The sequence below is a fragment of the Ascaphus truei genome, chromosome 10 (assembly GCF_040206685.1).
Source record: "Ascaphus truei isolate aAscTru1 chromosome 10, aAscTru1.hap1, whole genome shotgun sequence".
In the NCBI taxonomy this organism is placed as follows: Eukaryota; Metazoa; Chordata; class Amphibia; order Anura; family Ascaphidae; genus Ascaphus; species Ascaphus truei.
This window is the reverse complement of record NC_134492.1, coordinates 5838517-5959304: the sequence shown is the minus strand read 5'-3', so window position 1 is coordinate 5959304 and position 120788 is coordinate 5838517. Positions and strand designations below refer to the sequence as shown.

Sequence of the window (120788 nt, the reverse complement as noted above, 5' to 3'; positions counted from 1 at the left end):
CCTATAACATTTTTATAGTAGAGGTTTGAGAAACCATCTGGGCTCAGTGCTTTCATTGGTTTCAAAGAACCGACCGCTCTCCCCAGTTCTACTGGAGTTAAGATCTTAAGATCTTCCTCCGTCAATTTTGGGAAAGCACAGTCTCAGATAATCCTCAATCTGGTTCAAGCCCGGGACTTTAGCATTCAGGGTTGAATTGTCTAGATCGTAAAGTTCCGTATAAAATTTTGCAAATTCCTCTGCGATCCTTGAGGGGTTGTAGGTCACTCCCCCACTTTTTAACCTAATAGCGGGGACCAAGGCCCCCGCTTTAATCCCTCTAAATTTGTTTGCTAATAGCCTTATCTCCCTTGTCATAGTACGTCTGCCTAGTCCACTTAAGGGCCTTCTGTACATCCTCCAGTTGCAATCTCTTGAGTTCCTCCCTTGCCTGGTTCAAAATCTTATACACTTTCCTCAACGGATTTTTTTATGTGAGCTTTCTAACTTTATAATTTTTTCTGATAAATATTTTTGTCTTTTCATTTTTATTCTCTTTCTACATGATGCTATTGAAATAAGCTGTCCTCTAATCGTGGCCTTATGTGCCTCCCACAGAGTCGCTGTTGATTCTACAGACCCATTGTTAGACTGAAAATATTTTTTAAGTGAGTCTCTAATTTGTGTGCTAATCTCCGGATAATTTAGTAAAGAATCATTCATCCTCCAATGAAATCACTGAATCTTGACGATTGGTGGGTCAATCAGGATTGCCACCGGGGCGTGGTCCGACCACGTGATAGGCTCTATATCTGAGTGGACCAATACTTCCAGGGTATTTGGAGATACAAAAATATTATTGATTCTATAATACGAATCGTGTGGGGTCGAATAGAAGGAATAATCTCTCTGCCCTTTATGCGAGCAGCGCCAGGCGTCCAACAGACCAAATTCTTTGATTAGCAATCTAAATTTCTTTGATACATTATATGTCATTGCGGAGTGTGAATGCCCTGGATGTGTGGACTTGTACACATCCTGGCCTGGGACCATGTTAAAGTCACCTCCTACAATATATAGGTTCTTGGTTATCCCCTATTGACTCCAATGTTTCCCTTAGAAAACCAATGTAACCCTCGTTAGGCGCGTATATATTCACTAATGTAAAGAGAAGACCATGGACCACCAGTGACCCCCCTCCCTGGTCTCTTGAACTCCAGCGTCTGGAACAGGATACACAGTTTTATAAAAATCGCAACCCCCCTTTTCTTACTGGTAAAAGACGAGTAAAATACAATAGGGTATGTGTAGCAAGGGAGAAAAACGGAGCACTAGGTCCACGCTGATATTTCTAGAAAAAATGCAAGGATGCGTTCCCAAAATAAAGGCTTATTTAATGGATCAAGAACAAAAAACGATACACACCAACGCGTTTCGGACTATTACAAGTCCTTTATCAAGGTGAAGATCTTTGCAGTGATTGCTGTATTTTCCTGAGCACCATGCAGCGTTTTTGTCATTACAATAGGGTATGTCCTGCTAAAAGTATTTGGGGGTTCTTGGGAATCAAAATGTGTCTCTTGTAGAAAAACAATATCCGCTTTCAGATTTCTAAATTCTTTTAGAGCCAGTCTACGTTTACTATTAAGGCCTTTAACATTCAGGGATACTAACTTCCATGGTGTTTGAACAGTCATTTCCAATATCATATCTCTCTCATGTGAAAGTTGTGAACAAAAAACTTTAATGGTTGTAGGGAACAAAAGGGGTAAAAAACAAGAAAAAGGGACTTTCTCCCTCCGGGAACTTGGGGAAACACAAAAGGATAAAATCAGTGAAACCAGCCACTCATCCCAAGTTTCTGGCCAGACCCTATGTGGCCTGGCGGGCATATGGCCCTACTGGGGGCGACCTGGCATCGGGCATGCAGAGCTTCCGCGGGTCCTGCACACACCGCCTCTAACTGCTCTACCTCCCCCGACCGCGCCCTCACCACAACTTAATTATAATATAAAAGAACCTAAGAAAAACACATCAATTCCTAACACCCGAGAGACAAATAAACATATAAAACTTTTAGTGTTACCATATACTTATAGTGACAGACTTCCCGGCTAGAAATATAAAACCCCGGGTTAACATTTTATCTTTAAATGTTCAATGTCTTTTAGCATTAAAATTTTCGAGTAGTAACTTGCTCTTGGTTTCTCGCGGAGGCTTAGTGTCCTTTGCATCTATAACAGAGCAAAAAACAACAGCTCTTCTGGAAGATCTGAATAGAGCTATTTTCGAATTCACTTGAGCCGCTGTTTATGGAGCCGGTTATGACCCTCCCCTTGGGTGCATATTGGTGGAGTCTTAGGACCACATCTCTGCTTCTCTTGGTTTTATCAAATCTTGGTCCCAAGGCTCTGTGCGCTCTGTCCATTGTAAGATCACCATCTTGCAGCTGAGGGTCAATTGATGTGTTTTTTTAATCTTTTAAGATATGGCTGGAGGGCTTCCGCGGACACCGATTCAGGGACATACCGAATTCGTAAATTCTGTCTTCGCTCCCTGTTTTCCATATCATCCATGCCCTCTCATCTCATCGTTGAGACGCAAGACCTCGTCAGTATTTACCTGGTTTTGTAGGGAAATGTCCATCTGATTTTCAAGCTCCGTAGTTCTTTTAGCCAGTACAGAGACTTCTGTTTTAAATTCCCTTACTGCTCTATCCAGAGCTGAGTGAAAACTCGCTTGCATTTCTTTAAGCATGTCCTGGAGGTCCTGTTTAGTAATTACTGTGTCTCCCTCAGTCGTAGACAGTTCGCTATCAGAAGCAGCTCCCCCCACGTCTCCCTCCGCTGCTTTGGCCCTCTCTGCTTGCTTTCATAGGGTAGCCTTTCTACTAGGGATATCCCCTTCACAGTCCATACATTGCCTCTCTCCTTTGTTGTTTTCTGTGCATGCGCGCTCCTTTGCGCCCTACTCAGCAGCACCATTTTTGTTTGTTTTTCTGCTCTGTTGCTGCTCTTTGTCCGTGGCCAAAGCGGGAGAGATCCGGGGTCCCCGGTCTCAGCGTCTTCCTGGCGGACATCACCGCTACCTCCCCCAGCACATCAGGCATCCCGCGGGGCTAATTGAGGTGGCGATCTGCGGATTTTATCGCGTTTTCTCAGCAGGGTGCACGGAGCTTCCTTAGCCTGCATGCACCCGCATTGCCATCACGCGTGCGCCCCTGGTATAATGATTCTTAAAATATCAATACCCCCAATATATATTATATATATATATTTAATCTTACCTGGACCCGAGGGTCCCCGGGAGATGATTCTTCGTCCCATGACCTCCTGGGACCCCAACGATTCCCAAGATATTTGTAGGTTTTTTGTGCGTAAGTTTTGATGTTGGAACTTCTTTTGGCCGCGGGAGTGTGACCCTGTGGTCATTTTGCGTCCACCAGGCAAGTATTCTTGCACGGTGAACAAACCTGCTCATGTATTAGGGGTCTCTGGTGGGCGGGGGACCACGGATCAGGTAAGTAAAAAAATTTTAATTGGCAGATGGGACTGCTGCTTTTAAACACCCCCTACTAGTAACTACAATAACCACTTCATAGCGATTGGCTCCTGAATGAACAAGTACGTGTCGTTTATACCCTGGTGTCTGTTGGTGTAACTTTCTCTTCTGTCTGGATAATTAATAGAGATGTGCAAACTCTTTGCACACGCGTCAGCGAATTTTACCCTTTTTGGTTTGGCGAAAACATTTGCTTCTATCTAAAAATTAGTAGTAAGTTTGTTTAGTGCATAAATGTCAATGGGCATTACAATGTCGATTAATTTCGCTGTGGAAATTCAATGAAACGTTAAAATAAATGGCAGGGCTGCTAATTTACCACTTTAAAAAAGGGAAATAGTGAACTTTTAACAATTTGGGCAGTTTGAGCATGGCCTCCCTCTGCCCGATGCAAAGAATCTTTGTATTTTTCCTGTCTGCACACCAGCTTTTTGAACTCCTTCCTCTTTAATCTGCTACACCCCTCATATTCTTTCTCATTCTCTCCTTCAGCTCCTCCTGTGCCCCTGTGAACCCCCTGTGCCCTGTGCAGTTATTGGTCCATAAAACAAATGCTCTAAAAACTAAAAAGTACTTGGGAATTACGTTGCCTGTACTCAACAACGTCAATAGTATGCAATGAGTGTGAAATCTTTTCTTACAATCTGACACTTGTATGATGTAGCTCCATCCTGTGGCAAATAGTTTCCCCCCTGACTGTTATACATTATTTTATAATAGTTGTCAGTATGCAGAAGTGGTTCAAGTTATTGAGACAACTGCACAGCGATATATTATTATGGACACCCAACCCCCTCCCAAACTCTAAACACTCTCAGACCAACATGCTTTGCTTTTTTTTTTTAATTCTTGAGGGTCAAGTTGCTGATGTTTTGGTTGTATGGTCTTTTTGAAGCTGGGCATTTTCCACATGAACAATCTTATTAGCTGCATGTTCTGTACTTTCAACAGTGTCCTTCTTTTGGATAACTATGTAGTGCATTGACCTATGCTGAGTAAGCTTGAGTTTGACTTTTCTCTTCAGTGGGAGTGTTTTACAGCTCTGTGCATGCACCCAAACTGGTTTCATGTGTATATATAATCTTGCGATTATGTAAACAGATCTTCTTTTAAAGCATTTGATTCTACATCAAATTAAATATTTGTACAAGATGAAGGTTGAGAAGACCAACCAAAAAAAGACACCTAACTGCACTCAATATTAACCAAATTAATACAGCTGGTAATGTGGCCGGAAATATTCAATCCGTGGGGTGTTAGATCCCATATAGCCACCCCAGCATAACAAATACAATCTTTTATTGGGTATATAGCAACAAATTAAATATTTAAATATAAAAATTGGAGAGATCCGGCGGGCGGAGTGCGTGTGCCTGAGTGTGTCAGGCTGAATGCGTGTCCCTGAGTGCATCGGGAGGAGTGTGTGTGCCTGAGTGCATGTGACTGATTGTGTGGGGTGGGGCGGAGCGCGTGGGCCTGAGTGCATAGGGTGGGTCGGAGTGCGTGGGGCAGAATGAGTTGGGTGGAGTGCGTGGGGTGGAGCGCATGCGGTGGGACAGAGCGCATGGGGTGGAGCGAGTCGGGTGGACTGCATGGTCCTGAGTGCGTGGGGTGGATTGCGTGCGGTGGGACGGAGCACATGGGGTGGAGCGAGTCAGGTGGAGTGAATGGTCCTGAGTGTGTGGGGTGGTGCGGAATGTGTGGGGCGGAATGTGTGGGGCGGAACGAGTCGGGTGGAGTGCATGGTCCTGAGTGCGTGGGGTGGTGCGGAATGTGTGGGGCGAAACGAGTCAGTGCAGTGCGTGGGACTGAGTGGGTGGGGTGGAGCGCGTGGGGTGAGGCGGGGCGCATCAGACACACTGTTTGGTCCTTAAAATCTCTGCTCTAAACAACACTCTGTGGGACCTGGCCACCCCCAAAAAGGGCTTGGTGCCGTCCCTCTGGCAGCAGAGGGGTTAATGGAAAAGCTTTTATAATGTGAGCCTCCTCTGTATGCGGAGGTTGCTGTGCCAGGCCTGCACAATTGACCCTCTGTCTCCATGACGTCACACAGAAGTCACGTGTCAGCTGGAGCCGGGCAGCTGAGCCCCGGAAGCGGAAGTGTGGGTTCATCGGAGGCCGGAAGCTCCCTTTTCCTCCTCACGTGGCCGAGGGGAAGATGCAGCGAGCGGCCGGCTCTGGGGGGGCGCAGAAAGGCAAGAACATGAAGGGCAAGCCGGGGCTGGCCGAGAAAATGGCCAGTGCCCCGCAGGAGGAGAGAGGCGCCGGCGGGGAGCAGGAGGCGCACTTCCCTCCCACCTTCAGCGTGTCCGAGATCAAGAACAAGCAGCGCCGGCACTTCATGTTCCTGAAGCTGAAGCAGGAGAAGAGGAAGGTATGGGAGTCATGGAAACCCCGGCCAGCCCGGAAGTTAACCCCCTCAGTGCGGGTCCCCGTCTGGCATCCACGGGGCTAACCCCCCCCCCCCCCAGTGCGGGTCCCCGCCTGGCATCCACGGGGTTAACATCCCCCACCTGCTCTCCCCCCCCCTCAGTGCGGGTCCCCCTCCCCCCCCAACCCCCCCCGAGTGCGGTCCCCGCCTGGCAGTCACGGTCTGGCTACATTAACGCCAAAGAACAAAAGGCTGTGGGCTATATTCCTGGAGTCCTTTTAATGATATTGGGACAGTATATTAAACGGCTACATTGATAATAGACCAAGAAATCTAGATCATTTGTTGAAACGAAGTGTTTATATGGACTTGAATTATGCCCAACTGAGCAAGAGAGAAATGCTTTGTTTTTGTATGGAAAACTCTTTAAGAGCTTCAGGAAACACTGATTTCAATTGAGACTGCTGATAATCTAGTGTAGTGTTTGTTCTGGGGTCTCTTGGTCTGATCTGTTAATTTCTCAGGTGTCTTTCCTAAAAACTGCTCAACCCCATTATAGCGCGATCCGTTACAACGCGAATCCGCTTATAACGCGATGCAAGTGTGGCTCCCAATTTTCATATTTATGAATACTTTGCAACACGATTATTGGTGTCTTAAATACTTTATTGCACAATGCACACAATTGTACATTATTTCTAACACGGTCCGCTTATAACGCGATGTGATTCTTTGGACCCCAAGCACAGCGTTATAAGGGGGTTGAGCTGTATTGTCAGTCACTGAGGCCTTAGGATGCAGCCAGGATGTTCATCGAAGTTCTGCGGCCCCTGTTGTATTTGTAATTCAACTTTTAATGGGGTAATTTCAGTCTAAAATATTTGTAATGTAATTTATATATAAAAAAAAAAAGACGACTTGATTGATTTTCAGATCTGGTGCAACCTTATTTTAAATGTGTTTTGACTGAAACAACAAGCTTCCAAGTATTTATCATGGTTTACTGGTTAATGTGAGGTTAATGAAAATGCAATAAATACATTCATGCCAAACCAGCAATGTCATGAAACTGTCCTTTGTTTTTATATTACACCTGTGTGTGATTCAGTATGAAGTCATTAAAACAGACCAGCCAAAGTTATTTAATGTCTGTCCATGAAAGCATTTTGATTTACAGGCACTGTTTTGTTTTTAATGTGTTCATTTTTATTTATTTTTGAACTGTACAAGTCCCACATGGCACCTGTAAAATAATTCTCCTGGTATAGAGGGCCAGAGATTCTGCTGCTCTTCTAAAAGCACGAGACTGCTTCACTGCTGGGTTTTCCTCGCATCGCCTAATTTGACTTTCTTCAAATTTTACAGGAAAAGCAAGCAATTAAGAAGAAGCGCAAGAAGGAGAGGGCAGCACTTGGAGACAAGGTAAGAAATACATCCTATTGAATTGGAGTGTAACACTACGGTTAGAATAGTGTACTTCATAATTTGACAGATCATATTTGTTGATCTTTATTACAAAATGGAGAGTAATCCTCCGAAAAGGTAGGTAAAGCGGAGCACAGCCGTGCTTGTAGGGATATTGCAGGATAACAGCCAGTAGAATAAAAAGCTTCTTTATTGGGACAACATGGTGCAGACAAGAAAAACTCTTACGCATTTCACGCCACGATTGGCGCTTCGTCAGAGAGAAATAGGCCTGGCAGTGTTGTTCCTACAGCACAAGAGGAAATAAAAGCACCATAGCCAATGCATGAAGATGTTTTATGGCGCTGGATAGTCAGACGTTGCACTCCCACTAAACATATCTAAGCTTATTTCCCACGGAAGTTGGACACGATTAACCTAAAGAGCACTAATCACAGCTGCCAGATCTCTAAAAGAAAATGTACAGATAAAAACTGTAAATGTTTTAGGCTTCATTTTTTTCTCTCCCCGGCTGTCATTCCCCTGGTTTCAGCCAGTAAAAGTCTGACTGCTTCCTGGTACTTGCAGTACCAATAAAAGTGGACGTGGGACTTGCTTCTGTCAGGCCTCTTTTACAGTATTTGGAAGATAAACATCTTTAAAGTTTGGAATTGAAGTCCAGTGGAACAGTGAAACCAGGAGCACAGACTCAGCAATGCAATTAATATTGTTGGAAATGTGAAAATGATGCTATCTTAATTACTCAGGAATGTCAAGAATTGATATATAAAGAACAAGCAAGAAAACTTAATGTGATGAGGAAAATGTGTGTGTATTAATCTTATCTTATAAATCTCCCATGCAAAAACAGCTCAAATCTTGAGTGGTTTTAGCCCAACTGGATGTCTCATGTTTAATGATAAATCTGGGTAGTATCCAGTGCAACTTTGTGTGAAATAACAACAAACTTGAACATTACATGAACGTTATTTCATACACTGAAACTGTTCATTTGAATTCCTATTCTAAAAAATATTTGTTTTTGGTCTGATATTTTAGTCATGTTCTATTGATTTTGCCAGAATACCCTTTTCCCTAATAAGTTTTTCTTTGTTTTCCTCCCCTAAGGCTCCTCCAAAAGCAGTTCCCAAAACAATTGAAAACCAGCGTATATATGATGAAACCACAGTAGACCCAGCTGATGAAGAGGTAATTCACGGCAATAATATGTTATATCTGATACACTTGTAATCCCAAAATCCCAAAGTAGCAGCCTCCCAGATAGTTCTTTGACTCTTCCCCCTGTGTTTTGGTTCTTTGCTTCCGTTGCACTTTACTAATAATCGATGCAGAATTCGGGGGCACCTTGTTTCGTAATCTATCATTTTATCATTTGTATTCTAAAAAATACAAGTTATATTGCGTTCTTGTCAGGTAAATGTTTTGATAATTAGATCAGGCAACTATATAGGGTAACAACTTGCTGTTCGGGTAATACTCTTATTTTTGTTTCAAAATGCACTTTGATGCTATCTGGAGAGGTAACACTTATTAACCAGAGTTCTAACCCTGTTAACCCTTCTAATGCTGTGTGAGCCGTCATATTGAAAATTGGCAAACATAGACCAATGTGGCATGGAATTGTAGGTTAAAGCCACATCCACCCCCCCCCCCCCCTTATTTTCCAATCCGGGGACCTTGCAGTTCTCAAGATACTTATCAGTGAAGTTACCGGGTGTGTCTCCCTCCAGGGAAACAAAGGGGCTGCCAAATCTCGGGAATAGGACGCTACAATATCCTCTTCCTATTGGACAGCCAAAACCAGAAAGTAATACTGCACAGCGGAAAATAGAGCAGTTCAGCTCAGAAGAGCCCCCCTGGTCCCAATCCTATATATGAAAGGAAAGGCTGGTTAGGGGGAATTACTGCTACGAACATTCGGAAAGTGACTGCGGACTCTTGCGGTTTGGGAAAGTTTGTATCGATTCAGTACAGATATTGTTTCCCTTAGGTTGCATTTGATGAAGCTACCGATGAATTTGCATCTTACTTCAATAGACAGACCACTCCCAAGATCCTGATCACCACATCCGACCGTCCTCGCGGGGTAAAGTTTATTTTTTAATGATTTCATATTTATTGATCAGCATTGCCATTTGTTGGATGCGATTCATGCCAGACTTTAATTTATCCCATTAATGCCTATTGTTCTGTGTTTTCTTCACAATCTCTATGTATATTTTCTTGCTTCCATCCATATAACCGGCTCCTGGTAGCGTTGTGCCAGGGATCACAATGGTTCAAATATGGCGTATTGTGCTTTAATTTCGTCACATCAGTGCTAAAGGGGTTATATACACCTCTTCTCTTTACCCCGATTCTCCAGACTCGCAAATATAAGCATGTCGTGCTGAAACATAGCTGCCTATTCTGTCGGGTTTAAAGCAGCAAAACGTGAAAACTCCCCCCCCCCCCCCCCCCATCCCTATTTATTTTTTAATCGTTTCTGTAGTATTAGATAATACTGTCTGCATGTAAACTTTTTTTATTATTATTATTTTTATAACTCCATGACGTTTTTAATGTTCTGAAATCCTTTGGTTGCTACAGCAATCATTTAAAAAGTCCCAGCCACTTTTAAAACAGGCTCTGGCATGCATCTTTATGAGCTCTGCACTTTGGCAACAAAGTATCGCAAACAGATCTGTTGCTGTGTTCCAAGCAGCACATGGTCTGTTCTGAAAGCTGTAACAATAATGTGTTTCACTTAGTAATATAATGTTACATATCAGCTGCCGCATGTCACAGACTGCAGCACAAAGTTATAATGTGGCCATTTCGTTAGGCCCACAATCAGGATTTGTACAGATTTATAACAGGAGCACCAAACGATTGCTAGCTTAGGTAAAAATGTATAATTACAATATTTTGTTCAAGTATTAACAATGAATAATACTCAGAATTATATTTATTTTACAGGTTGACAAGGGGCTTATTCCTTGCCTGAAACATCACCTTGTTTTTAGCTTGCAATAACAACAAATGTTTTGTGAGTGCTGAGGAATAATATTTTCGTACTTTTATTTTACAGCGATCTGTGAGGTTCACAGAACAGTTATCTTCCATAATTCCCAACTCCCATGTATACTACAGAAGAGGACTTGCGTTGAAAAAGATTATCCCGCAATGTACTGCAAGAGATTTCACTGATCTGATTATCCTCAATGAAGATCGCAAGGTGCCAAGTATCCTTTAAAATGATCATTTGTTAGGTTTTTTTGGTTAAGTATAAGACTCATAACTTAGTGAATGAAATGTAACAGTTTGTAAAACCTAGACTATCAAATTACAAAATTCTTTCTCTATAGAGAAAACATATACAGACTAGCTTCCTACTCCCTATTGGCAAAACACTTTCTAGTACATGGTCAAAACAATACGGATATTTAAATACAAATACCAGGCGGTGAGATTGGTGTTTAACTATTGTAAATATGAAAACATACATGGTACGGGTACCAGAATCCTGGTGCAACCACCGATTGATGCATTATAGTGGATAGGAACGAATATAGTTGGATGTAACTCCCAGATGCAATTTACTTGAAACCAAGTGAGTCATATAATTGGTTTAATTTCATTGATCTTTTGTAAAGGTCTGACATCTGTTTAAGATGAAGGTTGTTTATTTTTATAGTAGTTGTTGACGTCAAACGGGTATAGCAAACACTGTAGTTGACAGGCTGAGACGTATTTAAGGGGGTAATGCATATTTGTTTTTGGCTGTACTAGTTGTCCCTTAACCCATAAATACCAGATGGACTTGTTCTGAGTCATTTACCAGATGGTCCAACAGCTCATTTCAAAATGAGTAATGTGCGCCTGCGTAAGGAAATAAAGGTAAGTGTTTTTGTTTTTTAACCTCATTGCTGGGGACCAACTAAAACATTATCTGAAACCTCAAAGGTACTTGGTGATTCTAGCCAGTTAAACTAGCCACAGATCTTTTCATGGTTGTATGTGTTTTTTTCCCCCATAAACTTTCAATCTAACATTTGTGAGATACATTTGTATTTAGAAACGAAAAAAATAGACAAGCACAGCTTGTATAAGAAACTGTATTACTAAGCGAACATAACGCATGTGAGAAACACCGGTGGGTATAGGGTCACTCGAGCACAACCGTAGAACGCATTCAGCTGGTCCCAGCTGAAATCCACACAATGGTTCCTCCAGTATCAGCGTCCTTGAAGTGACATCTCGCGTCTTAGGCTTCAAGCAGTGGAAGCTACTGCTTTCTCCTCCTGTCTGTATCGGCCTGCCGTCCGCCAAACATGGGAAATAGTGGTCTGCGGCCTAGCTCTAGGCACCCACCAATGTGCCACTCTCTCTATCCCTACGCGTTTCGCACTCTGCTTCGTCGGGGGATACAACTATTCCCCAAGTTGGCGGACGGCAGACCGATCCAGATGGGAGAGAGCAGCAGCTTCCACTGCTTGAAGCCTGAGATGTGAAATCGGAGGCGAACAATCGTGAGTGTGTGTGACGTCACTTCTGGGACCCAGGTCTGGACGCTGATAGCTGGGGAACCATCGTGTTGATTTCAGCTGGGACCAGCTGAATGCGTTCTCTACGGTTGCTGCGCTTGAGTGACCCTATACCCGACGGTGTTTTCTTACATGTGAGGAGTGATATTATTTATTTTTTTAAGCTTTGTAATAGTGATAGTTTTTTTTATACAAGCTGTGCTTGTCGTTTTTTGTTGTTGACATTCAAGGTATTCCCCCCCAGGGGACCGCTGGACATTGGACCTTTTCACCCAGGCCCTTCTACATTGAGCACACTGTATGTGCTTTTATTATTCCCAGAAAGTAGCTTAGTTGAGCAGTTACTTTGTTTTACATTTCTATTTATTCACCCAGCTTTTGACTGGTGTTGAATTTGAGATTAATTCAATAATGGTCTCTGTACACACCAAGGTTTGGTGTACAAAACTCATTGGAGAAGGCGGTCATAATCCTTAACATGTATTTTGTGAAAAGCACGTGGAACTTTTAATGTGGCTTGCATTCTCATCTCTTGATGAAACGAATCTCAATGTAAATCCTTGTAATTATTTACAGAGAAAAGGAAAAGAACCAACAGAGCACAAACCCGAAGTCATTTTAAATAACTTCACAACACGACTGGGCCACTCCATTGGTCGGATGTTCGCTGCTCTCTTTCCACATGATCCACAGTTTACAGGAAGACAGGTGGCAACTTTGCACAATCAGCGGGACTACATATTTTTTCGATATCACAGGTATGTTGCCTCTACTTAGGAGATGGATGTGAACCCTTCTGTGGATGTGACAGGGCTGCTTGCACTTTTGTAGAAGTTAAATGCATGTTTGCTTTCTGGCATCATATGCACCACTTTATCTTTTCTTTCATTCTGTTTCTGTCTTTTTTTTGCTGGGCCCAGCGATCCTTTTTTTTTTTTTTGTTTCCTTTATCTGAAACTTTACTAACCTTTTAATGTGGTGTCCTGAGGTCAGTCAGTACAATACAGGTCTGGTTGGAGTTAAACACAGTTTGATGTTACACAGCCATGGGCAGTCTCTGTTAAAAAGGAAAAGGGCGTTTCCTTCCTGCATACCATTCAGGGTGGATTATACCATGGTATGGAGGGGGGAATTAAAGTAAGTGATACTGAATGTCATTTATTTTGCAGAGTAAAGACATGCATGGGATGTTTGTAAAAGGTACTGTTTTGGGGCTTGCTATAGAAAATTGTATGTTGTGTGAAGTGTATTATGTTTGCAAATTGTGTAAGTTTTGGGGAGACAACTCCCCTGTGTGTCTACTTAATTTGGTTTGGTCCAAATTAACCAGTAATAAAAGGGAGGGGGTTTCTTTCCCTGGGTCTGCTGCAGTCCTTGTTGTTGCTGTGTGATAGGAGGTTGTTCTTTTTCTGCATTCCTTGTTGCTGTTATGTGATATGAGGATGTCTGTGAAAGGATGCAAACTTTCTAATGCAGATATTGCTGGCTACTCTCGGCATGGAGACATCACGCTGGGGGAACTGGTTGTTGTACACCTAATAAAAAGAAGGTTCAGAGAACAGCAAAAGCCTCTTTCATTCTTCCCACGGTCTGATGCTGCTGCTTCTTTAAATAAAGGCTGGGACTCAACCTTTCACAGTGGAGTACCACAGAGCAGATTGAAGGGACAAACAATGAATTAGCAAACCTGTGCTGATGTTGGGGTGGGTGGTTATTCTAAGTGTCCTGCTGGGGTGAGATGTAGATTTATTTATTTTTGCGAGATGTATTTTACAAAATATTATGTTTTTACCATTTACAGGTACATTTTTAAGAGTGAAAAGAAAGTCGGAATTCAAGAACTTGGGCCACGCTTCACATTGAAACTGAGGTCTCTTCAAAAAGGAACTTTCGATTCCAAGTATGGAGAGTATGAGTGGGTTCATAAGGTATGCTCCTTGCTGCTCGTTAATGTGTACATTGTTTGATGCTCTTGACTTTCATACCCAGTCAGTTCTTACTGAAGATAACCTTCTGTTATGATAAACATATCCAGCCTCAAATTAAATAGACCCATGAGGATTGTGTTTTAGTCCACGGTTTACTAAAATTCCAGCATCTAAATTAGTAAGGTGTAAGCTTTCCTCGTTCCTATTGTGATGTATAGTACAATACCATACACTAACCTACAATGTGTACTTTGCAGCGACACGAAATGGACACGAGTCGAAGAAAATTCCACCTGTAAATGGTCACATCGCACAGGTTGTTACTCTGACCAGAAACTGAATGCTGCGGACAGTCCCAGACTGCAGAAGGCTTTGTCTGAACTTACTTTAGCTGCTGAGATTACCATCTCAAACTGGAAATATAAATTGTACAACCAAAGAAACGATATTTGCCCCAGTTACACGGAGCAGAGACGTGGACTCTTCTCCCTAATAAACACCAATGACTTTCTGGGCACAGGAGCCAGCTGTCTGCTACACTGCAATTTATTTACAAAAACTCATCTACATCTCTTATAGCAGATAAGAGCCATACAAACCTTGGACACATGAGCTCAGATCACTTGGGGATCAGAGCCTTTACAAACTGCTCCTCAGTTTCCAATTCTTTACATTCAAGTTGTATTTGAAATGAGTTATTTTCATAAAGGACTGGTAAAATCCCACTGTGTCTTGCCTTATTGACAAAGGGGTGTTCACAGAGCTGCCACACTAACCCATAGGACACTGGATCTACCCCATTGAGATCCCGGTATTTCTGACTGAAGTGATCATGAACTGACAGTTATTGTAAGCCTCTCCTAGATAACATGGTTGTATGCTTTGTTGGCATAAAAAAAAGCAAATATTAAAATGTAATACATTTATTGTAGTTAGTCATTACCAGTGTATAAAAACAGATTCTTTTGAAGTTAAGAAACAAATGCATATTTCAAATAGCTCAAACGGAGAGGTAGATGTTAAGGCTTGAGGATCGAAATTTACAGTAAAAAACTTGGCACGTCCCAAGGCTAAGCTTTGTACAGGCTCAAAACCACGCCACTCCTTTTGATAGTCACCATGTGTGACCCAGCAAACTTCAGTTAAGAAAGTTAGTAACAATCTGAAAGGAAAAAATAAATAAAACAATGGTTAGCTGCCAAATCGAATGTTCTAAGTAGTACAGACAGTACTTTGTAAAAGTGAAACCATCTTCTGATGGCACCTCCAGAAGATCCATTTCACAAATACTGGACACTGTTACATCAAGTACAGTATACACTAATTGAAAGGGTGTAACATAATCTCCATCTTGTCTGCTTGAACTTTTATATATGAAAGCAGAAAACGACCTCCAAACATGCAGGCAGTTTTATCAGCTTTCGCTAGATATTGTCAGAAAAGCAGCACTGTTCTGTTGGCTGGACACCAGTACTGTGTTTTCCTTAGAATCGCCTTAACCGCAAGTTTTGCTTACAGTAACCAAGGCTAAATGGAAATTCCCCAGAAAGAGCTGTTATTTAGTAATATGCTACTATTGTTACGCCTCCAATTAACACCTTATTTCTCTGTATAAATAGTATTGCTTTTCTCCAATAAAGTTGAGCTGAAGAATCAGAATCACGGTCTTTTTCTTCATTTCCCAAGTACTCATACATCAGCAGATCGAAATCAGCCCAGGGCATGGTTAAGTCTCCCTGGGCAGAGCAACACTGTTTCCAGTCACAGCTGGCTGACCTGAGGTCCCCAGCCCGTATTGAGTTTAAAAACCTTTACAGGTGCCCAGGACATTTAAAACCAGAGACAGAACATGAAACAGACAGAGCTCAGTGCTACATCCATTAACAGATACACGGTACTGTGTATGTGTATAGATATCTTTTGAATAAAATGGTCTTTCAGTTTAACCCTTTGGCCAAAGTGTTGTAAGCCCTTGAGCCCCTCCAAGGCAGACCACATCTCAAGGGGCCCAATGCTAAAATAAGGCACTGTACAGTGCATCTGTGTTAATGGATGTAGCACTGAGCTTTGTCTGTGTGACACACACACACACTATTTTTTTGCAATTCTGTTCAGGTGCCCAGGACAACCTGAAGTCCCTAGCTCATTGTAACTGGCAAGAACCTTACAACTGGTGTTAGTAATGGGATTCCCACTGGGTGGTGAGTATATGTGATATCTCACCCCCCCCCCTCTGGGAATCTCTTTGTTAAATTGTGACTGAAGTTAAGGGTTTAGGTCCCTAAGTGTTTAACAGGTATTCCTGAGTCTGGATGCGAGTCAGGAAATCTAAGTTGAAGTCCTAGAAAAGAGTGTGAATGAGAGTGTGTATCTAGGTTCAAGTCCTAGAAACCAGACTGGGCTGTCGTCTCTGATCTAGGTGCACGACTATTGTATAAAGTATAAGAATTCTATTGTTACTTATCTGCTATTTGCCATAATTTCCAAAGACAATTGAGCCCCAGCAGTTAAACAGTTATATTTAGCTCTGGTGACATTACTGCTTCCTACTATCACATGGGAGGAGATTGGATGATAGCCATATTGATTTCTCAAATGGGACCAGGAATACTGGCACATCTTTGGAGTTGGAAGGTCTCCAGAGCTAAAAATTGCCGTTTAGCTCCGGGGTAGCCCCCGTTCGGATTCTGTAAAAAGAGCTATATTTGAGTAGGATTTGGATGCTCCTGCTCAGGTACTAACATTTCATAGATGGCCTGGAAATGGAGCAGGGTAGTTGCATTTGTTGTTGACTTACCATATAAAAGAAAAACAGAAACTTGTTTACAGGAAGGAACAGACTTTTTGGGGTCGGAAAGGATTTGTACTGGAGGAGACTCCAGTTAGTAGGGGATCATGTGGGGCATTCTGCAAACAGAACTGCTTTAAATCCGCAGCAGCCTGAGAAACCTGTAAATTGGGGGGAGAGAGAAAGGAAAAAAAAAAAAGTTAATACATTTCTGATCAATGTTATCTGTGCTAAAATGTTGAGTTTTTTTGGGGGGGGGGGGGGGTGTTAACTACATGTGAGCAAGAACATTTGTCAGATGGTATTTTTTTTTTTTTAAAGGTATGATAGGAAGATTAAGGTCCATAAGTATGAGTGGAGTGACCGAATTAATGAAAGCAAGCTGGCATTTTCCCAACTAAATTGGTTAAAGAACAAATTGGAGAAATTCCTCAAACTGTTGCCTGTAAACAAGGTTTTTCGTCCATTCAAAATGTTGCCAATAAACAATGAAATGTTCTCTTGAACATTTAAAACAATAATGCAGAGAAATCATCATGTTTGTTGTTAAAGTAGCAAACAAACCAAGTCTTTAAATCCATAAATAATTCCAGGAAGGTAATAGAAGCATTTAGCAAAAGCTTTAGTGATTTGTAACTGAAGACCTGAACATCAACATTCACAGGAATAAAAATGGTTGGCTGCTTGGAGTGGTGACCGTCACCAAATCTCCAAGCATGAACATTCAGCAACTTTTTTGGTGTGTGTGGGGGAGGGGGGGGGGGGGGGGGGGGGGGAAAGAGAAGGGCACACATGGCCTAACAGTGACTGGTGCTGATAGGCTGAGGTCATGTGACCCCTCAGCATGCCTCAAACTCAATTTAATCTGTCTCGGCAAGTGCCCAGTGCCCGCGAACTTTTGTGCACGCTCACAGGCCGTGTGAGTGTGGCCAGACAGATTTAAATTGATTGTGCTGACCGCGCCAAGTAGCAGCGTGGACGCAGCCTTAGGCCGCGCTTAGTGCCAGCGACGCGACTGATGACGTCACCAGCGCGAAAGTTATATTTCAAATATAGTCAACGTCGCTGGCTACAAGGCCAGTTGTGTCAGAAAAGGGGGAGGGCAGAGGGACAGAGAAGCTACCAATTAGCCGCAAGAGGAAATAGTCGGCGAAAAAAACAAATATATCAGTGACCAGATTTTTGGTAGCACTGTCGCTCCGTCTAGTGCACTATAAGTGCCGGCGACAATGCATTTGTTTTGACGCAACGGTTGCGTCGCCGGCACGATAAGGGCAGCCCAAGACACCAAGATGAGTATAATATTCCATTTATGGCAATACATCCAAGTGTTTGATCATTAATTTTTAACATATTTGGGTTTGCAAAAGAAGAAGTTTTTTTTTTAAAACCAGGGTTTATGAATAATAATAAATAAAGTTGGGAACCACTGATCTAGAGGTTAGGCAATTTCAATAAGATCGTAATAAATCACGTAATAAATTAAATACTGAAATGTTAAAGCGGTCACCCATGGGCATTGACATTTTTGTGACATGCAGTTGGACATAGCAGATCTACCTTCTGAGGCAGCAAAGTAAAAGTGGTCCCAGAACCGATCCTCTGGGTCAACCGAGTGCAGTTGTCAAGGATCAGTTTTCCCCATTCTCAACCCTCTCCTAACCACCCCTCAATGTTCAGCAACAGGCTAAAATAAAGATGTATTATATATTTTAATTAGATGTATTAAAAAAAAAAAAAAAAAAAAATCACTTTTAACTTGGAATAAATGTTAAAGCTAAATTATATTTGACATGGAGTTAATTTTTTTTAAGTCTTATTGAACATATGTGTATTGTAATAAATATTACTCATAATAAATGTATCACTATTGTTAGTGAGCAATGTTATTGCCCAGACACATTAGCTTGGAAACTAGAGACGTCCCCTCCCTGTAAGTACACAAGTAGTGAACAGTAAACAAGATAAATGAGGAAGAGGAGTACAATACACCAAGCAGGATCTTCGTTGTAACTAGACAGTTTGTGCCGGCAATGAAAAACACACGTCTTCTCTTTTTTGGGGGTGGCGGAGTACCCACATTATGTGGAAACAGAATACATACATAGGGTCAGATTAACAGAAATAAAAATTATGTTAGGGTTGGAGTGGTTTGTAACATTGCGCAATTTTATTAAACGTGATGATATCTAGTGTCAGTGTGAGCGAAAGCATCACAGAATGCATTAGTGCAGCTCCAGTGTTCTGTACAAGTCTGCACTGTGCTGATGGCAATTATTGTAACTCAGTAGCAGGCAGGCATCTTCATTACATCCCAATTCAAAGCAATGGAGATACCTTTATATAAATAGCTTTTCAATATTAAAGCTGCAGTTCAGGCAATATCCTGCATGTGTGTTTATTTTAATAAATCAGTTCTGTAGTAAGAAAAAATACTTTTAGCATTTTCTGTTTTAAAAAAACAAACTTTGAAAGACCAAATTTCTTGTATTCTATTTTAACAAGCATGCTTGTTCCTATAGCAACGATTTACATTCCCCATATTTAAAGATGTCGCCAAACTTTGCCGATCAATAGACGGAGAACGAATTGACCGGCAGCTATACAGTTCTTTAGGTAATTAGAGATTGCCCACATGAAACTATTGAAGTAAAAACATTAAAAAAAAAAAAGACGGAACTGCAGCTTTAAATATCGAGGGGGTTTGTGTAGGTTGTGGAGGGGGGAGAGGGGCAGATTAATTCTCAAACAAGGGAATAATAGTTTGTACAAAAGGAAAAATTACTTTTGGAAGAAGGGGGGATGTGGGGGTTCAGGAAGGCCTAGAAGAGTCACTGAGGGAAGGGGGAAGACACCTAAAGATTTGGGGAAGGGGGGGGTTGTGCAGGCACTACCAAGTAAAACTAATCCTTTAGTAAATCCGACCACATAATAATAATAGAGACTGGAAATTGAATAATTTTTCAGCGTCCTGGATTAAAAATACTAAAAAAATATCTTCCATTTTGTTCTGTGTCAATGGTTTTAGGTAGATAGCAGGGAGAAGAACACGGGCGCTCTGTCCCTCTATTTATTATAACCGAGTGGGGTGTACACCCCCACACTACTTTTTCCTTGACCCCAGATAACCTCCCCCGGTAACGGGCGGGCCCGGGGAGAGACCCCGGTAACGGGCGGGCCCCGGGGAGTGACCCCCGGTAACGGGCGGGCCCCGGGGAGTGACCCCCGGTAACGGGCGGGCCCCGGGGAGTGACCCCCGGTAACGGGCGGGCCCCGGGGAGTGACCCCCGGTAACGGGCGGGCCCCGGGGAGGCGGGTCCCTGGGAGGGGAGAGACCCCGGTAACAGGCGGGCCACGGGCAGGGACACCCGGTAACGGCTGCCATCAGCGCCTCATATTTAGCCGTCGCCTCCCTCTCACCTTCACCCGATTCAGGCTGGCCTCCAGCCGCAGCTGGTGCACCACCTTCTTCATGGCCGACACGTTCGCAGTTCCCGACATCGTCTCCTCTATGCGCGATAAACTTTTCCTGTTCCTCACAAGTTTCCGGTCTCTTGAGAGCGCGAGCTCAGGACTGCGCATGCCCGGGGGGGAGAGCGCGCGATCCCAGGACTGCGCATGCGCGGGAAGAGCGCAAGCCCAGGACTGCGTATGCGCGGTGGAAGCGCGCGTGGGCTCACAGCGCGTGCCAGGGCGCGTGGCCGCTGAAGAGCAGGCGCGCGCCACATAAGTGGGTGTGCTTGGTGTTGCCAGTGAGATGTTTGTTACCGCTCTATTCCTGCTGTGCTCACAGTGACATTACAGTGTGTAATGTAGGAGAGGGAAGTCCTTGCGAGGCAGGGGACACAGCTATGTACAGCACAGTTACATGATGTTATTCTGCATACCACAGGGGCAGTGACAGAGGCTGTGTGTATAAGTACCAGTTATTGCATAGAGATGCACAGTAATAATTACCAGTTATTGTATAGAGACGCGCAATGATAAGTACCAGTTATTGCATAGAGACGCACAATAAGTGCCAGTTATTGCATAGAGACGCGCAATAATAAGTACCAGTTATTGCATAGAGACGCACAGTAATAAGTACCAGTTATTGTATAGAGATGCACAATAATAAGTACCAGTTATTGCATAGAGACGCACAATAATAAGTACCAGTTATTGCATAGAGACGCACACTAATAAGTACCAGTTATTGCATAGAGATGCACAATAATAAGTACCAGTTATTGCATAGAGATGCGCAATAATAAGTACCAGTTATTGCATAGAGATGCACAATAATAAGTACCAGTTATTGCATAGAGATGCGCAATAATAAGTACCAGTTATTGTATAGAGATGCACAATAATATATACCAGTTATTGTATAGAGATGCACAATAATAAGTACCAGTTATTGTATAGAGATGCGCAGTAATAAGTACCAGTTATTGCATAGAGATGCGCAGTAATAAGTACCAGTTATTGTATAGAGATGCGCAGTAATAAGTACCAGTTATTGCATAGAGACGCGCAATAATAAGTACCAGTTATTGCATAGAGATGCGCAATAATAAGTACCAGTTATTGCATAGAGATGCACAATAATAAGTACCAGTTATTGCATAGAGATGCGCAATAATAAGTACCAGTTATTGCATAGAGATGCACAATAATAAGTTCCAGTTATTGTATAGAGATGCACAATAATAAGTACCAGTTATTGTATAGAGATGCGCAGTAATAAGTACCAGTTATTGCATAGAGATGCGCAGTAATAAGTACCAGTTATTGTATAGAGATGCGCAGTAATAAGTACCAGTTATTGCATAGAGATGCGCAATAATAAGTAGCAGTTATGCATAGAGATGCGCAATAATAAGTACCAGTTATTGCATAGAATGCACAATAATAAGTACCAGTTATTGTATAGAGATGCACAATAATAAGTACCAGTTATTGTATAGAGATGCGCAGTAATAAGTACCAGTTATTGCATAGGGACGCACAATAATAAGTACCAGTTATTGTATAGAGACGCACAATAATAAGTACCAGTTATTGTATAGAGATGCACAATAATAAGTACCAGTTATTGCATAGAGATGCACAATAATAAGTACCAGTTATTGTATAGAGATGCACAATAATTAGTACCAGTTATTACATAGCGATGCACAATTATAAGTACAAGTTAGATATGTGCAGTGTGGCGGGTCTCATTTGCAAATGCATTGGAATAAATGAGCTGGCCTTTCGCTTTCCACCATCTGTAAATGGAATACAAACATTGGCCGCGTTAGTTCACGTAGTGTGAAAATCAGCTACAAACTGCACGCCTCACGTAATTTAAAACAAAAATAATACACTTCAGATTTCTCTATAAAGATTTTTCAAACAGGTCCCGGAGTCTCCTTATTAGTTAGGGCGAGTGTCAGTATCAATTTACAATAGGTGGCAGTGCCGGTAGTGGGTTTATTAGTGGGAAAATATAAATGATGCATAACAGATCATGAAATGTGTGATTCATTCGTTCAGTGTCTTTGATACGGAAGCGACACGTGAGACAGAGCTAGAATTACCACCTTCCTCACAGTCACTAAACAGCTGAATTACTTCTGGTTTTGAGTTTCTAATACAATACAACCATTCTCTTTAGCATAGAGCTGTAATAAAAGATTAGCTGGCTCATCTATTGCTTGAGACTTTGAGCTAGGTGAGGAGTATGCGAGCAAAACAAGGTAATGAAGGCGGCTAGACGGGCAGCTTGCCCAGGGAGGCTGCGAGGGAGCTCCCCTCGTTACCCAGTACTCACATAGGCACATACAAATAATCACAGCGACTGGAGCTGGAGGTATAAAAGGCAGTGGCTTCGTTTATTAAATAATTGAGTAAATTCCAGTCCCCAGCCAGAGTGCATTTAACGGGTGAAAGGTCAGACGTCCTTGAACCGCTGACCCCATAAACCTCAAGCCGGGCCCATGTGACCCAGCCGTTGTCGCGAGTGGGCTCCCGGAAGGCACTTCAGATGACTCCACCATCCCGCCACTCCCACCGGGCTTTATCAGCCCGAGCCCCATCTGGCAAGGACAAGCACTTACCCTGCTCCCCCCCCCCCCCCACTGCCGCCACAACAGAGACCACCTGGTCAAATTCACCCCTGCTTGAGGAACTTCAGTCCTTTTCGTTTTCCTTTGCGAAAGTACATCGACTTCACACTGTAACATAACAATGATACATGTTACAATATTCACAGGCAATGTACTTGTAGCAAACAATGGTGGCTGTTAACTCTACTCGTTGACCAAACACGAGTGGCCAAACACTGATGCTAACAGCTAACACCTCATCAACAAGGGACGGGTGGGAAGAATTCTAGCTAGGAGCAGAATGGCGGTTCCTCTCCCCGCTCCTCCCCATCCCGCCCCCTGGTCACCTCATCCCCCTGCTCGCGCCGGCGGGAAGGGGAGCGGCCAAGGAGCCCTGGGACGTGAGGGAGGGCCTTGCCCCCCAGTCAAGGTGGCCCCCCGCATAGGGGGGCTGCTGAACACGAGTATGAATCAATGCTACTACCCTTCTCCCCACAGACGCAGACGTTTTTCTTGTCTTGGTTTGTGTTATACTTTGTTTTAAGGTTGACTAGTGAGATAAGTTAATTTAAAAAAAATCTTGCACTCCTTTTTTTTTCCTCCACTGGAAAAATGTGATAAAGCGACCATCCATTCTTACACACGCATACGCTAATATGCAAAAGGAGTATGAGTCACTCGAAGCAGTGCTGGCTCCTAAATTGGTTATTATTGGTGTTTTTAAAGACCTAGCAGTATACACTATACATTCTTTCTCAGTCTGGGGCACTGCACGTCTAATCCCTTCTCTCTTTCCTTCCACTTGCATAGGTATGATGATGAAGAGTACGGGGAGCACAGGAGACCGGTAGGTGCATAAAATAAGAGAAAAACACAAAAATAGTGCAATTCTGTGTAGAATAGGCAATGGCTTGAAAAATGTAGTACCACAAAACTGTACACTCACATTTTCAATAAAGGTAAACAAGCATTGTATCCCAAAAGGAAATCCTTCGTTGTGGTGTTCTTAATGGTGTAAATTGAGTTTACGGTATCCGTCAGGATGGCAGGAACTCACACGTGGATGCAAGAAACACAGAGAAACGAAATTGTGCACAGGGTCACAGTGTATTAACATAGTATCACACTAGCAAGTACAATTGGCAACTCACATGTGGACCCAGGGTACAGACATTGTACAATAGCAGCTAGATGGGTCTCCGGCGATTGGAGTCAGGAGTGTGGCGGTCAAATGGAGGTTCCTGCACGACGGCTGTTGCAAATACAGCTCCCTGCGGTCCTTCCACTTCCGCGTTCCAAACGCTCGAGGTCGGCGTCTACACGTGGTGAAGTCACCTACCAAGACTCTACGCGTTTCGCAAGTCAGCTTCGCCAGATGTCAGTAGTTGCATGACACTGAATGATAGTGTCTAAATACTATCCACTAACCAATCAGGGCTGCGCTTCAAAGAACATCCCATTTGATGAGTCTGTCAATATCCTCAATGCCCTAATTAATTAGTTAAACAAGGTCAACAGATAGACATAACATGAAATCTAAACATATTAATCTAAATTCTAATTTTATACATGAGGATAATAAAAAAAACACATAGCGAATACAATCAAAACATAAAGAACAATATGGTGATAAACTGATTAAAATACTAAAAACTATTTCTGTCCTGGTGCGTCAGTTTTTTATATTGTATTTGCACCAAAATAATCTCATTTGAAGTGGCGTACACTCTTCTGACTAATAATTGATGTCACTTTTTTATATTTGATGCATGCAGAAAATGGAGCAATGCATCAAAACAAAGTTCTGTATGTAGAGAAAACAATACAGACCGGCGCCTCAAATGTCCAAAAAGGAAAATAAGTCCAAAGATGTGCTGCATTGTCCAGTACAGGTGATCCAGTTGCTAGACAGCAGGCTCCACAGCAGCAACCGTGATATATAATGCAGGGAAGATAAAGAGAGAAATCATAGCGTGACACTGCATATCTGAAACATGTAACACACACACACACAAGACATACACCACTAACAACACTGACAGAAAGGCTGACAATATAACAGATTTATTAGAACAATTACTAAAAAATGGCAGTGAACTATGGAGCAGGTCTAGGATCCTGTGTGTAAAACCGGAATCCTACTTACAACAATCCAGAGTTTTCAGGCAGTGATAGCAGAAGATGCAGCCCGATATCAGCTGCTCCTAGGCGCGTGGTACTTCTATAATGGCCGCCGGCGCCTCCTCTGATAACTCTCAGGCCGGGCGTCTCTGCAGGCCAACCCTCGCGAGATTTTCCGTCCGGAATGACGTCACTCGCTGGGTGGAGCTATTCGCCGCTTACTGCTTGCCACACGTCTCCGCCGCCGACTGGAACTAGGGATTGATGCAGGGGTCCACTCCTTGTGGTGCTCACTCACCAAATGATTCTCTAAAACACCCAACGCGTTTCGTGCGCATGCGCACTTCAGGGGATCCAGTCGGCGGCGGAGACGTGTGACAAGCAGTAAGCGGCGAATAGCTCCACCATTTTTTAGTAATTGTTCTAATAAATCTGTTATATTGTCAGCCTTTCTGTCAGTGTTGTTAGTGGTGTATGTCTTGTGTGTGTGAGTTACATGTTTCATATATGCAGTGTCACGCTATGATTTCTCTCTTTATCTTCCCTGCATTATATACCACGGTTGCTGCTGTGGAGCCTGCTGTCTAGCAACTGGATCACCTGTACTGGACACTGCAGCACATCTTTGGACTTAATTTCCTTTTTGGACATTTGAGGCGCCGGTCTGTATTGTTTTCTCTGTGTTTCTCACTAACTGTGTTTGGGTTAGTTCTTTTCCTGGCAGCCATTCTATATTTAGTTAATATATTACATTGTGGTTTTTATTGTGTAATATTTTATTTTGATTTAATTTGATATTTTTAGCGTTATTTACACCATTCTTTTTCTCTAGTCAAAGTTCTGTATGTACTTTTTTTTTTAACTTGATACGTCCCCCTTATAATACCAAACTAGCTTTGGTATAATAACGTAAGATCTGAAAAATGACCAACCTGGAACACGGCTCAGCAGGGCTGCAATCCTGATTACCGGTGCATGGCCAAGCGACGATAAGGCCAACAGAGACCACTTTGAGGCCGAGGGAATTAAGGTGAAGCCAGGAGATAGGTAACAATGGCAGGTTTGGGAAGAATATTTCATTTAGGAGTCTTGTTATGTTATATATCATTTTATATTCCACTTTTTGAAAAGAATAGTACGTTTTTCTCTATCAGCTTATAACAGAGGCAACCCCCAGTCCTCAAGGGCCACCCACAGTCCTCAAGGGCCACCCACAGTCCTCAAGGGCCACCAACAGTCCTCAAGGGCCACCAACAGGATGCGTTTTCAGGATATCCCTGCTTTAGCACAGGCCACAATCAGTGGCTCTTGAGCCCCCTGTGCTGAAGCAGGGGTGTCCTGAAACCCCAACCTGTTGCCCACCCCTGGCTTATAACCATTAAAGATCATTACTCGTTGAAGCATTAATAAAGTATCAAGTACTGGTAGAAAAAAACCCCCAGAGCTATGATAGAATAATATCATTACTCTGTGATTGTTTTTCTCTTGCATTTAGTTTCTCGCAGGGGCGCTCTGCTAATTAGACGATGTCTGTTGTAACATGTAATTCTCCATATGACCCATAATTAAGTCCAGCCCTGCTGCAAATTAGAAGGACGGTACCTTAACCACAGAGCTACTTGTCCTGCGTGCCAGGTAACGTCACCACAATGTAATAAAAACAAAACAGAAAGAAGCTTATCTTTACTTGCACAGTGATGCAGGTAACCTTCAGTTACTTTATTGGGAAATTCTTTTGTGCTAAGGGTGTGTCCGCTTCACAACAGTATGCTGATAAAAGTCCTGCCTGGTGCTCCGTTCCTTTAGTTTGTATACAAGCCTTCTGAAAACCCTGTGTACATTCAGCAGGGGACAGACCTAAGGAATCCAACGGACACCTGTGGATACTTCATTGAGCTGTAGAATAAATACAAAGGGAAGATACTTGGCATTGAAATAAATGGTGACAGGGATGCAAGAGGTGTCAAAAAGATTCCGCTCTATACTGTATGCAGCGCGACCAAGTTCAGTCATCAATGACTGCGTCAGCCACTCAGATAAGGCCTTCTACAGCAGAGGTAAGAGATCACAGCGTTATGCGATTTATCTCTTTACTTTGAATCATTTATATAACCTTCATTTTACCTACAGCTGGATTATTGCAGGTCACTTGTAAGTACAGTATTTATTTTATTTAGAAGTAGGCGTGTTTTAAATATACAAATCCTACTTTACACAATGTCAAATATTATATATATATATATATATATATATATACACAGTAAATACTTATATCAGGGGCGGCCAACTCCAGTCCTCAAGGGCCACCAACAGGTCAGGTTTCATGGATATCCCTGCTTCCGCTCAGGTGGCTTAATCTGAGCCACGTGCTGAAGCAGGGATATCAGTAAAACCTGACCGGTTGGTGGCCCTTGAGGTCTGGAGTTGGTCACTCCTGCCTTATACCTATTTATGCTGTTCCCATTGATCAGTTTTAATTTGTCATTACATGAATATCTTCTTGTTAATTCAAGTTACCGTTTATTGAATAATCTGAAATGTACTTTTTTTTTTTTTTAATGAATTTACCTTTCTCTAAAAGTTGGAAAATACCAAATGCGTTTATACATTTTTTTAAAAATGTTTGATTCTCCATGTTTTCCACCAAATTATTTGTTTACCTAAATGATATATTGCTGACTGCTTCTTTAATTCATTACATTGAGTTACATATGTTGCTGTTTCTGGATTTGATGTAGTGCCACCATTGTACATTGTCTGTGTGTAGTAGAACATACTACAGTCAGGATTCCCTAAAAGTTATTAAATCGGCAATAATATTTGACGTTTCGGAAAAATATTCCTAAAATATATGAAGGCATTCTCATAACATGTCATATCCACTAAAGTCTGTTAATGTTAACAGAAGGACTCAGGGCCGGTGCAGCGGCTTCATGCGCACGAGGCGAACTTAAAATGTGCGCCCCCTCCCCCCTCTCTCACTTACCAGGCTTGGCGGCGGCACAGCGGTAGTGGAGGGAGTGGAGTAAAAGACGATGTCAGTGGAGGGAAGACGTTGAGACAGCGGGCGGCAGTGGCCTGGCTGTGGCAGGCGAAAACATCCGATCGGAGCAGGAGCACAGGCGACGGCAGGGGAGGTATGCGCTGTAACACCAGAAGTTGACCGGCGCCTGACTTCCGGCGCTGGTGTTAGAGCGCGTACCTCCCCTCCCATGCCATCTCCTGTGCTCCTGCTCCGATTGGATGTCTTTAATTGCCACAGCCAGGCCACAGTCTCAACATCTTCCCTCCGCTGACATCTTCATCTACTGCTGCTGCGCCCCTAGGGCCCTTCCGCCTTTGAAGACCGCCAAGGTTCGCCCAATGGACGGGCCGGCCTTGCAAGGACTTAGCGTTACGTTAATTAAGTTATAACTGAACTTGGTGTTACTCCTATCCCGACACTGAAATTGGGCTTTTATGGATGGGCGCAACTCCACCGTTTGGCATCATTTAAATAACATAGCGTTATTTCCCAGGAATAATTTATTTCTCTAATCTATAACGTCACGTTATTGGCAGATAACGGAAAGTTATGATACAATAACATGACATAAAGCCTATGCTAATGAGCTGCATTTTGGACGCTGTTTTTGCAGATGGTTAGCTCTGAATACCATGTAGTGCAGCGAACATAACGCCCATTGCTGTTTTAGGTAACCTCACGCTATGAGCCAGATTTAACACCGTTTTGTGGATTTGGGCCTTGAAATTATTTCTGCACAATGGGTGTGCGTTACTCACATACTTTGCATGTGGGAGCTCTGTGATAATGGAGGATATCCATTGTTATTCCATTGAATACAATTTCATGAATGTGGCCTCTAGTGTTTCCGCTAGAACAGAGTATATACATATTATTTCTTTATGAAATCAAGTCAACTAGCAACTAGCATTGCACTGTGAGGCTTCAATAAGAAGGGCCTGAGCGGAGTTAGTAGCCCCAATAAATTATCAATCCCCACCCCTACTCGGACTCAAGGGATTCATGTTAACCTAGAATTTTGCATTATATGGGTCAAACGCAATATATATATAAAGGAAAATGACAAGTGTACAATTTCAGCAGTAGTATATAACTGTATGTAGGCACTTTTAGGTATGAGTACATGTGTAAATCTGTGTATCAGTGACTGTGTACAAAGTTGTGTTAGAGTTCGTCAGTCAGTGCATGTGTTTGTGTATTAATGTGTGGTAGTTCATTTGTGTAGTGATTAAACCGCATCATTTGCTGGCATTCGGCTATGTAACTATTCATCATTAGCAGACAGCTAGCAATGCATTGGTCTGCTTACAAAATATTTATCCACGTTAAATATATTACACATAAAACCAATGTAGGATGTGGCACCATACTGCAGAATATTGTGAGCCCCGTTTCCAAACCGAGAAGAAACATTTCACTGCTTCGAATTCGCACATTTTAGGATAGGAAGCAAATGAACGTTTCAGGATATGAGACTAATAGGAAATGCAAATATAACTTACTCTATGTGTAACCTCATGTTTCCAATGTGTTCAGTTGATAGAGCTTCATGTTTACTGTGTCCCAGAAGAGTTATGGAACTCCAAGTTAAATAACGTCTCCCCGGACCTCATCAATAAGTTCATTTCAGTTGGATTTATAAGGTGAGGAATATCGTGCTATTCTCTATCTGTACATTTTTTATGCCTTGGTATGATCATCTTTCCTCCTGAAAGGATAGAGCAATGGTGCTCAAAGTGCTGTGTGTGTGCTTCTGAAGGGAGGGAGAACACTGGGTATTAAGGTATCATTTAGTTATATACTCAGTCCATAATATTGGGGGCGCACCAGAAAGCCCTGAAGGTTGGGGAAGTTGTCCTAGGACACCCTCCTTCACCTCATTGGGATAGCCCCTTATGAGTGCTCACTGTCTTGTTCACCTCCAGAGTCTCCCTTCCAATGCGTGCCGCTGTATATAGTAAATTCCAGAGATGTAGGTGTGTAGCGCACAGCATCCAAACGAGAGCAGGTCTGGCGAAAACTTTCTTTATTAGCAAGGCATAAAATAGATGAAAGACCTTTAGCATATCACAGGCTTTATTGAAATAATCTCTTTAATCACTCCTTATATGTGCAATCCCATCTATACAGAGCATCTTATACATATTCTTCATAAATCAAAAAAATGGGAAAACTTGAGACATGGGCAGTTGAAATTCAGCAAAAAAGCTCTGTTTAGTTTATCTAGGTAAAAGTTATTAAAACCTCAGACGCAGCAGAGTAATAGTTCGCTTATTTGGGGTGTTTATTCTAGGAACAACACGGACACAAAGGAAGAAAATAAGAGCAGTCTCGTGATCTGTCAGAGCCGCAGCGTCCGTGGCCACAGAGGTTACAGGGGTAAAAACGGTTAAAGGGTTAAAATCGGGGTTAAAGGGGTTAAAATCGGTGTTGGTTTGCACATCCCACAACTAAAAGACAGGATGTTCTTCACATTGTGAAATTCTAGTTCACTTGGGTTGAGCGAGTTGCTGGAAACTGTAGACTGGTGAAGGTCCAACCCCCTTCTCCTGGACATGCTGTAGGAAAGTAATGTATGTTGTCTGTGTATTGTACCTTCATCATTATAAAAAGGGAATAGAGATATGAAAACTTCTTAAAATGTGCTATGCAAAATTTTCACGAATGAGCACATTGCTCCAGGAGCCATGCCGTGCCAGGGACCTGCCGTGCCAGGAGCCGTGCCGTGCCAGGAGCCGTGCCGTGCCAGGAGCCGTGCCGTGCCAGGAGCCGTGCCGTGCCAGGAGCCGTGCCGTGCCAGGAGCCATGCCGTGCCAGGGAACGTGCTGTGCCAGGAGCCATGCCGTGCCAGGGAACGTGCCGTGCCAGGAGCCATGCCATGCCAGGGACCGTGCCGTGCCAGGAGCCATGCCATGCCAGGGACCGTGCCGTGCCAGGAGCCATGCCGTGCCAGGGACCGTGCTGGAGACCATGCCTTGCCAGGAGCCATGCCGTGCCAGGGACCGTGCTGGAGACCATGCCTTGCCGGGGACCATGCCGTGCTGGAGACCATGCCGTGCCAGGGACCGTGCTGGAGACCATGCCTTGCTAGGGACCATGCCGTGCCACGGACCATGCTGGAGACCATGCCTTGCCGGGGACCATGCCGTGCTGGAGACCATGCCGTGCCGGAGACCATGCCGTGCCGGGGACCATGCCGTGCTGGGGACCATGCCGTGCTGGGGACCATGCCGTGCCGGAGACCATGCCGTGCCGGGGACCATGCCGTGCTGGGGACCATGCGGTGCCGGGAACCATGCCATGCCGGAGACCATGCCGTGCCGGGGACCATGCCGTGCTGGGGACCATGTGGTGCCGGGAACCATGCCATGCCGGAGACCATGCCGTGCCGGAGACCATGCCGTGCCGGGGACCATGCCGTGCTGGGGACCATGCGGTGCCGGGAACCATGCCATGCCGGAGACCATGCCGTGCCGGGGACCATGCCGTGCTGGGGACCATGCGGTGCCGGGAACCATGCCATGCCGGAGACCATGCCGTGCCGGGGACCATGCCGTGCTGGGGACCATGCGGTGCCGGGAACCATGCCATGCCGGAGACCATGCCGTGCTGGAGACCGTGCCGGGGACCATGTCGTGCCAGGACCCATGCATGCTGATGACCATGCCATGCCAGGACCCATGTCGTGCCAGGACCCATGTCGTGCCAGGACCCATGTCGTGCCAGGACCCATGTCGTGCCAGGACCCATGTCGTGCCAGGACCCATGCCATACCCAGGACCATGCCGTGCCGGAGACAATGCGTGCCGGGGACCATGCTGTGCCGGAGACCATGCCGTGCCGGAGACCATGCCGTGCTGGAGACCATGCCATACCCAGGACCCATGCCATACCCAGGACCATGCCGTGCCGGAGACCATGCCGTGCCGGAGACCATGCCGTGCCGGAGACCATGCCATACCCAGGACCCATGCCATACCCAGGACCATGCCGTGCTAGAGACCATGCCGTGCCGGGGACCATGCCGTGCCGGAGGCCATGCCGTGCCGGAGACCATGCCATACCCAGGACCCATGCCATACCCAGGACCATGCCGTGCCAGAGACCATGCCGTGCCGGAGACCATGCCATACCCAGGACCCATGCCATACCCAGGACCATGCCGTGCCAGAGACCATGCCGTGCCGGGGACCATGCCGTGCCGGAGGCCATGCCGTGCCGGAGACCATGCTGTGATAGGCACTTCAGAAGGGCACTGTAAATATTAAAGCTGCAATTCAAGCTGTCTTTTTTAATTACATTTTTTTATTTTTTTCATTTAATATGTGCATCAATAGAATCTGCGCACTGACAAGTGATTAGCTAAGTTGCTAATCGATCCGTTCTCCTGTAATCGATCGCTGGAGATTCGGCTCGGGGTTCACTAAATGCATCTTGGCTAATCTTCTGCTGCACTGACAGCCAAAGTTCTGTGGGGAAGATCATGTGACCAGGCAGGTCTCAGAAAGGTGATGCCGTTTCCGAAGGGGAAGGGGGTGTGTCTTTGTAAATGGTTGCTATAGGAACAAAAATGCTTGTTACATTAAAATACATAAAAAATGTAATTAAAATTGCTTATATTTTTAAATGCTACAAGTATTTTCTCATAGTACAGATTTATTTGCTTGAACTGCAGTTTTAATGCTTCGCAAAATGAAACATTTTCTGAAAAGTTTCATGAACAAAGGGCTTAATTCGTCTGGTTTGGCCGACGTAAGTGAAAATGTGGCATATCTCTAAAAGGGAATAACATTGAGACTGTCTTGTTAGGCATCAACTAAACTATCAAAATGAGAAAGGTTTATGAGATTGCCTTTTCGCGGAGTAATCCTTTGACGTACCTAGCTGTCTGTTGCTATGGTACAAAGCTAAGACAAAACAATGATGACCAGGTACTTTGCTCTATCCTATTCATTTTACACTAAAGTGCTTATGTGACATTAATGAACCTTTAATACTTAAAGTCCAATGCACTGATGTCTACTGATGGGATTAAGGGTGCAGTCCCACTTACCAATGTTTGTTGTTTCCATAAATTATAAGCACTCGGATGTGTAAGACTTTCTCTACTGTTTTCAATAATACGTTCCCATTATTTTATAAACTGTCATTTATTATTTTCTATCAAAATGGAAGAAAATGATAAAATCATAAGAAACGCATTTTACTAAACTGGATGATGACATCTGCTCTTGAACTCCTCCTTGACAACGCTCCTTGAGAACGCTCCTTGAGAACGCTCCTTGAGAACGCTCCTTGAGAACGCTCCTTGAGAACGCTCCTAGAGCACTCTCCTAGAGAACTCTCCTTGAGAACGCTCCTTGAGAACTCTCCTTGAGAACTCTCCTTGAGAACGCTCCTTGAGAACGCTCCTTGAGAACGCTCCTAGAGCACTCTCCTAGAGAACTCTCCTTGAGAACGCTCCTTGAGAACTCTCCTTGAGAACTCTCCTTGAGAACGCTCCTTGAGAACGCTCCTTGAGAACGCTCCTTGAGAACTCTCCTAGAGAACTCTCCTAGAGAACGCTCCTTGAGAACGCTCCTTGAGAACGCTCTTTGAGAACTCTCCTTGAGAACGCGCCATGCGAAACGCATGGGAGGTCCTTTTTTTGGACAAACTTTTTGTCATTGATCTAACAAAATACCAGTCTTTTTTTCACTGAAGTCGGGTTCCCGTGCTCGTTTTTTGCCAGCTGTCGCTCCGCAATTTTCTTCTTACTTACTGCTGAAGGGTCTGCATTGGTGACCCAAATTGTTTTCCTCTCTGTACCCCACCAGGGAGCCCCCTCGGGATAAGAATGGAATGGAAATCTGCCTCAAAAATGTCAATGATAAAATCCTACAAGAAATACATTTTAATAATGAACTGGATGTAAGAATGTAGATGATGATATAATAAATGACATTATTTGCACGTAGAGTAATGCACTGTGTTTTTAAGGGTGTCCCCTGATATGAAGCTACGGACCCTGAGAGAAAGACTCGGAGAATTCCTGGGGGATGACGCCCTTGTTGACAAATTTGTGTTTCTAAAATGTGTAGGGAGAAGTATGGCAGTGGTGAGTGACTCTTCCAAGTGGGGGTTTTACGTTTTCTTAAAGCAAAACTGATATAACGAGGTGTGCTAAATCTGCTGTCGGGGGTTTGATGCATGGGGCACGGGGTTTGATGCATGGGGCACGGGGTTTGATGCATGGGGCACGGGGTTTGATGCATGGGGCACGGGGTTTGATGCATGGGGCACGGGGTTTGATGCATGGGGCACGGGGTTTGATGCATGGGGCACAGGGTTTGATGCATGGGGCACGGGGTTTGATGCATGGGGCACGGGGTTTGATGCATGGGGCACAGGGTTTGATGCATGGGGCACATGGAGCTTTTGTTCATAGCTCAAATCCATCGATGAAAATGCAGTGTTGCTACAACCGTTTCCTAACTATGGCTCATTTCAAAGTGAAATGCAAACGAAATATTATTTAATGCAAATATTTAAGCATTTACAGATTAAAATTGCTTGGATTAAATGATGCTGCATCCTTACTCGCTCTATATAGGAGATCTGGTGCCGTTTCTTCCCCACTAGTGTAGACACCTGAGGCACTGTTTTGCGCACCTGTGTCTGTCATGTTGATGTACTTTCTGAATTGATTTCACACTAAAATCAAATCTGCTTTTAGAATAGTCGTATAGGGGCCTGTTCTCTAAGGCTTCATAAAGAAATCGCTGGGCCGGTAACGCCGCCATTTTTGGAGCGTTGCTATCACGGTATCAGAACGCCTCGATTACCTGTGATAGCAAAATTCCCAAAACGGGCGAGTAGCCGGCGGCGTGAAGATCGCCTCTCTGAAAAGGGCTTACCCGGCGATGTGGGCTAGCTGCAGAGAGAGAGAGCCGCCCTGCGCATATCGCAGGCTTTTAATAAAAATGTTAATACTAGTGTACGTGAGCAGGGGGTCTCCGGAGCAGAACTGCGTTGATTTCAGGTTTGTGGACCCCCTGCTTCCCGAGATACAGGCCCCGTTATTGGGTGCTGGTATCTCCTATGCATTTAATTGTCTCGCGTCACGTGACCGTGGGAATAAAATGCATAGGAGATACCAGCACCCCATAACGGGGCCTGTATCTCGGGAAGCAGGGGGTCCCCGTACCTCAAATCAACGCGGTTCTGCTAAGGAGACCACCTGCTCACATACACTAGTAAAACCATTTTTATTAAAATAGCTTCATTACCTTAGCGGGTAATATGGCGATGTTGATGAAGGGGTTAAACCCCCCCCCCCCCCTCAACACATACAGTACTGTAATAAGCAAAATAACTATTATCCAGGGTGAAGATTTCTAAGGGTAAGATAAATATTGACTGTATGTTTTTTTTTTTTTTTTTTGTTTGCCCATTGACTGATAATGTACCTGTGTCCAAAAATACAGTGTCAGGCAATGCATTTTTGTGGCAAATGCTTGTTTTCAATTGATTTGTTATTTTTTCTATTTCTGTTTATTGTTTGGATTAAATTGTTTGGAATTTGGATGGCTTGTTTTTACTACATTTAAGGATTGGTTAGCGTTTTAAATTAATTAATTGATTTGTTGGCTAGTTTTTTTTATTTATTTAATTGATTTGTTGGCTAGTGGTTTTAGTTCTTGAATTGGTTGGATATGAGTTTATTTAATGTAATTCTTATGTTTTGGCATAATATAATTTTTATTCTTTTGCTGTTTTGGTGATAGATAATTTTCATTCATGTGTACTATTAGGCTTTTTAATTATTTTATTCTTGGGGTGTTTAGGTGCTTGTGTATTTATTTTATTCTTGTGTATTTTTGGCTTTAATGATTTGTATTAGGTTAACCATTGAGTGCTGTAGTGGCTTATCATGCCCATATTATATGGGTATGATGAACCACTGTGCCAATCAATGGGTAGAGGGTGGGTATAGTGGGCCTGGGGTGGATGGTTAGGCCTCCTGGGTGGGCAGTGGGGGAGGGTGGGTTAACCCCTTAATTACTATAGCGGTTATTAATCACTAAGGTGATTAATGGGTTAGGGGCTATTAGATTGTATTTTTCATGTACTCTTGCTGGCAACTGAGGACATGGACCTGGAGTATGCTGACGAGGACGCCCTTCGTGGGCGTTTATACCTACCGGTTGGGTAGCGGGAGATGTTAACCCCTTCATTACAATAGCGTTATCAACTGCAAAGGTAATGGAAGGGTTAACTCCACCCGCAACCCCCCCCTCGCAAGACCTAAACGCCCACCAAGGGCCAAATACCACCTCCACCTACCCTTATAATCTTGAAAGTGTCGTTTTATGGCATTGCTTGCATTTGGTTTCAATGATAAAATATAATTTTTTAATTACATGTGATACACATGTGAGGGGCATTCCTAAAAACCTAGAAAAGGTTTGGTTATTGTTATATTTACACCATTAATGTGTAACACAGTAGTTCTCAACTCCAGTTCTCAAGACCCCCCCCCCAACAGGACAGGTTTTAAGGATATCCCTGCTTCAGCACAGGTGGCTCAACCTCCTACTGAGCCACTGATTGAGCCACCTGTGCTGAAGCAGGGATATCCTTAAAACCTGAAATGTTGGGGGTTCTTGAGGACTGGAGTTGAGAACCTCTAGTGTAATGGATTGCTCTCTACAGAAGTATCTCTCGAAGCAGGGGTTCCCCAGAGCTACAATTAAGGGGTTCGGCTGCGAAGACTCCTTGCTTCAATCCTATGTTAAAACATGGAGAAATAAAGGCTGCTTGGATTGCCGCTTTAATGACGAAGGTCCTGACCTTCCAGCTTCACAACTCTGATGAAACACATCTTTAACCTGACAAGTACACAAAGATAACACATTTGTTCTTCAGTGCAGGACAATGCACTGCAGGGTCCCACCCGCAGAAGTGTTCATATGAATTCAGTTACTTACTGAAGAAACTATTTTCAAGGCCCCCGAAAGATTGTCTTGTATGGTGTGTCTGGTTATTTCCCCGATGATCATACAGTATAAGCAGATGATCTTTCTGTTCTGGATCCTGGCAACATTGTTTTATTGTTTTGTGGCCAGATATTTGCTCAGTTTCTCGGTGATGGTGTTTCACAACATGCAAAGCTGTTGCACAACTCAGTTTGGACACTGATATTTCACTATTTAGGTTGACAATAGATTATAAAAAAAAATTGAATTTCTGCCATGTGTCTCTTGGCAGAAGTGTTACACATGCAACCAGCTTCTGTTAACCCTTTGAGTAAAAGGTTTAATCATTTCAGCCTCTCCTGCTCTGTTCCTTTTATAAATCAGTATCAGTGCACTTTAAATTCTGTTACATTCTGACAGTTAATTCACTTACATGTGCATTAGTTTGATCATTTATTGCACACTTCAAGCTACTTGTAAAATTAGTATTCTTATTTTTTTTTTAATAGCTACAGTAGTGGAGCATTTACAGATTAACTTTGCTCAAATTTACATTGATATATTCTTATTATTCTCTTAAAGATTTGAAAATCCACTTGGCCACATGCAAGTTATAGTTATAGTGCCGTATTGTGGCGCCCAAAGCTGTATTATAATCAGTATAACAAGCAAGCAAAAAATCTGTGTCATTCACATATTAATTTCATCATTTCGATGCGTGTAGGTAAAAGCAAAACAAGAACAAGACCTGAAGCTGAAACTATTTGCTCCACCTTATGTAAGTACAAAATAGTTATTCTCCAGTTTTCATTCAGCATATATCATGGGGTTTATTCACAAAACCGTGATAGTGCCGATCAGGGCACTATTGCGTGTAGAAATGTGCAAACTTTTTGGGGGGAACGTTGTATTTTTTCTAACTTTCAAAAGTTTGCAAGCAGTTTCCCTAGTAAAAATATCTGCAGCTTGAAATATGGGTTTTAGGAGAGAGAGTTATACACTGTGTCAAAATGTATTAAAATAGGACTCTCTCTCCGTGCACCAAAAGGCATATCTCAGGGTACATTGTTGTTTTGTGATACTTGACAATTTTGCTTCAATTTTGTCTGAACATTTTGCCCTTAACAAATTTGGGCGAGTTGCAGACCTCTGTAATCACACACAATCTCCCGTTGACTTTGGCACTCGATCGGCACTAAGTGTTCATGTTTGTTCTGCTTTTTAGGCCATACAACCAGAATTGTATCTACTTCCTGGAGCAGATTATGAGGGAAGTACTTATGGGTCATCCATCACGCCAGATGACCAGCAAAATAGCGCTGAGTATACTGGATTTAATGGGTCTGTACTAAAAGGACTGACTGTTCCTGAGCGGGACCAGTCAATTAGTCCTAATGAAAGTAATAAGAAAGCAGCCGTACATTCTCAAGAGGAAAAGGACGATGATACTTTTATATGGAACAGGAAAGGACAGGAGGTTGTGCCAAACATAAATATGATACAGTATCAAGGAGACGTTCAGAGCAAGGAGAACCACATTGTATCCACGAGGAAAGGTACTGTATTACTGTATATAGTCGCTGCAGTTCTGATGATGAAAATAAGAATCAGAATCAGAATGCATTAATCATGGTGAGAAGCTGGTTAATATACAGTGAATAATATATCAACTTCCTGCAATCAAATATGAGGGTCCTGTCTTATTTAGGGTTGCCAGGCGGCTTCTCCAAAAATACTGGACACAATGGTGACAGGTGCGACGCGCTCGACACACACACACTGCTATCTGCTGCATGCTGTTTCCTCCTCTCCTTGGCACCATCCCCAGGCTCCTGACAGCTACTCCTGATTGGCTGCTCCTGGGTAATGCAGCCAATCAGGATGGAGGCCGTTGCCCAGCCCACTAGCCCTGCTCGCTCCCTGCGCAGGGAAATCCCGCGCCCCTGCCCAAGCCGGTAAGGTCACTATGTCCAGAGAGGTAATACTGGACACATACATGTCCAGTATTACCTCTATTTCTTTACTGGACAGAGTGTCCATATAAAGAACAGTCCGGGTCAATACTGGACACCTGGCAACCCTAGTCTTATTGAATGAAATGAACTGTTTTTACTGAGGAGGTCATACATTTGAGATGAAATGTCTGTTTTTCAATAGAGAATTGAAATACATGGACTGCATGGAGCCTTCAGCAATTTCTTAGTTACCCAGTGGCGGACTTACGTTTCTGCCGCCCGCTGGCTTGGGGACGGCCCACTGCCTTGCATAGTGATGTCATGACATCATTATATATATAATTTTGTATCATTATTACTTGTTTGGCTGTTTCCAAGATAACGTCTCTCTTGATAGTGGAGCTTCCCACGCAGTGATGATGGTAAGATACAATACGGGTTGACTGATCTATAATGTCTAATAGGTTTTGGGTACTAATGAGGATAGAATTACAACTTGCTCTACTTTGTAATAAAATATCTCTTTGGTAATTTGTTGGCAGCTAAGACTTTGGGGTTTTAATTTGCACAATTCTGTTTTCTTAGAAGAAACCCCCATTGTTGCCGGTAAAAAAATGGAACATGATTGTGTATCCAAAGATATTAAGAAATTGCCGGGAAGAAACACAACAACGGATTCTGGGATTTCCGAGTCACTCGGGGACAGGGAATTAGAAAATCCTCACTGGAAACGGTAACAGGAACTGATATATTTTAACACAAAATGAGAAAACTACAAGTGCCCTGTAAGAGATGTGTGCAGAGGTACATGTATGTATGTATGGCACTATGTAAGAGACGTGTGCAGAGGTACATGTATGTATGTATGTATGGCACTATGTAAGAGACGTGTGCAGAGGTACATGTATGTATGGCACTATGTAAGAGATGTGTGCAGAGGTACATGTATTGTGGCAGGACGGCCTGGCGGCGGGGTCAGTAAGACGCTAGACATGATGGGAAACTTTAAACACTAGTGGTTTATTAGCCACAACCAAAATAAGTACGGGTGCACTGTCCCTTTAAGAAACTACTTTCTTGAAAATTAAAGCCTAGTCCCGTTAGGGACACTAACTCACTTCTTGAGCCCTTACTAACAGGACATCCAGCTAATCTGGTCATGCCCAAAACATGCTACACAAAGGATAACGATACGTATAAGAATAAAGTCTTATCTGTTTTGCCGCTCCAGTAGCAAACAGGAACACGGTTCCAGGGAGCAGGCTGTGTCCGTCCTCGCAGCGATCTTGATCTTTATCCTGGGTTGGGGTCCCAGCTGGTCCCAGCAGCAAAGCTCCTCGCAGGACTGGGGGACCAGAGCAACAGCAACGGCTTCCTAGCCGGGAGAGTTCTCTCCACCTTCCTGTGGAAAAACAAGCTCTCTGTGTGTGTGTCACTTCCTGCTTTTAAACCTGCAGTCTCTCAGGCCTCCTGCTTAATTAGGCTGCAGGTGTGCTTCTTTCTGTCTGAGGAGATTAACACGCTGTGAACTGGCTGCAGCGTCTCTCCATTCACTGTCACAGCCTACTGAGTCAGTAACTCTGTCACAGTATCTATGTATGGCATTATGTAAGAGACGTGTGCAGAGGTACATGTATGTATGTATGTATGACACTATGTAAGAGACGTGTGCAGAGGTACATGTATGTATGTATGACACTATGTAAGAGACGTGTGCAGAGGTACATGTATGTATGTATGTATGGCACTATGTAAGAGACGTGTGCAGAGTTACATGTATGTATGTATGGCACTATGTAAGAGACGTGTGCAGAGGTACATGTGATGGAGACCGATTAAGGTGAAATTATCTTGGCTTTATTGAGCCTGTTCCTTTATCCAGGCAACACATACAAAAACAACAAAATAACAAACCCCTATCCCTGTGTAAGGGTAACTTACTTCCCCAGATACTATCTGCAGGACTGGAGGGATATTCCCATTACCAGCCTATCACCCCAAAGTCTCAGGAGGTACCTTAAGCAGATGGCCCTGCGTGTCAGTCTCTGGCAGGTTCCTGGGTCCTCTGTGTCCAGGAAATATAGGTCTCTGGGTGTCTGGGTGTCTTGATCTCAGCACAGCCTTTGTGCTCAAGACAGTGTCTGTGTGCAGGCTTCTCTGCTCTCCTTCTGTCAGCCCAAATGTGAGCTAAGGAATCTCTCTCCTGTGTCTCATATGAGGCTTTTTACAGAGCTCTCATTAGTCCAGGTGGAGACTAGTTAATTGAGTGGCTGCAATTAACTCTCTGCTGGATTCTCAGAGCTCTGAGGCTGCTTTATTTAAACAGGGATACAGTATGTCCCGTTTATATGCCCCCCACCCCGTTAACATGCTAAAATGGGAATGGAATACATTGAAAGTATTGTGTTCCAGTCACATCCTTTAAATAATTCATAAGCTTTTTAAATTCAGGTATGAATATCTAGTTCTGAAGAACACAACGTGAAACACCAAAGAATACACAGTGTGCAGTGTTTAACGTTTTTTTTTTGGTTAAGGAACCCTATAATTATTCCTCTCTAATAGCGCGTCTGAGATCAGATGCAATGTAAGGATCCCCAACCCTCTCTAATAGCGCGTCTGAGATCAGATGCATTGTAAGGAACCCCAACCCTCTCTAATAGCGTGTCTGAGATAAGATGCATTGTAAGGAACCCCGACCCTCTCTAATAGCGTATCTGAGATCAGATGCATTGCAAGGAACCCCAACCCTCTCTAATAGCGCGTCTGAGATCAGATGCATTGTAAGGAACCCCAACCCTCTCTAATAGCGCGTCTGAGATCAGATGCATTGTAAGGAACCCCAACCCTCTCTAATAGCACGTCTGAGATCAGATGCACTGTAAGTAACCCCAACCCTCTCTAATAGCGCTTCTGAGATCAGATGCATTGTAAGGAACCCCAACCCTCTCTAATAGCGCATCTGAGATCAGATGCATTGTAAGGAACCCCGACCCTCTCTAATAGCGCGTCTGAGATCAGATACATTGTAAGGAACCCCAACCCTCACTAATAGCGCGTCTGAGACCAGATGCATTGTAAGGAACCCCAACCCTCTCTAATAGCGCGTCTGAGATCAGATGCATTGTAAGGAACCCCAACCCTCTCTAATAGCGCATCTGAGATCAGATGCATTGTAAGGAACAACAACCCTCTCTAATAGCGCGTCTGAGATCAGATACATTGTAAGGAACCCCAACCCTCTCTAATAGTGCGTCTGACACCAGATGCATTGTAAATTCTTCTTTATTTGGTACAATTTTCAAATGACCTGAGAATTGCAGGGAACCCTTTAGGGGAGCCCGGGGAACCCAAGAGTTCCTAGGAGCCCTGGTTGAAAAACACTGCGGTGGCCGCTGACTGAGCAGGGAAAGCTGCAGTTATTCCATATCTGCAGTTATCATGGCTGAGAAAGAAAGCCATTTTTAGAACCCAGGGGCCTGGAACTCATTATTTCCAATGTAGTTGCTTTATAATGAGCCGTTCCTCCTACTAGGGTTTTTTTGGCCCCCTGTTCTTTTTCATGTTTTGGAAGCGGAGGTCTCTAGAGCTGAAACGTGTTCATTTCAGCTCCGGGGATCCGGAGATACATACCTGAAGTAAAAGATGGTTTTCTCTTGAGAGATAGATGCTATAATTGTGGTTTTATGCCCTGAGTAATGTTTTTTTCCCCCAGTTCAATTTGAGTGGAATTAAATAATATATTTTCATGCGCAGAAATGTATTGTCTACAAATGAAAGGACATTAGTACAACGTCATAATGTGTGGGTGGATGATATTCAGATTAAAGACATACATTATGGGAAATACAATGTTACAGGAAGAATGCTTTTTGTTCACTTCTCTTTTTCCTCTTTGTCTTGAAAGTCTTTTAATTTCCTTTTTTGATCTTCTTGGCAGTGATTTGTAATGTACGTGGCATTTATGTTTTTACACTCGCTGGATGCTATCCTATTTTTTTTCTGCCTGCAGTACGGTGTTAAATTAGCAGGCTTTTCTTTATTGGTGCATTGTAAAAAGGGGAATTATATCAAACTGTTTTCATGATGTTATCTCTACAGATCTGAATCCCTTTTTTATGTTAAATGATCTGTACCAAGTTCTAAAATTATTTCCAACCATAAGTGACAAGTACACCGGGGCTCGGTCCTTATTGTCATTTCAATATTATTCTTTAAAGCAGCAATCCCTGTAACTGACCCCCTTTGTGCTGTATGGGAATCAGGGGTCCCCGGGAGCTGATCCGCACTGTTTTCAGCTCTGGGGACCCCTGGTTCTGAGACACTTAGCAGTGAAGTTACTGGTATGACTTCCTGGTTTTTAAAGGGGATTTAAATAGTCGTCCAATAGGAAGTCCCGACCGATGATGCTGCAGCTTCCTATTGGCCCGAGATTTGGAAGCCATTTTGCTTTTCCATGGAGGGAAATTCAAACCCGGTAACTGCACCGGTTAGTACCTCAGGGACTTATGAAGCTGAAAATAGTACAGTTCAGGTCTTGGTGATCCCCCAGTGGGCGGAATTTTCTGCTTTAAAGTATCAAGCTGATCGATCAGTAAAGATTCTGCTTCCCAGATTGGATTTAAAGCGCCATTTCATTTTCAATCTTAGTAAAATTATGTTTAGGTGAAATATTAATTTAAAAACAGCTTTTACTTCTGGCTTAAGAGAAAATTAGATAATAATTAACATTATTATTGTTCTTGATTTGTTTTCCATAAGCCAAGAGCAGTTATCATCGACAGATCTTGCAAAGAGTCCAACTGGAAAACAGACTGATCAGGTAACATGCTACAGTAATAATGTTTAGTATTATTATTATTATTATTATTAATAACTAAGGTGTAGAAGGCTTCTGCAGCATTAATATGAAATTACTAAATAACAACAACTTGTGACTCGTGATGTATTTGATTAGGTTGAATAGAAAAATAAATGTAATGTTTAAAAAATAAATAAAAGGTGCATTTTTTAGTTTGCATCTTAAAGTAAAACAAATTGTTGAACCATCTATATCAGTTTTTTTTAACCAGGGTTCCTAAGAACCCTTGGGTTTCCCGGGCATCCCTAAAGGGTTCTCTTTAACTTTCAGGTAATTTTCAAATTGTACCAAATACTGAAGAATTTACAATGTATCTGATGTCGGATGCGCTGTTAGAGATGGTTGGGGTTCCTCAGAGTTTCACATAGGGTTCCTTAACCAAAAAAAGGTTGGAAACCATTGATCTATATCACGTCTTTAGCATGTTTAGCTGTTATGCACAGAAATGTTTTACAGTCCTCCAGCAGGTAAAGTCTCACTGAACCATAACAATGTGTGGGCTGAGTTACTAATACAGATTTAGATCCTATGAGGCATAGAATGGGTTGTGTGATGAGTTTGTGCATATTGCCAAGTTGGTATGTTATTGTATCTCTTATCTTTCTGTACATGTTGCATATCTATGATATATGTTTACAGTTTGGTGATAATTCTCCTAGACTTCTACTTCAGCCAGCACAATACCTTTCGCCCCCATTTCCTCCTGTGCTGGCTTTTCCTACAATCAAGTCTCCAATAATCAAAGTTCCAACCCATAGTAAGTAGAAAATAATGAAGATCATTGATTGTAATGGGAGTTAAGACGACCTAATGCTTGGAACAATATCGTGAATTTGGCCACTTGGGTGTTATTTTTAAGAGCATATTAAGGCACAACAAGGACTAAAAACAGCTCCACTGACAAGATTAAAAATATAATTACTTTGAATGAGATTGTATTCATTGGTAAAACGAATGGTTTGATAAATACTGTAGCTCTTCCATTTCAATTGTTTGTCTACTATATATACATATTTCTCCTGGGGAGAGTCTAGTGGGAGAACTCTTAAGACGTTGTAGTACGAGTTTGAAAGTATTTGCAAAATTCCACCTTTTCATACAATTAGATAAAATAAAGCGACGTTGATTTTTCACTCAAAAGAAGAATTAGCAGGCACTAACATAAGTGAAATAGTGAGAATGTATATAACGGAATACGTCACATAAACTAGAACCATAGGGGAAAATAGTGGAAATTTAGGAGGTTGTGATACAAACATAAAATGTCTTTATATATGTTATTTAATGTGAATCTTTAAGGTCTAACAAGTTTATTCCTGGTGGGAAAAAGGCGATACCAGAAACTCATGTTAACTGACATTGGTGAAGAGATCTTACCTTGGACCTTGGATACATAAAATGTATCTCCATTTCCCCTGGTACAATGAGGCGTTGACATCACCACTACAGGGTCTACATAACCCAGGTCTTCCAGTGTGAAACGGAGCAAGAAATAGCAACATTTACTTTGATAGATTTTGGAGCAATTTATTTTGCTCTCGTTTTGCAGCCGGGAGATATTGATAAATAGGCCATTTACATGTAAAATGTATCACGTGGAGGTGTTTTCACTCCGTTAGATGTAAGTTTCCGAGCTAGGCGCAGTTTCTGCCTTTGTGGCACTAGTAAAATAAATAAAATTAGATGGTATTAGAATATATAAATATCCATATTATGTCATGTAACCAATCTGCATATTAATTACTGATACAAGTGATGCTAATGGATGCAATCTTGTTTGATTAACTAAAACAAACTTCTGCACAGATGATATATAGGCCCATATTTACTAAGCAGTCTTCTGCCAAAGACACCCATCGGCGCTGAAAGGCCCCTTACAGTCTATTGATTTCAATTGGCTGTAACGTGTCCTCCAGCGCTGGAGGCCGTCTTAAAGCAGAACACTGGTAAATATGGGGCTTAATGTTTGCAATGGAAGAGAAGATGTTTGAACATGTAGGACCTCTTGTACGGGTTTATTGTCTAGGAGAAGCGGTCCAGGAACAGCTAAATCAGTTAAAGGAAGAGAGAAATCGTCTGGAAAAATCAAGGGAGGAGCTGGTCAAGAAAGCTAAAGCATTGTTAGAACAATACAAACTGAGGAGATATCAAGGTACGAGCTGCATGTATTTTTACAGGAGCCGGCTTGCAAAGGCTTAAAGCAGGCCTGCACAACTTGTATAGTGAGAAGGGCCGAACTGCTCCAAAGAAAACTGATTTGGGCCGCACGGGTAAAATCATCATCATCATCATATTTCCCCCAGCACCCCTCATCATTATCCTCATCATATCTTCTCTCCCCCCCCTCTCACAGATCATCATATCACCCCCTCCACACCCAACCCCAACCCACAGACACTGACCTGCACAGACACTGACCTGCACAGACACTGACCTGCACAGACACTGACCTGCACAGACACTGACCTGCACAGACACTGACTTGCACAGACACTGACCTGCACAGACACTGACCTGCACAGACACAGACCTGCACAGACACTGACCTGCACAGGCACAGACACTGACCTGCACAGGCACAGACACTGACCTGCAGAGACACAGGCACAGACACTGACCTGCACAGGCACAGACACTGACCTGCAGAGACACAGACACTGACCTGCAGAGACACAGGCACAGACACTGACCTGCACAGGCACTGACCTGCACAGGCACTGACCTGCACAGACACTGACCTGCACAGACACTGACCTGCACAGACACAGACCTGCACAGACACTGACCTGCACAGGCACAGACACTGACCTGCACAGGCACAGACACTGACCTGCAGAGACACAGACACTGACCTGCAGAGACACAGACACTGACCTGCAGAGACACAGGCACAGACACTGACCTGCACAGGCACTGACCTGCACAGGCACTGACCTGCACAGGCACTGACCTGCACAGGCACAGACCTGCACAGGCACTTACCTGCACAGGCACTGACCTGCACAGGCACAGGCACTGACCTGCACAGGCACAGGCACTGACCTGCACAGACACAGACACTGACCTGCACAGGCACTGCCACACTGCCACTGCCACACTGACAATGCCACACTGCCACAGCCACACTGACACTGACACACTGCCACACAGACACACTGCCAATGACACACTGCCACGAGGGGGGGGGGGGTGGGAGGAGGAGGAGGGGGAGGGGATGAGGAGGAGAGGGGGGGGGGGAGGAGGAGGGCATCGCAGGCCGCACATGGAGTCCAGGTGGCACGCGGGCCGTATGTTGTGCAGGCCTGGCTTAAAGGATGTCCTTGTATTACAAATAACGGTCATTTATGTATCCTACACACCAATTTCTCAAAAATGAATGTTTATATATATATAGAGATAGATAGACAGACACAGCATAAATATGATTCACTGAGCTCTGTTAATTTAAGGCACATAAAGTGCTATTACCTAAAACAGGAAGGACCAGTATTTTAAGAGTTAATGACTTATTCATGAAGTTAATTACATGCAAAAATAAAGGCCATTAGCACAGGATTCATTTACATTGTCTAAGGATAGTGTTGTGAAGTTATTTGTGTCTTGGCGTTACTCCCATAGGGAAGTAACTCTCTTTCCTGGAAAATCCCTATTTTGGGGTCGGAATGGGAGAAATGCAAGTTAGGTGTGACTTACATAATATATTATTATTTCCTGGCGTTAACATCAATGGAGCTTCGTGAACATGGCATGAATATTAATTAGGCTATAAAAAGCATTTTTCTACTGTTGGTGCGCCATACCTAATCATTTCCTAATCACTGTGTGGATTTTTTAGTTAATCCCTAAAGAACTAAACAAAAGGTTTTCCCCACATAAATATCCCTGACAATGAACAAAGGGAAATCACATTTGAAAGAGTAAATTCACTTTTAATTATATACCATATATACCATGTATCTGTCCAAAAATGTAATTTATCTTATCCACAAAATTTTTGCACGATCTCCTTATAACTCCTCAGCCCCTGAATTATTTAGTTTTTTTCCCACCGGAAATCGCAGCGTTTATCACACATTTCTCACAGCACGAGATTCCTGGAAAAAGAAATATTTTGAAACAAAGAAGGCCACATGTATGCTGGAGGAGACTTTGCACAAGCGCCAACGCGACTTCGAGGTTTACTACCAGAAACTGCTGACACAGCTTGCAGCCCGGGACAATAAAATACGCTCAAAGTATCCAACCCTGGCTGCTAATTCAAAGGTAAAGTGAACCAGTTACCACCGTCTCATAGGAAGGGTTGCAGTTGCAGTGATGTTGTGTTGCCAGATATTGATTGTATTTTTTACACAGATCCCCTTCCTTTGTCTATTCATACTGTTCTTTATTCTAAGTACCCAAACCACGGTTCTGGAATGCACATTTATAACCCTTTTGCAGTGAGAAGGGCCTGCAACGATTGATTAGGTTTAGGAAGTCCTTCAAGGAATCCGGGAACCAAGTACATTGTACTAACTAAAAGGCCAGTTCAGATCCATCACCCAACATGGGTTGTTGGCCTATCCAGCTGCAAATTGGTTAACTGTGCAGCAGTCCCACTTCTTCCTAGACACGTGTATGAGTACTCTCTTAAATCTTAGCTACAACCAGGGTTGCCACCTCCGGGTTTGACCCGGAGACTCCGGGTTTCAGGTACTTTCCTCTGGGCTACGGCGGCGGGTTGCGGCGTGCTGCAGCTGCGGCATCCGTATCTCCGGTATTCTCCGGTAATCTTCTGCAATTCCCCCTCCAACTGCACTGAACATGGCTGCGCGGCGTCATGTGACGCAGTGTTGCCATGGCAATGGGATGCTATATGACATCATGACGCTACGCGGCTTCATTTGCCATGAAATCACAGAGTGTCCCATTGCCATGGCGTCATATGACGCCGCGCGCCATGGTCAGTGCAGTTGGAGAGGGAGTTGCAGCAGGATGCCGGGAGACGCCACCGCAGGACGCCACCGCAGCACGCTGCCAAGTAAGGGATTTTTTTTCTCCTCCGGGTTGGCCATCAGTTGAAGGCGGCAATCCTGGCTACAACCAGCACCATGTTCACTTGCAATACATGGTTACTGGGTAGGAAGAGAATAAGTGTTGACTACAATAGCAAGTTCTCCAAGTGCCTCCTAGTTGCCACCAATGTCGGAGAGACATGAATCCTTAAAGCAGCAGTGCAAGCTGCTGTTTTTTTTTGTTTACAGTTTATTTTTCCCCCTTTAATATGTACATCAATACAGCCCACACAATGATAAGTAATTAGCTAAGTTGCTGATCAATCTGTTCTCCTGTGATCGATCGATGAAGATTCAAGTCAGGGGTTCACTAAATGGCTGTCAGTGCAGCAGAAAAGGACCAAAGAGGCAAAGTTCTGTGTTGAAGATCATGTGACCAGGCAGTCACTAGATACAATTGGTGCACTGCTAGAGAGAGGGCAGGGCTCAGAAAGGGGTGTACCAGAGCCTGTTTCAGAAGAGGATGCAATTTTGTATATGGTTGCTATAGAAACAAAAATGCTTGTTCCATTATAATACATTAACAATGTCCTTCAGAGTGGTTTTAAAAGTAAAAAATAAATGCTTAAATTATGTTCTCATAGTACAGAACTGATTTATAAAAAAAAAAACACACAGGATATTGCTTGGTCTGCAGCTTTAAGAGATGCCAGTCCCAGGATAATATTTTTATTTTGTGGAACCCTAGATTAATTTGGTGTGCGCAGAAGATGTTTTTAAGTACAGTCAAGCCTAAAATCAAAGTGAACTAATGCATGAAAGGTTAAATGTAACAGTTTGGTATAATTAAATAACAATCGTGACACATTGTTAATAAACCAACACAATTTTGCATTGCCAAAATGTCAAAGCATTACATGTAACATCGTGTCTGTCCATTACCAGCCACCACAAACAATAACATGGGTGATGCATTTCCGTTGCACTAATAAAGCTGCAACATTACTTATCCCTTTGTAATGACTGTATTAAAGGCACGTTGTTCATTGACTGTTTTTCTTTGTTGTGTAAAGATTCCATCCCAAGTCAAATAGAATGCAGAACAAACTGTTCTAATTACAGAAGTGAAGAATAAAAGCACATACATTTTCCACAGAAAGCAAATAATATTATCACTTGTTCAGTTTAATGCATGCTGTTTCTCTCGCTGTAGAATCGTGTAATAATACAGATAACTACAAAACAACATGACATTGATCAACTGAAGCGCAAACTGGATAATGCAAGAATTAAACTCATTATTGAAATGAAGGTAACTATATTTTACTTAAATAATGAATTGCTCACACTATACGCACTTGTTTGTATATTTCCTATAATATATTTTCAGATGAGAAAGCAGGCATCGTTGGACTTGAATGTACTGAAAGCTGAACTGGCCCAGAAGAAAGCCCAGTCCTCTATAACAAACCACCCTGTGTTTGCACGATGAAATATATATATATATATATATACAGTGTTCGACAAACCTATACATTTGCTCGCCCCGGGCGAGTGGATTTAACCCCCGGGCGAGTAAATATTGACCCAAGCAGCACACGTTTGGTACTAGGTGGCGAGTAGATTTTTTTGTGTGGCGAGTAGATTTTTTGGTGATTTGTCAACCACTGTATATATATATATATATATATATATATATATATATATATATATACACATATACACACACACACACCTAGAGGCTATGAACTTGCAGCGACTGTACGAGCATCAGATCCACTCCGAGCACAATTCATCAAGAATCACCACTGCAGTGTTCGTTTGACTGAACATCACTTTATTACTTCCGCTGGTAGCAATTCTTCATTGTATGCGACTCCTTGAATGTTATATACAAATCAGACAGACATTATATTGGAGCAATTATTTACATTAGATGGCACGCAGAAATGATTATTGCTGATAACCATATTTGTAATCACGATCGTGTTGAATCTTATACTTCTGTTATACATTCAGCGGGCTTCATTTTGTTGTTCTGTAGCATTGCATTCAGTTTTGTATATTTGATATTGTAGGATAACTTTGGATGCCTACACCTTGAGATTTGGACTGTAGGGTTGTTATTTCTCCTGAATTAAGAAAGCGGGTGGATCAAGGGGTAAGTCCTAATGTTAAAAGGTCAGAGCTTTGCCATTTGTAAGAAGTGAACAAGCCTATTGTTCACTAGTGATGTAACTAGTGACACCTTGCGTGAGCACGCAATGCAAGACAATTATTCATGGTTCCGGGCTCTCTCACACAGTGTTTCCTACTCTCTCTTCTTCCTACCTTGTACCCACTGCTTTCTTCTCCAGCCTGGACACGTGATATGTTTGACCCTTTTAAACATTTACTTGCACACCAGTTGTCAGATAGGCCTTACCATGGCCGGATTATATCATGACATTGCCGAGAGTCATCAAAGTCCGGTCCGTGCTATCGCGCCCGAATATGCAACACTGCTATTAAAGTTAATGGCAGATATCGCCAATTCGGCACCGTAGCAGAGATCGCGCTTGATGACTCGGCCTATGTTTTTTTTTTAATGTAGTGAGTTATATGGAGGTATTTAACTAACGATATGTTTAAAACAGTGCTCAATCATGTTTTTACTCCTACGCTAAGGAAATGGATTGTTGTGTTTTACACGGTCTTAGGTTTACAATAAAGATTGTGTTTTCAATGCTGGTTATCTCAATATTATAGTACTACAGGTATGGCACGGCCCATTCAAACTCCACTATACAAAGTGTGCGATTTGAAACAATTTTAACAGCAATACAGCATGTCTATTCTGTAGGTCTGGCATATCGTATTGCTCAGTGCAGTAAAAAAAGGCAGATTGATCAGTTTTACCCTACTTATATGATAATGCCCTAATATCTGAAGTTGGACTGCTGATAAACTCACAGCAAAGTAAGACGGATTGTGACAGGAGATCGGTCCGAGAATCATTATGTAGCCGCTGCAGGGCGACATCTCCGAGCTTTCCTTCTCATCCCTGGAGAAAGGCGCGGCTCTCTTGTATACACATGTATGCGCTTCTTTATGGATAACCACTGACATTGTTACTATAGTGGGAGGTCACTGTGCAGGTTGTTGCCTCTAGTACAGGGGTGGCCAGCTTTAGTCTGCAAGAGACACCCACAGGCGAGGTTATCCCTGAATAAAAGGCTATCCCTACTTCAGATAGCAAACAGAGAACAGAAACCTAGATTGGGCACTCAATACACATGGAGGGTGATGAGTGAATTAATTAAAACAAACTTTAATAAACCACTTAAAATATAGGGGAGTAAAACGAATATTAAACGTATAGATCCTAAATGTGAACTTGGATTACCAGGTTCTGGATCGCAAATATATTGATTGTCAATACACTCAAATTAGTGTTATGCAATCAAAACAAGTGGCTACAATAAACCACTTGTGAGAGTAAACAAAGGTAGAGAACTCTACTGCAGTATGTGTATCAGTACATAAACCCTGGGGTCACAGTAGGGCAACGATTGCAAATACCAATGCGAATCCTAGCCAGGTCTGCCAAATGCCACAAAACCATGCTAATGGCACACAAACACAAGTGACTGGGTAGGTGTATACCATAGGAAATAAGGCAAATGATGGTATAGATGTACGTTGCTATGTGATTAAATTTACCCACACAGGGTATATGGATATAGTTCAGTCCACCTGGATAGTTGTAAAATCTCAAGTTAAGTGGACCTTCGTATATGAGGATAGGTATAGTCCCAAAACCATATAATATGGCACAAGTAAAAAGCTGAATTACACATACACTCAGTACACTATATGGACAGACACAGCTTAAGTTTAAAGCAGACTATCACCCCCCACTATAAATAACCCTATATATGTGCCAATGCAAAGAGGTTCACACAGTACAAATCTCGTGATAGATGATTAGAGTAAAACAGGACTGACCCAACACCAGCTCTGTTAATCAGGACTGGTCAATAAAAGGTCAGAGCTAGTGGGAGGATAGAGTAGTATATAGAAATAGTATAGGTACACTAATGTGCACCCTATTGATATAGTGTAGGCACGAGGAGAAAAGCCTCTGCATGGTCTATAGGAGCACCTGTAAACAGAGGCTTTTCCCCGGTGGAAGTGCACCAAGTGTACAAACTCTGTCTTGTTGCTACATCACCCCTCTTAAAATGTCACTTTGTAAACACAGCAAGTTGAAACTTGGCAGGGTTTAATTTCCTTAGTTCCTCCTGCACAATGGCAGTTACAGGGGGACAGTTCATTTTTATTGCTTTTTCATAAAGAACAATGATTGTAGAGATGTGATGCAGTCCTGAGAAAAGTCACAACTGCAAAATGAAGAGTATATTATTTTACTTTATTTCAATCCAAAATATGACCAGTAAACATTTTACAAAGAAATCTGGACATGACACAATAAAGGTAATTTGTGGCAGGGAAATATGTTTTGTGTTAAGTATATTGCACGGAATATGCAGGGACAAATCACCGTCAGTTTGTCCTGAATTATGTCGCGGGAAGAACAATTACAATATTTTCTTTACATTATTATTCTCTTCAGAGGGCAGAAGAGTAATATTCATCAGATCGCTCACCATTATACTCCCCAACGTATGAACCAAAACAAAATGAAGCTCTTCCGAGCTCAAAGAAAACAGGAACACGCCGGAAAACATTTGTTATGTAAAAACATAAGCAGAAAACAGTTTTTTTACTTGGTGCCGGCTTGGGGTACATTTTATTCAGGTGAATTTCCCCTGTAATTTAAACATATATGACTTGATACAGCAATTAGTAGGTAGAGAATCCAGCAGCAAAGAATCGGTGCACTCGCATTGCTAGTAGCGGATTGAAACCATGTATGTTAGGGTCTCAGTGCTCTCCACATGTCTTCAGTTTGCTGTTGGGCTACTGGATCAGTAGAGTAATCCAAGAGATCTCCATTCCACATGCCAATGCCTCTCAGACCACGTTCCTTCACATATGCCGCCTTCAGGGAAATACTCTGAGGGTCATCATACCAAACCTGGTGGAGTTTGCCCTGTTTGTCCTACAGAAACGTTTCAAGCACGGGAGAAAGCAATATTAGAACCTGAACGCCGAATAGAAATAAAATCCAATGTCTTTTAGGATGTAATCGCTTTCTCAAAATGGAAAACAAGCCAATCACAAACGTTTCCATTTCCAGTGCATTTCATGAGCAAGATGGGATGGAAACAGAGAAACCTAGTTGTACTTTAACATACAATCACATACACTGATGTCAATTGAAGATATGTTTTTGATACATTAAAACCAACGCAGCTCTTGGATAGATATAATGTAATACCCACTAAAAATACTACTGGTATTTCCTGATTCTCAGAACATCGCTTGGCAATCAAAGAAAGGGTCACTCCCACTGCAATGCAAAGAGCGCAGGTAGGACATGTAAAGAATGATGTTTTGAAAACTTCAAATATTTTAGATTTAACTTCCTGAAAGAATAAGGGAGAACCTCAGATGTCCATGTTATGTTAGATCTGTCCAATATTCCACCTCTATAGAAAACAATATTCTGCCGACTAAAATGGCGTGCATGATATTTTTATGTCTATTAATGGTGTTACATTAGGACGTGTGCTTGCTTACAAAGAATCACCAACCTTGTAATTATAAAAAGGAGACTTCTGCGTCTTGTCCCATAACCTCCCAGTAATAGAACTGTCCACCTGCTTCATAATTGTGCCGTATGAGACCTGCTGACCGGCAGCGTCACTGCACGGAGCTCCGCGGAATGGAACTTTATGAAGAGTACAGTTGTTGCCCTGAAAGAGTCCGTTAGGTCGGTGAACACGAAGAAAGCCCACAACATTCCCCTTCCATTTGAAAGTAAAAGTCTTGTATGTCAACTTTTTATTAAGGTGCAGTCTCTCTGTGCAGACACGGAATAGAAGAATTGCTGACACAGGTCAACAGGTCCTCTGAAGAAAGTACATTTTATTGGTGCACTCCTAGGCGAAATTAAATCATTGTATCATTTTTTATAATTTACATTTTTACAAAAAAAGAACTACATGAAGTGAATTAGGTGATATAAAGGGAATTACAATACAAATATTAAAATAACACGTGGTGTTAAATGGTATATATCTTTAACCTTAAATCAGGTATGGTAGTATAGATATTGCCATTTAATCTACAATCAATGATGATGAATGCAGCACGGATTACATAGGGTGCAGCCATTGCGACATCTGGGCAATTTGGTATTGATTATTTTGTACTTTGAAGCTAGTGAGCGGTGTGACTTGTGTTGTTGTTGTGGAGTCTGTGTGCAGACTGAATTCGGGGATCTTGGGATAATGTAACAGTTTGCAGCTTGAATTGGCCACATTGGTGACGCGAGAAGTGGAAAATACGAGAGTTCAAGAAGAAAGGTTTTAGTTATAGAATGAGGCGGGTAACAAAAGGAGGGCGTAGGGGGTATGATACCTTTAATTGGACCAACAAGTAGTTGATATGTTAGAAGTGCAAACCTCTCAGAGACGTCCTAGGCCTCAATTGCCTTTCAATAGAGAGAAGCCTTTTATGTGTCTCTACAATTCATTTTCACACTCGGCGGCCTGTTTCTACCTTATCTTATTTCCTGCTTCCTCTCAACATCCGTTGCAACCAGGCCAGACACGGTATATTATATTTTGTTTCTCTATATCTGTTATACCGGATGAAAGACCCAGAGAGGTTTGAAAGCTTGTAGCACGGTTCAATAAAAAGTATCATACCCCCTCCTCCCCTCCTTTGTTACTACACGAGAGAGAGGGGCCAAACACGGCGACCCGCCCTTCTTTGCAGAATGAGGCGAGACATTTTTACCAAATCAAGGAAAGGAGGGGGGGGGGGGGGAAAGAGATGAGACCTGTTATATCTTCACAAGCCGATGCTTTCGGAATTACAGTGGGAACGTCATACTACACGTGTCATTTCTGGGGAGACCGGGGGGCTTATTCTATATCTACTGAAGCGTCTGGTCTTTTCAAGGCAACATTCCCCACGGCCCTCTGATATCGCCGGGTACAGAATGAGCCACACAAAGTAAGAAGCGTAGAGATGACCGGTGTTCAACGCAGCGATATCCCGAAATGTCCCAGTAACATAGTGATCAAAGGAGAATGAAGCGTGGCAGAAACAGACTTCCAAAGAGATAAAGGAGCAGTCCAAGCGCTGTTTTTTTTCTTTTCTTAAAATAGGATTGAAGCCGGGGGGCTCAAGAGCGGAACCCCATTCATTTTAGCTGCGGGGACCCCCTGCTTCCCACGATATTTGCCTCCGTATGGGGTGCTGGTCGGTGCCGTTTAAAAGGTCTTGGTCACGCGGGCCAATAGGAAGCGGCCAGAAATGACATCACGGCTTCCTATTGGTCCTAAGAAGCCGCCATTACAAGAACCCCAGCTGGAACTGCGACTGGCACCCCCTACAGGGGTATCTCGGGAAGCAGGGGGTCTGCGGGGCTGAAATGAGAGGGGTTCATCTCCCGAGACCCCCCTCCTTCAATCTTATTTAAAAAATGAAATACCGCTTTGCTTGGATTGCTTCTGTAAGGAGCAGAAGCAGAAGCACGGTTTCCATCGCATAACCCTCACCGTGAAATGGGAGATACGATGTCACTGAAACGTTGGTTCTACTTATGGCGCGCTAAAGCGCTTTTGGAAGTCCGTTTGTGTCACGATTCATTCTCCTTTGTATAGAATAAGCCACAAGTTTTTTTTTTTTGTGCCTCTATTTTCTAAATAGGAAAACACCCTGCAGACAAGGGTTAAAATACATTATTACACTGAACGCGGATTTATAGTGCAGTATATTAACCCCTCCAGCACCTCATCTTGAAAATAACATAAAACATTAAATTCACCCAAAAGTGCATTTCTTTGATTTGACGAGGGTACGATTATTATTTTTTCCTGATAAAAGGCCTTAAAATGGCCAATTACTTACATTTGAAGCACATTTGTCACATACACGAAGACCGACAATAAATACATACATCAATTTTGGACGCAAGGATAAGAAAAGTGAATCTGTGATTTTGCTAATTTCTGCTGGATTTTGGTATGAAGGTTGAATAGGAAGATTTTGCAATAATAATATTAATAATAATAATAATGATAATAATTTATTGTCCTGTAAATGTTGTGCTAGCTCTAATTACCTCCGATAACGCCAGACAAACATAATCATAACCGTACCATGGAATGCCCATTACCAGCTTCTTAGGATCAATGTTCAAATGAATGAAATCTTCATAACCTATAAATAAAAAACAAACAAGTACTAGTTAGATAAACAATTTCTGTTCCCTACACGGCTGTGGGGTGTATTACAGGTTAATCAAAAAAGGTTACACACTATTGAATTACTTTTTTTATATATTATTTATGTTTTTAACATTATTTATCCACTTCTCTATTGTAGAAACGAGCAACTCGATGCAAACAAGTCATATCTTATCCAATAACTTTTCCATATAGGTCTGTATACTTTCCTATATGGAATCATGGCAAAAATGATACTTTAAATGCCTCAATCGATCGAGAGAGTTTTGTTCCCATTTAGGTCAAAGTGGAGATTAAAAACAGATTGTAGAACTGAAGACTGCACGGATTAAAACAATGCTGAATTATCCGGAGTTTGGAAGCAGCTTGCGATTCCCTCTGCCGTTTCCATGACACAGATAAATGCCGTATGGAAACCCTGATCTGGTTTCCTTGCCTCATTTCCAGCCTCTTCTGTGACTTTTTCTCCTTCTAGCAGAGCTAAAAAGAGAATTTACCCCCAGATCCGTTACAGGTTCCCGCACCGGAATGGGCGTTAACGCTCATTGACTTGGATGGAAGTGAGCGCCTGTGCTGAAGGAATAACTCCCTATGTTTGCAGAGGTGGGTGTGAGGGTGTTGGTAAGGAAGGGTAAACGTTTAGCTGACACAATGTAACCCATAACGCTTCTACTACAGTCTCAGGATTTATATACACATCTGTCTACGGAATATGACATGAAGCACGTATAGGCGATCATTGATTTTATTAGAAAGGTGGATGTTGACCTCAATTAATAATAATTAGAAATGTATTTTTAATAAGTCACACCATTTTTTTTACATCTTTGTTCTGTTGCTAGATTAAAATATTCAGCCCGTTTCCAGCCCATGATTTGAAGTTTGTGATCTCCCCATAAAAAAGTGCAGTGACAAAACTGAAATACCGACCCGATAATGTCTGATTGTAGGGAGAGTTTGCGCCTGCAATGCACTCTGTCCATATCTGGGACTGCTCGTCATAGGACATGACAAATAGGAAGTCGCACACGTCCGCTATTCCACTGTAGTTATAGCACCTTAAATCCACACAGTTAGGCGACCAAGCCACGTCAAATGTTACCTGCGTGCGAAATCACAGCGTTGGATTATAAACCCGGGCGGTCCAACTCCTTTCCAAAGGGACCAGATCCGGAAAAAATATAAGACGTTGAAGGGCCACAAGAGTATTATAATGTAATGTTGGATACATTGAAAGACTTAAAAAATATTACACTTCCAGGATTTGCGCGCACTTATAACAAACACATTTATTGCCATTAACTTACAGGTGAATGTTCGTGTGAGCAATGGGAACGGCTGCCTGAGAAATGACAAGGAAATGAGTATAAAGCAGAGAGTCCCGGGCTCTCCGCAGGCGCTTACAGCCCACAGGACACCAGGGGAAGAGCCGTGGTCTAAACTAACAGTTCTACAGATCTATACAGGTTTATGAAAGAACCTTCCCAGGTGGCAAATATGTAAAGGGCCAATTGTGTGTCCAGAGAAGGTGCAGTCACGGCACGTGCAGAAAAACGCTGCGGCTAGACAGGACCAGTCCTGTTTGACTGCAAGAAACACTGGTAACTCCACAGAAGAAAATAGTGGCACTCTGGCAGTCTCCAAAATACAAAAAATGTTTAATAAACAGGGAGCAACGTTTCAGCTCAAACAGGAACCTTTAACAAAAAAACATTGATCCCCGTTTATTAAACATTTTTTTGTGCCACTATTTTCTTCTTTTTAGGGTCAATTATTTACATAACCAATACCGTGACTGGACTATAATCCATATTACCCTTAACATTATTCTGTAACCGTAGTGCTGCTCTGTTTGATGGTCCGCCCCGTGACTAGGCAGGTAATCATAATCTTTCATTTGTGTTAAACATATATAATCTTGAATTATGGGTCATATGAACGGGCACTTGGCCACGTTTTTAACACGGGATAATTCACAGATATATAAGGGGGAAAAAGTCAGGTTTTTTTAAAAGCCTAAATTTCTGTACCAAATATTCAGATTTTTACCTGGGATCCTGGGATTTCTCGGTGGAAGGCCTCTGTCGTTTCTTGAACCAGAGCAGTTAATGCATAATATTCAGGGGTCTGCTTCAGCACAGGCTGTTCTATGTCCAGATTAATTCCATCCATGTACTGACTCTTCGCCAAATCCACCTTCTGTGCTATCCAAGTGGTTCTTTCCTTAGGGTCCACTATGTTCTTAACAGGGACATCTCCTAAAGAAATAGATTTCGGTGAACAGAAAATAAACGGCCTTTTTATAATCCAATGAAAGAAATAACCCGTGGATTACACAAGAGAAATCAAGCAACATTTATTGTACACTATTATATCAAATGTTACACCAATAAATGAGTAGGGTCACAGTTATCTACCTGCAAGGTGTTCTAGCACACAATAGAAATATAGGCATTATTTGCGAGTGTGCACTCAAATGTAATAAACGTCAAGAAAAATAGCGGAGTCGTCATGTAAGGTTTTCTGTAATTAGTGGCCCAGGTCCCAGTTCTGCTTTGCAGCGGGATACGTCTTATTTCCGCTGCATAGTAACTATTGCTCACAAGCCTATATGCGATTAACGCAATATTAGCTGGGCCGGAATAGGTAGTACTGACGAAACCTGGATCCGATCACACAAGTTGGTGGCTGGGGGTCGTATCTTACCCTGAACATCTCACGCACTTAAAAAAATAAAAAATACTTTTTAAAAAGTTCAAATGTAACATTTTGTATGTTACGGGTACAGTGGTATCTTGTACACTGCACTGGGAAGAGCATCATTTAACCGCTTATATCTCCTGAACACGGCACCAGGCGGAGAAATATAAAACCGCGCTGGAAAAAGGTGTGAAGTAAAAACGTCACGTCACAGATACGTCTGTGATCATAAATCAGAAACAACAGAAAACTGTTAACATTTTTATTTAGTTCCAAAATAAAGTGATCACTGTAAGGCACGATCATTTAGTGGTCTGAATACTTTATTCAATAGGAAAATAGAACTTGATGTTTTTCTACATTACATATCGATGTATCCAAATAACTAAATATGCGTATGCCCAGTAAAGGGCCAGCGTCCAAGGTTATATATTATTTTCTGTGCAGTGGTAAATGGTTAGATGGGACAGCAACTGTGTGAAGCAAAGAGGAAAAGCCGTGGTAGAAGGGTGATGGGATGTCCATAGTGGTAACAAGTACATTAGATTTTTTTCTTAATTAGAAACATACATTTCCAATTCATATTTTAAAGACAAAGACCATGATTCACTAAACCAGGGGTCCCAACCTTTCTGTGCCCACGGGCACATGAGAGTTCAGGAGAGAGTGGCGGGCACCGACCAATTAACCAGCGGCGGAAGTCTAGATCCGCCGCCACATCGCACTTACATGTGGGGGCCGCCTCCTTGATGCCGCTATTTCTGCACACTCGGTGAAAATGACACCCCTTAATGTTTTTGTTAATATTGTGTTATTTTGACTGATTTAACGCTGCATGGTAAGTGTGGGCTAGTCTGCACGGTCTGCTCGGGCTCACTCATACTCACAGCGTACATTATACAGTAAGTGTCATTTAAATGTACAATACTACCACAGCGGAAAAAACACACAAATCATGGACTTCTTTTGAGAAAGAGCATAATAATAATAATAATAATAATAATAATAATAGATTTATTACGGTCAAATTTGGTGAGGAGGGAATGTTCCCTTCATCTCAACCCATGAGTAAACCAAACCAGTTGAGCTTATCTTCCCGTCTCCATCCTAACTCTGGGATATATCATTTACAAAGTGATTAATTGTTCCATATCCCTCTATGGTATAAAATAAAAGTGATGTACACACATTTAATCCTGCAATGCCGCTAAACCAAACATACCTTTTAATAGAACTCTTGCTCCTTTCGAGTGAGCGTAACACATGAGCTCAGGATCGTACGGTGCAAACACTGCCACACTGCTAACTTGGGACCAGTCGTACGACTTCCAGTTTTTCCCTCTACTATGAAACACAAAGACCTGCAAAATAATAACAATAAAACGGTCGGTGAAGGAAGTGAAATGCTCTTTAAAATTATGCTAAAAGACAAATACATTTGTAAAAAGGATCTCTCTACGCCTGTGATTCCCAACAGGGGGTTCGGGAACCGTCTCCAAGGGGTTCAGCAAATAAAATCTGTAATGGAGGTTCCCAGGCAGTGTAGCGGGGTCCTGAGTCTGTGTGGGGTCTGCACCTTAGCGTGGGGGTCTTCGCGGTAATTTACAGCTTCCAAACTCACGCCCCACAATGCTTGGAATCCACAGCAGCAAGGCATTGTGGGGCGGGACTTTGGCATCTCCCTTAGTCATTGACAGCTAAATCAGCCACGCTGCCTACCCACGGAGGGGCAGTTTGGGAGGCCTAGGACAGTTGGTCACTGCTGCCAAGGTAAGTCCCTGTAAGGATTCTGCTCGGTTTGTGCCGGGTTTTGCTGCCAGTTCAGGTTTTCCAGACTGCCTGCCCTTTCTGTTAAAAATGGCCATTTTGTGTACTGGCAGCCTGCTGTATAAGAGCTGTTCTATAGCGGGCGCACTTGCTGCGCCATGCGTGCAGCTGTTATAGTTGGCTGAGGTTAGTCAGCCTTTCTGTAATGGTACTGCGCGGGCGCACGGCAGTGAGCGTGGAACCGGCCGACAGGGGAGAGGATGAGGAAAATAAAGATTTCGCGCCACTACCGCCGCTGAAATGTGTGTGTGTGTGTGTGTGTGTGTGTGTACACATGACATTACACTGTGTGTGTGTGTGTGTACACATGACATATTACACTGTGTGTGTGTGTGTGTGTGTGTGTGTGTGGCCGGCCGCACACACTATATGAGGGGCTTCAGGCTGCACTTCCTGGTGGGAGTCGCTGACCAAAGCTCTGTTTGCTGCAGCGCCGTTTGATCTTCGCGGTCACACATTACCCTTTCGCCTGTTTGAATTCCCTGTTGCTGACCCTGGACCATGACCCTGACCTCGCCGCTTTTCTGCCTGCCCCGACCTTTTGCCTGGACTCCGCACCACTGCCGCCAGCCCTGACCCCTGACCCCTGCTTCCATACCGACTACAGATACTCTTACAGGACTCTGTCCCTGGTCTCTGGGCGGTTTATTTGCATCCCTACCTAAGCCCTGCGGGTCCGCTTCCCGATTTGAGACGAGCACCGTCACAGTCCCTAACCTTTGCCCTTACGCTAAAATCCCCCCTAATCCTAATGCTACCCTAAGAACCTTAACCACTTACCCGTACTGTAAAAACCCTTTAAATTAACCCTCCTAGCCTAACCACTAAAGCCCCTAAAGTTAACCTCTGAACCTAATTGCTAAAACACCTAATGTTAACCCCCTACCCTAAAATGTACCTTTTCGTGGAAGCGGCTGTCGGTTGCGTGTCCCGCAGCGCTGAACGCTGATGGTCACCATGACCAAATGTCCCATTCCGCAGTTGGGGGTCTTACGCGTTCCCCCCACAAGCGCACGACATCACACTGCCTGGGATCGGTCACACAGTTGGGGGTCTTATTAAGCGCGCGTCCCCCCCACGCGCTCACGACATGACACTGCCTGGGATCGGTCACACAGTTGGGGGTCTTATTAAGCGCGCGTTCCCCCCACAAGCGCACGACATCACACTGCCTGGGATCGGTCACACAGTTGGGGGTCTTATTAAGCGCGCGTCCCCCCCACGCGCTCACGACATGACACTGCCTGGGATCGGTCACACAGTTGGGGGTCTTATTAAGCGCGCGTTCCCCCCACAAGCGCACGACATCACACTGCCTGGGATCGGTCACACAGTTGGGGGTCTTATTAAGCGCGCGTCCCCCCCACGCGCTCACGACATGACACTGCCTGGGATCGGTCACACAGTTGGGGGTCTTATTAAGCGCGTGAAATATACATCTTTTGTAAAATCTGAGTAACATTATTTATAGTAACCCTGTCACTGCCTGCGGCACATGGGAAAGCCACGTGCGGCACATGGGAAAGCCACGTGCGGCACATGGGAAAGCCACGTGCGGCACATGGGAAAGCCACGTGCGGCACATGGGAAAGCCACGTACACCACTGATAACATGAAATCTGCAATATAAGGCTAAGTCCCCGCTGGCACTGAGCACGCTCATGCTTGGAGAGCGCTCCAAGCATGAGCGCCGCGTGTCCTGCTTGTACGCGCACGCGGGGGGAGGGGCATTGCGGGTAGTTGAGCGTGCGGGTAAGTATAGTTTTTTTGTTTACCTAAGCGCTGACCGTGGGTGAGCGTGTGTGCACGCGCACGAGCGCCGCATGAGCAGGGACTTACATATAGCTATATATGGAAGTCTCCTGCGCAAGTGCCGCCCGCTCAGCGCTAGCGGGGACGCAGCCTTAGGGTTAACGCAGCGGCCCATGCGCAAAGTGATACATTCCTGAGGGTCCCGGTGCACAAGTTATAAACAAGCTGCTAATTATCACCCAATACTAAGTGAGGAAAGTACATATAGGAATGAGTGCGGAGGGAATGAGTGCGGAGGGAGTGAGTGCGGAGGGAGTGAGTGCGGAGGGAGTGAGTGCGGAGGGAGTGAGTGCGGAGGGAATGAGTGAAACTCGTCACTTTGGTGCAGAGCAGAAGGAGGAAGTGACTGGTTATAACGCACATTAAAATACTTTTTGGAAAACTTGTTTTAATTGATCAACTCTTTAAAATACTCAGTATATGAGAGCACGTAGCTGTATTCTCCCAAATCTACATAAAGCACTTCCCCTCTCTCCCCCTCTGTGTTCAGCCAGCATTGTGCTGCAGCAGGAAGCCAGCGTTGTGCTGCAGCAGGAAGCCAGCGTTGTGCTGCAGCAGGAAGCCAGGATTGTGCTGCAGCAGGAAGCCAGGATTGTGCTGCAGCAGGAAGCCAGCGTTGTGCTGCAGCAGGAAGCCAGCGTTGTGCTGCAGCAGGAAGCCAGCGTTGTGCTGCAGCAGGAAGCCAGGATTGTGCTGCAGCAGGAAGCCAGCGTTGTGCTGCAGCAGGAACCCAGCGTTGTGCTGCAGCAGGAAGCCAGGATTGTGCTGCAGCAGGAAGACAGCATTGTGCTGCAGCAGGAAGACAGCATTGTGCTGCAGCAGGAAGACAATGTGCAGAATGTACCTCAAACTCCTTGGTGTCAGTGATCTGTGCGCACAGAGCAGGGTCCTGGCAGGGGCACAGGGCAGAGCAGGGGGGCACCTCCAGCAGGAGAAGGAGCAGCAGGGGCCACATCGTGACCCCAACACCAGCAGGAGTCCCGATCACAAGAGAGCACAACGCAGCTCTCCAGCAGCAAGAACCAGAGCACAGCCCAGTCTGATCACCAGGAGGGGAGAGGACTCCAGGGGAGGAGAGGGGACTCCGGGGGAGGGGAGGAGAGAGGACTCCGGGGGAGGAGAGAGGAGTCCAGGGGAGGGGAGGAGAGAGGACTCCAGGGGAGGGAGGAGACAGAGAGTAAATCCCAGCAGTGCATGTTTGGTAATGTCCTGATTTATAACATGAGTAGAGAGCAACGTTACCTGCTATAGAGTCCGGTTCCTGAACATGATGCCATATTGGAGGCTGTATTATTATAAAGGGGCTGTATTATAAGGAGGCTGTATTATTATAAAGGGGCTGTATTATAAGGAGGCTGTGTTATTATAAAGGGGCTGTATTATTATAAAGGGGCTGTATTATAAAGGGGCTGTATTATAAGGAGGCTGTATTATTATAAGGAGGCTGTATTATTATAAGGAGGCTGTATTATTATAAGGGGGCTGTATTATTATAAGGAGGCTGTATTATTATAAAGGGGCTGTATTATAAGGAGGCTGTATTATAAGGAGGCTGTATTATTATAAGGAGGCTGTATTATTATAAAGGGGCTGTATTATTATAAGGGGGCTGTATTATTATAAGGGGGCTGTATTATTATAAGGGGGCTGTATTATTATAAGGGGGCTGTATTATTATAAGGGGGCTGTATTATTATAAGGGGGCTGTATTATTATAAGGAGGCTGTATTATTATAAGGGGGCTGTATTATATACTATACCATCATGTCCCTATGTAGGGGTTTTAATGTGGGTGCCTAATGCAAATACGACATGTGCTGTTGCCCTGCGTCATTATTTAAGTATTTTCGAAGCAATATAGATATGGACTTCATGGTGTTCTTATGCCGGGAGTTTTGCCAAAAAATGTCCCCGCAATCCATCTTTCACGGAACAACTGTGATAGTCACTGATCGCGGGGTCTTATATTAACCTTCAGTGACTGCAGATGTTTGCTAGCGCCTTAATTATACCACGTGCTGCAAGGCGTCCGCTCTATTCTGTGACTCCAAGCAGCATCTTCATTAGGCCCGTAATATCGTGCGTGCTCGTGCTCCGCCGTGCGCGCGGCACTTATAATTGGCTGTGTCCTGGTCTGGTGTGCTATATATACTTCAGCTGCGCGTGCCCAGGGCAGTGAGCGGTGGCGCGGGAGATTACAGCAAAGACGTGAAATTTATATTTTCGCACTGCTGCCGCGTCACGTGACTCTGCCAAGCCAATCACAGTGCGGCTGGGATAGGCTGGAGGGGGGACCCTCCCTAATAGTGCGTCTGAGATCAGATGCAGTGTAAGGAACCCCAACCCTCTCTAATAGCGCGTCTGAGATCAGATGCATTATTGTAAGGAACCCTAATCCTCTCTAATAGCGCGTCTGAGATCAGATGCATTATTGTAAGGAACCCCAACCCTCTCTAATAGCTCGTCTGAGATCAGATGCATTGTAAGGAACCCCAACCCTCTCTAATAGCGCGTCTGAGATCAGATGCATTGTAAGGAACCCCAACCCTCTCTAATAGCGCGTCTGAGACCAGATGCATTGTATGGAACCCCAACCCTCTCTAATAGCGCGTCTGAGATCAGATGCATTGTAAGAACCCCAACCCTCTCTAATAGCGCGTCTGAGATCAGATGCATTGGAAATGTTTCTGTATTTGGTAACATTTTTTAATGAGCTGAAGATTGAACCCTTTAGGAATGCCGGCGGGAAACCAAGGGTTCATAGGAATCGCAGTTGAAAAACACTGGTGTAGAAAGTTCATGCTCAGCTTTGGGGGACACACAGCAGTATGGTGCATGTGAAAAATGTGAGACCTTACACAAGACCGATTACTCTGAGATGTTGCCTAAAGGAGCACAGTGAAAGGACGCACGATAAAACTGCCTCTCACACAATAATAACAACTTACTTCAATCAGGATAATTAGTAGTTTTTCTGGCTACTACCGGTTCAACCTGATTCATTTCACCTTTTTAGGCTGCTGTTTTGAAGGGAGAATACTATGTTGACTTGTGCCTACCGAGGGGTTACACAATGTCGTGTTCATACTTTGCCCTATTCAGTTTGTTCTTGACGTATGTGGCTCACCAAGTGTCAGGAATCCATTCCTGGCTTTTCTCGTAGCCTTGCAGGGTGCTGTTGTTCTCACTAATTCCCTCTTTGCTATCAACAGCAGCTGTGTGGGCTATCACTGCAACCTAGCCTTGTACTCACTCATTGCAGCAGTGCCCTCACACCCTCCTCCGGGGATTGGCCCGCTGGCCTTTAAGTACTGCATCCCCCATAATTCTTCTCTGCCGAGCATAATCCTTCTTGGACGTTACTGTGTTCAGCCACAAGCCCTTGCTTGTTTTCCTCTTGACTATCCGGTGGAAGTATTCCAGCATTAGTTCCAGTTTCTTCCAGGCCTGCTGCTACTTCGCTGGGGCCTGTGGTTCCTGGGGCCTGCTGCTCTCTCTCCATTGCAGAGGCCGTCCTTGCTTTTGGTCCCCCTGATGCCTCTGCCCAAGCAACCCCTCCAGAGATCAGCGTATCTGTCGTCACCCCCTTAGTACAGTCAGAGACCACCCTGCCTTCCTTATAAATTCAGGTGTTTAAATCTGAGCTATTTTGTTTTCCTTCCCTTGCTAAACCTCAGTCCTTTAGCACTGCATCAAAATGTGCTCCAGCAACCGTTGGGTTACTCGGGGCTAAAATTAAAACTCCTGTGTTAAAGGGTACCTCCTCACACATGTCCAGCAAACCTAGAACTTTCGTGATTGATGTTAAGTCACTTACCACTGTATCTGATTTTCTCACTAGTCTAACCCAGACACCCACTCCCCTGACTAGCAGTTCTGTCATCAGAATTTTCGCACTGGTAAACATACCTATTTCTGATTTTGTCATGACAAGTACCCCTGTTAGGGTCCTTGCAATTTTGGATAAGACTCTTCTTTCGTCTAAGGTTTCTGCTATTAAGAGTTTCCCCGGTTCCAACTTACCGCTTATTGACTCTCTGACTCCTACCATTACTCCCCCAGTGCCCGTCACTGATTCTCAGGCACCGGTTCCAGACACTAGTTCTCCTCCTACCAGTGTCCCTGCAGTGCCGGACGTCCTTGTTACAGATTCTGAGCCTCCAGCTTCAGACACTAGCTCCCCTCCCTCCGCTGCCCCTGCACTGCCCGATTCGCAAGTTCCTCATATTAAAGCTCCAGAGCCTACTCACACTCCTATGAAAAGTACGATGCCCTTGGAGTTCATTGCAGCACGCAGTCCGCCCCATGCGGTTGTTCTAATCTCTGCAGGTATCTGTATACCTTCCCCGGACTCTGGTGCCATATCTGAAGTAACCCTTGACGCGCCCCAAATTCCCGGTGCAGGAGGGCAGTTTCTTTTCACTGACCGTTCTGCGACCCCTGAAGTACCTCAGTATGACTTTAACTATGGGGTTTCTCTCCCTATTGTCTCTGGCTTGGACTCTGGGAGGTGGAGATCACAGACTATACTGACTCTCTCTGAGCATTCTACAGTATTGGGGAGCTCCACTACTGATTGCTTCTCTGCCTCAGCGAACCAATGGTTTTCCCTCTCGGAACCTTCTTTTGTGCCTGTTTGTTCTGTGTTGGAAATACTCAGTTCGCACCCCAAGATTTCAGTCCCTAGGCCTGGTTTACTGTTAGCCTTGTCATCTACTATACCAATACCTGGCAATGCACCCACCCACCCTATTCCCTCGCTGACCACTACCCGGAAAACCTCCTGGAGGAGAAGACCCTCTCAAATTCCTACGTGCAGATGTCAGCAAAAACTTTGCCAGTCCGGAGGGTTTCCCTGTTATACCCGATCAATTATCAGTGCCTCTTGGCCCGCACTCTGGTACGATTATTGGGGACCGGGCACTCAGCCGGGCACCCTGCCGTTTCTATTTTGGAAACGCCTCCTTCTCCACAGCTCTGGATTTACAAGTAATTTCGCGTGGCGAGTCCCGTACCAAGAATGTCTGTACCACCACTCTCATATCCTAGAACAGTACTCGCCAATAAACTGCTAGTTTACGGATCCCCTTCCCGCCTAAAGCACTTTAGGAACAACTCAATGTCCCTGAGACCCATGGATGGTCCTGTCTAGCCGCAGTTCTCGCCAGGGGGTGGGGGTACGCAAAGGAGTGCCCACGAGTCTCTGGACCACGACTCTACGTCCAATCATAGACAGTTCAGGAACAATTCCAGGTCCCCCATCTCTGAGTGGTCATGTTCGCCCGGAGGTCTCACCTGAAGGGGGGGGGGGGTACTGTCAGGAATCCACTCCTGGCTTTTCTCGTAGCCTTGCAGGGTGCTGTTGTTCTCACTAATTCCCTCTTTGCTATCAATAGCAGCTGTGTGGGCTATCACTGTAACCTAGCCTTGTACTCACTCATTGGAGCAGTGCCCTCACACCCTCCTCCGGGGATTGGCCCACTGGCCTTTAAGTACTGCATCCCCACAATCCTTCTCTGCCGAGCATAATCCTTCTTGGACGTTACTGTGTTCAGCCACAAGCCCTTGCTTGTTTTCCTCTTGACTATCCTGTGGAAGTATTCCAGCATTAGTTCCAGTTTCTTCCAGGCCTGCTGCTACTTCGCTGAGGCCTGTGTTTCCTGGTTCCTGGGGCCTGCTGCTCTCTCTCCATTGCAGAGGCTGTGTCCTGGTTCCTGTGCTGAAGCTGTGGATCTCCAGCATTTACTTCAGCTCCCTGTTCCCTGAGGCCTACTGCCCTTCCTATAGCAGAGGCCTGTCTACTGGTTCCTGGGGCCTGCTGCTCCCTCTCCATTGCAGAGGCCGTGTCCTGGTTCCTGTGCTGAAGCGGTGGATCTCCAGCGTTTACTTCAGCTCCCTGTTTCCTGAGGCCTGCTGCCCTTCCTCTGCAGAGGCCTGTCTTCTGAGTCCTGAGGCCTGTAGCTCTCTCTCCTCGCACAGGCTCATTCTGGACTCCTGCGCTGAAGCATTGGTTTACCAGTGCTGCCTGGCGGTGTGCCCACTCCGGTCTGCCTTTTCCTTCCTGAGACCGGTACCATGGGCCATGGTCGCCGCTCGCGCAGAACCCACTCCCGCCCTGCAGCTATTACGCTGAAGCGGGACCTGCTTGATTTCCTGTTGCCGAAACTCCGCTTGGACAATGTTTACCCTGATGTCTCCTATCCCGACTCTGGCTCGTCCACTGACTATGCTGCTCTCTCCGATCCTGGACTCGGCCTGTTTGACTATGAAGTTCGCACTCCGGACCAGTCTGCGCGGTCTAAGGTCGGTGATTTCATAACCCAGCCGCAGCCACGCGGTCTGGTCCCAGTTTGCGGCGAGCACAACCGTGACACCAAGTAGCCAGTTCATTAGGTGCTGTCCATCACCTTTTATTTGTGGGCCTGGCTAGAATTGGTACTTGTGCACAAATCTTAGCATCTGTTACCAGGGTTGCTCAACCATTTGGCGTTCCAATTGCCGATCTGACACAATCCTTTCCTTGGCATGGAGATAGATACAGTCAACAGGGAATCCCGCTCTCCACAACTAACACTGGGTGACTTGGAAGACTGAACTGTACTGAATGCCGGGAAAGTAACTTCTGCAGCCCCTCCTGGGTATACGGGTATAATTGTATATGTAGATAACCACCTCCAGCGTTGTTCACAGGAGTGATTACATTTTGGGGGGTTGGAAAATATTTTCATGATCCTTTAAGTCAGCGGGGCGAGACGCTTCCAGGGGCCCCGTGCTCTTCCTCACAACATTTAAATGACATGCTGGGGGTCGCGTGCAAGGCCCCTGTAAGTTCCTCTCCTTTGCCTTCTGGCAACGCAGCATTATATGTCACGTGACATCGTAACGTTAGAACGCCAGAGACAAGGTAAGGAGAGGGGGCGCGAGCAGGTGAGGAGACATAGGGGGGGGGACAGGGGAAAAAGGTTGTGCACCCCTGCTTTAATTAACTATATTTTATTCTTTGCTTAAGGTGAGAATGAGATGCTAGAGCAGCGGTTCTCAACCTTTCTTGAGCAGGGACACCCCTGAAGGATTTTTAAAATCTCGGGGTTCCCCTGCTCGTCAGACCTCACTCACATGCACACACCCACCACACTCAGCCACCCCCAACCCACTTCACAGACACTCCACATTCACCCTCACACAACATACACACCGTTTTATTTAACACAGACTCCCCAATTATCCCCCCTACTCACACACAACTCACCCGCATTCTCAACCATACATTCCAATCCTGCACAACAAAAATGTCATTTTTGTGTTACTTTATATTTAGCATTTTCATAGCAGGGAATCATAAGAAAGACAGCACGTCAACGTCACTTTCTTTTGTATTGAGAATTTTGTACAAGTAAGAAGGGGAAGAGGGATAAAGGTTCCAGGAAATAGTGGGGTGGGGAGAAGGGAAGTGATATAAATGTACCCCCTCCTTGCCCGACTCCTAAGGGGTGTCACTGTGAGGTTGAGTAGATCTGGTGCCACAGACCTCGTTACCTTCTCGGGGTGCTGGCATTCGGCTGGCTGGTAGTGTAAGTTCCTCAGTATAAGAATACAGGGTCCTAGGAACTTTTATACACAAAGGGCAAGTTTATTCATGACAGGACAGGTTTTCATGACAGGACAGGTTTTCATGACACAACATGCTTCCCTGGATCCTATGCCTCAGTCCAGGGAGGTTCCACATGACTTTGTCACCTCGTTAGGTGGCCTCCAGCAGGAACATATCTCCTTTATCCTAAACACCAGAGGATTGGTACAAGCGCCTAGGAACTAGTTTTAGGGGGGGGCTTCCTTTCTGGGTCCCATTTCCCTCCCGTCATCCTGCACGGATCCCCTTCACATTCCTACTCGTGGGCCTGCAGTGTCTTGACGTGGGAATGCTGACTGGGCAGACCCAATGTGGCACCTATCACGAGGGGGTCGCTACCCATGTTGCCCCTGCTTGTGGGTACTCGCACAGTGTCCTCCAAAGTCACTAGGAAAGAAGGCTGGGTCTCTGGATTGTGGCCCTAAGACTAAGGGGCGCTTTCCCTAACTAGTACACAATAATAAAGGATGACCACACTTACATTTAAACAAGTTCCACACAAACACAGGTGAGACCCGCCCCTTTTGTCCACCTGGGGTCTGAGGCCCAACCCCCTATACCCCTACCTTTATACCCATTATTGACCTCGCATGTCGCTATGGTTACCTGGGAGGTTGAGCTCCTCATCACCTTCCTCCCCCCCCTGTTACTGGGCAGATCAGGGTTGGATTCTTTCTAGAATAGGTAGGCAAATGGTGAACAGACGGCGGTCACTGCTCCACTGAAAAAACTCTCCAACCAGGCGTGTAAAACAAAAAAACTTTAATGAATCAAAACGAACAACCTCAAAACGAACAACCTCATGTCACTGACATGAGGTTGTTCGTTTTGATTCATTAAAGTTTTTTTGTTTTACACGCCTGGTTGGAGAGTTTTTTCAGTGGAGCAGTGACCGCCGTCTGTTCACCATTTGCCTACCTCTCTACACCACTTGCGAGCAGGAGCACACCACCGCATCACACAGCAACAAGCAACGCTCCTTCACAGCAGCACCCGGCAGTTCTTCAGTTCATGGAATGATGTTTACCGGCAGGATTTACCTCTCGATCACAAGATGCAGGTGAGGCTAGCAGTAGCTGGAATTGTGATTTACTCCTGGGTTCTGTCCAGATAGGGCTCCGGGGTATCTCTACCAGCCGTGCTTCAAACGCCCCCCATCAATGATAGAGGTCTACAATCATATGTTTATGGACTTATTGATTATCTTGTTGCTGCGGTGGTTTCTTACTGACTCTCTCCACTTGTCCACACTATACCTACAAAGTTGTAGCATCAGTCCCATGGGGACATCCCTTATTTTTCCTATCTTTCTAGAATAGGGGCGGGGCTTACATGGCAGTTGACTGAATCGCAACAATACCTTAAAAGTTATGGCCTCGCAACAATTCCCCAGACCTTAACCCCTTCTATACCTTTAATAACCCAGAGGGGGGTTACATAAAATAAGACGTATGGGAAACGGGCGCGCTGCTTTATACTCCGTCTTGTAAAGTATAACAAGAAGATCATGGAGCAGCAGGGGAAATTTGCCTCAAAATTAGCATCGCTCAGTGTTGAGTTTCGGGCACAATATGAATAATAAACATACTTCTGATAAGGTGTTGTCATTTAAAATGAGATAATTAGGTACGGTTACCCCTTAAGCCCCTTATTCTTGGCCTCAGGGAAGGGCACAGTTATTTATATGTATAGCTTTACTTTTATCGGTTGAGAAACAATATCCAAACCCCCTAATAATTTTATATGTTTAAGTTCAGTTTTAGAAAGCCAGCTGCTAAAGCAATATTATATCATCTTCCTAAACTCCAGGTGAGGTATTATTTGCTTTTAGATGGGATTCTGGCAGGGAAAAAACAGCTTCTCCCTGTAATAGTGACAGGGGCTAATGATTCACCAACTATATGCCTTTATTTTGGTAGTGCACTTACATTTAAGAATCATTAACTGTTTTCCCAGGATCAATACCAAATACAGAAAAAATGGGTCCTTTAAATTACAAATCTCACCTAATATAGACCATTCGAAATAATGTATCACCATCCTGGTATTGTAAGGTTCCTATTTAACGCCTCTTCTCAGCAACATGTAAATCTCTTCAGCTTTCTGCCATAATGGTTATTCTTCAATAATGTCCTTATCTTAGGGAGATTCCTGCCGATTCCCCCGCCCGCCTTTTTGTATCACAACAGAACAAATAGTCCTGACACTGACCACGGTTAGACATGCAAACGAAAGGTCGGTACCCGTGACTAATCATACTTCTGTTCATAGTTACAAGACAATGGAACTTTGTTTATCATAACATTACACATTCTTTTATTAAGGACAAATACACCGGCGTTACCTGCTGGTGATAATATAAATGTGTGACAAAATAGCTACAAAGTTACAATTCCTGTATTAGTTTGAGAGATAGCATGGTGTACAGCAGTGGTCCCCACACTTTTCAGTACGAGGGACACACCGTACAGATGCAGCGGCCGTTATTCGAACAAATCACGGTGCCGTTTTCGTGTACGCTGCTGTACTCTACGCGACATTAACGCGCCAAATCACACCAGGCACACGTGTTTATCGCGGTTGCTTTGTTTGAATTTCATGGATTCTGTTTCTTTGTGTGCAATGAAATGAATGAATTGCAATGTGTACAGCACTGTGCTACTGTGTCACTTTCAGGTGTTTAAAATCCAGAACACTAAAATTCCATTTCTGCTCGCGCCTTAAGGCGGTACGTTTTTTTGGAGCACTGGATTGTTTGGACTGCCCTGTGGTCTGAATTTCTATATATGTATATATTATTACACTAGGTGGCGCTCACGCCTTGGGATACTTTGCTTATACAGTACAGGCAGTCCTTGTTTTACAACGAATGGCTTATCCAACGCTATGCAATGCATACCTATATTCATTTATACAACGCCAAAGCGGCTTATCCAACGCTCTTACGACGCTTTGCAACGTTGTTTATGTGTATGTGTGTGTATACGCACATACACATATACACATATACATATACACACACACATAAACAACATTGCAAAGCGTCGTAAGAGCATATATATATATATTATAGTATACTATATAATATTATATTATACTATATAATATATTATTTATTATGTTATATTATATATATATATATAATACAGTATATACACTATATAATTTATGTGTGTGCTGCATATCTTATTGCCTGCGTAAAATATTTGGTGTATTTTAGTGTCAAAAATGCCTTCAGGAGCGGAACCTTTCATTTAAACAGTGTCCCTATGGGAAAACATGTTTCGCTTTACAACGTTTCGCTATCCAACGCCATTTTGAGTAACGCATTGTGTCAGATAACCGAGGACTGCCTGTATCAGTGTGTGCTGATCTGAGAGCATAAATCCATGGACAATTAGAGCAGCAATCCTGGCTGTTTGTGTTTTTATTATTTTTAGCTGTGGACTTCAGATATGTGTTTTCAGAAAATGTATACTTTTAGGGGGGTATTTTTCTTGCAGAGAGTAGTTTTCCCGGTCAGTAATGGTGATCACCTTTTGTGTTCAGCCCCGAAATATTCAGGTGTGAAGATCCTTACACATTCTCACTAATTTGGGGCATCTTTTTGCCAAAATATCCTCTCTATCTATCTATCTATCTATCTATCTATCTATCTATCTATCTATCTATCTATCTATCTATCTATCTATCTATCTATCTATCTATCTATCTATCTATCGTATCAATGTTATCAGAATACCCCGGGTTAATACCATTTTGTATTTATGTCCAAGATCCTGCTGAGCAGATTTGACACATTTTTAAGCACCGTTATTGGTCGTGATTTTTTTCTCAGACATTTACATTGTGTTTAATGGAGATTCGTGGCCAGCGCTTTTTGTATGGAAAGAGCTGCTCCCCATGTCTGGAATCCTTGGGGCATGTACTTCCAGAAGATATATATGCCTGTGGGGGTATTGTTCTGCCAGGGGTAGTTTTGCCTTTTTAATGCTGTTGTGCACTTTTTATATTCAGCCTGAAAATGTCAGATGTGAAGGTCTGAATTGACCAAAAAAGTAAGTAAACCTATACAGTACATATCTAGTATCAGTATAATCAGGGGACACAGGGAAATCATATTTAGTACTCATTTTAATGTAATTAAGGAATTTGTTAGAGATATGTGGGACAATATTACAAAAATAAGTACTTTTTAAAAATGTTATATTTATGACATCATATCTTGGTCAGATGATATTCAAAATAAAGGTGCTAAATAAAACCATAAATGGGTTTCCTGCAGTTTTTCCATTGACTCAAACTCTGATGCAATTATTTTGCACTGTTCTGCTCCAGTTTGTAAGCTGCAATGTTAGTAATTAAATGTGTAGGGGGTTATTTATCAAAAGTCTCCCAGCTGCAAAACTGGGCCAAAAAAAGAATAGATTTTTGTTTATTGCTAAATATGGTAGATATTGAATGTTTTTGCACCAGTCTTGATTGGAATGGCAAAGAAGAACTGGAGACCCGTGTGACTCTGGCTGCAGGATCAGTAAGAAGAACAGAACTGGACTTTGAGACCCGTATCACGTTATAGTATATGTATGGTTTATTTTGATTACAGGCATACCCCGCATTAATGTACGCAATGGGACCGGAGCATGTATGTAAAGCGAAAATGTACTTAAAGTGAAGCACTACCTTTTCCCCACTTATCGATGCATGTACTGTACTGCAATCGTCCTATACGTGCATAACTGATGTAAATAACGCATGTGTAACAGGCTCTATAGTCTCCCCACTTGTGCACAGCTTCGGTACAGGGTATTGCTGTTCAGGACGTGCTGACAGGCGCATGCGTGAGCTGCCATTTGCCTATTGAGCGATGTGTACTTACTCGCGAGTGTACTTAAAGTGAGTGTCCTTAAACCGGGGTATGCCTGTATATCCTTTGTTCTTTGGCTGTATACACTTGAGATTTTTTTCATGTTTTTGTTATCACCACTTTCACTGATACTTTTAAAGCTGTAGACCAAGCAATCTCCTACATGTGTTCTTTTTAAAAATAAATCAGTTCTGTACCATGAGAAAATACTAGTAGCATTTTTTTAAAAACAACTCTGAATTAAATTTTTAATGTAACGAGCATTTTTGTTTCTATAGCAACCATTTACAAAGTCACATCCCCTTCTTCTGCTGAAACAGGCTCTGGCACACTCGTTTTTGAGCCCCATCCTCTCTCTAGTAGTGCACCAATTGTATCTAGTGACTGCCTGGTCACATGATCATCCCCACAGAACTTTGCATAATTGGTTCTCTTCTGCAGCACCGATAGCCATTTAGTGAACCCCCGTGCCGAATCTTTGCCGATCAGCAATTTAGCCATTAACTTATCATTGTGTGGATTGTATTGATGCACATATTAAAGGAGGAGAAACGGCAGCTTGGACGACTGCTTCAATCAATAACGCCACAACCCTTTTTTCTTTTTGTCCTGCAATTACTTGGGTTCCTACCTGCGATTGTTGGTGTGCATTGATATTCTTTTTAGTGCAACCGAGGCTATGTATAAAGTTCTCTGTGTCCATTATATTTTGTCAGCTCCCTCTGCTGCTTTTTTGCTTTCAATGTATATGAGGAAATATTGAAGATTTGTAAGTAAACATGATACATAAAGCTTGGCCCCCTGCAGACGCACTTACCTGAACTCCCTCCTACTGTCTCTGTACGTTCTACCTACCTACCAATTAGACTGTAAGCTCCTCGGGGCAGGGACTCCTCTTCCTTAATGTTACTTTTATGTCTGAAGCACTTATTCCCATGATCTGTTATTTATATTATCTGTTATTTATTTGATTACCACATGTATTACTACTGTGAAGCGCTATGTACATTAATGGCCCTATATTAATAAAGACATACAATACAGCAAAGATCCATTTAGAAAAATAAATAATAGAAGAAACAAAAGAAAGTACCTCTTATTTCATGAATTCTATTTATTGAAGATTTAAATGTGTACAATAGTACTATATATTTGCTTTTAAATTGACATTCAGTAACTTGTGCTTTACATTACAACTCATTTTTTTGATTTGTTCATTTTGTGGACATCTTTGAACATACTTAGTATGGTTAGATTATGCCGCACACTGTGCTGATTCACAGGCGCATGCTGTATGAGCGTCTATTGTCTCAAACAGATCTTCAGACTTCTCTATCTTGGTCTGGCCTTCGACCCAATCCACGGATGCATCTATGATTAAAAGACAAGGTTAACAATGGGGAATGGGCATTTCATGCTTATCATCTGGGCAATGAGCAACCATGCACAGCGCTCGGGTCCTTATAATAACACATACAGGAGGCGTAAGTGGGGCGCAGCACAGTATGTATCCATAGATGTCCGCCTGATAGGAGCAGAGGGGAAATTGTTTGCATCACGCTACAATTCCAAGACAGAACCATCCCGATCAAAATGTGTCATTTAAAGAGAATTGTCACAGTGATAAAACTATACTGTGGCACCACATTAATTAACCCCCCCTCTCTCTCGCTTAACCCCAGAACTCTCTTTGATATGAGACCACACAAGTCTCCCCAAAGGCGGCAGCCAAAGGGTGTCAGCTGTTTGCTGATGGTTGGGATGCTCTATTACAGTTCTCATAAACCTATATTATCTAACTGTCCATGAAATGTCTGTAAATATAATGTTTATAACCTCTGCTCATTTAATGTAACTATGTATCTGTCACCATAACTCTGTGCCCAGGACATACCTGCAAACAAGAGGTAACTCTCAATGTGTTACTTCCCGGTAACACGTTTGATAAATAAATACAGATAAATAAATGAAGAGCAAATTGGTTAATTTGTATGGGCCTGGCTCCACTCTTTCCAAATCCCATCGTACACTTTGCTCAGAAGTGTAATACGCAGCATACACTTTTCTCAGTAGTGTTATACATAGCATACACTTTTCTCAGTAGTGTTATACATAGCATACACTTTTCTCAGTAGTGTAATATTCAGCATACACTTTGCTCAGTGGTGTAATATACTGTACAGCATACGCTTTGTTCAGTAGTGTAATATGCAGCATACACTGCTCAGATATGTAATATGCAGCATACACTTTGCTCAGATGTGTAATATGCAGCATACACTTTGCTCAGATGTGTAATATGCAGCATACACTTTGCTCAGATGTGTAATATGCAGCATGGGACACACACACACACGCACGCACGCACACACACACACACACACACACACGCACATAGAGAGACTGACAGGTTCTTCTTCCTTATGAATGCATTTTGGGGCCCCCCTAGGTGGGCACCTAATTTGCACCCCCATTATCCCTCCCTGCTTGATGAATGTGCGGAGTACTCACCAGCAGGCAGACAGTGAAACCCAGCGGACACGGGGGTGGTTCTGGTTGGGGAACATCCTTTCACGCACTGCAGGACTGGCTGTACGGAATAACATTTGGACTCCACGCCATCAATATGGACAGGTTTCTCAAGCTTCAGCAAAGTGCGCTTAAGTTTGCAAGCTGCAAAAAAGCCATCATTGACATTTTAGGTCATTTTTAACTTACTTCACATTACAACACACTATATTGGTGTTGAGTATTCTAGTAAGCCAGCCTTGCTACAAAAATGCAGAGTACTATGCTGATTAATAAATAATATTACAATAATATAATATGAATATAATAATATGGCACCGAAAGAGTTAATACTTCAATATTATAATGAATATTATTGTACAGTATGTATTATAATACTAGCGCTGTGTTATTGCTAAATATATTAGCTAAATGACACATTACGTTTTTGTTTGTGTCTTCAGTTTGTTCTAGATGAGCCCCATACACTGACTTCCAAACCTGAAGTTAACATTATAACTATACCAATAAACAATGGCCACATCACTTAATAACAAATAATTGTTACATTGCAGGCCCCAACATGAGGAAGCAGGCACGTTCTGTTTCAACCATTACCTCCGGAGCATGACTCTTCCGGGAGAAGCCAAGAATGACCGAAGCTCATTTCATCTTTGGCCACATAACTGTCTGGCGTCTGGTACTCCTGTTCTCTCTCGTCGTCATGGTGACCGCACACACCGCAGGTCTTTCCTTTCATCCATAGCGCAGTTTCAACCTATAAAAGCAGTGACAAGAAGCATCGATTCTTATTAGGCTGCGAACCCGCTGCGGCCGGCGGGGCGCGTGGCCACGAACCACCAGACTCATGTCCGAATGGTCCCTGCCCCCGCTGCCTCCTTCCGGCAGAGCTGACTATGTACTGTGACGCGTCAGCCGGCCGATGCTGCAAGAATCTTGTGAATTTCGGCGCTGACGCGTCACGTGGTACGCGAGTCAGCCAATGGGGAGGAGGGGAGGGAAGGAGCTAGATGGGAGGCGCCTTGGGCGGGAGCAGGGAAGGAGCTGCGGGTTAAAGTGTGTGAGTGTGTATGTGTGTGTATGTGTATATGTGTGTGTGTATGTGTGTGTGTATGTATGTGTATGTGTGAGGGGGGTGGACGGCACCACGACCAGATCCCGCCCCCCTCCCTCCCACTCCCGCCTCCCTCCCACTCCAGCTCCCTACAGACCACATATCGCGGTCTGTGTCTGTCAGCGCCCCGCCTGTCTGCAGTGCGGGCGCGCTGACTGAGGGAGCGGGGCCTTAGCCTAAGGTTCCAATTCACTTTTATGGTGTCAACACTTAAAAAAAAAAAAAAGGTTGTACAAGAACACTGAAGAAATCAACACGTTGTACATGACCCTACAAAACCACACACAGTAAAACCACACACAGTAAAACTACACACAGTAAATCTACACACAGTAAAACCACACACAGTAAAACCACACACAGTAAAACCACCACACACAGTAAAACCACGCACAGTAAAACCACCACACAGTAAAACCACACACAGTAAAACTACACAGAAGTAAAACCACACACAGTAAAACCACACACAGTAAAACTACACACAGTAAAACTACACACAGTAAAACCACTACACAGTAAAACCACACACAGTAAAACCACACAGTAAAACCACACACAGTAAAACCACACACAGTCAAACCACACAGAAGTAAAACCACACAGAAGTAAAACCACACACAGTAAAACCACACACAGTAAAACCACTACACAGTGAAACCACACACAGTAAAACCACCACACACAGTAAAACCACACACAGTAAAACTACACACAGTAAAACCACACACAGTAAAACCACCACACAGTAAAACCACCACACAGTAAAACTACACACAGTAAAACCACACACAGTAAAAACACACACAGTAAAAACACACACAGTAAAAACACACACAGTAAAACCACCACACACAGTAAAACCACCACACACAGTAAAACCACACACAGTAAAACCACACACAGTAAAACCACACACAGTAAAACCACCACACAGTAAAACCACACACAGTAAAAACACACACACAGTAAAACCCCACACAGTAAAACCACCACACACAGTAAAACCACACACAGTAAAACCACACACAGTAAAACTACACACAGTAAAACTACACACAGTAAAACCACTACACAGTAAAACCACACACAGTAAAACCACCACACACAGTAAAACTACACACAGTAAAACCACACACTAAAACCACACACAGTAAAACTACACAGAAGTAAAACCACACACAGTAAAACCACACACAGTAAAACTACACACAGTAAAACCACCACACACAGTAAAACCACACACAGTAAAACTACACACAGTAAAACCACCACACAGTAAAACCACCACACAGTAAAACCACACACAGTAAAACCACACACAGTAAAACCACCACACACAGTAAAACCACCACACACAGTAAAACCACACACAGTAAAACCACACACAGTAAAACTACACACAGTAAAACCACACACAGTAAAACCACCACACAGTAAAACTACACACAGTAAAACTACACACAGTAAAACTACAGCTCAGCCAAAGTGTGGTTTTGAAAATATGTTTTCGACAACATGCTTATAACTGTTATCCGTACAGTAAGTAATAGGGTGAATTCATTTTAGATTCGACAAATAGTTTGAATAGGAAGTGTGAAATTACCTTGCAAGATACCCCATCATAATACAGTTTCTGAATGCCAAAGTCTGATGCAAATAAGGTAACGCCCGCCTCCTCTCTCTGTAGTGTTATAGCTGGAGCTACGAGACAATCACAGAGCCCGTTACACACTGCAGTGCCACCGTTACAATATCTCCATATTACACGCACAGAATAAGTGACTACGTCTCAGTCATGTGAAGAGAATGGGTGTGAGCAGATACTGTACATTCCCATTCTTGGGTATATGCTCATTTATTAAGACTCCGCATATACATTTAATCCATTTGTCACTACGACAGCGTGCTCTACTTAACACATTAGCAAACATTTTCTCTCTCGCCAGGGTAACATTTGCTACGGCTGTAAAACAAAGAGTTGGAGTGCTTACTAATGCTGGGGTGGTACGGAAGACTTTCTCTTGGTACTTGAATGCCATTAACTTGCACCTTGAGTTCTCCTGATGCTGAATACAGGTCGATATCACTAGAAAAGGAAGAGACGGTCAGCTGAAGTCCTCCTAATAATAGTAATAATAGTAATAAGAGTATATACTCAGTTAGCACAGTATACTGATGTTTTGAATGTAAGTGTATTTTTTCACACTCATTTTCATGAAGCATCATTATACAGTACAGATAATGGTAGTGTATGTAAAAGAATATATGAACCCCAGTATTCTTTTTGTGATTATATTTGGGGCTAATTTAACTATATACTGCTTTACTTACTAGCTGCCCACTTTGACATTAATATCTTTATGTTCAGGAGTCTCCAGAGAATTTTTTGCCATCACCAGGAACTTCATTTCAGAACTGCAATCTTGAGCCAAAATGTGGGAGCAACTGCCAGGCATCGTATAGTTAAATTCAACTCCATTAAAGGTTGTTATTCTTCTGTTGGATACCGTGCAATGCCCTAAAAAATAACAAACGGAAACAATGCAATATAATCATACAATATATCACAAGCAGAAATGTTGTGCTTTATTGAAAATAATTTACACAATATCCCGATAATGTAACTTTTTACATTTGCATTTTTAAAAATGATATGTTTTCTCAACTGTATCATTAAATACATGTATTAATCTGCGACAGGCAGTGAATGGTGGAAGGTGCCAGAACATCTTTTGTTTCTATTTAACAAAACGAGGATCTATTTTCTCGTGCCGTGCACTTTTGAAGATGTTTTTTTTCCTTTCATATCTTTGCTTCCTTTGTTTGCGACCCCGATTCCATTACCTTAGTCACTGCGCTTCGACCACTAGTAACATTGTGTCATACATTTATTAATACGCCCCGGCAATATTGACATGGATTTTGATTGAACTTTATCTTGAAGATAGACAATTGTTTACTGACCTCGAAGTCGATTCAGCAGCAAGTTAGGTGCTTCAGCAAAGACATTCCAGGTAGGGACCTGAACGTCCGACGGCTGCACGCGCCAGCCTGTGGTAACTGCGAATGGAATTCGGAAGGCGCGGTAATACATACTCATCTGCAACACAGGAAAGAACACTATGTTTAACTAGAAAAAGAAAACGAGACTTTTGTTTTGGCGCATTACGCCATTTTCTGTCACCTGATATGATGCAAATTATTCGCTATAAAAGACCGCAGACCTGGCGGATTATTGTGATGCAAATACAAGGTGAGAAACGTGATTCAGAGCTTGGTACGTCTCATTATAATCTGTGCTCCATGTAACTCTTCATTACGTCGCTCCCCAAAGCGCAAGGGCATGATAAGATGATGCAAAGAGACGTCAGATTAAAATAACGCAATTAACATACATTTTGCTACAAATATACTTTGACACATCACCGCCCTAGTATTGCTGACTGAATGAAACGATGTTATACTGGTTATTTACCTTGGGCATGTGAATAACAGCATCCATAGTCCTGGGAGAGCTCAGAGCCAGCACTATTTTTGCCTGTTTTGATGGGTTTCTGTGGATTTTTTCAGAAAATCCTAACATAAAAGCAGCCCCCGGGATGAACTCCGCCGCTCTGGAATACAATCAGAAAATGAACGTCAGACTCGAGCAAATCACATAATTGTTGGTAATAATCTGCACAATATCAAATGACACTCTAAGGCTGCGCTTATAGTGCTGGCGACGGCGAGGCGACGGTCGCTGAAAAAATCAAATAGAGATCACTTCCAGAGATCGCGACCAATCCGTCGCGTCACACTTGCTATAAGCGCACGCGGCGGCGGCGGCAATGCATTTGTTTTGCCGCGACGTTGCTGCCGCCGGCACTATAAGCGCAACCCAATACTCCAAGCTTTATATCTTCTCTTCGGCAGTAAAAAAACTACTTTGTAAACAAAATTGTATATCGTGTCTTATTTATATTATCTATACTAGACATGTTTATATAATGATACTGTACAAATATGCATATGTATTTAGCCCTGTATATTAATAATAATACAGTATATAATAACACAAAGATATTATATATATATATAGTGAAGAATGCGCGACGCGCCACCGGAACAAAAAATAAATGAACCGGAGAGAGAGTAACTACAAAATTAGCTTTTAATAATTCATCTGATCAACAGATCGGCAAAAGAAACTTTTTTTCCCGCGCATTCTTCACTTTTTTGTACTATCTACCCCGCAAACAGCACGCCAAGGTGCCTTGCAGCCACCCATGGGAGCAGGGTGGGACCGATGCACCCTTTCACAACCGTGAGCCTTCACTTTGCAATTTTTGAGGATATAGTCTATGATATATAGGGGGACAAGTAAGTCTACAGTGATTGATTTCGGAAGTTAACTGGGTGCCTTTCTATGTGGACATTTACAGCTGATTTGTGAAAGCTCTAACAGAGCAGAACAGCCAGGCAGCATCTTCTTATACACGTATACGCTGTAAACCCCGGGACGTATCAATCACATCAATCATACGCGGAGCTGCTAAGGATACCTTTTCTATTCAAGGTTTAAGGAATTGGATATTACTGCAGGGTTTCTGGATTCAAACATACATTGCCTTAAATATACTGTTGGGATTGCTTTTTAGAGCCCCAGACTTGGTCTTTGGACTGTTTTTGCCTATATATATGTATATATATATATATGAGAGACAGTATAAATCAGATCGTTACATGATAAATATTCATTACAAGTATGAAAACATCAATACATCTTACAATTTCATTGTTGATTTGAGTTTTGATGGAACACGAGGAAAGTTAATTTTTAGCTGGAGTGCAGGCTGATTCCCAAAGCGTCCGGTCTGAGCTCTCACATAAATCTTGTACTGCTGGCAGTTCTGACCCCATCTCAGGTTGGCCTAAATCAGACAGAGAATACTTGATTTATTTCCGAGTTCATGGACTATTCATGTAAACTGTAATTATTTCCAACGTTGCATTGTTGGGGCAGTACCTGAGCTTCATGAGGACTCTCAACAGCAGCATCTGCACAAGCTCTCCATCTGCTCTGCCCAGTAATGTCCACCATATAGGCTTGTAACCGGGGCTTGGAAGAGTGGGCATCTGTATACAGAATGACCTGGTAGCCTTGCCTTTTGTTGCCGTTTCTCACAGCTTGAGCAGTGATAACCAATGCAGGAGGTTTGTTGTCTCCCAGGAACTTGGCCTAAAAGGTAATTGCTGTTAAAGTTTCCTTTTCAAAAGAAAACAGGGGTAAAGTAACTTGTGCTGCCACAATCGCTCTTAAAATGTGATTAGAGCTGACATAGACCTTTGTGTCAAATTGACACAAAGTAACACAGCACGGAATTGATGCTCTTAACTTCAGTTTAACATCGGAACGCCCATGTGCGGCGCTCTATGTCCACCAACCTTCTATGGCTCATCTCTTTGTAACTTTCCGAGGCGATACGCCAGCTTACTTACACGACGGATTGGTGGGGATCTTCTCCTGTTAGAACCACTGCTGCTTACAGAACTAGAGCTGGACTCGGAGGAGTATTGACGACCCGAAGCTCTCTTAGAAAACAGCAACAGAGGAGAAATGTTTTAATACTAAGAAAGTGACTAGAACTCAATAAACAAACTTGACAGCATTTTCTTATGTGTAGGCAGTTTTGACAAAAACAATAGCTGAAAAACTTACTTCTTGCCTATGTGTTGGGCTGAACCGCAAATTATAAATCTCAGGATGTCCCTAGAAAAATAATGAAACAAGGAGGAAAAAGACATAGTTATTAGCAAAGTAAAACATTCATTCTAAAATATAATGGGAAATGTATTCCCTTTTGCAAAATACCATTGAAAGACCCGTACGTGTCTTTCTAACTATCGACCTGTCTCCCTCCTGCCTTTTGCCTCCAAACTCCTTGAACGTCTTGTATTCTCTTGCTTGCTCCATTTTCTCAACACCCATTCTCTCCTAGACCCTCTACAATCTGACTTCCGCACTGCTCACTCTACTGAAACAGCCCTCACTAAAATAACTGACGACCTCCATGCTGCCAAAGGCAGAGGTCATTACACTCTGCACATATTACTCGACCTCTCTGCCGCATTTGACATCGTGGACCACCCTCTTCTCCTTCACATTCTCCATACTCTTGGTATTCGTAACAAAGCTCTATCCTGGATCTCCTCTTACCTCTCCCATCGTACTTTCAGTGTCTCTTCTGCTAACACCTCCTCCTCTATTGATCTCTCTGTGGGGGTACCCCAGGGCTCTGTCCTGGGACCTCTTCTCTCTTTACACACTCTCTCTAGGGGACCTAATCACATCTCTTGGGTTTAAATATCACCTCTATGCTGACGACACACAAATTTACTTTTCAACACCCGACCTTTCACCTGCTGTGCAAACCAAAGTTTCTGAATGTTTCTCTGCGATATCATCCTGGATGGCCCTCCACCGCCTCAAACTCAACATGGCAAAAACTCCCCCGCCGCCTCAAACTCAACATGGCAAGAGCTCCTCATACTTCCTCCCAAACCTGGCCCTATTCCCTCCTTCCACATTACTGTTGAAAGTACGATCATTCACCCAGTATCCCAAGCACGCTGCTTAGGGGTCACACTCGACGCATCTCTCACATTCTCCTCTCACATTCAGAACGTTTCTAAAACCTTTCGCTTTTTCCTCCACAATATCACTAATATACGCCCGTTTTTCTGTTGCTCGACTGCTAAAACTCTGACTCAGGTCCTCATTCTCTCCCATCTTGAATACTGTAACCTCCTGCTGTCCGGCCTTCCTGCCTCTCACCTGTCTCCCCTACAATCTATCCTAAACGCTGCTGCCAGATTCACTCTACTCTTTCCTAAATCTGTCTCCGCGTCTCCCCTCATGAAATCCCTCTCCTGGCTTCCGATCAAATCCCGCATTTCACACTCAATTCTCCACCTCACTTTTAAAGCTTTACACTCTTCTGCTCCTCCTTACATCTCAGCCCTAATTTCTCCTTATGCACCCTCCCGACTCTTGCGTTCCTCTCAAGGATGTCTTCTTAATACCCCCTTTGTATCTAAAGCCCTCTCCCGCCTTAAACCTTTCTCACTTACTGCCCCGCACCTCTGGAATGCCCTTCCCCTCAGTACCCGACTAGCACCCTCTCTATCCACCTTTAAGACACACTTGCTTAAAGAAGCATATGAATAGCACTGTGGATATTCTGAACACATGATACATAAAGCTTGGCCCCCTGCAGACGCACTTACCAGAACTCCCTGCTACTGTCTCTGTACGTTCTCCCTACCTACCAATTAGACTGTAAGCTCCTCAGAGCAGGGACTCCTTTTCCTAAATGTTACTTTTATGTCTGATGCACTTATTCCCATGACCTGTTATTTATATTATCTATTATTTATTTGATTACCACGTGTATTATTACTGTGAAGCGCTATGTACATTAATGGCGCTATATCAATAAAGACATACAATACAATACAAAATAAAAGATATCATTTAAATTCATCCAATCAATACATACAAAATACTGTAGCTGTACTGGAGAAGTGTATATATGTGTTTTCTGAAGAATTCTCTCTGTTATCCTTTATCATACATCTCATCCTATAACAATCTATTACATTGTTGAATGTGTCCCAGTACAAAACACATGTGTCCCAGTACAAACCCCATCACTCTCCCAGTACAAAACATATCACACTCCCAGTACAAACCCCATCACTCTCCCAGTACAAACCACATCACACTCCCAGTACAAAACACATCACACTCCCAGTACAAACCATATCACTCTCCCAGTACAAAACACATCACTCTCCCAGTACAAAACACATCACTCTCCCAGTACAAAACACATCACACTCCCAGTACAAACCACATCACTCTCCCAGTACAAAACACATCACACTCCCAGTACAAACCACATCACTCTCCCAGTACAAACCACATCACACTCCCAGTACAAACCACATGACTATCCCACTACAAACCACATCACTCTCCCACTGCAAACCACATTACTCTCCCAGTACAAAACACATCACTCTCCCAGTACAAACCACATCACACTCCCAGTACAAACCACATCACACTCCCAGTACAAAACACATCACACTCCCAGTACAAACCACATCACTCTCCCAGTTCAAACCACATCACTCTCCCAGTACAAACCACATCACTCTCCCAGTACAAACCACATCACTCTCCCAGTACAAACCACATCACTCTCCCAGTACAAACTACATCACTCTCCCACTACAAACCACATCACTCTCCAAGTACAAAACACATCACTCTCCCAGTACAAACCACATCACTCTCCCAGTACAAACCACATCACTCTCCCAGTACAAATCACATCACTCTCCCAGTACAAACCACATCACACTCCCAGTACAAACCACATCACTCTCCCAGTACAAACCACATCACTCTCCCAGTACAAACCACATTACTCTCCCAGTACAAACCACATCATACTCCCAGTACAAACCACATCACACTCCCAGTACAAACCACATTACTCTCCCAGTACAAACCACATCACTCTCCCAGTACAAACCACATCACTCTCCCAGTACAAACCACATCACACTCCCAGTACAAACCACATCACTCTCCCAGTACAAACCACATCACTCTCCCAGTACAAACCACATCACACTCCCAGTACAAACCACATCACTCTCCCAGTACAAACCACATCACTCTCCCAGTACAAACCACATCACTCTCCCAGTACAAACCACATCACTCTCCCAGTACAAACCACATCACACTCCCAGTACAAACCACATCACTCTCCCAGTACAAACCATATCACTCTCCCAGTACAAACCACATCACACTCCCAGTACACATTACAGTACCTTCCATATTGAAGATTCACTGCTGCTGGTGCCACCTTTGTTCTTTTTATGTTCGTACTGATGCTGCTCCTGTTTTTTCTGATGTGGATCCTGTTTGTGATTTTGTTTATGTTTGTTGTCCTCCTGTCTGCTACTGCTACTACTACTACTACTACTACTACTACTGCCACTCTTACCGCTGCTGCTGCTGCTACTGCTGCTCTCCTGACCCTTTTTCTTATAAGCATCTTTGTTTTTGCCGTGCTGCTGATCCCTGCCATGTTGCTGCTCCCTACCGTGCTGCTGCCCCCTGCTGTTTTGCTGCTCCCTGCTGTCTTGCTGCTCTTGCTGCTCCCTGCTGTCTTGCTGCTCTTGCTGCTCCCTGCTGTCTTGCTGCTCTTGCTGCTCCCTGCTGTCTTGCTGCTCCCTGCTGTCTTGCTGCTCCCTGCTGTTTTGCTGCTGCCTGCCCCTGCTGTTTTGCTGCGGCCTGCCCCTGCTGTTTTGCTGCTGCCTGCCCCTGCTGTTTTGCTGCTGCCTGCCCCTGCTGTTTTGCTGCTGCCTGCCCCTGCTGTTTTGCTGCGGCCTGCCCCTGCTGTTTTGCTGCTGCCTGCTGCTAGAGCTTCCATGCTTCTGACCATGGGGTTGCTGTCTTTTTTTAGATTTCTGGCTGGAAGATGATGAAGCTGATGAAGAGGATGAAGATGAAGATCTCGATGAAGATTTAGGTTTCTTCGCCTCAATATTTTCTTGGCCGGATTGAGGGTTACTGACGTCCTTGGGATGTTTCTTACCATACTGCTTCCTTTTTTCAGTTTCAGTTCTGGCCTATAAAATCCCATAAAAAATGTAGATTTAAAGTAAGATAAAATGAAGCACATATTATACATATTCAATTAGCATATTATTTGACAAGAGGGTGGATGTAAGGCTGCCGCCCCGCTAGCGCTGAGCGCGCTCATGCTTCGGATGTCCTGCAACTTGTGGACGCTCGAGCGGGGGGTGGGGAAGGAGGGGGGGGGGCAATTGCGGGCTATCGGGCAAGCGGGAAAGTATAAAAAGTTTATTTACAAAAGCGCCGAACGTGTGTGCCCGCGCATTTGCGTGCGCGGGAACATGTATATATATATATATATATATATAATCAAAAAATAAATAGATGATACCGTTCTGTGGCTAACGAAATGCTTTTATTTGTGCGAGCTTTCGAGATACACTGATCTCTTCTTCCGGCGATGTTACAATGAATGAAGCAAAAGGTATACTTAAAAACAGTGTCTCTTGGAATGTTATCTGTGCTGTTCCTTCCCCCGGTGTGGATGTGTTTTATGGCTAGAGGTGTCAAAAGGTTACTGAAAGCAAGTGAAGAAAGAGTGTGTATGTGTATCAGTGTGAATAAAAATGAATGGAGAGCCCACTGTGGGAAGAAGAGATCAGTGTATCTCGAAAGCTCGCACAAATAAAAGCTTTTCGTTAGCCACAGAACGGTATCATCTATTTATTTTTTGATTATTGAAGCTCGGCTAACACGGTACCGATACCTCTACATGTATATATATATATTTATATATATATGCATGTAACCGCTCCAAGCGCTGCCACTCGGCGAGCTCAGCTCTAGTGGGGCCGCAGCCTAAGAGATAAATGGCATAAAACCCTATGCAGTGGGGACAGTAAAATAAATAATATCGGGAAATGATAAATGATAGATAATAAGTTTATAGCTGTCTCTGAATAAGGGAAAGTGTTATATGTATATCTGCAAAATGCAAAGTCAATGGGGAATTTAAACCGAAGCCGCTTGATTGCCAGCTTTGGCGGATATTGAATAAGCTCCATAAAACACTATGGAATATAGTATTAGATACAATGAGGGCACATGTTGATCAGCTCTGTGTGTTGTGAATCGCTCATTCTAATTACTGTATCAGTATTGAATCATTTGGAATGTAAACTAACTTACCAATATTTCATCATCAATGCCAAGAATCTTTTTCAGTCTCATTTGAACCACAGAGTCCTCAAGGTGTTCACCTTCGGTTTCCTCCACCTTTACCAGGGCAATTATTTTTGAAGCTGCTTTAGGTCCAGCTGTTATTTCCAGCAGCAGTTTTTCAATTGCTGCATCGGTGTGATCTATTAACATACGGACACAAGGGGTCAAACAATGCATTCCTACACATTTATACAACTTTTAACACAACATAACTCAGTGAAGAGCTACTGTACCTGGTTTTATAACTATCTTGGCCTCATGTTCTCCTACTGCTCGATAGAGATAGGAATGTTTGAGGAATGCAGCACTTTGAGATTTTCTTTCAAAACAAACTTGGAAACCAAAGTTAGAAGATTTAACACAATAATGATAAGACTGAGGACTGCTAGATGCAGAATGATGATCTGTTACTTCTGCAGAGTAGGCATATTTCTTGGACATCATTTCTGAAGACACATCCTACACAGAAGACATGCATTACTTTACAGACATATTTTTTTTTGTCTCAAACTAGTACTATGGCTAAATCCCGCATGGATTAGAATTACAACTAGAAATGCCAATAACAGGGCCAAATGAAAAGTGCCTGGTGGAATTTATTTTTTTAACAGTTTTGAAAATAGATATTACAGAAATACAGCAGCTGGGGATAGCCCGGCGGAGGATGGTTTATTAGAGAGATACAAGGTGCACCAAGGCAGGAGTGGCGATCTCCAGTCCGCAAGGGCCACCAAAATGCAAGGGTTTAAGGATATCCCTGCTTCAGCACAGGTGGCTCAATCAGTGGCTCAGTCAATGACTTCATTTTAGAAATGGAAAAGACTTGTATTATTTATGTTTTTTGATAGTTGATAAACATACATTTTAAATGCTACATCATTTGACATAGGAAAGTATATAATATGTAATTACACAGCGGCGTGTACTTTGTTCTAATTACCATCATGCTGGCTGCTTCTGCTGAAGTCCTTCCTGTTGTCTCAAAGTGTTTCTTCTCAATGTTTGGAACGCTTCCTCTGGGCAAGATCGGAGTCTTCTTCGCTGCATCCAACTCTTCCACATTTCTTGTAACAGCAAACATCTGAGTTCTGAGGGCATGGGAAGGAAATATCACACCAAGAATATGTTTACCAGCGCGAGCCGGGGTGTGGCATATATCTCTACATTAATACTCAACATGCCGAAAGTTACAAAATGATCGTTAATCATTCCTGCAGATCATTTAACAGATATTATAACCAGTCATAATATATGTGCAGCAATCATATAGCCATAGAGAGGGGTACATGCACACTGCAGCATGGTGCTGGAGGGGGTACATGCACACTGCAATATGGTGCTGGAGGGGGGTACATGCACACTGCAATATGGTGCTGGAGGGGGTACATGCACACTGCAATATGGTGCTGGAGGGGGGTACATGCACACGGCAACTTGGTGCTGGAGGGGGTACATGCACACTGCAACATGGTGCTGGAGGGGGGTACATGCACACTGCAGCATGGTGCTGGAGGGGGTACATGCACACTGCAACATGGTGCTGGAGGGGGGTACATGCACACTGCAGCATGGTGCTGGAGGGGGTACATGCACACTGCAACATGGTGCTGGAGGGGGTACATGCACACTGCAGCATGGTGCTGGAGGGGGTACATGCACACTGCAACATGGTGCTGGAGGGGGTACATGCACACTGCAATATGGTGCTGGATGGGGGTACATGCACACTGCAATATGGTGCTGGAGAGGGGTACATGCACACTGCAATATGGTGCTGGAGGGGGGTACATGCACACTGCAATATGGTGCTGGAGGGGGGCACATGCACACTGCAATATTGTGCTGGAGGGGGGTACTTATCTGCCGGTGCACTGGGTCCAGGGAGGTCCAGACATCCCAGGGAAATACAGTGAAGAGAAGGGAAGCGGGCACACGGTCTTATGCAAAAAGATACTTAATGTGCCACAAGAAATCCAACGATTCGGCAGAATCTCACTGGCCCTCTCCCTGATAAAGGCTGTGAGATTCTGCCGAAACGTTGGATTTCTTTGTGGCACATTAACTATCTTTTGCATAAGCCCTTGTGCCTGCTTCCCTCCTCGTCACAGCAATCACATAGCCCCATATTTACTGAGCAGCCGCTGCACATCTCTCCTTGCAGAGCCGCCTGGGATACACCTCACAGCAGATTCACTGGACTGGACTTGTCTGATCAGCAGCGCTCGCAGCATTGGGATGTCAGCTCGGAACATGCCCCTTCCTAGCGCCCAGGGGACAGAGCGCCGCAGTGCCTACTATCCAATCAGTAAGACCTCTTCTTACTTCCTCAGGGGTGACCGGGGTAAATGCTGTGGGTATTGGATGGTAGACAGGGCTGCAGAACAGTATTATTTGGGCGGTGGGTAGCGACCTTATCTGGGCTCTGACTCCAGCGCTGTGACCGCTGTGGACCAGGTATACACGCCACTAGGATCCAACACTGCGAGTTAACCCAGGCACCGGTGTGACCAGGTATACACGCCACTAGGATCCAACACTGCGGGTTAACCCAGGCACCGGTGTGACCAGGCAACTGCTCCTCTGATGAGCTTCGAGCAAACACTTTCATTGCGAGTGCATTGGGTTTTACACACCTTGCATGTTTTGCACAATAGTGTCTTTAACTTGATTTTGGAAACTGATTAATAATTTAATTTATGGATATATATATATATATTAGGACCAAAAGTGTCATAGGCTTAGGAAAACAGACTTGAAAAATGTAATTATTGATTTAAAAAAATTGTAGAGTTTTATTAATACTTAAAGCAGCAAAACACATGAAATCTTAAATGTTTTTTTCTTTTTCTTCAAATAAATCTGTTCTTTAGTATTAAATAATACTTATGGCATTTAAACAAAAATAGTATTCAGCTCTTAATGCCATTTTAATGAGTTTTAAAGCCTCCTTTGCTTTCTATTACAGGTTTTAGCTACCTCCCCAGCAGTGCAAGATCTTTGTAACACTTTCCTGTTTGTGATCATTTATTGGCAATATTCCCAGCAGTTTGAGCTGTGAATGGCAACAATAGATAATGTCACTGTATTAATATAAGGTTACATTGTAGCTGCTCAGTTACACTGACTGAAGCAGCCATTATGTTAGTCACACCATAAGGATTTTTACAGATTTATAAAAGGAGCACAAAACGATGGCCATTTTAGGTAAAAATGTAGAATTATACATTGCCACATGTTTTACATATAATAATAATAATAATAATACTAATACAAAATTGGGATGTAGTGTTGCTGCTTTAAGACTACGTTCCCAGTGTACCCCACATACACTGTAAATGACTTTATTTTTAGACTTTTGTAAATAGACTTCCTTGGTTCACAAGAGTTACCTGATACATTATGTGTACGGTTCTGGTTCACTTACAGTACATGAAATAAGCATTATTGTGAGGCACATACTGTACATTCTTTGTTTATTTGATGCAATAAGACATTGCAATAAATCTGCATATGAAATAAATACATTCTTGAAATATCAATTATAATGCTATAATCTATTAATCTTGTGACAATTGTTATGGTAATCGTATTCAAATATAAATTAACTGACATGCCAATCTAAAAAAGATAACAGTGAGCTTTTGTAAAGCTTTGTACAGTATACACTTCTAGATCCATGAAAACCGCTCTCCTTCATTCATTAAAATATCACAACTTGCAATAAATCTACAATTTTACATTACAAATATGTGAGAAAAAAAATAAAATAAAAAGAGTGCCGAAGTGAAAGGATTGTGGGGTACAGTACCTTATAATTACAAGCTCTTCCTCTTGCTGGCATGGTACAGTTTCAATCTTAATATTTTGCTCTTTCATGTCTATCCTGGCGGTAAATTTTGCTGGAGTGTATGTACGCGTTTTAGCGTGAAATTCAATTCCAGTCTGAATCAGATGTGTGTTGACTCCCATTGTTGCTATAGTGTGGACTGATACACTGAAAATTAAAGCAAATAATGTCTCTTACGTAGTTATTTCACTGGCAGTTTCATGAGACGCAGATGGATTCTTCTCCCAATCTTTGGAGTTTTAAAAATGTGAATAGGAGCAGCGCTCGCTCTGTATATGCGCTATACAGGACAGTGAGATAGTCACATAGGAGCAGCGCTCTGTGTATGTGCTATACAGGACAGTGAGATAGTCACATAGGAGCAGAACTCGCTCTGTGTATGCGCTATACAGGGCAGTGAGATAGTCACATAGGAGCAGCGCTCTGTGTATGCGCTATACAGGACAGTGAGATAGTCACATATGTGCAGGGCTCGCTCTGTATATGCGCTATACAGGACAGTGAGATAGTCACATAGGAGCAGAACTCGCTCTGTGTATGCGCTATACAGGACAGTGAGATAGTCACATATGCGCAGGGCTCGCTCTGTGTATGCGCTATACAGTCCTCAAGAGCCACAACAGGTCAGGTTTTCAGGATATCCCTGCTTCAGCACAGGTGACTCAATCAGTGGCTCAGTGAAAGACTCAGCCACTGATTGAGCCACCTGTGCTGAATCAGGGACTGACTGAGCCACCTGTGCTGAGGCAGGGATATCCTGAAAACCTGACCTGTTGGTGGCCCTTGAGGACTGGAGTTGGCCGCCCCTGTGTTAAACGGTTATTGTGGATTAATAAGCAGTATATATATATTCCCTAATTATTTCATCTCAAATGATAAAATAATGATTTGACTGTGTGTAAAACAGCACCAGCATTAGGAATAGATATCCACTAAACGTTAAAATATTATAACATAGTAGAGGGTATCAGTATTGATTTTATACATCTTAAATATTGGTATAACATAGTGGTGCAGTTTAAAAAACTATAATTAGTCAGATAAATGAGTATCACATTAGATTTTTTTTTTACCAGTCTCCGCTATAAATATACATCTCATATGTACATCTCATATGTACATCTCATATACAGTATGCTGTCTATTTGGAATATTTGAGAGGTGGTTTTACTAACCTTGGGAAGATCTCAGCGTGAAGCTGTATAGTAGATTCCAACAGCTGAGTAAGACTTAACTCTGTTGATGGGGTTGGTGTTACTTTCATATCAGCTGTAGAATACAAACCATTTGTTACCAACATGGAAATACAAGTAAATACTGTGAAGATCTTATAAAGCAAAATAATTGAAACAGAATACAAAGAATTCGTACTGAATTTAAGACTGCTGATTTGATCTTTAGAGAAGTTGACTAATGACACAAACTAGCAAGTTGAGTAATGATCAGAAATGGGGTTTGATGTGCACTGGTCTGAAAGCCAACAAGAGTTACATTTCAACAGCTAAAGTGTTCTTCAATGCAACCCAACGTGTTCTAAAATCTAAGCAGGTTTAAAGAGCCAATCCTAGCAGGTGAACCCCATTCATTTCAGCTCTGGGGACCCCTGCTTCCAGAGACACCGACCTCAGTAGGGGGCGTCGGTTGCTGCTGCGCTTGGCTAGCGGGGATCACGTAACTGCTGATTTTCAAAGCCAATAGGAATCCATGACATTATCTAGTGAGGCTTCCTATTGGCTCACGTGACCAGGGCATTAAACTTCGCTGAGATACCGGCACCCCCCTTCAGAGAGGTCTTTATCCCCGGAGCTGACATTAATGGGGTTCCTGAATTGTTCCTTTATTTGAGCTAATATTTTAGTTTACAGGTGTCTTATGTTACTCCAGAAATCCCTCTAGCCAATTAGGCTAGGGCTTGCCATGACCAGGGGGCAAGCCCCCCCCTCTCACCTCAATAGGGTCTCTGGCTGCCGTCGTGGCCTGGGGGAGGGGCTAAGGGGAAGCGTTAAGGCACAGCTGGGAACTGGAGCGTTCATTCTGCTCCCGGCTATAGTGAAAGTCCCACCCACCCATCCCGTTTTAGAAGGTATTTAGGGGCAAGTACTTACCCGTGGCCACTCAGGGGAAAGAGAACGTGTATAATGGTTGAGCTGCTGAGCTATGCTGCCTGTAAACATTATTAACATGCACCATTATATTTTACAGGGCAAAGCCGGAAGAATTCCCGAGAAATAAAAAGGACTGAAGATGCCGCTGTCGCGGCGGCAGTTTGGGGGGTAAGTGCTTGTCCTTCCAGACGGGCTCGGGGCTGGCGGTGCCTGTGGGTAGTAGCGAGTGGGCGGGGTCAACTGAACGTGACTCCCGGGAACCCACTCGTGACAACCGACAGCTCTTTGGGGCTCGGCCGGCTGTGGGCGCAGCAGGACAAGGCCTGGCTTTCCCCCTTCCCTTAACACATTAAGCGATCACTCTTTCAGGGAAAAGGTTACTCTATTTTTTAATAAAAAAGGCTGCGCCTTCTATACCTGCAAACCGTGTCTGTCGTTACTTGTCTGTTACATGTGGGTATCGGCTAACAGGGGGGGGGGGTCCCTCGCAGCCTCCCTTGGTCATGATTTTCTATTTCTTATGACCTGAATACTTTTCACATAAATAATAGTACAGGAAATGTTAATTTCCTACAATAACTTTCATGCATCTTACTGTTAACAGCAACATTGGCAACAGCAGCGGAGTATAAACTGAACTCCATCGGGAAACCAACAGTAGTGGGAACAATGTGTCGAACTTCTGCAGCCAGCAGTGGCTGGGCCCATTGTCCTACAAGTCCATTGAGGAGCTTGTTAAATACATTTTTAATCACTGTATGTCTTTCTGCTGGCTCATGCAGTGCCTAGAGAGACAGAGAGAGACAGAGAGAGACAGAGACAGAGACAGAGACAGAGACAGAGAGAGAGAGAGAGAGAGAGACAGAGAGAGAGAGAGAGAGAGAGAGAGAGAGAGAGAGAGAGAGAGAGAGAGAGAGAGAGAGAGAGAGAGAGAGAGAGAGACAGAGACAGAGACAGAGACAGAGACAGAGACAGAGACAGAGACAGAGACAGAGAGACAGAGAGAGACAGAGACAGAGAGACAGAGAGAGAGAGACAGAGAGAGAGAGAGACAAAGAGAGAGAGAGACAGAGAAAGAAAGACAGAAAGACAGAGCGACAGAGAGACAGAGAGAGACAGAGAGAGAGAGAGAGAGACAGAGACAGAGAGACAGAGAGAGAGACACAGAGAGACAGAGAGACAGAGAGAGACAGAGAGAGACAGAGAGAGACAGAGACAGAGAGAGAGACAGAGAGAGAGATAGAGAGAGACAAAGAGAGAGAGAGAGAGAAAGAGAGAGAGAGAGAGAGAGAGAGAGAGAGAGAGAGAGAGAGAGAGAGAAATTAGCTGTATATCAATACTGTTGTAAGAAAATTGTAAAAATGAAATCACAAAAGTAATTTATTTTACCCTTATTCCATTTTGAATGGTTTCTTTGTTTATTTTGGAACAGGAGATCTCTTGACCCAACATCTTGACATGGGTTGAGATCAGAGGTACGTCCGAAGGCAGCGATTTCCAGCCCTTTAACTACGGAATAAATGGAAGATTTAAGACATAAAATATTAAAATGAATACTTGCATTCCCAAATCACAACAGTCTAGAATATATATACATGTGTTACAGAATATATATATATATATATATATATATATATATACATGTGTTACAGAATATATATATATATATACATGTGTTACAGAATATATATATATACATGTGTTACAGAATATATATATATATATATACATGTGTTACAGAATATATATATATATATATATATATATATATACATGTGTCACACAGAATATATATATATATACATATACATACATGTGTTACAGAATATATATACATGTGTTACAGAATATATATACATGTGTTACAGAATATATATATATATATATATACATGTGTTACAGAATATATATATATACATGTGTTACAGAATATATATATAATATATATATATGTGTTACAGAATATATATACATGTGTTACAGAATATATATATATACATGTGTTACAGAATATATATACATGTGTTACAGAATATGAAGACTTGTGCATAGTAGTATAAAAACGCACTGGTTAAATAAGCCTAATATATTGGGGATATGGCAAATATTGATTTAGCTGAACAGTGTAGCAATGTCATATTTACTAGCTTACAATGATAACTCCGTGGCAGTGTTATGAGCAGATATTGCTTCAACATTTAAATATTTGACAGATATATGATTGCAAAAGCAAATCTATGTAATCTGATAAAGAATGAAATAAAGTACATACGGATTTCACAATCTGCATCATCTTTTTCTGCATGGGATAGTCAGAAAACTGAATGTTTTGTTTTCTTAAAGTTTCTTGTAGACCTTCTGCCCGGAAAGCAATCTGTAAAAATACGTTGAAATATTAAATACGCGCACATGTTGTAACTACTGAAATATATGAAGAGGTATCAGCTACACAACAGAACCCCCCGCTGTTAACACTCAGTTATCATATAAGAATTACCTCTACAATGTCAGTCTCTGCCCCGGCCATGTAACCTCGGATATTAAAGAGTATAAACACAGGGAACATCGTGCTTGGGCTGTTTATAAGGAGGACATTAGCAGTAGCACCAGCCATCAGTGGATCTATGGGAACATGGTAGTAACAGGCATATTAAGTCATGACTTCATTGGAGGATGTTTCACTGGGTTTTTGTTCGCATTCCGCAGCATAAAAATGGTCTTTTTTCAACCTCATCTACTACAAACGATGTAACTTCATGGATTAATTACGGAACAATACACAAACCGTTGTAACGCATTTCCTTAGATCTAAAAAGTGAAGATATAAACGCAAGTGAAAAGAAACAGTTCATCAAAGGAATATTACTTTTATTATATAGCTTATTTAAAAAAAAATAAAAGACATGTCATTACCCAGAATCCCTTGCTGCAGTGGAAGCATTGTATGCTGGGGGATAATGTGGGAAATCATGTTTGTGGAGCTCTCTGAGATATGTGAATGTGCTCACAAGTGGGACTTTTACTTGCATTAAAATAATAATACAAACTTTCAGGACCAGTCAAGTCCCTCCCCATGTAAATAAAAAGGCAAGTCTAAGGGTCTCACTCTATATTTGCCCAAATGGGCTCTGTTTGACCAAAATTCCCTATTGACTTTAATGGGTTTTTCGTCCCCGCACTTTGGCGGATATAAAATCTTCCCCTAAAAAGGAACGTGAGTCGTGGTCTAAATAATTGAAATATTATGTCAACTACTCTATGTAACAGGAAAATCCCACGTAAGTGCCACTGCAGACGCACATTTTAATGAATGCTGTATCAGTTGTTTCGTTTCATTAAGATGACATGTTATTGCTGGCTACCTCCCCAGCCCGACTCCTGAGAATTAGAATGGTTCTTTCTGTAATACCCACAACAGTTTAATTTGTATCATTATACTGTGATATTCATTAGTATCCTCCTGGACCCAGTCCATGCAATAGTCATACTATATAAACTGCAATGTAAACATCTTCTGTGTGTCCTCTGTAACCAATCCCCCCACCAGGAGTTCATAAGCCATAGTTATACACACTAGTATCAATAGTTCTATGTATTGTTGAGTTATTTGACTATAGCACCCACTACATACAGTATATTGACTGTATTCATTATAACAAGTCTCTTCCTATATATTATTGTGCTGATAGGTTGAAGATCGTAATGGTTTTCCTCTCAAAGCTCTTAACCCAACCATTAAATATGATGATTCCAATGGATGAGATAGTAGCGAAGTTGGGAGGCGCAGTCCATCAGTTGCCCATGTCCTATTACTAGGACAAATACCTTACTAAACATTCAAGCACAGAAACTAGACAGCTTTCCATTTACTCACATTTGAAAGTATCCACATGAATAGCTTTGCTGTAGCGATAGCTCAATTTGTCAAGGGTTGGATTCAGAATCTTAATGGCCACGTTGCATGCTGCAGCCCTACATTAAACCATTATAAAGAACAGTTTGTGAGCAATTAACTGACAAAATGATGGAAACATACCTTCTAAAATAAATGTTTCTAATCAATGTTCCTAGTACTTACAGTGAATGAAGCTCGGGCACTCTGCTTCTGGACAAGGACTTCATGTGGGAGTATGTGAAGCTGGCAAGCTGTAAATTCTCTTTGCTCTCCTTCAATACCGCATTAGCAATGCTGGTTACTAAAGCCATTCCTGGTTTGGTCTCAAACAGGACTACACATGTTATCATTCGAACCTCAGAATGAACACCGCGGTCCATGAAGATCTGCAGCAGAATGTCTTGCACCTGGAACCAGGAACATATTCAGGTACAATAACTCATATCACACTTGGAATAAGTATATTTGATCTCTTTGAAGTAAAAAAGAACAATAGTAAGGTAGAAGTGATAACTTTAATGGTTAACTGATGTTTAAAAACAGGGCAGTTTCTCAGATCCTGGTACAGACCTGAAGAAGGAACCTGGATGGTCCTGAAATCATCAACTCTTTTTAAACATTAGCTAGCCATTAAAGTATCATTTCTACCTTACATTTATTCTTTTTTTAATTACAAAAACATGTTGTTCAGTTTACTCTATGGGATAACATGGTACCTTTCTCTATTTATTTTTATCAAGTAACTTTGCGTTCAGCAATAAAATCCAGCAATGTGTGCATTTCTCTTCGGGTATTATACATTGTATGAAATAGATTTGTTATCTGCAAAACTGTACAGATAGGTTGCCTATAGAGATGTGTATAGCCAAGTGGTGTTGTTAAAATGCTGTTGTGCAAATTATTGTATTTGCGTTAAGGTTTTAACTCAAGAAACCTCCCTGTGCCATAGGCTGATCTCGTTTATCCCTATGGGACTTTGCTTTCTGTAGAGACACTCAAGTTGTTGTCAACCTTAAATAGAACAATATGACCTCAGCAAACTCACTGTTCTGAGTGGGCACTCTGAATGTAATGGGCTATTCTCAAAAGCCTGAAGTCATCTGGTGGCCATAAAGAATCCATAAAATATTTAAAACAAGCTCAGCTTTTTCAGGCTGCCCCTCGTTATCAGGATATGTTAAAGAAAAAAATGGTGTTTGTGTATCCAGTGTGGCCAGCCATTAGGGTTCTAATGGGGTAATTCCTCCGCACTGGGGAATAATCTCTCCTCAGTAGGATCTGGACAATCTTAGCCTTGGGCAATGGTGTCAGACTAGGCTATAAATAGAAGTGTCTGTGTTAAGTTAATGAAGTACAAGTAAGGAGGTGAGCAAAGGTGTCTGGGTTCAGGGCCAGGAGGCAGCTAGGCTATGGGACATATGCTGTTGTTACTGTAGATCTGGAGGCTATAAGAGTACTGAGCTGACACCCTGTGACCACCAGCACTCCAGCCCCCCTGACCCTGGGACTCAGGTACTCTGCACTGAGACCATGGAAAGCCATCCCACACCATAATGACTGAGCCTCGGACTGCAGACTCCAGGACTGACTGATCATGTTACTGTTAACCAGTTATTCAATAAACACTTGAATGGTTAAGTTGGAGTACTGTCATTCTGCATCTCACCTGGGTCTGAATCACGAACAAGTAGCAGTACTCACCATAGTCTCCGCACCTATTTACTATTCAAATATTGTGTGTTTTCCAAGGATTACATTGGAACTCGATTTTTTTGTCTCGTGTCATTTATGGTATTGAGTGTGGAGGTTTTTCAAAGTCAGGATTTAGGGATTGCAGCATTTGCTGCCAAAGGAGGGTACCTAGCTGGCATTTCTGGCAGTGAAGTGGTTAACACTACAAATATTATTACAAATACTACAGATTATCTAAAAAAGGTTTTTTTATATTGTATGGGAGATATGTGAATCAGTGATTCACTTGAATGCATCTCCAATCTGTGTTGCTGAGGATGACAGCACTAAAAGGCTAGAAACGTCATCAATAGACCCCAGTTTCTTACTTTGCGTGGGTCTTTCTTGGCGATATTCCTGAGGGCCATCACAGCATCAGTCTGAATTCTGACCGGGAGTTGGGAGGCGCTGGAGGAAAACCCTGGCAGGAATTTCTGGATACGCTTGATACTTGCAGGCTGCCCGGCATTCCCCAGAGCCTTCAGTGCTAGAGAGATATCCTCCTCATGGGCCTTGTTGGCAGCCTCAGCTGCGAAATCATGAAGGGGCTAAAACAGAACATGTACAAAAACATGCCTTACATTATTTCTATTACATGCAAATGATGTATATATATTTCATTTATTATTATTCTTTAGTCTATACTATTATACCTTTAAAGGCATATGATTTAGCCATCATGAAATATCAGCAGAACAAGCTAAATAGATGGAAAATTAAGTTGACATAAAAGTGCACAAAATTAGGATGTATGGCCTAAAATGGTCCTAAGGTTTAACAAAGTATCCGGCCGCTCCTCCTCCTCTCACTGTGCCTCCCAAAACTGGAACAATCTACCAGAAACTCTCACAGCCGCCACCAGGCTAAGTTCTTTCAAAATTAAAGCTGTCTCACATTTTTATGTGGTCTGTATCTTTTACATACGCCTATAATATATATTATCTCTAACTGTGCTGCAATGTCTTGTATATAATGTATAACCCTGCTCACTTATGTAACTGTGTATTTGTGACCATGTATTGGTCATCATAACTTTAAAACATTACCCAGGATAAACATAACCCAGGACATACCTGAATACTCTCAATGTATTACTTCTGTAGAGAAATGAAAAGTAATACGTTGTCTCGGCCTGTAGGTGAACTGAGTGTGCCCTCAGTGTCCTGAGTGTGCCCTCAGAGTGTCACTCGCTCAGAGCTTCAAATACCAACATTAGATTTATAATCTTTCTCATTTTAAAATACTATAATAATGTGATTGTTATAATAAATCATGTTATATGATTGATTGGAGGGCAGGATTATTCATGACTGAACTAATAATGTTCTTTACAGACCTGTAATATGTTTTATTGTAAATATACTCTGATAGCTGGAATAACATATAAACTCACCATACTGTGCCTTAGGCCTCGGCCATGTTTAGCGCTTGCTGGTGGAAGCGTGCTGACGCGTGCTCCCGCTCAGTACTGAGCCCATACAGCCGCAATTAGAGCGACTTTAGTAGGGGCTCACCTGCGCTTCCGCGCGCTTGCGGAAGCGCAGGTCTTAGAGGAATTTAAAATTCCCCCGCTTGCCGGCGCGACAGGCCGGTCACGTGAGTGGTTCGCCCAATGTGGGCGAACCAGCTCCGTGACGTCACTGGCCCGCCCCCGGCCAGTGACGCGCCCGCCCCAGGCCCGCCCCGACGGCCCGCTGTCAGCGCGTGCGGTAAGCAACCGCAAGGCCAGGGAAAGCACCTGCTTTCCCTGCGCCTCAGCGCGCCTCGCACGCCAGCAAGGAGCCTGGCCGAGGCCTTATACTTCGCCTGAAACTGCTAAAGATACTCACCTGTAGAGCTGATTCTGGACAAGATGAGAATAAAGAACAATATTTGTAGACCATGGAACCATAAGACAGCATTGCAGCTTTGTGCAGCACAGCGGAGTTCTGGACTTTCGAATCCGACAATATATCCTGAGAACCATAACACACAGTCAGAGTGGTTTCTAGCAACAACTGGTATATTTTTTTATACATCAGCACCCCTACCTGTAAATCTATTTATAGCTGGCATCTAAAACGGAACCTTTAAAGATCACAATATTTAGTAACTAAAATTTTAATGATTTGCATTAAGCAAATGTTTCTTTGGAAACTCTTCTAGTTTAACATCAAAACAGCATTCCCTCAACTTTTTTTTTATACCCCTGACATTTGCTATTTTCAGTTTGCGGGGACACCTCTCCCTACCCACCTGCCGCTCCTGAGATACTTATCTGTGAAATTACCGGGTTAAGATTTCCGCCCAGGGGAAACAAAATGACTGCCAAATCTTGGGCCAATAGAAAGTTGCAACATCATTGGTTGCAGATTCCTATTGGATGCCAATTTAAATCCCCTATAAAAAAACAGGAAATAATGTTGATAACTTCACGAGAAAGTATTTTGGGCACCCAGGCTGAAACTAGCGAGTTCCCATCCAGGAAAAAAAGGGGAGGTTAGTTATGAGGGATGTAGGGGGAGCTGCTTTCACAAAACATGAACTTTATCTTAACTTTACGCTTTGTATTATGCTGATGTATTAAAATGCGACAGCCCTCTCAATGCATCTTTCCTGATAAAATATTATTTAAAGTCTAAATGAAGAAGTATTTGTAAAGGTTTTATATTAATGGCCGTCCACTAATTAAATTGGAATAAAATACTTCATGTATAAACTTTGCATTGTTTAATGACTTAACCACACGCAATGCGTGGCAGTTCTCTTTGACCACAAAAATGGTTGAAGGTGCAATCTATGATATAAAAATGTCTAAATTATAATAAATATTTATGAGTACAGGCATACCCCGGTTTAAGGACACTCACTTTAAGTACACTCGCGAGTAAGGACATATCGTCCAATAAGCAAACGGCAGCTCGCGCATGCGCCTGTCAGCACGTCCTGAACAGCAACACCAGCTCCCTACCTGTACCGAAGCTGTGCGCAAGCGGGGAGACTATAGAGCCTGTTACAAATGCGTTATTTCCATCGATTATGCACGTATATGACGATTGCAGTACAGTACATGCATCGATAAGTGGGAAAAGGTAGTGCTTCACTTTAAGTACATTTTCGCTTTACATACACGCTCCGGTCCCATTGCGTACGTTAATGCGGGTATGCCTGTATCTTCATTTTCTATGTTTTTCTCAAAAAACTTTTTTTAATTTTGTTTTAACGTTCCATGTTTAAAGAAGCAGTCCCGCCAAAAACTTTTTTTTTTTTTTTTTTTACAGTATTCAATCCAAGGTCTCCCTGATCCCCCCTGGGCCCCCCCTGATCCCCCCGGGCCCCCCCTGATCCCCCCTGAGCCATGCTACTTTCGGCTCCGGGGACCACCCACTTTTTCAGGTACTTGCAGCTCTAGGTGCTCGAGCACTGTCTGGCTAACCGTCCAATAGGAACCTGCAACGTCATCCATTGCGGCTTCCTATTGCTCTGGGGTTTTAAAGAGGAGAAACATGGACACCTAAACTGTATCTCGGGAATCAGGGCCTGGAAATACTGTAACTAATAATAATAATAACAACATTTAAAAAGTAACAGGGATTACAGATTAAATGCAAGATTTTAGAAATGAAGGACATGGGAAGGTTGTAAACTTCTGGTGAACTTACCGCAGCTACTTGCAATGAATGCGGACTGGCGCGCGTAAACTGCATGGCGAGAGTAATCGCCGCGGCTGCCTCGCTGTGGCTCATATCTTGGCTGTGAATATTCTGCTTGACGAACTTAAGAGAATCAGTGGTTCCAACTACAGGGATCGCGTTTGCCAGCCACCGCCTGCAAAACACAGCAATATAACTTTGTGCTCTGTATCAGGGGGGCGCAAACTGCGGAGCGCAAGATTTTCAGGGGGGGCGCGGCGGTTGCAGAGGCCCCGCTCTCTTCCCCCAAGGCATTTAAATGAATGCCCGGGGATCGCGTGAGGCGACTGCAACGTCCCTTACCTTGTCATCGGCAAAGCGGCGTCAAGTGACGCAGCGGGATCATGTGATGTCACGTTGCCATGGCAATGTGACCCCGTGGTGTCATTTGACGTCGAAAACAAGGTAAGGAAGGGGGGCGCGAGCGGGGAGGGAGAGCAGGCAGGGGGGCGCAGCGGGAATATATCACAATCCTCTAGAGCAGGGGCGCACAACTTGTCAAGACCCCCCCAACAGGTCAGGATTTAAGTGTAACATTGTTTCCCCCGCCCTCTGGGAGATCTGGCCATTACTACATATGTGGTGCATGATAGCGGCTGGTAACAGGAGGGCTGAGCCGTCCGCTGATGGTAGTGGGGACAGAGGGTCAGGTTTCTGGGGTACATTACCCACATGGTTCTCTAATAGTGCAGCGTCTCCATCTGCTGCAGGCTCCAAGATGAATGGAGGTGATCTCCTGTGGTAGAATCACTCCCTCTCTTCCCAGTAAGATCACACCCAGGCAGGAGTTATATGCAAACAGGAATGGTCTTTATTGATTACACCACAACACAGCAGTGGTCTGCCCAATCACAGCTTCTCAGGATCAGCTATCCACTGGATGATGGTCTCTGGACAACCCCTACAGGTCAGGGCCCCTGCAGCTGTCCTAGCTCTTCCCGACTTCCCTATCAGGAGTCAGGGAATAGGTCTACTCTTGCTCTCCCCCCAGGGGAAGAGGAACAGGGAAGGCCCCAATCTCAGGCTCACTGCGTGCGACCTGCCTCTCTCAGTGGGGAGAGGCACTCCCTAAATTTGAGGCGGCACCGCCCTTAAGTACAGCCAGGAGGAGGGCATCAGGTCTGTCCCATGATTGGACATGCTCAGGCCTGATGTCACCGCCTCCCACTGTCACTCAAGTGCAGCTCCAATGAGGGGGAAAACACCATGTTGACTAATGACAGCCTGATTCTACCAGGGCTTACTGCAAGGAGTAGGGCAGGATAGTAGCCACAGGTGGCATGGCTACATAAGGATAGCCCACCTGTGCTGAAGCAGGGACTGATTGAGCCACCTGTGCTGAAGCAGGGATATCCTAAAAACCTGACCTGTTGGGGAGGTGTTGAGGACTGCAGTTGGGCGCCCTGCTCATGAGAAATAAAAGATGCTTTTTATCGAGGCAGCAAAGAGAAACATGAAACCTTTACATTTATTAAACCATCAGGCAATGCATTGAATAGTAAGAGAGTCGATGTTGCTGTCATTTTTAATGACACTCTTGGTTTCTTAATTACTTCATCTCATTTGCATGTAATTTCCCAGAATCCCTAGCTGCAGGGGAAGAATTGTACGCTTTAGACAATGAGGAAAAGCCGGGTTGTATACCTATGTGAGACGTGAATATGTTAACAACTGATGTTTCATTTGCTTAATTACTTGCAAATTATACAAAAAGTAGTGGTGCTTGAATATCTTAAGATCCTTCCAATAAAACTCTATTTAAATTGAAGGCACAGTAAAAAAAAGAAAAAAGAATGTATCTAAGAATCAACCTTTCTGGTAAAAGCTGGGTGTAAAAACCACTCTTTTTGCTCAGTTCCCCATGAGTATTGTATATTAAAGATGGAAAAAAAGAAGGTCAGGCTAAGGGAACGGTCACACTTCTACACAACGGCTATTGTAAAGAATCTTGTAAAGGGTCCTTATTTTACTAGGGATTACCTGTGCTGAGGTCGGTCAGAAAACTGCTTCCAAACCGCCTGCAGGTTCTCATAGTCTAATGTGCGCAGAAGCTGAGTAAGTTGCAGGAATTTGGCTGGAGCGTCCGCATGTACTTGCTGCTGGTTATTCTGTACCAAATGCTGCAGAGTTTCTACCACCTAATGGAAGCAAAGGGAAAAGAGCATAATGTGTGATATATATATAGAAAAAAAAGGAGAAGGTTCCAGGGCACTGCGGATTTCAAAAGAATTTATTGAACAGGCACAACGTTTCAACCACCAAGCGTGGTATTCCTCAATCTTCACTTCAGAAAGACCACGCTTGGTGGTTGAAACGTTGTGCCTGTTCAATAAATTATTTTGAAATCTGCAGTGCCCTGGAACCTTCTCCTTTTTTTGCCTACTTTGGAGCTTGTCATTGTCAGGAACTCCCCTGTTCCAGGAGCACCGGTAACAGCAAGTATCTTTTGTTTAGCTTGTGGTGTGCAGCATTACCATTGCTTTTATATATATATATATATATATATATACCTTTATATATATATATATATATATATATATATAGTGCAGAATAAATGAGTTCTTCAGTATTAGGTGATACCATTTTTATTGGACTAACAATTTATGTCATAGGACAAGCTTTCGAGAGCTTTCCTCTCTTCCTCAGGTCAGCGATACATGCTTGACCTGAAGAAGAGAGAACTCTCGAAAGCTTGTCCTATGACATAAATTGTTAGTCCAATAAAAAAGGTATCACCTAATACTGAAGAACTCATTTATTCTGCTCTATTGCAACTGGACTAACACAGCTATTTTCTGCTTTATATATATATATATATATATATATATATATATATATATATATATATATATATAAATAAAAGTATAAATCCTTTGGGGAATCTGCACTACAATACTTGTATATATAGTTAGAGAAATGTCACAACTATTTTGAATAATGTTGTTATACAGGGAGATAGACCAATTAACAGGTGTATCTCTGTGTACAGTAAACTGGAAACCTCCGCCTGGGGATCTGTATTCAGTGGTTCATCTCCATCACAAGTTCACGTGTGGCCGTGACAGAGACCGCCGGAGCTCGCCGTACTTACCTGCGCCTCTGGGCTCTTCGTTTTTATTAAGTGAATTGGCATCTGAAGTATTTCTGAAGCAAAATGGTAACTTAATCCCCCGCGGTTTTCCAGCTGCATCTGAGGCTCAACTATTCGGTTGGTTTTAGTTTCCACCCAGGTGAGTGTTTGTCTGAATGAGAAGGAAGCGATTCAGAGCGGACCTGCACAACACCTATTTTTGGGTATCTATTTGTGAAACTTACTCTTTAATATTTGGCCACAAAATATCAAGTATACGACACCCCTGTTCTTTTCTTTGCTAACCTTATCACCATTATATATCAGGTTAGGAAAAACTAACGTGTATTGTCAGGCTATTTTGATTCAAATGAACCCAAATCTACTATTCTCTTCACCCGACATGCACCGCAAGCTCCTTACTCAAGAATGATTCTATTTTATATGACTATAGTCAGAGTTACATGCTGAAATGTGTTGTCACGTTATGTTTAGTATGCAATATAGGGGTATTTATAATGGAATAATTTGAGTGCTCATTTGCATGTCATTGCCCAGAATCCCTTGCTGCAGTGGCAGCATTGTTTGCTAAGTGATAATGGGGACAGACAGGGTTGCAGACTTGTCTGATACGTGCAAACCCACACATGGATTTTTATTTGCTGTACACTGTGCGGTGGACGGTTTTTGCCACTTGTTTTTACAAACCACAATTGTTGGAATGTCTGGTGATACTTAGAATTCTAATTTATTAGCCATCTTTCTAGAGACACAATAAGGGGCCAAGTAGCCGCTACCTTGCGTCCATTATGGCAGCTCCGTCGAGTTCATAGAACGGTGTGTACTGATACACCTGTTTGGCTGTAGCTTCTAGAATGAGGGCGCCTTGCGCTTTCTTCTTCATTTTGTACGTGTACGTAGCAGTTCCACGTAAGTTCTTTGACTTCTAAATAGAGAAATGAAATGTAATGAACACAGCGGCCATTGAAAATGATGCAGGGAAATGTAATTTGAAATCGCGTTTCGTGAACCTTTGTACGAACGTGACATTTTTCAATCTGCGCCATCAGCGTAAAAAAAAATGTGTTTGAATTTTTTGCCTCACAGAAAGTGGCTGTGGTAAGTGTACGGTTGTTAATGGCATGGACTAAAGAATAACGTTTCTGTGCAGCCTGAAAAAGTTAAAAATCCGTCAAAAAGGTCAACTTAGCGTAAACCCTAAAAAGTCTCAATATTGTTAACGCAAAATGAAGTTCCTAACTATCAACCAAAAATGTATTTATCGCAGCTCAGATGTTTTATGATGCAGGTTAACAAAATGTATTATTTTCACATTATGGCTATTATAAATAATATTATACTAACATGTTATGTTTACCAACACTGATTATATATTTTTTTTTAAATACACAGAATTATGTTTTAATTCACATTATATCATTCAGGTATTCCACACGGTGCAATGCGTCAAAATTAATTTCAAATCACGAATTATGCGTCGTGTGATCTCTTCGTACTGCGCGTACAACGCACATTTTATGAAGGTTTGTATTAATAATAATAATAATAATAATAATAGCATGTTCTTGTATAGCGCTGCTAATTGTACGCAGCGCTTTACAGAGACATTTTGCAGGCACAGGTCCCTGCCCCGTGGAGCTTACAATCTATGTTTTTGGTGCCTGAGGCACAGGGAGATAAAGTGACTTGCCCAAGGTCACAAGGAGCCGACACCGGGAATTGAACCAGGTTCCCCTGCTTCACACTCAGTGCCAGTCAGTGTCGTTACTCACTGAGCCGCTCCTTCTCCCAGAATCCCCTGCTTCACACTCAGTGCCAGGCAGTGTCGTTACTCACTGAGCCGCTCCTTCTCCCAGAATCCCCTGCTTCACACTCAGTGCCAGTCAGTGTCTTTACTCACTGAGCCGCTCCTTCTCCCAGAATCCCCTGCTTCACACTCAGTGCAAGTCAGTGTCGTTACTCACTGAGCCGCTCCTTCTCCCAGAATCCCCTGCTTCACACTCAGTGCAAGTCAGTGTCTTTACTCACTGAGCCGCTCCTTCTCCCAGGTTCCCCTGCTTCACACTCAGTGCCAGGCAGTGTCTTTACTCACTGAGCCGCTCCTTCTCCCAGAATCCCCTGCTTCACACTCAGTGCAAGTCAGTGTCGTTACTCACTGAGCCGCTCCTTCTCCCAGGTTCCCCTGCTTCACACTCAGTGCCAGGCAGTGTCTTTACTCACTGAGCTGCTCCTTCTCCCAGGTTCCCCTGCTTCACACTCAGTGCCAGGTAGTGTCTTTACTCACTGAGCCGCTCCCTCTCCCTTTTTAGTACTAAAATGTTGACTTAAAAGAAGTCAAATATGACTCTAGTACAGGGGCGGGCAACTTCAGTCCTCAAGGACCACCAACAGGTGAGGTTCTCAGGATATCCCTGCTTCAGCACTGGTGGCTAAGTCAGTGGCTCAGTCAGTGGCTACGTCTTCGCCCCTGCTTTAGTACATAGCCTCTGATCCAGCTGATGAATTAACCCTTACCTGTTGACATTCTTTACAAGTCTCCAAGTAAGCCATTCCAATGTTCTTCGCCACTTTGTCCTCACACCTGTTGAGGTCCGTTGATTTAATCAGAGTGATCCGGTCGGCTCTCATGTCTTCTTGGATCACATATCGTGTGTGACACAGACCCATAATACCAGCCTGGGAAGGGTAGAAGAAAATAAACACGTGACTACAGTTGTCAACGTGATTTTAGTAAGACATTGGGGAGATGTGATGTAGTGGGGGGGGGGGGGGTTAATGCTGTTTTACATTGTTAGAAATCTGTTTATTATATTAAAATGTATGAATGAGAACTTATATCAAGACTATTGAATGAGAATATGATTTGAGGTGTGGAACTCATATGTCAGCAAAAAGAGATGAATTCCAGTGAAGGTTTCATGCATAACAGATGTTGGGGTTTGGCTTAGGCTGCGCTTATACTGCCGGTGACGCGATCGATGACGCAACCCGTCACCGTCGCTATTGTGAAAGTTGTAATTTATGTTTAGGAGACGTCGCACATGCCTTGATGCGCGGCCGCATTGGCCACGTCATGGCTGCGTTTCAGCCAATGAGGGTGAACCAGCCACGTGATGTTATGGCCGTGCCCCCGCCACGCCCCCGTCGCGATATTATCTTTCCCCCTGCAGCTCAAGCACAGACCACAGATCGCGGTTTGCACCCAGGCACGCGTCGCCAAGCGCCCGTACAGGTGCCGACACTGGGACCGTAGCCTAAGCTGCAATGTAAGACAAATATTTCTCTATCATTGCCATCTGAGCACGTTATCATCATTGATTGAATTTCCATCTGTATGTAAGAATAAACTAGAACTTTGTCTACTGGAAAGCAATCTTCTGCAGTACTGGAATCGTTCTGAACAAGGAGTCAGTTAAACTTATTCTAACATGCATGATCTTGAAACCTGGGATACATTTACAAACCTCTTGCAAGTCGTACACATTTTGTGAATTTTTCATGTTGACTTGAAGCATGTTCACGATTCCTCTGTAAATGTTAAGCACAGTGTCTGAGACATCATCTGAGGCGAAGATGGATCCAACCCGTCCATTGCTGTATTCGAACTTCACAGGTTTTGTGAGCTGTTGTGCAATAACTTGGGTTAGCTTAGAGGATCGAGTGAAGGGATCTTTGGGCCACACGCCATTGTACTCCTTAAATTCTGGAGATAGGATCTAAAAAACAAAATTGAAAAAATTATCACTTATTTATGAAGTTGAATTTTTACTTTGAAATACTGTTTATATTTCAAAACGATGGGAATTTCATACCATCCATTCAGTACTGATGGTTTTCTATGAAAATACATTTCTGTCCATTGGAAACGTAATAGAGACTTTGTAAAACCCCTTTATTTCAATGAGGTTACAATTGTGAGTTTGTGATTTTTGTTATGTTTCTTAATAGACAAGTTTGCAGATAAGCTATATAGTCAGTAGACATACTGTGTAAGAGAAGCCGTGCATGATAGAGTAATATCTCCCTTTGAAATTGAGCAAAAATAAGGGGATAGTGCTAACTCATTGGAACTACAGTACCAAGAGTGCCTCTTAACTGATATTAATTATGTTCAATATTTTTGATAAGGGGTCTCGTTACTAAAATCGCCTGGCTGCAAAACTAGGTTTAAAATCAGAGCCAAAACAGGACCATATTTATCAAAGAAAATGAATCATTTTTAAGGCAACTGGAGTTTTTCTTGTGATTCATTTGGGGTGAATCTGTTGTACTAGTTTTGCCCAGTTTTGCAGCTATTGTACCAAACATTTATGCATTCCCTAGTACTTATGTTCTGCTTTATTAGGAAAGCTATCCGTATCCCTCCTGGGACTGTAAAGGAAGAGGTTACAGTTCAATTTATGGAGATTTTTAGGATTAACGAAAACTAATTAGGATGTGCAATACATACTCTTCTTCTCTCCCCACTAACAATAGCTTCATCTGCTCTACACATTACACATACTCTTTTTACTCTTGTTACTCACTAATCACTAATGTATCTATATCTTTATTTGTACAGCACCATCCATGTACAGCACATAGCGCTCTGGGGCAGAACAAGTTATTTATGGACCCTGGTGCAAATATATACATCGTGAAGGGGCCTTACTGGGTAGTAGAGGGGTCCTTACCTGGCGGTGGGGGGGGACCTTACGTGGCGGTGGTGGGGGACCTTACCTGGTGGTGGTGGGGGACCTTACCTGGCAGTGGTGGGGGACCTTACCTGGCAGTGTAGGGGGACCTTATATGGTGGTGGAGGCAGGGCCATCTTAACAGCATTATAGGCCCCGGGGCAAAGCAGTGCACTGGGCCCTGCCAACTATCCGCTACAAGTCGTAATTTTTCTCCTTCTACCGAGTTAGCGGGAGATTTTAATGTTCAAGCGGGTGAACGGAAAATTAGTGTTAAATTCTGGTCTGTGCATAGATTAGCGTGGGGCCCCTATGCTCGTGGTGCCCCTGGTCAACTGCCCAGCGTGCCCATGTGTTAAGATGGCACTGGGTGGAGGGGAACCTTACCTGGTGGGGCAGGGAGCCCTTACCTGGCGGTGATGGGGGACCTTACCTGGGGGTGTAGGGGGACCTTATCTGGTGGTGTAGGGGAGCCTTACTGGGCAGTGGAGGGGGGCTACCTAGACGGCCAATTGCGGAAGTTGGTCTCAACTTTCGGTGAGTACCACCGTGGAGGGCCAACTCTGGCAGGACGGATTCCCCTCCTCAGGAAAGGCTGGGTCAGGCTGAGCTGGGGTGAAGCCGTGGGGGGTGGGTTGGACCCTAGAGAATTGCCGGAACACCAGTGTTTTCCGGCAAGTTTGAGGATGGGCCCCTAAAAGTCATGGGCTGTGGTGCAGCTGAACCAGCAGGAGGTCAGCCACTTATAGCACTTTACAGCAGTAATATATGTGACAAAATAATAGGAGACATACTGGGAATATGTGCCTCAGACATAAAAGTAACATTAGGAAAAGCGTCCCTGCCTAGAAGAGCTTACACTCGTAAGTGGTAAGCAGGGAGAATTTATAGAGACAGTAGCAGGGTGTTATGGTAAGTGTGTCTCCAAGGGGCCATGGTGAATGCATATAGGAGGTGTAATACTCTGCAGGGGGTCATGGTGAATGCATATAGGAGGTGTAATACTCTGCAAGGGGGTCATGGTGAATGCATATAGGAGGTGTAATACTCTGCAAGGGGTCAGTGTGAATGCATATAGAAGGTGTAATACTCTGCAAGGGGTCATGGTGAATGCATATAGGAGGAGTAATACTCTGCAAGGGGTCATGGTGAATGCATATAGGAGGAGTAATACTCTGCAAGGGGTCATGGTGAATGCATATAGGAGGTGTAATACTTTGCAAGGGGGTCATGGTGAATGCATATAGGAGGTGTAATACTCTGCAAGGGGTCATGGTGAATGCATATAGGAGGTTTAATACTCTGCAAGGGGTCATGGTGAATGCATATAGAAGGTGTAATACTCTGCAAGGGGTCATGGTGAATGCATATAGGAGGAGTAATACTCTGCAAGGGGTCATGGTGAATGCATATAGGAGGTGTAATACTCTGCAAGGGGTCAGGGTGAATGCATATAGGAGGAATAATACTCTGCAAGGGGTCAGGGTGAATGCATATAGGAGGTGTAATACTCTGCAAGGGGTCAGGGTGAATGCATATAGGAGGAATAATACTCTGCAAGGGGTCAGGGTGAATGCATATAGGAGGTGTAATACTCTGCAAGGGGCCATGGTGAATGCTTATAGGAGGTGTAATACTCTGCAAGGGGTCATGGTGAATGCATATAGGAGGAGTAATACTCTGCAAGGGGTCATGGTGAATGCATATAGGAGGTGTAATACTCTGCAAGGGGTCATGGTGAATGCATATAGGAGGAGTAATACTCTGCAAGGGGTCATGATGAATGCATATAGGAGGAGTAATACTCTGCAAGGGGTCATGGTGAATGCATATAGGAGGTGTAATACTCTGCAAAGGGTCATGGTGAATGCATATAGGAGGTGTAATACTCTGCAAGGGGTCATGGTGAATGTATTTAGGAGGAGTAATACTCTGCAAGGGGTCATGGTGAATGCATATAGGAGGTGTAATACTCTGCAAGGGGTCATGGTGAATGCATATAGGAGGTGTAATGCTCTGCAAGGGGTCAGGGTGAATGCATATAGGAGGTGTAATACTCTGCAAGGGGTCAGGGTGAATGCATATAGGAGGTGTAATGCTCTGCAAGGGGCCATGGTGAATGCATATAGGAGGTGTAATACTCTGCAAGGTGTCATGGTGAATGCATGTAGGAGGTGTAATACTCTGCAAAGGGTCATGGTGAATGCATATAGGAGGTGTAATACTCTGCAAGGGAACAACCCGCTTGCTACATTAAAGAGCTGTGTTTTAAAGTCTCTAAAAGTGGAGAGAGAGTAAAGTTCTCTTCTCAAATCTCTACTCACTAATCTCTAATCACTACTCACTAATCTCTAATCACTACTCACTAATCTCTAATCTCTAATCACTACTCACTAATCTCTAATCTCTAATCACTACTCACTAATCTCTAATCACTAATCACTAATGCATATTCTTTTACACTCTCCAATACAGAGATTACAAAGGGGAGATTCATTAAAGTCCCATGCAGGGGATCGCACCCCTATTAACATCCATTCAAGTCAATGGCAATTACCGCCGAAACCAGGTGTGTCCACTCCAAATTTGACCTTAGTAAATCCGGGTGATAAACTGATGTTGTCTCTACTTCTCTTTCACTCATTTGCTACATTGTAATACATAGATTCCACCGGCATATTCCAGTTTCTGGACTGCTTTTGGAAATGAAATCTGCGTTGACCTCGCCCTGTGCTCTCATTGCCCTTCTCCCCCTTTGGATGGGCTTTACCTTGAGAAGGTAGGACTTCTGCGCGTAGCCGCTGATCTCCACCTTGCAGTTCAGTTTTACACCAGCTTGGGTCAAACCTTTCTCTGGGAATCCATTCAGTACTCGGCCTTCATAATTGTACACGTATGTTTTGCTGTCACTGAAAAAAGGCTCTGTAATACATTGATGAACACAAGCATTACACACACGTGTGTGAGAAAGCAGGACGCTCACCTCTAGTCCCCAAGTCCCACCCCCCAACATGTGAGGTTTTAAGGATATCCCTGCTTCAGGACTGGTGGCTCAATCAGTGGCTCATTAGAAGAGTCTGCTTCAGCTCACGTAGCTCAATCAGTCCCTGCTTCAGTCCTTGTTTCAGCACAGATGGCTCATTCCGTCCCTGCTTCAGCTCAATCAGTGGCTGAATCTTTGACTGAGCTAATGATTGAGCCACCTGTGCTGAAGCTGGAATATCCTCAACACCTGACCTGTTGGGGGGTCTTGAGGACTGGAGTTGAGCCCCCCTGTGATAAAGCCCCAACCGTGCATGTAGTGCTTCACAAATGAGACATTATAATACAGGAAATGATAACATAATACAGGCATAAATGGGACACATATGGATAAGTGGGATACATACAGTATGGATAAGTGGGACACATATGGATAAGTGAGACACATATGGATAAGTGAGACACATGGATAAGTGGGACACATATGGATAAGTGGGACACATGGATAAGTGGGACACATGGATAAGTGGGACACATATGGATAAGTGGGACACATGGATAAGTGGGACACATGGATAAGTGGGACACATGGATAAGTGGGACACATGGATAAGTGGGACACATGGATAAGTGGGACACATATGATAAGTGAGACATATGGATGTACTGTAGATAGTAGAATCATGGAGCACATGTATAACCTTTATCAATTGTTTGTTTATTTTTTCATCTTTTGCAATCTGATTGTCTGGAATATATCTAAAATATTCAGTATCCCCAGGGCCGCCAACAGAAATCACCCCCCCCCCCTGTCGGCGGTATTGTAAGCCACCCACCCCCATTTCACAGCTCACGAGCCCCCTCTTTCCCCCCTCCTCTTCCCATGTATTTCTCTCCCTTCCGTCTCATCCCCTCTCACTCTCCCACCTCGCATGTATTTCTCTCCCCTGCGTCACACTCTTACTCCCTCTTTTCCTCACTTACCACCTCTCTCACTTCCGTCCTTCAATTACCCCATGCTCACTCATTCCCTCCCCCCTCACACAATTCCCCTGACAAGATATATAACAAAATATTTCCCACCCACCCCCAATGCGAAAAATCTTCCGACCCCCAAATACATACAAAATAATCCCCACACCCCAAATGCATATAAGAATACCACCTACCATATACATATATAAAATAAAATCCCCCAAGCCCCCCAATACATATAAAAAATACCCTAACCCATATAAAAATACCCGCAAGCCCCCCAACACATATAAAAAGAGCCCCGCCCCCAACACATATAAAAAGAGCCCCGCCCCCAATACATATAAAGAGACCCCCACTCCCCCCAATACATATAAAAAGACCCCACTCCCCCAATACATATAAAGAGACCCCACTCCCCCAACACATATAAAAAGACCCCCACTCCCCCAATACATATAAAGAGACCCCACTCCCCCAATACATATAACAGGACCCAACTCCCCCAATACATATAACAGGACCCCCACTCCCCCCAATACATATAAAGAGACCCCACTCCCCCAATACATATAAAGAGACCCCCACTCCCCCAATACATATAAAGAGACCCCACTCCCCCAATACATATAAAGAGACCCCCACTCCCCCAATACATATAAAGAGACCCCACTCCCCCAATACATATAAAAACACCCCCACTCCCCAATACATATAACAGGACCCCCACTCCCCCAATACATATAAAAAGACCCCCACTCCCCCAATACATATAAAGAGACCTCACTCCGCCCAATACATATAAAGTGACCCCCACTCCCCCAATACATATAACAGGACCCCCACTCCCCCAATACATATAAAGAGACCCCCACTCCCCCAATACATATAAAAAGACCCCACTCCCCCAATACATATAAAAAGACGTCTACTCCCCCAATACATATAAAGAGACCCCCACTCCCCCAATACATATAAAAAGACCCCCACTCCCCCAATACATATAAAAAGACCCCCACTCCCCCAATACATATAAAGATACCCCCACTCCCCCAATACATATAACAGGACCCCCACTCCCCCAATACATATAAAAATACCCCCACTCCCCCAATACATATAAAAAGACCCCCACTCCCCCAATACATATAAAGAGACCCCCACTCCCCCAATACATATAAAAAGACCCCCACTCCCCCAATACATATAAAAAGACCCCCACTCCTCCCAATACATATAAAAAGACCCCACTCCCCCAATACATATAAAAAGACCCCCACTCCCCCCAATACATATAAAGAGACCCCACTCCCCCAATACATATAGAGACCCCCACTCCCCCAATACATATAAAGAGACCCCCACTCCCCCAATACATATAAAGAGACCCCACTCCCCCAATACATATAAAGAGACCCCCACTCCCCCAATACATATAACAGGACCCCCACTCCCCCAATACATATAACAGGACCCCCACTCCCCCAATACATATAAAAAGACCCCACTCCCCCAATACATATAAAAAGACCCCACTCCCCCAATACATATAAAAAAAAGTAGACATACCTTGGGGATGGTCAGGACCGGTGACTGCGGTGTCTGGCTTTTCGGTGGGCGGTCTGAGGAGCCGCCTGGCTTGGGAGAGCACTGGGGGAAGGATCCTAGTAGGGCCTGGTATTGAGGGGTGGGAAGGATGCCCGGGAGAAGGCCCGGCCGCCTGATCCCCTTCTGCAGGGGGTGCCGAGGGGATGCCGGTAGGGCCATGGGATGGTGGGAGCGTGGATGGGAAAAGCGCGGGCGAAGGCCCGGCCGCCCGGGCTCCTACTACAGGGGGCGCCGAGGGGATTCCGGTAGGAGCCTGGCCATGGTGGGAGGGGCTGAGGAGCGTGGTTGGGTAGAGCGCGGGTGAAGGCCCGGTTGCCCGGGCCCCTACTGCAGGGAGAGCAAAAATGACAGCCATTTTTTTCCCCCGGACACTTTTTTTTTGACACGGCAGACCCTTCCTGTTGGCGGCCCTAAGTATCCCAGTCATCCTTTGAGTATAAACAAATCCCAAATATTCAGTTTTACAGTCTACTAATTATAATGTAAGGATATTAAACATGCTTACCATATTGTGACCTCTCGCTCCCTGTGAGAAAAAATATAAGAAACTCATTAGAAACAGCAGAAAATATGAGAAACTATTATTCTTTCATATCATGTGTCCCATCGTCTGAGTGAATGGCACAATTATTCAGCGCAACACCCACTTACCCACAACAAAGGTGAGCAGAAGCCCCAGAATGATTCCCCTCATGATGATGGCGAATAGAGATCCAACAACAAACGGTGGCATTTATAGCACAGAGGTCTGGGGCACGTGATGCCAGAAATGGTTGACACTGGTAAATAATCAATTTTTTACCCGATCAATCAAACATATTTACCACAATTCATTAATTCATTCATATTACGGACATCAATTATTATTCAAACAGGAATTCCATAATAAGCATGGTCAGAATACCTATATAAATTACGTTTGAAATAAAAAAAATATATTTTAGTATATTTTAATGAAGGTGGTTAATAATTGTTGGCGGTTTGTAGCCAAGTGATAGGTTAGGATAACTTTGTTCAGGTCACAGTGACTGAAGACAACAGGTGTTATCTTTCTGATAACAATTCAAATTTACTGAGCAAAGAGACATCCTACCAAAAAGTGACAGTGACACAGTCAGCAGTTTTCATCTTCTCCATAATGTGAGTTCCAAGGTTCTTTAACTGTTTCGGTGTGGAAGGGGTCTGCACTGTAATGCAACCCCCCTCACCAATCGAATAGCAAAAAATAAATAACCGTTTAACCACATTCTGATAAATATAATTATCCTTTTAGATGCGGGGAAGGGCCGCACATAACATTTTAGATGATTAGTTAATGTGCATTAAAAAGTATTAGGCCGGGACCACGGTAAAAAATATAGCGCTGAGCCGCGCAGAGCCGCGCAGAGCCAGGAAACTTACCTCCTGCATCCGGCATGTGTGGGGCTTTGGTAGACGCTTCCGCACACTGCCGCAGCCGTGAGGAGGCGTGTGGAATTGCAGCCGACAGATTCGTTTAATTTTTCGCGCTGAGGGAAGCGGAGGGCCGGTCACGTGACCGGCAAAAGCCAATGGCACTCCATGACGTCGCGCCGTGACGCGCTAGCCCTGCCTCCCGCCCCGCCTCCCACCCGCCTCACAAGCGCGCTCGCTGACGCTCATGCCACGACATAAAAAAGCTCCTGCTTGAGCAGGAGAGCATGAGCGTCAGCGCCCGATGGTCCTGGCCTTAATCATGCTCGATGCTTCAGTGCAGATTAACAGGATAGTTCTTTGTAACCACTCGGCATATAAAATTACGCTATAAAAAGCAGCGAGTTATTTTATAAGTACGTTCTTTTATCCTCTAAAATAAAAGTGCAAATAATCAATTACTTCATTCTAAAAAATATGAAATTAAGAAAAGCAAAGATTATCTATCAGTACTCTCTTAAAGAGAAAATAAGGCGATTGA

General features: G+C 43.4%; 5 protein-coding genes across 9 annotated transcripts in view; 2 read left to right on the top strand and 3 right to left on the bottom strand.

The window, feature by feature from the left end:
• Window positions 1-3288: 3288 nt before the first annotated feature.
• On the top strand, window positions 3289-14515 carry RPF1 (ribosome production factor 1 homolog). The gene is made up of 11 exons (XM_075617145.1): window positions 3289-3340; window positions 3425-3498; window positions 5594-5914; window positions 7277-7333; window positions 8444-8524; window positions 9327-9422; window positions 10407-10560; window positions 11133-11215; window positions 12439-12620; window positions 13664-13790; window positions 14048-14515. The coding sequence occupies exons 1-11, from the start codon at window positions 3289-3291 to the stop codon at window positions 14087-14089; spliced, it is 1269 nt and encodes a 422-aa protein (XP_075473260.1). The 3' UTR covers window positions 14090-14515.
• A 182-nt stretch (window positions 14516-14697) lies between these two features.
• On the bottom strand, window positions 14698-20160 carry GNG5 (G protein subunit gamma 5). The gene is made up of 3 exons (XM_075615666.1): window positions 19999-20160; window positions 16588-16739; window positions 14698-14952 (listed from the first exon to the last, which is right to left on the bottom strand). The coding sequence occupies exons 1-2, from the start codon at window positions 20158-20160 to the stop codon at window positions 16614-16616; spliced, it is 288 nt and encodes a 95-aa protein (XP_075471781.1). The 3' UTR covers window positions 14698-14952; window positions 16588-16613.
• Window positions 20161-26006: 5846 nt separating this feature from the next.
• Window positions 26007-51290, top strand: SPATA1 (spermatogenesis associated 1). 5 transcript variants are annotated; one of them, XM_075615662.1, is made up of 12 exons: window positions 26010-26830; window positions 29335-29441; window positions 33778-33895; window positions 37480-37533; window positions 37981-38311; window positions 39299-39443; window positions 43472-43532; window positions 44211-44328; window positions 45571-45723; window positions 47656-47834; window positions 49779-49877; window positions 49956-51290. In XM_075615662.1, the coding sequence occupies exons 1-12, from the start codon at window positions 26762-26764 to the stop codon at window positions 50055-50057; spliced, it is 1536 nt and encodes a 511-aa protein (XP_075471777.1). In that variant the 5' UTR covers window positions 26010-26761; the 3' UTR covers window positions 50058-51290. The 5 variants fall into 5 exon arrangements, 4 of the variants coding, with proteins under 4 accessions (XP_075471777.1, XP_075471780.1, XP_075471776.1 ...); XM_075615661.1 differs by having other exon boundaries at window positions 26241-26830; window positions 39296-39443; XM_075615664.1 differs by having other exon boundaries at window positions 26259-26830; window positions 39296-39443; window positions 45598-45723.
• Window positions 51291-52957: 1667 nt separating this feature from the next.
• On the bottom strand, window positions 52958-64353 carry CTBS (chitobiase). Its single transcript, XM_075615660.1, has 7 exons — window positions 64115-64353; window positions 60854-60992; window positions 58981-59189; window positions 57862-58033; window positions 56808-56905; window positions 54265-54426; window positions 52958-53669 (listed from the first exon to the last, which is right to left on the bottom strand). The coding sequence occupies exons 1-7, from the start codon at window positions 64223-64225 to the stop codon at window positions 53484-53486; spliced, it is 1077 nt and encodes a 358-aa protein (XP_075471775.1). The 5' UTR covers window positions 64226-64353; the 3' UTR covers window positions 52958-53483.
• A 12539-nt stretch (window positions 64354-76892) lies between these two features.
• Window positions 76893-120788, bottom strand: part of LOC142503466 (vitellogenin-A2-like) — a 69826-nt gene continuing 25930 nt past the window's right edge. The window contains exons 2-35 of the mRNA XM_075615659.1: window positions 119361-119381; window positions 116061-116212; window positions 112082-112333; window positions 111132-111293; window positions 109394-109542; window positions 108618-108768; window positions 107507-107664; window positions 105497-105662; window positions 103685-103810; window positions 102185-102403; window positions 100308-100531; window positions 100104-100201; window positions 98727-98851; window positions 98502-98603; window positions 97619-97738; window positions 96825-97014; window positions 95300-95393; window positions 94086-94271; window positions 91218-91365; window positions 90511-90736; window positions 90245-90417; window positions 88306-89109; window positions 85115-85165; window positions 84895-84987; window positions 84422-84634; window positions 84184-84326; window positions 82889-83027; window positions 82378-82513; window positions 81745-81931; window positions 81405-81499; window positions 81017-81114; window positions 78894-79053; window positions 78279-78440; window positions 76893-77138 (exon numbers count right to left, since the gene is read on the bottom strand). Of these exons, the coding sequence (XP_075471774.1) occupies window positions 77023-77138; window positions 78279-78440; window positions 78894-79053; window positions 81017-81114; window positions 81405-81499; window positions 81745-81931; window positions 82378-82513; window positions 82889-83027; window positions 84184-84326; window positions 84422-84634; window positions 84895-84987; window positions 85115-85165; window positions 88306-89109; window positions 90245-90417; window positions 90511-90736; window positions 91218-91365; window positions 94086-94271; window positions 95300-95393; window positions 96825-97014; window positions 97619-97738; window positions 98502-98603; window positions 98727-98851; window positions 100104-100201; window positions 100308-100531; window positions 102185-102403; window positions 103685-103810; window positions 105497-105662; window positions 107507-107664; window positions 108618-108768; window positions 109394-109542; window positions 111132-111293; window positions 112082-112333; window positions 116061-116212; window positions 119361-119381 (5639 nt within the window). The 3' untranslated portion in view covers window positions 76893-77022. The remainder of the gene's footprint in view (window positions 77139-78278; window positions 78441-78893; window positions 79054-81016; window positions 81115-81404; window positions 81500-81744; window positions 81932-82377; window positions 82514-82888; window positions 83028-84183; window positions 84327-84421; window positions 84635-84894; window positions 84988-85114; window positions 85166-88305; window positions 89110-90244; window positions 90418-90510; window positions 90737-91217; window positions 91366-94085; window positions 94272-95299; window positions 95394-96824; window positions 97015-97618; window positions 97739-98501; window positions 98604-98726; window positions 98852-100103; window positions 100202-100307; window positions 100532-102184; window positions 102404-103684; window positions 103811-105496; window positions 105663-107506; window positions 107665-108617; window positions 108769-109393; window positions 109543-111131; window positions 111294-112081; window positions 112334-116060; window positions 116213-119360; window positions 119382-120788) is intronic.

What these genes read in the sequence shown, in the direction of transcription:
- SPATA1 (XM_075615661.1), top strand. Translation starts at nt 26,762, where the DNA reads ATGCAGCGCGACCAAGTTCAGTCATCAATGACTGCGTCAGCCACTCAG. An exon ending in ATTTCAGTTGGATTTATAAG is followed by an intron (nt 29,442 to 33,777) that starts GTGAGGAATATC and finishes TGTGTTTTTAAG; the next exon opens with GGTGTCCCCTGATATGAAGC. An exon ending in GAAAATCCTCACTGGAAACG is followed by an intron (nt 39,444 to 43,471) that starts GTAACAGGAACT and finishes GTTTTCCATAAG; the next exon opens with CCAAGAGCAGTTATCATCGA.
- CTBS (XM_075615660.1), bottom strand. Translation starts at nt 64,225, where the DNA reads ATGTGGCCCCTGCTGCTCCTTCTCCTGCTGGAGGTGCCCCCCTGCTCT. An exon ending in TTTGTCTGGCGTTATCGGAG is followed by an intron (nt 54,427 to 56,807) that starts GTAATTAGAGCT and finishes GGACTCTTTCAG; the next exon opens with GGCAACAACTGTACTCTTCA. An exon ending in CTCCTTTTTATAATTACAAG is followed by an intron (nt 53,670 to 54,264) that starts GTTGGTGATTCT and finishes ACGTTTCTGTAG; the next exon opens with GACAAACAGGGCAAACTCCA.
- GNG5 (XM_075615666.1), bottom strand. Translation starts at nt 20,160, where the DNA reads ATGCGCAGTCCTGAGCTCGCGCTCTCAAGAGACCGGAAACTTGTGAGG. An exon ending in CCAGCCTGAATCGGGTGAAG is followed by an intron (nt 16,740 to 19,998) that starts GTGAGAGGGAGG and finishes CCCAATTTACAG; the next exon opens with GTTTCTCAGGCTGCTGCGGA.
- RPF1 (XM_075617145.1), top strand. Translation starts at nt 3,289, where the DNA reads ATGATTCTTCGTCCCATGACCTCCTGGGACCCCAACGATTCCCAAGAT. An exon ending in TGAAGATCGCAAGGTGCCAA is followed by an intron (nt 10,561 to 11,132) that starts GTATCCTTTAAA and finishes CATAAATACCAG; the next exon opens with ATGGACTTGTTCTGAGTCAT. An exon ending in GCCTGCGTAAGGAAATAAAG is followed by an intron (nt 11,216 to 12,438) that starts GTAAGTGTTTTT and finishes AATTATTTACAG; the next exon opens with AGAAAAGGAAAAGAACCAAC.